The sequence below is a fragment of the Pristiophorus japonicus genome, chromosome 6, assembly GCF_044704955.1.
Source record: "Pristiophorus japonicus isolate sPriJap1 chromosome 6, sPriJap1.hap1, whole genome shotgun sequence".
Classification (NCBI taxonomy): domain Eukaryota; kingdom Metazoa; phylum Chordata; class Chondrichthyes; family Pristiophoridae; genus Pristiophorus; species Pristiophorus japonicus.
Genome location: NC_091982.1, coordinates 1,794,211 through 1,938,389, shown reverse-complemented (window position 1 = coordinate 1,938,389; position 144,179 = coordinate 1,794,211). Strand labels below are relative to the sequence as shown.

Genomic DNA, 144,179 nt, shown 5'->3' with positions numbered 1-144,179 from the left:
TGCTCAACAAAAATATATTCAGGTGAAAAAGAAGGGCGGTAAGAGAAGGGATAACCAGCCGTGGATAACCAAGGAAATAAAGGAGAGTATCAAATTAAAAACCAATGCGTATAAGGTGGCCAAGGTTAGTGGGAAACTAGAAGATTGGGAAAATTTTAAATGACAGCAAAGAATGACTAAGAAAGCAATAAAGAAAGGAAAGATAGATTATAAAAGTAAACTTGTGCAAAACATAAAAACAGATAGTAAAAGCTTTTACAGATATATAAAATGGAAAAGAGTGACTAAAGTAAATGTTGGTCCCTTAGAAGATGAGAAGGAGGATTTAATAATGGGAAATGTGGAAATGGCTGAGACCTTAAACAATTATTTTGCTTCGGTCTTCACAGTGGAAGACACAAAAACCATGCCAAAAATTGCTGGTCACGGGAATGTGGGAAGGGAGGACCTTGAGACAATCACTATCACTAGAGGGGTAGTGCTGGACAGGCTAATGGGACTCAAGGTAGACAAGTCCCCTGGTCCTGATGAAATGCATCCCAGGGTATTAAAAGAGATGGCGGAAGTTATAGCAGATGCATTCGTTATAATCTACCAAAATTCTCTGGACTCTGGGGAGGTACCAGCAGATTGGAAAGCAGCTAATGTAACGCCTCTGTTTAAAAAAGGGGGCAGACAAAAGGCAGGTAACTATAGGCCGGTTAGTTTAACATCTGTAGTGGGGAAAATGCTTGAAACTATCATTAAGGAAGAAATAGCGGACATCTAGATAGGAATAGTGCAATCAAGCAGACGCAACATGGACTGATGAAGGGGAAATCATGTTTAACTAATTTACTGGAGTTCTTTGAGGATATAACAAGCATGATGGATAGAGGTGTACCGATGGATGTGGTGTATTTAGATTTCCAAAAGGCATTCGATAAGGTGCCACACAAAAGGTTACTGCAGAAGATAAAGGTACGCGGTGTCAGAGGAAATGTATTAGCATGGATATAGAATTGGCTGGCGAACAGAAAGCAGAGAGTCGGGATAAATGGATCCTTTTTGGTTGGAAATCGGTGGTTAGTGGTGTACCACAGGGATCGGTGCTGGGACCACAACTGTTTACAATATACATAGATGACCTGGAAGAGGGGACAGAGTGTAGTGTAACAAAATTTGCAGATGACACAAAGATTAGTGGGAAAGCGGGTTATGTAGAGGACACAGAGAGACTGCAAAGAGATTTAGATAAGTTAAGCGAATGGGCTAAGGTTTGGCAGATGGAATACAATGTCGGAAAGTGTGAGGTCATCCACCTTGGAAAAAAAAACAGTAAAAGGGAATATTATTTGAATGGGGAGAAATTACAACATGCTGTGGTGCAGAGGAACCTGGGGGTCCTTGTGCATGAATCCCAAAAAGTTAGTTTGCAGGTGCAGCAGGTAATCAGGAAGGCGAATGGAATGTTGGCCTTCATTGCGAGAGGGATGGAGTACAAAAGCAGGGAGGTCCTGCTGCAACTGTATAAGGTATTGGTGAGGCCGCACCTGGAGTACTGCGTGCAGTTTTGGTCACTTTACTTAAGGAAGGATATACTGGCTTTGGAGTGGGTACAGAGACGATTCACTAGGCTGATTCCGGAGATGAGGGGGTTACCTTATGATGATAGATTGAGTAGACTGGGTCTTTACTCGTTGGAGTTCAGAAGGATGAGGGGTGATCTTGTAACCACATTTAAAATCATGAAAGGGATAGACAAGATAGAGGCGGAGAGGTTGTTTCCACTGGTCGGGGAGACTAGAACTAGGGGGTACAACCTCAAAATAAGGGGGAGCCACTTTAAAACTGAGATGGGAGGGAATTTCTTCTCCCAGAGGGTTGTGAATCTGTGGAATTCTCTGCCCAAGGAAGCAGTTGAGGCTAGCTCATTGAATGTATTCAAGTCACAGATAGATAGATTTTTAACCAATAAGGGAATTAAGGGTTACGGGGAGCGGGCGGGTAAGTGGAGCTGAGTCCACGGCCAGATCAGCCATGATCTTGTAGAATGGCGGAGCAGGCTCGAGGGGCTAGATGGCCTACTCCTGTTCCTAATTCTTATGTTCTTATGTTCTTATATACGAGAGCGATGACAAGGCACTTTGGGTTCAGATAGTCATGTGTCCTACATGGTTGCTGCTTGTACTATTACAAGGTGTGCCACCAGAGGGCACTGCAGTGGGAGACTTGCAGGTTACCTGTACAGGTGTGTCTGGCCTAGTATAAAAGACAGGCCACCATGTGTGATCCTCACTCCGGAGTTGTCAATAAAGGAATAAGGTCACGACAGTTCAAGTACAAAACATTGCCTCGTGGAGTCATTATCAGAGCATCTAAAGACATAACAATTGGCAACGAGATTTTGGACTTTCACGCGAAAATGGCTGCCCTTGGTACGTTGCAGCAGTTCACCGATGGGGATGATTGGGAGGCCTTTGTGGAGCGGCTCGACCATTTCATCACAGCAAACGACCTGGCAGGCGATGCTCTGGCCACACTGGCTGATAATCGCAGAGCTATCCTGCTCACCAGTTGTGGGCCCACCGTCTATGGCCTCGTCAGGGACTTGCTGGCACCAGCGCAGACAATGACCAAGACGTACGAGCACCTTGTAACACTGATCCAGGAGCAACTCAAGCCCAAAGAAAGCATCCTCACAGCCAGACACCAATTCTATACCCACCGACGGCCCGAAGGCCAGGAAATTGTGAAATATGCCGCAGACCTCAGGAGGCTGGCGGCACCGTGTGATTTCGGCGACCACCTCAACGAAGCGTTGCAGGACATCTTTGTCATTGGAATCGGCCGTGAGGGCCTTCTTCATAAGCTACTGTCTGCGGATACCACAGTCACACTGCAGAAGGCCATCTTCGTGAGCCAGGCATTCATGACCTCGACCTGCGGCTCTAGGCAGATGACTTACCCTCAGGACTCAAACCCGGCAAGTACTGTGCATAGAGTGGGACTTTTTAGAGGCTGGACTGTAGAACGTGAACCTTCTCAGGGAAGGGTGAACAGGCCCCCGAGTCCCTTAACTCAGAGACCGCCGAGGCGGGCTAATTGAGTAGCTCCATGCTGGCATTGTGGAGGGAATCACAGGGCTCACCAGTGCCGCTTTAAAGACTATGTGTGTAAAGGCTGCAGCACAAAGGGCCACCTCCAGCGAATGTGTAAAATAAATGTGACTCGCTATGTTGAAGAAGAGTCTGCAGATGGCCATGAATCCAGCGCGGGTTATGAAGCAATAGTCAGAGAGGCAGCTTAGCCCCACGATGAGGTATATAGCATGTTTACCTGCACCACAGAATATTCCCCGTTGAGAATGGAAGTCGAGATAAACGGCGCTCCAGTCTTCATGGAACTGGACACGGGGGCGAGCCAGTCAGTAATGAATCAAGAAGCCTTTGAGAGGCTATGGGACAATCAAGCTGAACGACCCAAGTTGGTCACGGCTCAGGCAAAGCTGCGCACCTACACCGATGAACTTATCCCAATCGTTGGTAGTGCGGATGTAAAGGTACTCCATGATGGCGCGGTGCACAAGTTACCTCTGTGGATTGTTGCAGGTGATGGATCAACGCTACTGGGAGGAAGGTGGATGGAGAAGATCCATTGGAGCTGGGAAGATTTCATCCCTCCAGCGATCGACGTCCCCCGTGCTCAGAGGCAAAGCAAGCCCCCACCTGAGGTTGGATCCGGCACCAGAGAGCAGACCAGCACAGCACCCGAGGCACAGACCACTCAGCACGACTGGTGGAGATGATCCAGCTGAGACGACCCGAACACACCTTCCAGGCTCCAGTGGCAGGACTCCGGATGAAGAAAATCGGATCTAAAGGCGACTGCCCAGCTTCGGTGGCAGAACCCGGGGAGAAGAGGATCACAGCAGCCAACATCGTGGATGGAGGAAAGATGGCGCCCGAACCACGAGGTGATGCGCTGAAGAAAAAGATGGCGGCGGCCAGACCACGAGGGGCAGCGCTGATGGAGCAACACGTGGCACCGAACGGAGAAGAGGATTGGGGTAAAGATAGCAAGGCTCCCTTAAAGGAGGCCTGCAACCCACCACACTTAAAGGGACAGTCCCACATTCTCAATCAATGTCAGAGCAACTGTGAGTTAGATGTAAAATGTGTAATTGTTGATCAGAGTTGTGTACATGCAATAAGCAAAGAAAAGTCATGCGATCACGATTGGAGCTATAGGTTATTTACAATGAGTAATGAAACATTGTGCGATATAGGATTTCAACTGCATACAGTCAATGCAGCGGGCAGACACCCATCGGGAGCACACAGTCCAGCGAGCTACCCGATGCTGTAGCCTGCGTCCCTGGGAACAGAGTGATGCACCATGGAATGTGGCCACAAGCAGCCAATACACACGAGCTGCAGAGCAAGCGATCTCAGGAGGGCAACGGCACCGGTATCAATACCCTGCCCCTGATCGGCTCCACCTCTCAGGTACCCAACCGCCACGAGCCTGAAAGAGAAAACTATGCCAAGACGCAGCCCCCAGACCCTATCGCCACCAAGGTCACACCCGGGAACGAAGGGTCACCCGCAACAGTTCTCCCAAATGGGACCGGGACCAACCAGGATCCCAAATCAAGCAATGCCCAGGCAAGAGAGTCAGCAGTTCCCTGTGCACTGCTAGATGACCGCCCCTCAGAGAGCAGCAGCGACCCAGGGCGCAAAGAAAGGACAGGGAGGTCACAGACATCTGTGAACCTGCCCAACGCTAGGAGCAAAGGCAACAACCCCGAGAGCGGGCAACTTGAGCCAACCGGGTTCCCACTGCCAGCACTGGGCACTGCGTTGCCACCAGACTACCTGGACACCATCCAGCAGTTCTGGAACCAGCTTGTCCTTACGCACCTATGCTGACACCTGTACCAATTCCTAGTACGCATCAAAAATGTATTTCACCAGTCGAATATACGTGCCTCACAACTGAACCACAAATGTAATGATGTTAATGCAATTTTTTTTTCTGGACTTGTATGTATATGAATGTAATGAGCCTCTGGCATAATCTATATGTGTGGGGAGGAGGTGGGGGGGAGGTGGAGAGAATGGCGTGGTCATGGACACACAAACAGAAACCACCAGCACTCTACTGCCAATTAAACACCAGCCACTCACCCAAGATAGAAACGACCTGCCAAGGGTCAATCAGATGGAGCTAAGCCCCGAGCACAGTCAATGCACAGGCGATTTACACTAAAGGCTTGGGCGAGAGTGATGTCATGTATCCCACATGGTTACTGCTTGTACCATTACAAGGTGTGCCACCAGAGGGCACCGCAGTGGGAGACTTGCAGGTTACCTGTACAGGTATACCTTGCCACTGGACCAAGACCTCGCTCTGTCAAGCCCGTGTGGTGGCTGGTGTGCAACGGTCACCCCACGTTAAAAAAATCCACGCACAGGCATCTTCCACCCTCCAAGATGTAGTTCGGGATCTGGAATATTAGGTCCTTCATTGAAACACCTGTGAACTCATCCCTTTTTGGCGTGGAAGCAAGTCATCCTCGCTTCGAGGGACTGTCTATGACAAAAGGCAGGCTGCCAGGTGTGATCCTCACTCTGAAGTTATCAATGAAGGTCTAAGGTCAAATACAACACATTGCCTCGTGGAGTCATTATCAGAGCATCTAAAGACATAACATAGATGACTTTTATGAACAGATTAGGCTTCACTTATCATTTTATTGAATCCTTTAATGAGATTTTTTTTTAATGTTGGAAAAACACATCAGCTTTGTTGGAATCTGTAAAGAGCAAATGGATCACCATTTTGTTTGCAGACCTTACACTGAGTTCTAATGAAGTTCTGCTTTGTAACCATAACCAGGTCTCACTATTCCTTGTAAAACTATGTTATACATTAGAATACAGTTCTATATGCTGTTTAATCCACATCTCTTCTTTGGCTGCCCTCCCATGGTCCGAAGGCCTCTGCCACATCAAAAGGCGTCAGTGATTTCAAATGATACAGCAAGAGCTATAGCAGGAAACTTATTGTTGTCTTTAAAAACAAACTTCTTTTGAAAATGCTACTGCACTTGTTGACAGTTGTTTTGTTGCTCTTTCTACTGGTGCTGTACATGCTGATGTGATCCAAATTTATCAGTGAATGTATTTTTCACTTTACAGAGAAATGTGTCCTCTATCATTGCTTTCCATGTAATAACACTTGCTAAATAGCGAATTGCCTTTCAGTGTCCTTGCTATTATATTCAACTCCATTTGGATTTGAAATGTCCAAACAGTTGGACTTTTTGATTCTGATTACAGTACCTGAATTTTATTAAAAACTTGGATTAAAACTAGTCACTTAGATGACATGATACTGAAATAAATTCTGCCAAACTAATGCGTCACAAGAAACTGTAATAGCACGAGGCACAAGCGGTTCACCAGTCATTTGAAATGTACATGAAATAAGAACTGTTTTAACCATTCTTTTGTGTAGCACATGTTTGGAGGGGTACCCTACCTGACTTTTGAGCACGTGTCTCTTGTTCCGTATGAAAGAAAACTGATTGACTTGTCCATCATGACCGAGCAGCAGGTGAGTTGTTATTTGTGGCTGATCTGCAAGGTGATTTAGTGTGTAGCTGGCATAGACAATGCCCTAAGCTCTGGCATTCTCTCCCTAAACCTCTGTACCTCTCTCTCCTCCTTTAAGACACTCTTTAAACATAGAATCATGGAGTAGTGCAGTATAGAAGGAAGCCATTCGACCCATCAGCTCCACACCATCTCTTTCGAAGAGCAATCCAGTTAGTCTCACACCCCTGCTCTTTCCCCATACCCTGCACTTTTTTCTCCTTCAAGAATTTGTCCAATTATCTTTTGAAGGCTACTATTGACTCTGCATCCACCACCCTATCAGGCAGTGCATTCCAAATCCTAACCATTCCTTGCATAAAAAAGTTTTTCCTCATGTCGCCTCTGGTTCTTTTGCCAATTACCTTAAATCTGTGCCCTCTGGTTATTGATCCTTCAGCCATTGGAAACCGTTTCTCTTTATTTACTCTATCTAAACGGTTCACAATTTTAAACACCTCATTCAAATCCTCAGCTTTCTCTGCTCTAAGGAGAAACCCCCAGCTTCTGCAGTCTATCCATATGCTGCATATGATTTATTCACTGCTTTATTAACCTGTCCTGCCACCTTCAACAATTTGTGCACTTATACCCTCTCTCTGTTCTTGCACCCACTTTAAATGTGTATGGGCTCTCCTCAGTCTTCCTACCAACATGTATCACCTCACACTTCTCTGCATTGAATTTCATCTGCCTTGTGTCCACCCATTCCACCAGCCTGTCTATATCTTCTTGAAGCCTATTACTATCTTCCTCAAAACCAACTCTTTGACCGAGCTTTTAGTCACTTGTCCAAATATTTCTTTTTGTGGCTCGGTGCCAGATTTTGTTTGGTAACGCTCCTGTGAACTGCCTTGGGAAGTTTTATTACATTAAAGGCACTGTATAAATACAAGTTGCTATTATGCAGGGTCTGTGATTGTGCAGCTCAGCAAAATTCTTGTTCAGAATGTAATGCCACTCATTTGATGTTTGGAAACTGTTTTTTACATATCATACTTATTTATCGCCACCATTTTGTAGCACACTGTAACCCAGATTCTCCGATCAGGGGTATTTTAACTGAATTGTTGATTCACTTATTTTAAACATGTTAAAATAACGCTGATAGGAAAATACAGGCTTCCTGTCTTGTCATGCACTGATTAAAGAGGGCTGCACCTCTACCTGCACATCTGTCTGAAACACTCTGCAACTTATTGCTGCAAGGACATCCAGGGCAGTGACATGCGGTGCGCACAGAAAGTGCGCTTTGCCTGACGTATCCTGCGCACACCTAGATTTTAGGGTTCAGGTTATTTAAATTGGCCAGATGTTTCTCTGTCAAAGCCCACCCACTAGTATCTGGAATTGAGGGAGGAGAGTCAGCATGCATGGCAGCTGCAGGGCTGTTTGGCCATTGTCCAAAAACAGCATCTAGAACCCCTCCAGCCCTGACCCTAGTCCTGCTGCTGCTGTAAAAGGCAGCACTTACCTTCTGCCTGGCTCTGACAGTTGGCACTCAGGTTCTACCTCTTACCTGAGCATCACTAGGCGTAGGGCCTGTCCAACTTCTTGTGGCCCATCCAAATGGGCCTCGCCTGGTGTTGAGTCAGGAAAATGAGGTGAAAAGCACCTTTGTACCCTCACACCTCACTTAAATGTCATTTTGATGCTTGAGCTCGCTCCACTTACAAGCACTGTCCCCTCTTCAAAGAAAATGGCGCAAATCCTCAAGTAATGTAACAGGAGAGGAAAACTGGCATCATAATTTGGACTCATTATCCTCTGTTTTGTGACAGGGAACTGGGTGTAACACAAAGGAAAATCAGCCTCTATGTCTTCTAAAGAATGCATTTACTGTGTTACAACACAACACACAGGTGAAATCTAGATTAGATTCCTTGTTTTTGGAATGCTGTTTGATATCACTGATATCTTCTTCCCTCCGATTTTGATTCTGATGCTGCTGGTGTTGGACCAGTATCCACCTTCAATTTTTTTTTTTAGAAATTGGGTATTCATCAAGCTGAGAGGGTTTAATGCTGGGGAATGGAACACATTCCTATTTCAGATCCCCTGTGGTAACCACTGATCACTTTTGCAGGTTAGGAACAGCATATTTAGATGCAGATTAAAGTTCCCTCTAGAGAGCTCTAACCTGAGAGAAATAACCTCTACATCAGTACGGCATTTTTCAATTTCCCACACCAGCTATCCTGTGGCAGTCTGAATGTGATTGCCAATTTAATGGCAAATTAGGTGCAGTTTCATGCTGTGGGGCCATGCCGATTAGCAACTGAAGTTTGCAACTACTATGGAGAAAATTAGACCTTATTATAAAATAGGTTACAGTGAGACATGCAAATAGTTTTGAATCACTCTAATATGTACAGACTCATTTTTGCCTGCCGTAATATAACGCACTGTGTCCAGAAAAGCCACTGTTGGACAAGAATACTGAGTAGCCAAGCTTTAAGGCTATTCTAGAGAAAGGTTTGCTCTAGTCACTGTATGTATTGCTAGTGTAAATGCAATCAAAAAGCAAGTGTTTACAAATAACAACTAGAACAAATTCTTCCCATTAGTACTTTATTCCATTAAATTCATTACATATCGCAAAAACAAAAAGGCTTTACTGAGATTAGTAGCTTTGTTGAGGACCCCATTTTTAGCAGCACCAGTTCAAGTCAATAGACATAGCTGAAAGTGATCTCTATGACCAGCTGTTTTGAGGTTTTCTGAAATAACATGGTCATCTATTACGATGAATAATCTAAAGATGTTTTCCTCCATCCCTATGACAAAATGCTTCAAATTTACTCTATATGTCACCTTGACAGGATGTCAAAAATCAGGCGCTCACTTAGGCTTTATGGGCAGATATCTGCAGTCTAAGTCTGCATGGTATAGCACATTGTTACAGCAGCACGCTAATGCTTAAAATGCATTCAGAAGCAATTTTAATGATGATAATTTTCTATCATCTCCATGCTGTTATTATGCTTAGTATTTAGAAGTTGATTTTTTTTCTTCTCAATGTTCTGTTTTCTAGATTGACTGGCTTAATAAGTACTATGAGAAGGTCTGGAAGATTGTGTCCCCTGAACTGCTAGCACAGCACTTAACAGAGGAATATGATTGGCTTCAGAAACACACACACTTATTTTCACACAGTGTCCTTGTGACATCATCACTTATCGTCCTGGCTGGAACCCTGCTTGGAAACCTTCTGTTACAGGGAAGGCTTCTTTAACAATGCTCAAAATTCACAGATCTAATCCTTTTATCAATCCTCTCACAGGGTTCCTCTTTAAAAGGAAAATACAATCCTTTGAATTACTTTCAGTATAAACTACACCCCAAACTGTCCAATTGAAAAAAGAATAATAATGTGCCTAGCTCCTACTTTAAAGCAGATGTCATCAATGTTGTACGTAGCGTTCCCTCTGAGAGAAATCTGGTGTTTTGAGCTCTCCTCTCACACCAAGTGCTGCTCCAGTGACGTACTTTATCAGTTTCTTGGAACAGCTCCATTCACTTACTGTCAGTGTTTCAGATCGACCTGGATGCCATTCTGCAGATGACCAAGCAGGAAAATGTTGGTTCTGACACAGCAGTACTCAGCCGACATTAAAGGAAACTTTCCCATGGATGATCTTTTGCTGTGAAGGTTTCTTTTTAAATGGGTTTAATACCTGACTTAAAGTAATGTTGGCATAAATTTATCTTTAAGTGTTTGAACTAAGAGCTCACCCATGGGAAAATTTCTCTTATCTTTCTTGGCTCAGATATCTGATTTTTAAACCACAATTAACCAAAGTAACAAAACACTCCAAGGTTTCTATTGTAGTTCTTGACCTCCACCACAGAACCTCGCCTTTGCAGGTACCTTACCAATTTTCTATTCAAAGCACTCATTACTTTGAAGGATGATCACAAGGAACAGTACAGGATGGATCTCTGATGCGATGATGTCCACTTTCTCAATCTTCTGATTTTTAAATACTAAAGTACACAATTGAATAAACTGCGGTGTCATAGGATTGCTTAGAACATTAACCAAGTAACTATGTCTAGATATTTGCCTGTATTCTATACTCAAACCAAGTCCCATTCACCCATCAGCTCTGTGCTCGCTGACCAACATTGGCTCCCGGTCTGGCAACACCTTAATTTTAAAATTCTCATCCTTGTTTTCAAATCCCTCCATGGCTTCGCCCCTCTCTGTAAACTCCTCCAGCCCAGCAATTCTCCAGAGAACTCAGCACTCATCCAATCCTGGCCCCTTGCACATCCTCGATTTTCTTTGCTCTACCATTAACAGTCGTGCCAACAGCTGCCTAGGTTCTCAGTTCTGAAACTCCCTCCCTAAACCTCTCTGCCTCTCTACATCTCTTTCCTTCTTTAAGACCCTCCTTAAAACCTACCTCTTTGACCAAGTTTTTGATCACCTGTCCTAATATCTACTTATGTGTCTCGGTGTCAAATCTTGTTTCATAACGCTCCCGTGAAGCGGATGTTTTACAATGTTAAAGCACTATATAAATACAAGCAATGTTGTTGTAAGAGCAGGCTTTGATAAAATATCAATCTCAACTGATTAACTTTGATCAGCCTCTGTTTTGTTTATTTTAATCTCTGTGGGAACAGAAGGGCAACAATTTTCACCACTGTGAGAAACAGGCCAATATCAGTTTTATAGAAACATGTCGTGGTTTTGAGGTTTTCTATTTCCCTGTGGTATGCTTAGCTGCAAGGTTACTTATTTGTATCATAGCATATGCACAAATAACAGTTAGATTATCCCCAACTGCCTGAATCACTATTTTTCAGCAATTAGTTCTCAGCATGAGCTCAATCATTGCACTCTTACTTCTGAGTTAGAAGGTCATGGGTCAAGCCCCACTCCAGAGACATAAACACATAATCTAGGCTAACACTTCAATGCAATACCGAGGGGGTGCTGTCAGAGGTACCATCTTTCACATTAGATGTTAAACTGAGGCCCTACCTACATGCTAGGATGGATAAGAACATAAGAAATAGGAGCAGGAGTAGGCCACCTGGCCCCTCAAGCCTGCTCCACCATTCAATAAGATCATGGCTGATCTAATCATGGACTTAGCTCCACTTCCCTGCCCTCTCCCCATAACCCTTTATTCCATTATCACTCAAAAATCTCTCTATCTCCACCTTAAATATATTCAATGACACAACCTCCACAGCTCTCTGGGGCAGAGAATTCCATAGACTTACAACCCTCTGAGAGAAGAAATTCCTCCTCATCTCAGTTTTAAATGGGTGGCTCCTTATTCTGAGACTATGTCCCCTAGTTTTAATTTCCCCTATGAGTGGAAATATCCTCCCTGCATCCACCTTGTCTAGCTCGCTCATTATCTTATATGTTTCGATAAGATCACCTCTCATTCTTCTGAACTCCAATGAGTATAGACCCAACCTACTCTACCTATCTTCATAAGTCAACCCTCTCACCTCTGGAGTCAACCTAGTGAACCTTTTTTGAACAGCCTCCAATGCAAGTATACCCTTTCTTAAATACGGAGAACAAAACTATGCAGTACTCTAGGTGTGGTCTCACCAATACTCTATACAATTGTAATAGAACTTCTCTGCTTTTATACTCTATCCCCCTTGCAATAAAGGCCAACATTCCATTTGCCGTCCTGATTACTTGCTGTACCTGCATACTAACTTTTTGTGTTTAATGCACAAGGACCCCCAGCTCCCTCTGTGCTGCAACACTTTGCAATTTTTCTCCATTTAAATTATAATTTGGTTTTCTATTTTTTCTGCCAAAATGGATAACCTCACATTTCCCACATTATACTCCATCTGCCAAATTTTTGCCCATTCACTTAGCCTGTCTCTATCCCTTTGCAGATTGTTTGTGTCCTCCTCACAACTTGCTTTCCTACCCATCTTTGTATCATCAGCAAACTTGGCTACATTACACTCGGTCCCTTCATCCAAGTCATTAATATAGATTGTAAATAGTTGAGGCCCCAGCACCGATCCCTGCGGCACCCCACTAGTTACTGTTTGCCAACCGGAAAATGATCCATTTATCCCGACTATCCTCTATCTATGCTAATATATTATCCACACGGGCTTGACCGCCTATGATGATGATTATTCCTAATCCCGTGAATTTTTATCTTGTACAGTAATCTTTTTATGTGGCACCTTATCGAATGCCTTCTGGAAATCCCAATACACCACATCCACTGGTTCTCCCTTATCCACCCTGCTCGTTACATCCTCAAAGAACTCCAGAAAATTTGTCAAACATGTTTTCCCTTTCATAAAACCATGCTGACTCTGCTTAATTGAATTATGCTTTTCCAAATGTCCCACTACTGCTTCCTTAATAATGGATTCCAGCATTTTCCCAATGATGGATGTTAGGCTAACTGGTCTATAGTTTCCTGCTTTTTGTCTGCCTCCTTTTTTAAATTAAAGTTGCAGATTCCCTGGGAACCACCCTAGAATACAGGAAATTTTGGTAGATCACAACCAATCCACTATCTCCACATCCACTTATTTTAAGACCCTAGGATGTAAGCTATCAGGTCCAGTGTACTTGTCTGCCTTCAGTCCCATTATTTTACTAAGTACTCTGGGCCCAAGTTTCGGCCTCAGTTGCTCCTGATTTTTTGGAGCAACTGGTGTAGAACGGAGTATCTTAGAAATTCAAATTCTCGGCATTTAGTTTGCTCCAGTTCTAGTCAGTTAGAACAGTTTCAGTTTGGAACAGAATTTTTTTTCAAAAGGGGGTGTGTCCGGCCACTTACGCCTGTTTTCAAAGTTTCGGCAGTGAAAACTTACTCCAAACTAACTTAGAATGGAGTAAGTGAAGATTTTTGTACGCTCGAAAAAACCTTGTCTACATTTTAGAAAATCAGGTGTAGGTTACAAATCAGGCGTAGGGAATGGTTGAGGGGGTTTAAAGGGAAGTTTACAAACATTAAACACTTCAGTTTTACAAATAAAGAGCCATCATCAATAATAAATGATAAAAACATCAATAAATCAACCAATAAATCAATCTGAACAGCTGAACGGGCCGGCCCCGGCTGGGCTCAAGACTTCGGGCAGGGCCTGTCCCCAGCACCAGATTTACAGGTAGGTGGCGTTGGGTTGGGTCGGGTCCAGGGTCCGGAGTCGGGAGCGCGGGTCGGGTCAGGGGGCGGAGGAGGGAGGTCGGGTTGGTTCGGGTAGCGGGGGGAGGGAGGGAGCGCGGGTCGGGTCGGTTCGGTTCGGGTCGGGGGGGCTGGCAGAGGGAGGTCGGGTCGTGTCGGGGGCGGGGGGAGGGAGGTCAGGTTGGGTCGGATCCGGTCTGGGTGGCGAGGGGCGGGGGGTCGAGAGTGCGGGTCGGGTCGAGGGGGTGGTGGGAGGGAGGTCGGTTCAGGTCGGGGGGGAGGGAGGGAGGGAGAGGGAGCGCGGGTCGGGTCGGGGGGGCGGAGGGAGGTCGGGTCGGGTCGGGGGGGAGGGAGGGAGGGAGGTCGGTTCGGGTCGGGGGGGGAGGGAGGTCGGTTCGGGTCGGGGGGGGGAGGGAGAGAGAGGGAGCGTGGGTCGGGTGGGGGGGGGGGAGGAGGGAGGTCGGTTCGGGTCGGGGGGGAGGGAGGGAGGGAGAGGGAGCGCGGGTCGGGGGGCCGGAGGGAGGTCGGGTCGGGGGGGGGAGGAGGGAGGTTGGGTTGGTTCGGTTCGGGGGGGGGGGGAGGCGGAGGGAGGTCGGGTCGGGTCGGGGGGGGGGGACGGAGGAGGGAGGTCGGTTCGGGTCGGGGGGGGAGGGAGGGAGGGAGAGGGAGCGCGGGTCGGGGGGGCGGAGGGAGGTCGGGTCGGGTCGGGGGGGGGGGGAGGAGGAGGGAGGTTGGGTTGGTTTGGGTCGGGGGGGAGGGAGGTCGGTTCGGGTCGGGGGGGAGGGAGGGAGGTCGGGTCGGGTCGGGGGGGGGGAGGAGGGAGGTCGGTTCGGGTCGGGGGGGGAGGGAGGGAGGGAGAGGGAGTGCGGGTCGGGTCGGGTGGGGGGGGGGAGGAGGGAGGTCGGGTCGGGTCGGGGGGGGGGAGGAGGGAGGTTGGGTTGGTTCGGTTCGCGGGGGGGGGCGGAGGGAGGTCGGGTCGGGTCGCGGGGGGGGGGCGGAGGAGGGAGGTTGGGTTGGTTCGGTTCGGGGGGGGGTCGGAGAGAGGTCGGGTTGGTTCGGGTGGGGGGGGGGAAGGGATGGAGCGTGGGTCGGGTCGGTTCGGTTCGGGTTGCGGGGTGGGGGTGGGTGCGCGGGTCGGGTCCAGTCCGGGGGGTCCGGTCCCCTACAGCCCCCCACAGCTCGTGCTGCGCCGCGCCCGACTCCAGAGGACCTGCAGGGAGGTGGAGAATACGGAGGGTTTTTTTAGGCGCACTTTGTGGCGCGAAAAACGAGCGTCCAGGTCGGGACTGTGCCGTTCTAGGCGCAGCCTGAAACTTGGGCCCTATTTCTTCAGTGATAGTGATTGTATTAAGTTCCTCCCTCCCTATAGCCCCTCGATTATCCACTATTGGGATGTTTTTAGTATCTTCTACCGTGAAGATCGACACAAAATATTTGTTCAATATCTCTGTCATTTCCCTGTTCTCCATTATTAGTTCCCCAGTCTCATCCTCCAGGGGACCAACATTTACTTTAGCCACTCTTTTCCTTTTAATGTACCTGTAGAAACTCTTACTATCTGTTTTTATATTTCGTGCTAGTTTACTTTCATAATCTATCTTTCCTCTCTTTATTTTTTTTTTAGTCGTTCTTTGCTGGCTTTTAAAAATTCCCCAATCCTCTGGCCTCCCATTAGTCAAGCAAAATATTCTGTACTACTATTTGAAGTTCTCCTGGTGCCTGGCCAGCATTGTTGTCTCAACAGATGCTATTAAAGCAGGTGATATGGTAATTTACCTCCTTGCTGTTTATAGTACTGAAGCTGGTGGTGGGGGAAAGGCAGCTGCACAACAATAGCCGCTAAAGGATCCTGAAAATCAGGTTAAAATAAAACAAGCAAGCAATGTAGTTGAGAAATGACTTTATATTTAGGCAATCTTCTTACTGGGCCCTTTAAACTCACATCTGTATATAGTTCAGTGCATAGTAAATCCAGCTGCCCAATATTTATAGCTCAGTGTCATGCATCCTTGAACGGCAGGAAATGACATGAAAGATAAAATGACATTATTCTCTACCCCAAATTGCATTACAATTAAGCTCCCTAACCCCATTTTTCATTGGCAGAAATGTAAATAAGGTGCAAAGTGGGAGTAGATCTAACGTAATGGATCGACACACATTTTTCCAATCTAGTTCCACCAATTCACATCTGCTTGTCAGGTGAACCCATCGGAAATATTAACCTTGTGTTAATGTGCTTACACACTCCTGACCCAGCTCACTGCACTTCCACTTTTAGATCAGTTAAGCATCCACTGCCATTTGCAATTAAGTTAATTATCACACCCTTTTCACTTGTAAAAAATTCTTTAGAACACAGAAATGACTAATTCAATTCTACAAAAAGCAATGGTATTCTAAAAGGTGAGTCATAGCTATCATGATAGTTCCCCACCAGGCTACTCCTTAGCACTGGGCTGCAGCTGAACAAAGTGATGCAGTCCCTATGACACTGCTTCGGTCTGGTGTCACACACTCTCACAGGACTGAGCACCAGACAGCAGCAACAATACAGTTGGAGGGATCAGATCTATAAAAACCATGTCACGGAAGATGCATAGGTACAGCTGAATTATTAGAACCCATAGAGATTTAAGAAGTAATATAAATAAATCATTTGTTGCGAGAGTGAACAACATTGTAACAGGATTTATTACTGTTGTGTGGGTTTTGCAGATCTATTGTTATGGGTGTGGCACTAAAAACCATGCAGCTGTGACCCATAACAATGCTCAAGATAACCAGCATTAGCACGCACAGCTTTTATTGGTTAAAGAACTTCACATGCAACAGGAGAACATTATGGCTTGGTGTGGTTTTTTGCTGCACTAAATCCAGTCTAAGCCGTACCACTTGGGCTGCAGCCAGTTGTTTTTGATTGTTATCTATCACGAGAGAAGGGTTTCCTGGCATAAACACTATAGGGTAGAAATGACTGTCAATTGTGCTATCTTACAATCTCAATGTGCTTGTACCAAAATACCCTCTCTGCTATTCTAACTCAAGTATTAACCTTATTATTTTAACAATAGCAAATTGTATCTTATATCAGCAAGTTTTATAGCAACAATATCCTACTTTGATAAAATGATGAAAAAAATTAATTACATATTTGCATAAATGTTACATCACAAAGTTTGTAACTTGTTAGCAAAGTAACACTAGAAAATAAATCTTATCTAGTATAAAGGAAGCCAAAGCAAATAAACTTATAAGTATGAAGATCTCATTAAAATAAGCTCACCTAAACTAAGAAATTCTAAATAGGCACTATCTTGATGCCTTAGTGGATAAATGCTCTATCCATGATGGTACAATGCCATGTGGATTACCAGGAAGATGCCAAATTCAACCTTCAATATGGGCAAAAACAAAAGCAAAATGCTGCAGATGCTGGAATCTGGAATCAAAATACAAAATGCTGGAAATCTCAGCGGGTCAGGCAACATCTATGGAGAGGAAGCAGAGTTAATGTTTCGGGTTGATGACCCTTCGTCAGACTGGAGAGTGTTCGGAAAGAACGGATTATTAACAAGCACTGAAAGGAGGAGGGGAAGAAAGAACAACAGGTCTGTGATAGGTTGGAAGACAGGAGAGATTGGAGAGACAAAAGGGATGATGGCCCAAATTCAGAAAAACATCAGTCAAGATAGGATTTGAATGGCGGGATAATGACCAGCCTGCCATTGGAGACAAGGAGAAAAAAAGAAAAAAAGAAACAGGCGCTGGGAGGAGCCAAAGGTTGACAGCGGTTACACTCTGAAATTGTTGAATTCAATGTTGAGTCCAGAAGGCTGTAAAGTGCCTAAACTAAAGATGAGGTGCTGTTGCTCGAGCTTGCGTTAAGCGTTATTGGAACAGTGTAGGAAACTGAGGGCGGAGAGGTCAGAGTGGGAATGGAGTGGAGAATTAAAGTGACAGGCAACCGGAAGCTCAGGGTCACACTTACCGATTGAACGGAGGTGCTCCGCAAAGCGGTCACCCAGTCTACGCTTGGTCTCCCCAATTTAAAGGAGACCACATCGTGAACAGCGAATACAGTATACTAAATTGAAAGAAGTACAAGTAAATCACTGTTTCACCTGGAAGGAGTATTTAGGGCCCTGGATAGTGGGAAGGGAGGAGATGAAAGGGCAGGTGTTGCATCTCCTGCGCTTGTATAGAAAGGTGTTGTGAGAAGGGGAGGGGGCACTGGAGGTGATTGAGGAGTGGACCAGGGTGCTGCAGAGGGAGTGGTCCCTTTGGAATGCTGAGAGGGGAGGGGAGGGGAAGATGTGATTGGTGGTGGGATCACGCTGGAGATGGCGGAGGATGATCCGTTGAACGTGGAGGCTGGTGGGGTGAAAGGTGAGGACAAGGGGAACCCTGTCCAGGTTCTGAGAGGGAGGGGAAGGGCTGAGAGCTGAGGTGCGGGAAATAGAACGGACACGGTCGAGGACCATGTTAACCACAGTGGAGGGGAATCCTCTGTTGAGGAAAAAGGAAAACATGTCAGAGGCACTAGTGTGAAAGGTGACGTTGTCAGAACAGGTGCGACGGAGACGGAGAAACTGGGAGAATGGAATGGAGACCTTACAGGATGCAGGGTGAGAAGAAGTGTAGTCCAGGTAGCTGTGGGAGTCAGTGGGCTTATAGTGGATACTGGTCGAAAGTCTATTCCCAGAGATGGAGAAGGAGAAGTGGAGGAAGGGAAGGGAAGGGAAGAGTCGGAGATGGACCATGTGAAGGTGAGGGAAGGGTGGAAATTGGATGCAAAGTGAGTGAAATTTTTAAGTTCAGGGCGAGAGCAGGAAACAGCACTGATACAGTCATCAATGTACTGGAAAAAGAAGAGGGAGAGGACCCGAGTAGGACTGGAACAAAGAATGTTCCAAATATCCCACAAAAAGTCAGACATAGCTAGGACCCATGCGGGTTCCCATAGCAACACCTTTAATTTGGATGAAGTGAGTGGAGTTAAAGGAGAAGTTGTTCAATGTGAGAACAAGTTCAGCCGGGTGGAGGAGGCGGGGGGATGGGGACTGGAGTGGGCTCATGGCTTTAGTTCGACAGTAGAAATGCTGATGATGTATTTACCCCCAGGAACGTGGATCATTAAGATTTCTTATTGTGGAGGTGCTTATTTTAGTAACAACTACACAATTATGTTATCCATTTCATTTACGTTTACAGGAGTAAGATATCTTCCCTCCTAGTGTTACATTCATTGTGATGTTACATTTATGCAAACATGCAATTCATGTTTTAAGCGGTAACAAAGTAAGGTATGCTTGCTTTAAAACTGCAGACATTAAGGGAGAAAAATTCCGCTGTACCCCGTTTGGGGGCGGTAACCCTCGCAATTAATTAAAGGGAAGGGCCCAAGCTACAAACACTGTAGTAATAAAAAGGTCCCTCCTGGACCACCGCGGAGTGGGGGTGCCATGCCAACAGCCTGGCACTCAAGCAGAGCGCCGGGCTGACTAATCACGGCATGGACCCCGTGTTCAAAGTGCCAATGGCGTGCACGACAAAATCAGCATAATTTTTATAAAGGCCCGCAGCTGCCCTTTGTCATGCAGCCAGTCGCCCGGTTCACGTCCCTCGAAGCTGTCGCTGGTGTCGCCCGGTGTAGCTTCAGGGCCCAATACCCAATTTATGGTCAGAGGTACTGCACACGGTGATGATATTGTCATCGTCAATGCAGCGGAGCGGGGCACTATGGGTTACCGCAGTCACTAAACTCCCATGGAATTTAGCGAGAGTTGTCAGTGGCACCGCACCGGGCAAAAAGTTGTTTGCAAAAAGTTAGTGCCCCCGGGGGCGAAAACGGGACGCGCAAACGACCCAACATTCTAGGCCTAAGAGTAGAAATTGCTGTCATTGATATTTAAAAAAAACCTCAATAATTAATGTCTCTCCATCAAGGGACACATAAATATATGAAAAAAATTACCTTTATACCTTGGTTTACATCTTAGATTTTTGCAGAAAGGCCATACAAAAACCATATTGCCCAATATAAAACAACAGTGTCACCGGCAGTAAATTTCAAATGTAAATTCGAGTTGGAGCCAAAGAGTTTATTTCAACTTTTTCCATATTAGCCTGATAACAATAGAGTACAACAGGAAACTACTATTGTAAGAGCACATGCCTGACAAACCTGACCCAGATGGTTGGAGATAGCTCAACTGCCACAGTAAATGAAATGAGACATCCATCCTCGCGTTAATATTCTACCCTACAAGGCTTCACGTTGCGTGAGGAGTTTTACTTCGAACAAGAATGAACACTGGGACTTCTTGGGATATCATTCAATTGTGCACATTGATGTAACTAGAAAAAGTGGAAATGCCAGGACAGGTAACTGTAGGAGTCAACTGCCAAAAGTATACAAACCACACTGAAACATAAAGCACATTAATCCAACTTCAGATTCCACTTGTTATTACAGAATTCCAAAATGTTTTCCATTTACTTGATATAATTTAACCAATTGAATGTTAACTCAATGAGAAAATAGTTCTAACGTCTTGTTTGTACTGGCCACTGCAACTTCTGTATTTTGCATGACTCCATGTATCAGTCAGAATAGCTTTAACCTAACCATCGTACTTTGCAAAACATCAAGCAATCCAGCAAAACAATCCTGAAAACATGCACGCACGTACACACATGAGCACTTTCTAGCATGCGTCACTGGATAGTGATTAGGAGTGGAAACCCTGATTAATGTTTCCTCTTCTGAGCCCAGGGGCACTGAGTTCAATCTGGATAAAAATAAAACTGGGAAAGTGGCTCAACCGTGGCTAACAAGGGAAATTAAGGATGGTGTTAAATCCAAGGAAGAGGCATATAAATTGGCCAGCAAATCTGAGGACTGGGAGAAATTTAGAATTCAGCAGAGGAGGACAAAGGGTTTAATTAGGAGGTGGAAAATGGAGTATGAGATGAAGCTTGCCGGGAAGATAAAAACTGACTGCAAAAGCTTCTATAGATATGTGAAGAGAAAAAGATTAGTGAAGAGAAACGTAGTTCCCTTGCAGTCAGATTCAGGTGAATTTATAATGGGGAACATAGAAATGGCAGACCAGTTGAACAAATATGGAAGAAAGACACAAATAGCCTTCCGGAAGTACTAAGAGACCAAAGGGAGAGTGAGAAGGGGGAACTGAAGGATATCCTTATTAGGGGGGAAATTGTGTTCGGGAAATTGATGGGATTGAAGGCTGATAAATCCCCGGGGCCTGATAGTCTGCATCCTAGAGTACTTAAGGAAGTGGCCATTGAAATAGTGGATGCATTGGTCATCATTTTCCAACAGTCTATTGACTCTGGATCAGTTCCTATGGACTGGCGGTTAGCTAATGTAATACCACTTTTTAAAAAAGGAGGGAGAGAAAAAACGGGTAATTATAGACCGGTTAGCCTGACATCAGTAGTGGGGAAAATGCTGGAATCAATTATTAAAGATGAAATAACAGCGCATTTGGAAAGCAGTGACGGGATCGGTCCAAGTCAGCATGGATTTATGAAAGGGAAATCATGCTTGACAAATCTTCTGGAATGTTTTGAGGATGTAACTAGTAGAGTGGACAATGGAGAACCAGTGGATGTGGTGTATTTGGACTTTCAAAAGGCTTTTGACAAGGTCCCACACAAGAAATTGGTGTGCAAAATTAAAGCACATGTTATTGGGGGTAATGTATTGACGTGGATAGAGAACTGGTTGGCAGACGGAGCAGAGAGTCGGGATAAACGGGTCTTTTTCAGAATGACAAGCAGTGACTAGTGGAGTGCCGCAGGGCTCAGTGCTGGGACCCCAGCTATTTACAATATACATTAATGATTTGGATGAAGGAATTGAGTGTAATATCTCCAAGTTTGCAGATGACACTAAGCTGGGTGGCGGTGTGAGTTGTGAGGAGGATGCTAAGAGGCTGCAGGGTGACTTGGACAGGTTAGGTGAGTGGGCAAATGCATGGCAGATGCAGTATAATGTGGATAAATGTGAGGTTATCCACTTTGGGGGCAAAAACACGAAGGCAGAATATTATCTGAATGGCGGCAGATTAGGAAAAGGGGAGGTGCAACGAGACCTGGGTGTCATGGTACATCAGTCATTGAAAGTTGGCATGCAGGTACAGCAGGCAGTGAAGAAGGCAAATGGTATGTTGGCCTTCATAGCTAGGGGATTTGAGTACAGGAGCAGGGAGATCTTACTGCAGTTGTACAGAGCCTTGGAGAGGCCTCACCTGGAATATTGTGTTCAGTTTTAGTCTCCTAATCTGAGGAAGGATGTTCTTGCTATTGAGGGAGTGCAGCGAAGTTTCACCAGACTGATTCCAGGGATGGCATGACTGACATATGAGGAGAGACTGGATCGACTGGGCCTTTATTCGCTGGAGTTTAGAAGGATGAGAGGGGATCTCATAGAAACGTATAAAATTCTTACGGAACTGGACAGGTTAGATGCAGGAAGAATGTTCCCGATGTTGGGGAAGTCCAGAACCAGGGGACACCGTCTAAGGATAAGGGGTACGCCATTTAGGACCGAGATGAGGAGAAACTTCTTCACTCAGAGAGTGGTGAACCTGTGGAATTCCCTGCCGCAGAGAGTTGTTGATGCCAGTTCATTGGATATATTCAAGAGGGAGTTAGATATGGCCCTTATGGCTAAAGGGATCAAGGGGTATGGAGAGAAAGCAGGAAAGGGGCATTGGAATGATCAGCCATGATCTTATTGAATGGTGGTGCAGGCTTGAAGGGCCGAATGGCCTACTCCTGCACTTATTTTCTATGTTTCTATGTTTCTATATTTCTATGACTCTGACATTTACCTGTCCTGGCATTTCTACCTTTTCCAGTTACATCCACAGGAGACCAGGATTACTTTCCAGCTTTGGTGCTGCCCAAGTGCATACCCTGGCAATTCTCACTGTCCAAGTGTACACATGGATAATGGACACTTGGCTAAGGTACCAGAGGCAGGTTGATACCTATACAAGCATAAGACTGCACCTTCAGGAGAGGAAAAGAAAAAAAAGAGAAGAAAATTGTGGGTGGGAACAATTCTTCCTCATGTAGTTACCCTCATCTTTCACAACTAAATCAAAAGCAGCATTCGGCTTTTATCAACACCATCCTAAATGATGAAAGAAGTTCTCCTCCTCATGAAGGATTCTCCTGTTGCTTGTTTGTTCCTCACTCGCTGACATCTTGGTCAGGTTTTCCTTTTTTTGCTCACCTGCCTGCAATGTTCCAGTCTGTTAAAATGAATGGTGGGATAATCGCTGATCGCATAAGCAGAATACACCAGACCTCCAGTCAGACTTCCTCTCCGACATGGGAAAGAAGTTCCCAGACACCGCACAGTGATGTTGCTGACATAAACCATCCACTACTTGGAAGCACCTTCCATTGAACATAAGTGCTGTAATAAAAAAGAACTTTATTTTTTAAATATATAAGAATTAATCTGTATTCATATTAGTTAAGATTTATATTTGTCATGAGTAGGGCAACTGATTTCTTGGATCTGCTTAGAAGTTGTCAGTGTCACTGCCTCCAAATATTTTAATACAAAACTGCACATTCAGGCAACAAATTGCACTGCACATATTGGCCGGAATCTTACCAGCCCTGCGAGTGCGTGTTTGGAGGCGGGCCTGCTGTCAAAATGGCCCTGATTGACAGCGGAGCGGAAGTCCACTCTGAACCCGCCTCCGTGTCAGTTTCTCAACTGGCCCGATACCAAGCAGCGGGCCAGTCAATTACGATGCTTAAGAGGTCATTTAAAGGTATTTAAAAACATTTTACCCAGGCACTTAGCATTTTACCAAGTTTTCAACGAGTTTGCCGTCCTTCGGGTTTCACGCCAGGTACGTGTGTCTGATACTCAGTGACTCTCCTTTGCTCTGACTAGTTGACAGCTGCAAAAGTGATATAAAAGCTACCATTTCACAGCTGTTCACTTTCCAATGTCAGAAGCTGAAGCCTTCAAGATTTGGAAGAAACTTTTGAGCTGCATGCAGTTTGGAAGTGTTTGCAGTGAATTCTCTAATCACTTTCACTCCTTGAAGCAGCCACTCTCACCATTGACAGATCGCTTCTGTCATCTCAACCTTATCTGTCATCTATTCCATCAGCACCAGTGCCCTTGAAGAAATATCACCTTGGTTCTCAGAATCCCACCACGATCAGCCCCAATGCCAATATCACTAAGCCCAAGCCATTCCTTTCACACTCATCACCATTGTGCAGGGTAACCTTATGTCTCACCCTTCACTGCAACTCACTAAGCCACTTCCAAAGGTGCACACAATCTGACTAGGACACAAAGGGCCGAGATTGTCCCTTTCTATAAGTCCTCTGGCCGTCAGAAACCGGCGGCTACGGGGCGGTGCGGAACGGTTGCCAAGTTGCGGCGGACTGGCCGACGTCGCGGCATTGCCCTGATGTTTTTCCAGGGGTGTGGGTATCCGGCCCACTCCCTCCACTTCTGCCCCACTCCTGCAGATGTGTTGTTAACGATGTCATCAGATCGTGCACCGCCTCGGACCGCCCCGGAAGCCAAATTCAGCTCAAATCGTCTTCCGGCCGCCTGTCGGTGCCAACGACAGGTTTTTGGGTCAGTACACACTGCTTGCTTAAGATCGCAAGTGGCATTTAAAGGCATGTTGCGTCTGGCTGCATTCTTGTCAGTGAGATTTTTTTCAGACTTTTTTAACAATTGCGAGTAGCCTTGTTGACAGCGGGATTGAGTTCTCGAGGCCCAGGCACTTCATACTCTACAACATTGAGGAGGCTGGGCTTGAAGAGGATTACTAAATGGGGTCAGTGCTGGCACATTGTGCGTGGCAGGGAGGCACGCAGGAGGTGGTGCCAGCTCCATCGGCTGGAGGCAGCGGGCAAGGGGCACAGCTCACGTGGCTGAGGAACATGCAGAAGGCCATGGAGGTGGTGCCAGCTGAACCCAGAGAGGTGACCCAGGAAGGACCTCAGTAAGAGCCTGCTGTCAGGAGGAGGGTCAGGTGCGCAGACCCCCTGTACCACAGAGTGGGGCAGATGGACAGGAGGCAGCATGCACAGGAGGCAGATGCTTGCCAGCAGCAGGCTGCAGAGGGTGAGGACCAACAACAGTATGAGGGAGAAGGCAATGAGGCAGCTGTCAGAGGAAGACATCTATATAGACATGGTGGCAGAGACCTTGACGTCAACAGGTCTACAGACAGCAGCTCTCCTACATGGACCTAAAGGATGATCCGTGTCTCCGGAGACTGCGATTCTGCAAGGACATCGTGACGGAGCTGTGCAATCTCCTGCAGCCAGACCTGCAACCTCAAACAGATTGAGGACAGCCCTGACCATTGCATCAAAGGTCACCATCGCACTCAATTTCTATGTGACTGGATCTTTTCAAGCTGCAACATCTCCCAGTTCACCGCACATTGCTCCATCCGTCAGGTGACAGATACTCTGTATAAGAGGAGGATGCACTACATATCCTTCCCTATGAGCAGGGAGAAGCAGTTGGAGCGGCAGACCGGATTCATGAAGATTGCCCAGGGTTCAGGGTGCCATAGACTGCACCCACGCCGCATTGAGGGCACCACAGAACAATCCGGAGATCTTCTGTAACCACAAGGGATTCCACTCCCTCAATGTCCAGCGAGTGTGCAACAACAACCGCAAAATCCTGGCAGCTGATGCCCGGTATCCTGGCAGCAGCCATGATGCTTTCATCCTGCAGCAGACCGGTGTGCCAGGCGCCTTTGCTGGGCCAAACCAAGATTGCAGCTGGTTGCTTGGAGACAAGGGCTACCCACTGTGCACTTGGCTGCTGACTCCCCTTCACCACCTCAGGACTGCTCCACAGCAATCGTACAATGACTCACATTCAGCCACCAGGTGCTTCATTGAGCAGACCATCGCAATCCTTAAACTGAGGTTCCGTTGCCTGGATCGCTCAAGAGGAGTGTTGCAGTACTCGCCTGAGCGGGTGTCCCTATTCATGGTTGTCTGCTGCATGCTGCACAACCTGGCAATCATCAGGGTACAACCATTGGAGGACAAGGCAGCAGTACCACCTGAGGAGGAGGAGAGGAAGAGAGGGGAAGAGAGAGGAGGGAGGAGGGAGGAGGGAGGAGGGAGGAGGGAGGAGGACCAAGGTGCAGGTCGGCGGTCAGGCAGGAGGTGGCGTCGCCATCCAGACCCTGCAAGGGAAGTCCTAAACCGTCTCTTTGTTGCTCGTTTCCACTGAGTTCAAGAGCACTTTTGCCTTCATTTGTGCATCTCCATGGGTAAACCAATGAGCCTTTCACACATCATTCCTCACAGTGAAATGAGAGACCTGCACAGATATTCAAACCCAAAATAAAGATTTATTCGACCAGAAATAATGGATCCACAAAACATACATGTTATCAGTTCTCACCCTTGTGCAATTCTTTATAACACCTCCTACACATATCTATTCTGGAACTATGCTGCTGTGTCTCCCCTGTGGCTGCATCATGGCTCAGGGAAGGCTGCTATGTTTCAGGTGTAGAAGCTACAGATGTCCTTCTCTGAAGCCCTCGACCAGCTCTAGCCCTGGAAAGGCCGGCTGCAGACTGTGCCGCATCCTCCTCGGTGCGTTCAGTCGGAATTAACTGGGGCAATTCCAGGGTTGGCAATGGTCTTGAGCGAGCACGTCAGGATCTTGGTCCGAGGAGCCTGTGCCACTCCCCCGAGGCAGCACCTCACCATCACCCCCAATCTGCTGGAGCACAGGTCGGTGGGGTGGCGCGATACCTGAAGGTTTCCCGTGGACCGTGGTGGACCCAGCCGCAATGGCAGCAGTCAGATCTCACGTGACATCCAGCTGAGACTGCCTGAGAGCTGACACAGTCTCGATGCCACCAGAGATGACAGCAGTAAGATGCTCCGTGGCCTGTTGCCCAGAGTGCATGAGAGCATTCTGAGCTTCCAGGGCAGCGGCCATCCTCTCCAAAGCAGCACTCATACTTTCGTTCCCTTGCACCTGTGCTGTAATGGCAGCTGCCACATCGCCCACGACACGTGTCATCACAGCTGGATCCGCACGGTCACTCTGGGAGTCCACCATCATCTGCACACTGGCAATGATGGGCTCCATGGTGCGCGCAGAGCTGTCCACAATGCGGGAGGTGGACACCTCCACGCTCCTGACCATTCGCGACAGGCTCTCGGGCACCATTGCCGTTGCCCCCAACATCTGGGAATGCTTGGCCTCCACCCTTCTTTCATAAGCCTCAACCTTGATGGGCTCGTGCAAGTCCTCTGCAGCAGAACTCGCGTGCAAACTCACCCCCCCCCCCCCAAAGAGATGCACCCAATATTCCCTTTGCTCTTGACCACACTGCAGCCCGCTAGGCCCTGGTCCATAACCCAGTGCAGACCCCTCTGCTAAATCTAACCGACCCAACCGTGTACTCCCAGTTTCAGAGCTGGCGCGTGCGAGTGTAGGAGCTGCCAGCAGTGTCCCCCTCTTCCTCACCCTCATCGGTCATGCCGCCAATGTCTGTACTCGGCTCAAGGGTCTCGGTCTCGCTCTGACTCACACTCGAGGTCTCATCTGCAATCATAAATGGCACAAGGGGTCCCATCAGGGTGAGGTAGGGTATTGCACCATGCAGCAAACAACTTGCACACAATCACAAGACATTGACTGGTAGGTGCTTGGACTTTCAGGGACAGATGGCTTTAAAGGAAGGCCTTCACTTACCGATGCTGCCCCCAGCGGGATCCACATGACCGGTGGCCACAGGGAAGGCAACTTGTGGGCCCACTAGCCGCTACACTCTCTCCTGGATGTCACTGAGCTGCAGGATATCAGCCTCACCCCCACCAGTCCTCTGTTGCTCCAAACAGTTGTGGGAGACCTTGGCCTGCAAAGCACAGAAGGGTTGCTGAGTAGCAATGTCATGTGACCTCGGCAATTAGTGCAAGTGTGGCTCCATTACATGCAGGTGTAACTCTCACCTGAAAGGGACCCTCCATTGAGAGTATGCACACATAATGCCTCAGCAATCAAATATTGCTTCACTGATTATACACTGAGGGTGGGAAATAAGAGAGGGTGAAGGAGAGGCACGCAGATAGAATGTGAGGAGTTGGGGGAGCATGTACTCGCTTTCACCAGTCGAATGATGTCGTTCAGCCTGTTGCGGCATTGGGTGGCGGTGCGGACATGAATGGAGGTCCCCGACACCTCCACAGCTATTGCTCTCCACGCATTGACAAAGACAGCGTAACTGGGCCTTCCTGTGTCCAAATACAGTACCTGCCTCCTTCCATTCCTTCACAAGCAACAGAGACAAACTCAATGCTCAGAGCTTAGCTGCAAAACCTGCCCTTTAAGAAGGCCAGGGAGCAGCTGCCTTGCTCTCAATAAATGGGCATCAGCTGAATTTTACGGCCGAATCAGCCACTCCTCCCCCACACCACTGCAAACAGTACATCCCACCACACCGCTCCTTTTTTTCAGCAAAATTGCTGAATCTCCCTCTATCAGCCGTCACATCCATAATGCACGGTAAAAAGCGCGAGGTGCAGCTCGTTTCAGGCGGTGGGCAATTTTGACCCCAAAGTGTTCAAAATAAAGATTTCAATATTTGACAACACATTAGCAGAAATTCTACTTGAACATTGGCTAAAACACCCAAGTGCCTACCCTTGTGTGCTGTTAGTTGATATGATTGTCAAGGATGAGGGTGAGTGTGAGGGGTGGGTAGTGAGATGGGAATGTGCTAATGTAGATTGAGAGGGATGGGTGGAGGTGCAAGGTCAGTTCGTGTAAGTAAGGATGTGCAGGAGTTGGGTAGGGAATGTAGAGTGTTGGGGATGCGATGATTGGCATTGCAGAATGAGGTTGAGTGTGGATTTGCTGAGATTATTGAACGTTTTGCGCCAGGTCCTTCTGATGACATCCCTGCTTGTGGCCTCCTCTGCAATGTGCAACCAGGCTGCTTTGGAAGGGAAGAGAACCTCCATGTGTGCTGTGACTCCCTCCATAAACATCTGGAAGGAGTCACAGAAGAGCCTGGGTGCATCCATGCACCTTTGTGCAGTGTTTGTCAGTGTTGTTAACCTGTGGAATTCCCTACCGCAGAGAGTTGTTGATGCCAGTTCGTTGGATATATTCAAGAGGGAGTTAGATATGGCCCTTACGGCTAAAGGGATCAAGAGGTATGGAGAGAAAGCAGGAAAGGGGTACTGAGGGAATGATCAGCCATGATCTTATTGAATGGCGGTGCAGGTTCGAAGGGCCGAATGGCCTACTCCTGCACTTATTTTCTATGTTTCTATGGGCCCAAGTTTCGGATGGAGTTGCAGCAACTAGTTTAGTTTGGAGTATCTTAGAAATCGTAATTCTCGGCATTTCGTTTGCTCCAGTTCTACTGAGTTAGTTTAGTTTAGTTTTAGTTCCATTTTTTTTTCAAAAGTATGTGTGTCCAACCGCTTAGGCCTGTTTTGCAAGTTTAGGCTAGGAAAACTTACTCCAAACTAACTTAGACTGGAGTAAGTGTCCACTTTTGTAAGTTCTAAAAAGCCTTACCTAGAGTTAAGTTCAGTGCAGGCACAGCCAGAGACGGGGAGTGGTAAGCATTAAACACAAAGGACTGAAGCATTAAGCACATCACTTAAAATGGCCTAAAACCTCTTGCAATGATATTTTGCTTTATATCTGCTGAGTGAGGACAGTTGTTTCTCTTTTTATAAATAAGCAAGTGTGGGCTCCCGTCTGAGGCAGACACATCAACATCAACGGTGGGTGGGGGGGGAGTTAGAGGAACTTCCTGTCATGTATCTTACACTATTATATATAACTGTATCCTAACATGCTATACATGACTGTAATAAGATATGACCTGTAATCACCAGCATACCTTACCACCAGGGGTGCACTTGCAAGAGACAGGTATATAAGGACAGGTCTCAGGCAAGTGCAGCATTCCAGAGCTGTGAAATAAAAGGTGCAGGTCCAGAGTGAGCTTGACTTCACTACATGCCTCGTGTGAATCTGTACTGAGGGGACAGGACTTCACACTTCCAAAGCACTAAACACCTTCACAACAACATTAAAGAAGCATAAGTACATTTAAAGCACCAAGCACTAAACGATGTACAAAAAGTAAAATAGCAATTAATTAACAAATAAAAAATAGAAGGAACCCTGCACCTAAAGCACCAAGACCAAAGTAATAAGCAACCAATCAATAGCAAATAAAAAATAGAAGTCCTACCTTTATGTGAAGGGAAGGTGTTTCTGTCAGCCTCTCTCTGTCAGTGTCTGTCTCTGTCAGTGTCTGTCTCTGTCAGTGTCTCTGTCAGTGTCGCTCTCTCTGTCTCTGTCAGTGTCTCTCTTGTGTTTCTGACAGTGAGGGTGGGGGGAAATGGGGTGGAGGGGGGAGGGGGTGAGGAGGAGGGAGAGGCTGAACGTGGAGGGGGGGAGGGGGGAAGGGGGCTGAACGTGGAGGGGGGGAGGGGGGAAGGGGGCTGAACGTGGAGGGGGGAGGGGGGAAGGGGGCTGAACGTGGAGGGGGGGAGGGGGGAAGGGGGCTGAACGTGGAGGGGGGAGGGGGGAAGGGGGCTGAACGTGGAGGGGGGGAGGGGGGAAGGGGGCTGAACGTGGAGGGGGGGAGGGGGGAAGGGGGCTGAACGTGGAGGGGGGGAGGGGGGAAGGGGGCTGAACGTGGAGGGGGGGAGTGGGGGAAGGGGGCTGAATGTGGAGGGGGGGAGGGGGGAAGGGGGCTGAATGTGGAGGGGGGGAGGGGGGGAAGGGGGCTGAATGTGGAGGGGGGGAGGGGGGGAAGGGGGCTGAATGTGGAGGGGGGAGGGGGGAAGGGGGCTGAACGTGGAGGGGGGGAGGGGGGGAAGGGGGCTGAATGTGGAGGGGGGGAGGGGGGGAAGGGGGCTGAATGTGGAGGGGGGGAGGGGGGGAAGGGGGCTGAATGTGGAGGGGGGAGGGGGGAAGGGGGCTGAACGTGGAGGGGGGGAGGGGGGATGAGGGCTGAACGTGGAGGGGGGGAGGGGGGGATGAGGGCTGAACGTGGAGGGGGGGAGGGGGGATGAGGGCTGAATGTGGAGGGGGGGAGGGGGGATGAGGGCTGAACGTGGAGGGGGGGAGGGGGGATGAGGGCTGAACGTGGAGGGGGGGAGGGGGGGATGAGGGCTGAACGTGGAGGGGGGAGGGGGGAAGGGGGCTGAACGTGGAGGGGGGGAGGGGGGAAGGGGGCTGAACGTGGAGGGGGGGAGGGGGGAAGGGGGCTGAACGTGGAGGGGGGGAGGGGGGAAGGGGGCTGAACGTGGAGGGGGGGAGTGGGGGAAGGGGGCTGAATGTGGAGGGGGGGAGGGGGGAAGGGGGCTGAATGTGGAGGGGGGGAGGGGGGGAAGGGGGCTGAATGTGGAGGGGGGGAGGGGGGGAAGGGGGCTGAATGTGGAGGGGGGAGGGGGGAAGGGGGCTGAACGTGGAGGGGGGGAGGGGGGGAAGGGGGCTGAATGTGGAGGGGGGGAGGGGGGGAAGGGGGCTGAATGTGGAGGGGGGGAGGGGGGGAAGGGGGCTGAATGTGGAGGGGGGAGGGGGGAAGGGGGCTGAACGTGGAGGGGGGGAGGGGGGATGAGGGCTGAACGTGGAGGGGGGGAGGGGGGGATGAGGGCTGAACGTGGAGGGGGGGAGGGGGGATGAGGGCTGAATGTGGAGGGGGGGAGGGGGGATGAGGGCTGAACGTGGAGGGGGGGAGGGGGGATGAGGGCTGAACGTGGAGGGGGGGAGGGGGGGATGAGGGCTGAACGTGGAGGGGGGGAGGGGGGATGAGGGCTGAATGTGGAGGGGGGGAGGGGGGATGAGGGCTGAACGTGGAGGGGGGGAGGTTAAGTTTCACTGATCCAATACTTTGTTTATAAAAATGTCTCAGTTTTTCAGGTTTGGTGAAAGGTATATCTGTCCTGGTCCTTGATGTTAATTCACTGAGGTCACAGAACCATATGGCAGTAATGCAGTCAAATAACATTACAGTACCACAATTATACACGAATTAGCCGTAACTTTCTCACACCACCAACTATAGGTGCCAAATCAATCGATTATTGTGACCTATGTATTTGAACATAAATGATTAATTACCAGCTCTTTCTTTTCTACCTGCTATTCCATTGCTTTTCCAAATCTACTTGTTTCATTCGTCCACCAACTTGTTTTCCACTGATTAATTATTTTCATGCTCGCCCATCCAATTTCCTACTGCCCAAGAAGCTTATACTCCAGAGACAACAATTTAACAACCCCTGTCTGAGAAGTCGAGAAGCTGTGAATTAATCGCACTGCCAGAGAAGCCCTAATTTAATTGATTCACTTTTATCCCCCATTTCCCCCACGGCACCATTCCCAGTTGCCAGGAAGCCATCATCATTGACATGGCTCCAGCTGTCCCACTACCATTGCCAACAAGAGCAAAAACCCCTCCAGCCGATATATTTGCCGATATATTTGCATCATTTTCTATACCTCCGTACTGCTTCCCCACTGCCCCAGAAACCAGCAGCTGTCTTTATTTAGTTTGAACATCTTCCTCGCAAGCTTTCCTTATTTAGTACCTTTCAGTCCGCAATGCCAGATTGCATTTCTTCCCCACTCGTTTTGCCAATTTATTTTCTTTCTCTCCAATTTCACCACTGAGTTTATGAAGTTTGAGTTTGTCTGAGCTGCAGAGCGCCGGGTTGCGAGGAGCTACTGCACATGTGTGCACACTGTAGTGCTGTGTGCACACAGCTCCCGGCACTGTTTTCAGCGCCGGGACCTGGCTCCGCCCCCCCACCCCTGTTGCTGTGCTGCGCTGAGCCCGAAGACGTCCTGAGGAACTCGGAGAATTACAAGGTAAGTGTTTGGGGCCGTTTTTTTTCTAGAAAGTCGGCGTACCGTGTGGAGGTGCGCCATTTTTACAGGGGGCGGAAACTTGGGCCCTTAGGGGCCAAGTTTCGGCCTGAGTTGCTCCTGTTTTTTTGGAGCAACTGGTTTAGAATGGAGTATCTTAGAAATTTAAATTAGTTTGCTCCAGTTCTAGTCAGTTAGAACAGTTTCACTTTGGAACAGAATTTTTTTTTCAAAAGGGGCCTGTCCGGCCCCTTACGCCTGTTTTGAAAGTTTAGGCAGTGAAAACTTACTCCAAACTAACTTAGAATGGAGTAAGTGAAGATTTTTGTACGTTCAAAAAAATCTTGTCTACACTTTAGAAAATCAGGCGTAGGTTACAAATTAGGCGTAGGGAATGGGGGGAGGGGTTTAAAGGGAAGTTTACAAACATTAAACACTTCAGTTTTACAAATAAAGAGCCATCATCAATAATAAATGATAAATACATCAATAAGTCAACCAATAAATCAATCAAAAAAAATTAATAAAAAATAAAAAAAATTAAAAAAATCAATAAATAAAACATTTTCTACTTACCGACTGCAGCACCGGGAGCCCTCCAACAGCGTGCTGGGATGCCCCCCAGTGTGTCTTTGTCAGTGTCTCTATCTCTCTGTCTGTCTGTGTGTGTCTCTCACTGTCTGTCTGTCAGTGTCTGTGTTTCTGACAGTGAGGAGAGGGGGAGAAGGGGGGTGGGGTGGGGGAGGGGGGTGGGCGGGTGGGGGAGGAGGGGGGTGGGGGAGAGGAGGAGGGGGTGGGGGGGAAAAGGAGGGGGTTGGGGGGGTGGGAGGAGGAGAGGAGGGGTGAGAAGCAGGGGGGAGGAGGAGAGGGGTGGGAGAGGGGGAGAAGGGAGAGAGGATGGAGGGAGGGAAGGAGAGAGGAGGGGGGGAGGGAAGGAGAGAGGAGGGGGGAGGGAAAGAAGGAGGGAAGGAGAGAAGAGGGAGGGAGGGAAGGAGAGAGGAGGGAGGGAGGGAAGGAAGGAGAGAGGAGGGAGGGAGGGAAGGAAGGAGAGAGGAGGGAGGGAGGGAAGGAGAGAGGAGGGAGGGAGGGAAGGAAAGAGGAGGGAGGGAGGGAAGGAGAGAGGAGGGAGGGAGGGAGGGAAGGAGAGAGGAGGGAGGGAGGGAAGGAGAGCGGGGAGGGGGAAGGAGAGGGAAGGAGGCTGAACGACCGAGCCCAAGACTTCGGGCTGGATTTACAGGTAGGTGGCGTCGGGTCGCGGGGGAGGTCGGGGGGGGCGCGGGGAAGAGAGAGTCGCGGAGGTCCGGGGGGTGGCGCGGAGGTCATGTCACCAGGGGGGTGGGGATCGGGACGCCGGGAAGGGGGGGGGGGGCGGAGAGCGGGTGGGAGGAGCCTTATCCACGCAGCCCCAGTGAGGCCATTGGGCCAGGGCTAGGGGCTGCGTGCTTCGGGCACCTCCCACAGTTTTGGGTGCCTGGAGCTAATGCACATGCGCGCCCACTGTAGCGCGCATGTGCAGAGGTCCCGACACTGTTTTCAGCGCAGGGACCTGGCTCCGCCCCCCACAGCTCGTACTGCGCCGCGCCCAGCTCCAGAGGACCTGCAGGGAGCCGGAGAATAGGTGAGTTTTTTTTACGCGCACTTTGTGGCGCGAAAAACGGGCGTCCAAGTCCGGGCTGCACCGTTTTAGGCACGGCCCGAAACTTGGGCCCATAGTTTCTATGTTCGCAGCACCTCAATGCTGCAGAACACTGACAGAACAACTGTCAAAAAATGTTGCCCGTGGTCCTTTTAAGGAAACCAGTTGATGATGCATCATCAGATGATGTCATTAGACCAGCTTCCTGTTAATTGGCTGGGAACCTCACAGGGCAGGCGAAAACAACGGAAGATTGTGTTGAAAGGACGGTTGGAGCGCGTTCCCCACACACCACCAACGCTGGCTGCACCAGTCTCGCCACTGTTGGCGAAATCCTGGCCGTTAAGTGCAGGAATTTCCACATTTGGTGCACAATAGCACTGCATCAAATAATTTGCCCTATTCACAAGTAGCTTTATCACTGGTGAGATATTTAGTCATCCTGGAAATAAAAGCTATATCTCACATCCAGGTATACCTCTCCATGTGTTATCCTCTGTGTATCTCAGTAAAGGACAATTGAGACCTTGGACAATGTGGACCACTTCCTTGGGCTCCTACTGTCAACAAGGACAAACATCGATGATGAAGTCCAACACCGCCTTCTGTGTGCCAGTGCAGCCTTCGGCTACCTGGGAAAAGAGTGTTCAAAGACCAGGATCTTAAACTCAGCACCAAGCTCATGGTCTACAGAGCAGTAGTGATACCTGCCCAGAGACATGCTTCAGAGACATGGACTATGTACAGTAGGCACCTCAAAGCACTGGAGAAGTACCACCAATGCTGCCTCTGCAAAATCCTGAAAATTCACTGGCAGGATAGGTGCACCAACATCAGTGTTCTCGCTCAGGCCAACATTGAGGCATTGACCACACTCGACCAGCTCTAATGGACAGGCCACATTGTCCGTATGCCCGATACTAGACTCCCAAAACAAGCACTCTACTCGGTGCTCCAACATGGCAAGCGAATCCCAGGTGGGCAGAGGAAACGCTTCAAGAACACCCTCAAAAGCCTCCTTGATAAAATGTAACATCCCCACCGACTCTTGGGAATTCCTGGCCCAAGACTGCTGAAAGTGGAGGAGAAGAATCCGAGAATGCGCCAAATACTTTGAGTCTCTTCGTGGGGAGCAAATGGAAGCCAAGTACAAACAGCGGAAGCAGCATATGCCAAATCAAGCCCCCCACCCACCCATCCCTCCAACCACCATCTGTCCCACTTGTGACAGAGACTGTAGATCCTGCATTGGTCTCATCACTCACCTTAGAACTCATTTAGTGTGGGAACAAGTCATCCTCGACTCCGGGGGACTGACTGAGAAGAAGAAAGGCCGTTCAAAGTCTGAGGTCCTGTGAAACAGGGAATTTAGAATAGACCATGATTTCAATACCATGAGGAGATGTGTAATAATTGCTTAACTCCCTCAGTTTTCCCTTCCTCCTACAATGTACTGACATTTAAAACCATTACTTCTTGATTTATCTCATCGTCTCTTTTACTCTCTTCAACTCAGTGGTGGCCTGCAGTATGAACGTTCACATCTACATTTCACAATAAAAAAAATACCCCAATACCCATAAATGGAAAGGATTGCCTTCAATTTCAACTGAATTATTTAGATAGAAATAAAAAAGCATTAGGAGACTTTACTGTTTAAATTGAAGACATCAATCGCACTGAATGTTAAAAGGAAGTACACAACAGCTGTTCCTCATGTCAAAAATAACTTCAGCATCATCCCTCACACACTCTGGTGATTTTTAACACTTCAAAAGGAAATGAAAAAAAAACTCCTTGCTTCTAAGTTAAGTAAATTTTTACAGATACACCTTACTGCGTCTGCATTTTCACAGTTCTCGCAGTTCAGTGTGTCAGAACATAGTCTCCACTAATGGAACCTGAAGCTGAATACAACCATCGCAGAAGGTCTCCATTCCTGCTGAGGGTGAATGGAGCTTTGTGTTGTATGATCAGCAGTGCCTTGGCAGAACAGCATGTGACACATTCAATTGGGACTGGGTCAGGCTGTGTGCTACGTGTACATTGACTAGGTGGGGCAGGGTACTAATAAAGTCCCTGGGCGGAGTAATGTATTACATGTTCAACAATGGTGTGTAACTTTCAATATTGTTCTTTCCTATCTTGAAAGGGTCAAGCAATGTATATTTTTTTCAGGGCACAAGAATCTCCCTGACTTCCCCAATGCTAGGCCAGGATTTCGCCAACAGAGGCAAGTTCGATGTGGGCGGCATTGGTGCAACATGGGAAACGCGTTCCCAAGTGCAGTTTGCCCTCTCCTATGGCTGGGGCTTGTTAAGCCTGTCCTGTGGGTTTCCCGGCCAATTAACTGGAAGTGGGTCTGGTGATGTCATTCAATGACGCATACTATTTACAAGAATAGTACCAGCTTCTGACATTGGAAGGTGAACAGCTGTGAAACGGTAGCTTTTATATCACTTCTGCAGCTGTCAACTAGCCAAAACAATAGAGAGTCACTGAGAACCCGACTCCACTTACCTGGCGTGAAACCCAAGGGACGGCAAACCCGTCAAAAGGTTGTCAAAATTCTAAGTGCCTGCTTTTAAGCCTCTTAACTAGCATTTAAGAACCTTTTAATGATGTTACTTAGCTGCCCCCCGGCTTGCTGTCGGGTCTACTATCCAAACGCAGACCTGACAGCTGAGAAACTCACACAGAGGCAGGTACAGAGCAGGATCATGACCCGCTGTCAATCAGGGGCATTTTGACAGTGGGCCCACCTCCAGACCCACACTCGCAGGACTGTGAAGATTTCGGCCCCAGTATCTGAGCAAAGCCAGTGTCTGAGCAAAGCCACTGGCAGTTCAGGGATGGAGTGTGTGAATGCTAAACCTTTATAAATCACCAATTAGGCCTCAACTGGGGCATTGTTTCTAATTCTGGGCACCACACTTTAAGCAGGTTGTCAAGCCTTTGAAGAGGGTGCAGTGGAGGTTAACAAGAATAGTACGAATGATGAGGGACTTCATTTATGTGTGGAGGTTAGAGAAGCTTGGATTGTTTTTAGAGCAGAGAAGGTGAAGGGGAGGTTTAATAGGGGTGTTCAAAATGTTATGGTGTTTTGATAGAGTAAAGATTCCATGACTCTAATCAAAGAGTGTTCTGCACCAACCGACACCACCAAAAATAGATCAGCTGATCAGTCCTCTCAATTGCTGGTTGGGGAATTTTGCTCTGCACTGGATGGTTGCTGTTGTGTACGGAGAAAGAGTCAGATTGAACACTGTGAGCTCAAAGTAAAGTGTGACTTTAGTCTTACATTGCAGGTCTCCAGAGTGCCTTTCCAACCTGTGAGGCCTCCTTAAATACCTGTGCTCCCAAGGGATTATGGGATTCCTTGGGACTCCAGGGGATGAGCCCTCTGGTGGCTGTACAGAGTAAATAAAAGTCCACATATATAACAACACTGCCCCCCCCCCACAAAGTCAATAGTGTAACGATTTACAATGTGAGTCGATCTGGGGCCCTTCTTGCCCTGGTTGATCGTCTCGGTGTGAAAGCTGGTGTTGTTGGATCATTTGTTGGGCCCTCGCCGGGCTGCTGTGCAGCTGGCCTTGCTGGGCTGCCTGGTGTGTTGGGCCCTGCAGGGCTGCTGTGGATGATGGGTTCTGCTTCGTGGTCAACCGTGGTGCTGGTTGCCACTGGTGTGTATGTTGGGGGATCAAAAAAGGTAGGGTCCATGGTGGGTTGCTCAGAGTAGTCCATGAATCTGAGTTTGATTTGGTCCAAGTGTTTCCGGTGAATGAGTCCATTTGAAAGTTTGACCCGAAACACCCTGCTCCCCTCTTTGGCCACGACAGTGCTGGGAAGCCACTTGGGACTTTGTCCATAATTTAATACAAATACAGGATCATTGATTTCAATCTCGCGTGACACATTTGCGCTATCATGGTATGCACTTTGTTGAAGCCGCCTGCTCTCTACCTGTTCATATAGATCAGGGTGAACTAACGAGAGCCTTGTCTTAAGTGTTCTTTTCATGAGCAGTTCAGCAGGTGGGATCCCAGTGAGTGAGTGTGGTCTCGTGCGGTAGCTAAGCAGGACTCAGGATAGGCGAGTCTGCAGTGAGCCTTCAGTTATCCTCGTCAAGCCTTGCTTTATGGTTTGCACTGCTCTCTCTGCCTGACCATTGGGCACTGGTTCAAACGAGGCAGATGTGACATGTTTGATCCCGTTACGGGTCATGAATTCTTTGAACTCAGTACTGGTAAAACATGGCCCGTTGTCGCTCACCGGGACATCGGGTAAGCTGTGAGTGGCAAACATGGCCCGCAGGCTTTCAGTAGTGGCAGCGGACGTGCTAGCCAACATTATCTCACATTCAATCCACTTGGAGTACGTGTCTACAACCACGAGGAACATTTTACCCAAGAATGGGCCTGCATAGTCGACGTGAACCCTAGACCACGGTTTGGAGGGTCAAGACCATAAACTTAGCGGCGCCTCCCTGGGTACATTGCTTAACTGCGAGCATGTATTACATCTGTGATCGCAGGAATCTAAGTCCACATCGATACCGGGCCACCACACATGGGATCTGGCTATCGCTTTCATCATTGCGATGCCTGGGTGTGTACTGTGGAGGTCATTGATGAAGGTGTCTCTGCCCTTCTTGGGGACCACTACTCGATTGCCTCACAGAAGGCAGTCTGCCTGTATAGACATTTCATCTTTGCGCTACTGGAACGGCTTTATCTCTTCCTGCATTTCCACTGGGACACTGGACCAGCTCCCGTGAAGCACACAGCTTTTGACTAGAGATAATAAGGGATCCTGGCTTGTCCAGGTTTTGATCTGCCGGGCAGTGACGGGTGATTGCTCACTCTCAAATGCTTCCATAACCATGGCTAGATCTGCGGGCTGTGCCATTTCCACCCTCGTGGTGGGCAATGGCAGCCTACTGAGAGCATCGGCGCAGTTTTCTGTTCCTGGCCTGTGGCGGATGGTGTAGCTGTAGGTGGACAATGTGAGCACCAATCTCTGGATGCGGGCCGATATTTATCCCTTTACTTCGGAAAACAGGGATATTAGTGGCTTATGGTCAATTTCCAATTCGAATTTTAGCCCAAACAGGTATTGATGCATTTTCTTTACCCCATAGACACACGCTAACGCTTCTTTCTCAATCATACTGTAGGCTCTCTCAGCCTTAGACAGACTCCTGGATGCATAAGCAACCGGTTGCAGTTTCCCGAAATCATTAGCTTGTTGCAATACACACCCGACGCCGTATGACGACGCATCACATGCTAGTACCAAACGCTTACATGGATCATACAACACAAGCAATTTGTTTGAGCATAACAATTTTCTTGCTTTTACAAAGGCATTTTCTTGGCTTTTGCCCCAAACCCATTCACCCCCTTTTCGTAGTAAGACACGTAATGGTTCTAGCAGGGTGCTGAGACACGGTAAGAAGTTACCAAAGTAGTTCAGGAGTCCCAGAAACAACCGCAGCTCCGTCATATTCTGTAGCCTCGGTGCGTTCTCGATTGCCTCCGTCTTCACGTTGGTGGGCCTGATACCGTCCGCCGCAATCCTCCTTCCCAGGAACTCCACTTCAGGCGCCAGGAAAACGCACTTCGAGCGTTTTAACCTGAGCCCCACGCGGTTGAGTCGACTAAGAACCTCCTCCAGGTTCTGCAGATGCTCGACTGTGTTCCCACCTGTGACCAAGATGTCGTCCTGGAAGACCACGGTGTGCAGGACCAACTTCAGTATATGTTTCTTTGGAATATCGCCGCCACTAATCGGATTCCAAAGGGGCATCTGTTATAAACAAAATGACCTTTGTGCGTGTTGATGTAGGTGAGGGCCTTCGATGATTCCTCCAGTTCCTGCGTCATGTAGGCTGAAGTCAAATCCAGCTTCGTGAATCCTCCCGCCAGCGTTGCAAAGAGGTCGTCGGTCTTTGGTAGTGGGTATTGGTCCTGCAGGGAGAAACGATTGATAGTTACTTTGTAATCACCACAGATTCTGACGGTGCTGTCTCCCTTGAGGACTGGGACGATAGGACTGGTTCACTCGTTGAACTCGATCGGGGAAATTATGCCCTTTCTTTGCAGCCGGTCTATCCTTTCTCTCATCATGTACGGTACTGCTCTCGCCTTGTGATGGATGGGTCATGCCCACGGGAATTAGGTGGATCTACATTTTTGCTCCTTGGAATTTCCCGGTGCCTGGTTCGAACAGCGAAGGAAATTTGTTTAAGACCTGGGCACACGAAGTGTTGTCAGCGGGCAATACCGCTCGGATGTCGTCCCAGTTCCAGCGTATCTTTCCCAGCCAGCTCCTGCTGAGCAGCGTGGGACCCTTGCCCGGTACCACCCAGAGTGGTAGCTTGTGCACCGGTCCATCGTAGGAGACCTTTACGGTAGCACTGCCGATTACAGGAATCAGTTCTTTAGTGTAAGTTCTTAGTTTCGTGCGCATTGGAGTTAAGACTGGCCTTGAGGCCTTGTTGCACCACAACCTTTCGAAAGTCTTTTTGCCCATGATGGACTGGCTCACGCCCGTGTCCAGCTCCATTGACACTGGGAGTCCAGTTAGTTCAACATTCAGCATTATCGGGGGACAATTCGTGGTGAATGTGTGCACCCCATGTACCTCTGCCTCCTCTATCTGAGGCCCTGGTTCATCGTGATCCTCCGTGGATCTGTCCTCCTCTGCAATATGGTGTTTTGCATGTTTATCAGGATTTGCAGCTCACCTGCACATTCGTTGGAGGTGTCCCATTGTTCCACAGCCCTTGCACACGTACCCTTTGAATCGACATGAATGGAAACGATGATCACCCCCGCAGCACCAACAAGGTGTTAATGGCCTTGTATTCATCACCCTTGATGGTGGACTCTGAGGCAGCTGCGGACGTGTAGCTGCAGGTATGTGTGACCTGCCCTGTACGTTACGATTCGAAAACAACATCACTTTGTTCACAGTACTTGTAGCAGCACTTGTGTGCTGAGAGATTTGCTTAGTATTGTCACTGGTGGCAATGAACGCCTGGGCTATCACTATGGCCTTACTCAAGGTTGGGGTCTCTACAATCAAAAGTTTGTGAAGTATGGTTTCGTGGCCAATGACAAGTACGAAAAAGTCTCTGAGCATGTGCTCCAAATGTCCTTCAAATTCGCAATGTCCTGCAAGGCGTCTTAGCTCGGCGACATAACTCGACACTTCCTGGCCTTCAGACCTTTTGTAGGTGTAGAGCCGGTATCTCACCATCAGAACGCTTTCCTTCGGACTCAAATGCTCTCGGACCAGTGTGCACAAATCGTCGTATGATTTCTCCGTGGGTTTCGCTGGAGTGAGCAGATTCTTCATGAGGCCATACGTTGGTGCCCCACAGACGGTGAGGAGGATCACCCTTCGTTTGGCAGCGCTCTCGTCCCCATCTAGCTCATTGGCCACGAAGTATTGGTCGAGTCGCTCCACAAAAGTTTCCCAATCATCTCCCTCCGAGAATTTCTCCAGCATGCCCACTGTTCTCTGCATCTTTGAGTTCACTATCTGTATCTCGTCGCCAGTTGTTGTGTATGGAGAATGAGTCAGACTGAACACTAGGAGCTCAATGTAAAATGTGACCTCAGTCTTTTATTGCAGGTCTTCAGAGTGCCTCTCCAACCTGTGATGTCTCCTTAAATACCTGTGCTCCAGGGGATGAGCCCTCTGGTGGCTGTACTGAGTAAATACAAGTTTACATATACAACAGTTGCCATATTTGCTTATGTAACAGCAGCAACTGCACTTCAAAGTAATTAATGTCCGCGAAGCACTCTCGCATTTTTGAGAGACAGGATAAGACACTTTTGGGTGCATTATCCTCTTTACGGCCCCTGGGAAATAGGGGGCACACCACAGAGTGGTCATTGTTCATGTGTGAATGTAAGAATGAGTGTCATCAGGCTATTCAATAATAGAGATTAGAGAACGATCATATTCAAGCCCAGTCCTGTCTGCACCCTACGGCGACACATAGGCCCTTTCCCCTCACCAATCGCTCAGGAAATCTCTCCTATTTCTCCCTTCCTTAGCCCATGGTGAAAGTCAATTTACAGGACATTCACTGTCTCAGCTAACTCAGCACATCCCAGCAACCAAACTTGGGAACCTCTGCTTTGTATGGCTCAGTTATATGTTGTCTTCACTAAATGAGTCATTGGGTAGCTCACAATCACCATTTTTAATGTAAACTATGTGGTTAGATTCAGGGTGTGTGCACTTGTCACGAGATAAGAAAGACAATTTCTGTTGGCACAGGAAGTCTCACCTTGAGGTGTTATTGCATTCTGAAGCAACTCATTGTAACTGCTCAATTATCATGTGGATCTCTTGTTTTAATTTCGAATTTACCAGCCATGTCAAGTAACATCTTGTGCTGCTGATGCCTCAAACATTTCAGACATGCAGTCACAGATATCATTCACTGTGACACAGTGCAGCTCTGAGATACAGGAGTAAAGCTTAGTCATTAAAACTCCTAAACATTTGTCTGATATAGAATGACAAGTCTAAAGTCACAACAACTTATGATTACTCATCGATCTCCTGCTTATGATGAAGTCCATGGGTTATCTGTTATCTTGACATTGGTGCTTCTCTCAGTTTTTATGCCCATTTTGAGGGTGCTGAGGGAGTGCTGCACTGTCAGAGGTGCCATTTTTCAGATGTGATGATAAACCAAGGCCTTGTCTGCCATTTCAGGTGGGTGTTAAATATCCCACGGCACTATTCAAAGAAGAGCAGGGGTGTTCTCCCCGGTGTTCTGGCCAACATTTATTCCTCTGCCAATATCTCTATCAGATGATCTGGTCATTTATTTCATTGCTGGCTGTGGGATCTTGCTGTGCACAAATTGGCTGCCACATTTCCTACATTATAAGAGTGACTGCATTGCATAAGTACTTAATTGTTTGTAAAGTGGTTTGAGACACCCTGAGATTGTAACAGGAGCTATATAAATGCAAGCCTTTCTTTTTATTTTTCATAGCAAATGTGTGACAAAGAAGATGTGCGTGCTGGATACAAGGCGTTTAATATATAATGTGTAACACCTTTCATGTAACAAAACACCTCAGGGCACTTTACAGGGTATCAGAAGATGCACAGCAGGATGTGGGAGGGAAAGTGGGTAATGTGATTGAAGGCTGAGTCAAAGAGGTGGCTTTTGTGGAGGCTTTGGTGGCGTAGCGAGGAGTAGCAAGACACAGGTGTGGTGACTGAAGGTAATGCCAGAACTAGAGGAGTGGTGGGAGGGGCGATGCAAAGAGATGAGAGTTACAGGGTCAGAGGTTGCACGCTGAGAGGCAGGGTCAGAGGTTGCACGCTGAGAGGCAGGGTCAGAGGTTGCACGCTGAGAGGCAGGGTCAGAGGTTGCACGCTGGGAGGCAGGGTCAGAGGTTGCACGCTGGGAGGCAGGGTCAGAGGTTGCATGCTGGGAGGCAGGGTCAGAGGTTGCACGCTGAGAGGCAGGGTCAGAGGTTGCACGCTGAGAGGCAGGGTCAGAGGTTGCATGCTGGGAGGCAGGGTCAGAGGTTGCACGCTGAGAGGCAGGGTCAGAGGTTGCATGCTGGGAGGCAGGGTCAGAGGTTGCATGCTGGGAGGCAGGGTCAGAGGTTGCACGCTGAGAGGCAGGGTCAGAGGAGATTGCAGAAGTCCGGTAAGGGCAAGGCTATAAAGTGATTGGAAAATGAAATTGAGCATAACACCAGTTTTAGGGGCTAAACTTTCCTTTCGTTTTCGGCTGGTTCTCGGCGATATTATTGGTGGTACAGCTGCTTTTCCGCCCGGCGAAGGTTTCCCACCTTTGTTTTTCGATGGTATCGCCCCAATTATGAAAATGCCCACCGGGACCAAGCCGCCGATGTGCACCACCAAGAAAATCGCCAGGGCATAAGTTTTGGCTCAACGGAAGCCCGTCCAGATTGCCAAGGGAACCGCCCTGTGAAAGCTGCTGAAACAGGGTGATAGAAACATAGAAACATAGAAACATAGAAAATAGGTGCAGGAGTAGGCCATTCGGCCCTTCGAGCCTGCACCGCCATTCAACAAGATCATGGCTGATCATTCGTTCAGTACCCCTTCCTGCTTTCTCTTCATACCCCTTGATCCCCTTAGCCGTAAGGGCCATATCTAACTCCCTCTTAAATATATCCAATGAACTGGCATCAACAACTCTCAGCGGCAGGGAATTCCACAGGTTAACAACTCTCTGAGTGAAGAAGTTTCACCTCATCTCAGTCCTAAATGGCCTACCCCTTATCCTAAGGCTATGTCCCCTGGTTCTGGACTTCCCCAACATCGGGAACATTCTTCCCGCATCTAACCTGTCCAGTCCCGTCAGAATCTTATGCGTTTCTATGAGATCCCCTCTCCTCCTTCTAAACTCCAGTGAATAAAGGCCCAGTTGATCCAGTCTCTCCTCATATGACAGTTCAGCCATCCCTGGAATCAGTCTGGTGAACCTTTGCTGCACTCCCTCAATAGCAAGAACATCCTTCCTCAGATTAGGAGACCAAAACTGAACACAATATTCCAGGTGAGGCCTCACTAAGGCCCTGTACAACTGCAGTAAGACCTCCCTGCTCCTATACTCAAATCCCCTAGCTATGAAGGCCAACATACCATTTGCTTTCTTCACCGCCTGCTGTACCTGCATGCCAACTTTCAATGACTGATGTACCATGACACCCAGGTCTCGTTGCACCTCCCCTTTTCCTAATCTGCCGCCATTCAGATAATATTCTGCCTTCGTGTTTTTGCCCCCAAAATGGATAACCTCACATTTATCCACATTATACTGCATCTGCCATGCATTTGCCCATTCACCTAACCTGTCCAAGTCACCCTGCAGCCTCTTAGCCTCCTCACAGCTCACACTGCCACCCAGTTTAGTGTCATCTGCAAACTTGGAGATATTACACTCAATTCCTTCATCTAAATCATTAATGTATATTGTAAAGAGCTGGGGTCCCAGCACTGAGCCCTGCGGCACCCCACTAGTCACTGCCTGCCATTCTGAAAAGGACACATTTCGGTGAGTACTCTGCAAAGAAAGGTAAATTAAAGGTTCTTTCTTTATTTTTTTTTTAATTGTAAAATGGTGATTAGGTGTAAAAGTGTCTTGGGAATGTTTCTTAACTTTTCATTTTTTTTTATGACATTTTTTTTTAATTTTTCCCCCCTCCCTAGGCCCAACCGCAGCCTCAGGCTACATTTTTTTTTAAATGCCTGTTTTACTTAGTTTCCCCTCAATCACTGAGAAAACTGCTGAGAATAATGGTGCAAGATCCATTTTCTCGCTGGGTGATTAGTTTTAGTTAGTTTTAACTTAAAAGTGGACATTTCTGCCAGCGTTACTTACCAAATGTTAGCGGTTTCTCTGGGTGTGCAATCAGGCATTGCGGGGTTCTCAGGAAAAGCTAGGCCCTGGTGTTTTACCACATTGCACAATTGAGAAATCAAAACTAGAGAACCATTATGAACTGTCATAAACTAAACAATTGAATGTACTACACGTATCACCAATCAGAAGGATAATCTGACAAGATTTTAGTGCACCTGATGTGATGACAAAAGTATCACTAAAACTAGTAACAACATACAAATGTGCTCCTCACCTTTGTGCTAAAGAGAAAAATAAAATGTATTTTCAAACACAGTAGGATAGGTTTTCATCTTCAACATCTTCACAATAATGTATATTTTGTGTAGAAACATAGAAACATAGAAACATAGAAAATAGGTGCAGGAGCAGGCCATTCAGCCCTTCTAGCCTGCACCGCCATTCAATGAGTTCATGGCTGAACATGAAACTTCAGTACCCACTTCCTGCTTTCTCGCCATAACCCTTGATCCCCCGAGTAGTAAGGACTTCATCTAACTCCTTTTTGAATATATTTAGTGAATTGGCCTCAACAACTTTCTGTGGTAGAGAATTCCACAGGTTCACCACTCTCTGGGTGAAGAAGTTTCTCCTCATCTCGGTCCTAAATGGCTTACCCCTTATCCTCAGACTGTGACCCCTGGTTCTGGACTTCCCCAACATTGGGAACATTCTTCCTGCATCTAACCTGTCTAAACCCGTCAGAATTTTAAACGTTTCCATGAGGTCCCCTCTCATTCTTCTGAACTCCAGTGAATATAAGCCCAGTTGATCCAGTCTTTCTTGATATGTCAGTCCCACCATCCCAGGAATCAGTCTGGTGAATCTTCGCTGCACTCCCTCAATAGCAAGAATGTCCTTCCTCAAGTTAGGAGACCAAAACTGTACACAATACTCCAGGTGTGACCTCACCAAGGCCCTGTACAACTGTAGCAACACCTCCCTGCTCCTGTACTCAAATCCCCTCGCTATGAAGGCCAACATGCCATTTGCTTTCTTAACCGCCTGCTGTACCTGCATGCCAACCTTCAATGACTGATGTACCATGACACCCAGGTCTCGTTGCACCTTCTCTTTTCCTAATCTGTCACCATTCAGATAATAGTCTGTCTCTCTGTTTTTACCACCAAAGTGGATCACCTCACATTTATCCACATTATACTTCATCTGCCATGCATTTGCCCACTCACCTAACCTATCCAAGTCACTCTGCAGCCTCATAGCATCCTCCTCGCAGCTCACACTGCCACCCAACTTAGTGTCATCCGCAAATTTGGAGATACTGCATTTAATCCCCTCGTCTAAATCATTAATGTACAATGCAAACAGCTGGGGCCCCAGCACAGAACCTTGCGGTACCCCACTAGTCACTGCCTGCCATTCTGAAAAGTACCCGTTTACTCCTACTCTTTGCTTCCTGTCTGACAACCAGTTCTCAATCCACGTCAGCACACTACCCCCAATCCCATGTGCTTTAACTTTGCACATTAATCTCTTGTGTGGGACCTTGTCGAAAGCCTTCTGAAAGTCCAAATACACCACATCAACTGGTTCTCCCTTGTCCACTTTACTGGAAACATCCTCAAAAAATTCCAGAAGATTTGTCAAGCATGATTTCCCTTTCACAAATCCATGCTGACTTGGACCTATCATGTCACCATTTTCCAAATGCGCTGCTATGACATCCTTAATAATTGATTCCATCATTTTACCCACTACTGAGGTCAGGCTGACCGGTCTATAATTCCCTGTTTTCTCTCTCCCTCCTTTTTTAAAAAGTGGGGTTTAATTGGCTACCCTCCACTCGATAGGAACTGATCCAGAGTCAATGGAATGTTGGAAAATGACTGTCAATGCATCCGCTATTTCCAAGGCCACCTCCTTAAGTACTCTGGGATGCAGTCCATCAGGCCCTGGGGATTTATCGGCCTTCAATCCCATCAATTTCCCCAACACAATTTCCCGACTAATAAAGATTTCCCTCAGTTCCCCCTCCTTACTAGACCCTCTGACCCCTTTTATATCCGGAATGTTGTTTGTGTCCCCCTTAGTGAATACCGAACTAAAGTACTTGTTCAATTGGTCTGCCATTTCTTTGTTCCCCGTTATGACTTCCCCTGATTCTGACTGCAGGGGACCTATGTTTGTCTTTACTAACCTTTTTCTCTTTACATACCTATAGAAACTTTTGCAATCCATCTTAATGTTCCCTGCAAGCTTCTTCTCGTACTCCATTTTCCCTGCCCTAATCAAACCCTTTGTCCTCCTCTGCTGAGTTCTAAATTTCTCCCAGTCCCCGGGTTCACTGCTATTTCTGGCCAATTTGTATGCCACTTCCTTGGCTTTAATACTATCCCTGATTTCCCTTGATAGCCACGGTTGAGCCACCTTCCCTTTTTTATTTTTACGCCAGACACAAGGGCTGTTTATAGCAAACAGTAATCAAATTGTAAACGATCTTGCTACTGGTTCATTGTGTTCCTCCCTTCAGTACCTAAACTCACTCAACCTAACATCTAACTATATTTGGACCTCGACTAATGTCTTGTCTTTACTCTCTTTTTGGTAGATTATTCCAAATGTTAATCCAACTTCCTTTTGGTCAGCTGGATGCTTGCCACGCCACAAACTGGCTACCATCCCATAAATACATACTTGGCATTTAATGGTTTAAAACAAGACAGATCTCTGATCTGCCATAGAAAAGTACAATGGGAACAGGATACTGTCTGATTGGTCTTTTGAGGGTAGGTACAAGTGGTACAGGATTACGTCATTTGATCTATTCGGCTTCTTTCTTTTACAGACCATATCAAATTTGTTGGCTCTCAGCTTCAACCCAATTTATTTAATCTCTTAAAGCAGATCTGTAATAAAAAGAGAAAATGAGGGAAATACTCAGTAGGTCAGGCAGCATCTGTGGAGAGACAGAAACAGAGTAAACGTTTCAGGTCGATGACCTTTCATCAGAACTGGCAAAAGTTAGAGCCAATACAGGTTTTAAGCAAAGACAGAGGCAGGAAAAGTGGGGAAGGGAGGAAAGAACAATAGGGAAGGTCTGTGATAGGGTGGAAGGCAGGAATGATTGGGTGATAAATGGGATGATGGTGCAAGGCAAAAGGGGTTGGTAATGGGATAAGTAAAGAAGCAAAAGATGGGTCTGGAGAAGGTGTAAAGAACAACAGCAGAACCATTAGCAGTGCCTGCTGTGTGAGAAAATAGAAGCAGTGGTTGTGGTCTGAAATTGTTGAACTCAGTGTTGAGTCCGGAAGGTTGTAAAATGCCTAATCGAAAGATGAGGTGCGGCTCCTTGAACTTTCATTGAGCTTCATTGGAACAGTGTAGGAGGCCAAGGACAGAGAGGTCAGAGAGGGAGTAGGCCAGAGAATTAAAATGACAAGCGACCGGAAACTCTGGGTCACATTTGTGGACTGAACGGAGGTGTTCACCCAATCTGTGTTTGATCTCTCAAATGTAGAGGAGACCGTATTATGAGCAGCGAATGCAGTATACTAAATTGAAAAAGTCAAGTAAATCGCTTTTTCACCCAGAAGGAGTGTTTAGGTCTGTGAACAGTGGGAAGGGAGGAGGTGAAAGGACATGTGTTGCATCTCTTGCGCTTGCACGGGAAGGTGCCATGGATGGGGAATGGGTGTTGGAGGTGATCTATCTCTGACTCTCAACTTAGGTTCAACATCACAGGCCACTCCTGGAAGTGGACTTCACGTCCCTTACAAACCAGAGTGCATCTTTACCTAGCCAATATCTTCATAAATGCAACGGGATGCAGGAAATGAATAGAGATTTTTGGACATTGGAATATATCATGTGACATCATGTGATCTCTTCATCTTCAGTATGCAGAAGAATATGCATTCTATCAGGCCCTGACTCAGTGCTATAAACCACAACACAAATGTATTAAATATTACGTGGCAAATGGAGACTTTACGAATCTCACCAAAATATTAAAAACAACAGACACTTTTCCTACATTAACCCTCAACATTAAACTGACTCTTGAAACAATTACTTTACTGGTTGTATGCTACCACAGATTTGCTGACTAGCCCCTTATTTCCACTGGTTTCAAGTAATATTGGCCAAGTAATAGATCTAAATTCTTTTTACGATATTCCAGAACAAATCATATTCAAACTTTATTTCTAATAATCACATTTAGGTGGTCAGACATTCATAGTGTATACAACCCACAGGATGCTTGTAATTGAATAGAATGACTTGACCCATTTGTCAGTTCCAAACCCATGGATTGATCTGTGAGTTAAGCAAGAAATGCTCTTATTGAAGGACAATGGCAGCAATCAATCTATGCACATCAAAGCCTTCTTGAACAATGAATTGCCTCTTTCTTGTCTTTGAGGTGTGTTTATCAGTTAGTCTTGGATGTTTATTATCTATGATCTGCAGAAACAGCCAGCAGTAATCAATTCTAACTCTAATGTGTGCTGCAACCAGTGCAATGCATCCAGTGTTAACGAATCAAAGACAAAAATACTTAATTTTGTTACACTTACATAAGAACATAAGAAGTCAGAGTAGGCCATTTGGCCCCTTGAGCCTGCTCCGCCATTCAATAAGATCATGGACTGAGCTCCACTTCCCTGTCCGCTCTCCATAACCCTTTACGCCCTTATCGCTCAAAAATCTATATATCTCCACCTTAAATATATTCAATGACCCAGCCTCCACAGATGGGGCAGAGAAGTCCACAGATTTACAACCCTCTGAGAGAAGAAATTCCTCCTCATCTCAGTTTTAAATGGGCGGTACCTTATTCTGAGATTATGTCCTCTAGTTTTAGTTTCCCCTATGTGGAAATATCCTCTCTGCATCCACTTGGTCAAGCCTCCTCATTATCTTATATGTTTCAATAAGATCACCTCTCATTCTTCTGAACTCCAATGAGTATAGTCCCAACCTACTCAACCTATCTTCATAAGTCAACCCTCTCATCTCTGGAATCAAACTAGTGAACCTTCACTGAACAGCCTCCAATGCAAGTATATCCTTCCTTAAGTACGGAGACCAAAACTGTATGCAGTACTCCAGGTGTGGCCTCACCAATACCATGTACAGTTGTAGCAAGACTTCTCTGCTTTTATACTCTATGCCCCTTGCAATAAAGGCCAACATTCCATTTGCCTTCCTGATTACTTGCTGTACCTGCATACTCACTTTTTATGTTTCATGCACAAAGACCCCCAGATCCCTCTGTACTAAAGCACTTTGATCATAGCTTGATCAAAGCTTAACTTAAATACTCTTGTTTACTTCTGAATGACCTATTACTCCATCTGGTTCTGATCTCATGTCCTTTTTACATCACTGATCGGTTTTTTTTGATCCTTCAATAGGTGTTGTCTGCAAACTGTTTGCTGTGACACCTTTACCCGACTAGCAGATATTCTAATTATCTTCAGGAATTTTTAATGGTGAAAGATAAAACTGGTTAAGAATAATCCTCATTGGTGTGGATCAATGCGACAATTAAGTACTTATCTCTTTGCTATCCCGTTGAAGTTAAAAATATGCCATTATTTTGCTGGAACACCTGGTGTGAATTCCTGTTGCATCAGCTTGCAAGGCAAACCAAAGTGTGCCAGATTGGATTTCCAATCTGTGCTAAGTTAATACACCAAATGACGAGGCCCTGCTGGGAGCTGTGGGACTATATTGTAACATGATCCTGCACCTTCAGCAGAGGATGGGAGAAATGGGAGGAAATTGTGCGAAAAAGGCCATTTGTGAGAGGATAGTCCTGTACCAATTTATTTACCTAACAGTGACCATTAAGGTGGCTATAGTGTACATATGAGCAAATTGTGTGCTGGACTACTGAACAAAAGAGCTAACTGAAGCAAAGGACAGAGCCTGCACATGTATACCCCATCGTCATGAAGAGCTTTGCAACATGTAGTAACTAAGAAAACACAGATCTTTGATATTATAAACTTTCCAAGAATATGGAACCCTATCAGGAATTAGTGTCTGCTGTCCAGCAGGTATGATCACACCATTTCACCAAATATTTACTGGTGAATACTGTACCACTAAGTACATCAATTTTGTGCATTAGCTACTATAATGTGTTGTGCATTAAGCCACAGCACAGTCAAAGCCACATGTATAAAATGGCTGACAACATCCAATTATGGTAAAATTACAAATATTTCCCAGATTTGCTGTGACATAATCAAGAATGATACGTGCAATCCTTTATATAAAGATCTTTGCCTTACCCACTACATATATGAAGAATGCAACTATAAATATAGAAATTTTATTGCATTATATGTCATATTTAATTACATGTATTGAATCTTCTTTTGCATAAAGTCGCAAAACTGACAGGTGAAACCTTAGAATGTAAGAGTATAACTTAATGATTAACAACTGCTTTTGTCATTTTTAACACTCAGTAAAACTTGTTACTTCCTTCCTGATTAGATGCTAAAGACTGACGTAGAGTTCTAACCTACACCATTTTGTTGCGGTAATGACTTGCCATGTGACTCCCCTTCCTGTGACTCAGATTCCTTCAGTTCAGCAGAAACTCTCTAATTTATATCCTATCTTTATTTTTACTTGTCTGAAAAAAATGTTGCGAAGAAAACCTTCCAATGCATCAGAAAAGGAGCAAAATCGAAAACCAAAGGTAGGGAATTTAATTAGCCGGCAATTAAGGTGACAAAAATAGCAATCAACTGAAGGCGTTTTACAGTTTGAGAATGAGCTACGTGGTGCTGTGAGCCTGCACTTTTGGCAGCGTTTTAGTCTCACCATGCAATAACTCTATACATCGCAGATCTTAATAGTGTTTCAACAACACTGTTGTAAAAAATTCTGATTAGTTGTAAGCACTCGTTCTGAGTTCAGAGTAGTGGGTGTACATTAGCCTGTTACAGAGATCAGTTTCACCTGTTGATTGTATAATAGGTAAAGTATGCATTGATGTAAATTGGCCATTTAGCCATTAGACAAATGGTTAATGAATATTCCCCTGTATGGGACATTTTCTCACTTACGTTAAACCTGTATCAATGTTATTTTAACATTCTTTTTTTAAATGTATATTTTTATGCAGATCAAAGTGATATATATGTTAATGCTGCAGAATAATATTTTTTACTTCGGGCACTCAGTGTCAGAATCAAGAACTGCCCGTACCTATAATCATGCAGCAGGCTCATTTCCCTGAACCTGAAATGCTCTGAGTGCTGCAATAAAGTTCCAGCACAGATTATGTGCTCAGGTTATGGCGTGGGGGTTGAAATCACAACCTTTCTGAGTCAGAGATGAGGGTGCTACCATTGAGCCAAGTGGGTACTTGCAAAGGAAATATTGAGAGAGAAAAATCTTCCAAAAATTCAAATCTTTGAAAAGAATTTAATATTCAAAGTGCAAAGCACTCAATTCTGAATTCAAATTCATATTTTAAAAACAGGATAACACTTGTTACTGAGTTATACAGTTAGTAAAGAGGTGTCACATCAAATGAAAACCACCAGCTCCAGGCTTTTAGTAATAAGCTTTCAAATCATCCTTAAACTTCAAATTGATAACTCCCTTTAATGTAATTTTCTAATTCATGAGAGGCGTTTTGTCAAATTTCTCCTCTTATCTCCTGGGGGCATGGACTCTGGCTGGAGTATGTTTCCATGGAGATCAGCAACCCCACGAGTACCTTCTCTAAGTAGCCACTATTCATCTGTGATCTTAGACATTGAGGCCCAGATCTTAACTCCCCCTGCCCAGTGGTAACTAGGCAGGAGGGCAGCTAAAATGAGGAGAATGATGCCCCCCCACTCCCGTCTGTTCTGCTGCCTTACCGACAGGTCCAAGTATTTGTCTACTCTTTTGAGCAGGTGAATAAGACTCCCAGAGGAAGGTATTGGGATTCTGGTTAAATACACAGAACCGGGCCTGATGGCATCATCGGGACCCGATCTGCTATTTTAGTCAGAGGCTTCAGTGGGGGTGCAGTGATGGCTCCCCCGTCAGATCAAACCTGTCATGATGAGGATCATGGGTCAGAAGAGACTCAGACAGTAAGTTTTTAATTTTCTTGTGGACTAGGAACAGCTCCTCTGGTGCCCACCCTTTGGTCTCCCTTACCCAGGGCTTTCACAGACCCTGTGAAACAAATGTTGTAGAGTGGAAGACTGAGCAATAAAAGGGTGAATGTATGGGGAATCTCCCTTTCAGCTACTGCAACATCAGTGGAAGGTCCACAGAAACCCTGGTGAAACATCGGAAACACCATTTACGTAATTTCCCCAGGATTCCTGCAGACCTCCATGAAAATTATTGTGGGCAATCGAGAAAACCCCCTTAAGTTTTAATTTCACACTTTGAGAATGCAAGGAGGAGGGAAAACAAGTAAAAGAGGGGAAGTAAGAGGAACACTGATCAAAATAATATTGATAAAAAATAAAGTTGCACCAGCTTATGATTGAGAAAAAGGTTGAAGGCTAAATGTGAGAGAGCGAGATAGAAAGCGACAGCTGGCCTGTGGAGACAGGAACTAAGTTCAGGTGCCCAAAGGCCATCCACTGAGACCAAGAGAAGGCTGCCAGCAGCAGGGTCAGTATAGGAAGGGGGTTGTTGCGAAGGTTTCACAACTGTCGGTAGGGTGACAGGGGAGAGGGGCGACTGCAGAGGCTCGGATATTCCTTGTGAGGCCTGGAGAAGATCTCCTGCTCCTCCTGGGCCAAATGAGGAAAGATTTTTTTTAACTTTCCTTTACAATAGCTTTACCTTGTAAAAATGCCATCAGACTCCCGTGTACGCCATTGGTTCCAGTTTTCAATTATTAATAAAGCTCCCAGCAAAGTTCAGCAGAAGCCTCACCTGTACCCAATGAGAATTCAGTGAGAATGGAACTGGAAATGGTGCCGGTCCATTTTAATTGTGCCCCCGTTACTTTTCTGCTGATTGGGGGAGAGTTAAAATTCCCCTTCAAGTTATTTTGTGTTCTTTCCAGGATTGTGAGATTTTATAATTTTATTATGTGTATTTAAAAACAATAGGAAGTGCCCATGAATCTACTGCTCGGTACCTCTTGGTACGAGTGTGCCCTGTTTACAGACATGAGACTGGTTTGCTCTAGCCAGTTAGCCATATTCTAATTCACAGTTACCTATTCCTGATTTACTCTCAGCCAACTCAGCCTTGGAGTGGAACTTTAATGCCATTAAATTACTGGAACACTATCAAATTAACTTCTCCAAAAAACCTTCTCAACATTTGGAGATTATTTTCCTTTCTTCATAAAAGCCACAAGTTATTTTTGTAAAATGACAACATGAGCTCATTTTACAAATGTACAATCATGTGGGGAGTCTCAGGAACAGAGATAGAAAAATGGGGCATGTGGCCATAATTTCCCAATATGTGCTCCCCACAGGTGAAGTTTGTTGTTGGGAGTGCAATTTCATTTGTGTTCTATTTAATTTGTAACATACACATTAGTTACACATTTTACAATGACAGTAACACAATTACCGGGAACTGGATTACTGTGGGTCCTCATAATTGTCGTAACGAGGAGATTTTAACCCAATCAGTCTTGGATTCAAATCTACATCCAACAATAGAAAGAATTGTATTCTACTTCGACATTACTTTGGACTAGATTAGGAATCTCATCATCTCACTTTGTACTTTAGGATGCTTTCATCCTCTTTGTGTGAGCTGGATAGTGACCCAGTTCAACATTCACATTTTTACATTGTTTTTTCCCCCAGAGAATATTCTGTTGCTGTACAATGCCATTCATCAGCAATATAGGGAACCAGATGAGACTATTCCCCATTTAATAGCCTTGACTTCCAATTTTGCTGACATTTTTTATCCTTTGAATATTCATAAAGTCTCATGTTAAACCTTGATCAAGTAGACTATTCATCCCATTTTAGATCATCCATCCAGGTAACCTACAGTTCTTCCATCATAGCAAATAACCGTTTCTTAAATGATTCCAAGGATTGTATCGCCATTAGACTGGAAGTTTATTCCCTGTGTTAATCATCCTTTGTATTAAGAAGAACCTCCTGCCATTAATTCTAAATTTGCCATTTCTAGTTTGAACCTGTGCTCCATTGTCTTGCAGTTAAGGTTAATTTGAAGTAGCTTTTCAGGTTTGCCTTTTCTATACCATTTACTGCCTCATATAATTCTTTGAGTTCCCCTCACAGTTGCTTTCTTTCTATGCCAAAGAGCCCAAGTTTTGCCTTTTTTGTAATTCAATTCTCCAAACACCAGAGATTGACCTCAAGGCTCTGATCTGTATCACCTCTTGGGCATGCATCTTGGCTCGGTGACTAAAAGTGTGCAATGCATTCATTGCATCATTTGACCAGAAAACTGTTCACTTTCAGTATGACATCCTCCTACTTTTATTCAGCTGATTAATTATTCTATTTGCTTTGTTAATTGCAGCTTCACTTTTATTATTCTTATATTAGGGGTAGGGTTGTGAAAGAGTGTACAACATGTCCTTTCCACCTCTTGGACCTGGATTCAAGTTTAATGGTTACTTGGGACCCTCAATCCAGCTAATATATGTCAAAGTAAATGAATGATTTCAATTTTAGCACCAAATGGCACTAAAGCCATGAAAGTTATTGCAATGGATCATGTAGAAACCAAAAAATAATTGTGAACTAAGATGTTGTATTAAAGTTTTAGTTGATGTATATTGTAGGACAGTGCAGAAACAATTCTATACTATACTTTACATAAGAACATAAGAACTGGAGCAGGAGTAGGCCATTTGGCCCCTCAAGCCTGCTCCACCATTCAATAAGATCATGGCTGATCTGATCATGGACTCAGCTCCACTTCCCTGCCCGCTCCCCATAACCCTTTATTCCCTTAGTGCTCAAAAATCTGTCTATCTCCACCTTAAATATATTCAATGACCCAGCCTTCACAGCTCTCTGGAGCAGAGAATTCCACAGATTTACAACCCTCTCAGAGAAGAAATTCCTCCTCATCTTAGTTTTAAATGGGTGACCCCTTATTCTGAAACTATGACCCCTAGTTCTAGATTCCCCTATGAGTGGAAATATCCTCTCAGCACCTACCTTGTCAAGGCCGCTCATTATTCATATGTTTCAATAAGGTCACCTCCCATTCTTCTGAATGCCAATGAGTATCGGCCCAACCTACTCAACCTTTCTTCATAAGTCAACTCCTCATCTCTGAAATCAACCTAGTGAACCTTCTCTGAACTGCCTCCAAAGCAAGTATATCCTTCCTTAAATATGGACACCAAAACTGTACGCAGTATTCTAGGTGTGGCCTCACCAATATCCTGTACAGTTGTAGTAGGAATTCTCTGCTTTTATACTCCATCCTGCTTGCAATAAAGGCCAACATTCCTGATTACTTGGTGTACCTGCATACTAACTTGTTGTGTTTCATACACAAGGACCCCCAGGTCCCTCTGTACTGCATGTTATAATTTTTCTCCATTTAAATAATAATTTGCTCTTTTATTTTTTCTGCTTAAGTGGATAACCTCACACATTCCCACATTATACTCCATCTGCCAAATTTTTGCCCACTCACTTAGCCTGTCTATATCCCATTACAGATTTTTTGTGTCCTCCTCACAGTTTGCTTTCCCACCCATCTTTGTATCATCAGCAAACTTGGCTACATTACACTCGGTCCCTTCATCCAAGTCATTAATATAGATTATAAATAGTTGCGGCCCCAGCACCGATCCCTGTGGCACCCCACTAGTTACTGTTTGCCAACCGGAAAATTACCCATTTATCCCGACTCTCTGTTTTCTGTTAGCCAATCCTCTATCCATGCTAATATATTATCCCCAACCACGTGAACTTTTATCTTGTGCAGTAACCTTTTATGTGGCACCATATCGAATGCCTTCTGGAAATCCAAATACACCACATCCACCGGTTCCCCCTATCCACCCTGCTTGTTACATCCTCAAAGAACTCCAGCAAATTTGTCAAACCTGATTTCCCTCTCGTAAAACCATGCTGACTCTGCTTGACTGAATTATGCTTTTCCAAATGTCCTGCTATTGCTTCCTTAATAATGGACTGCAGCATTTTCCCAATAACAGATGTTAGGCTAACCGGTCTATAGTTGTATCCTTTCTGTCTGCCTCCTTTTTTAAATAGGGGCGTTACATTTGTGGTTTTCCAATCCACTGGAACCTCCCCAGAATCCAGGGAATTTTGGTAGATCACAACCAATGCATCCACTATCTCTGCAGCCACTTCTTTTAAGACCCTAGGATGGAAGCCATTAGGACCACATTTAGTCCCATTATTTTACTGAGTACTTCTTCTTTAGTGATACTGATTGTTTTAAGTTCCTGCCTCCCTATAGCCCCTTGATTATCCATTATTGGGATTTTTTAGTGTCTTCTACCGTGAAGTCTGATGCAAAATATTTGTTCAAATTCTCTGCCATTTCCCTGCTCCTCATTATTATTTGTGGTATACCTGAGGTGGGAATGTTTGATTCTGTCACTTTATTGCATATTAATGAAAGAAAAATGTTCAGTTCTTCAACATCAGTATTCTGTATCACAATGAACACAAACATAAGCACATGCAATCATGTATACCATATATCCACACATAAGTGTGAAGAAGTGTACTTCTGCACTTCATCCATACTCTGCCGTACAACATTCAACATTGCGATTAATTTCAGAAAGGTAAAGTATGTAAAGGAATTTCCATCCTTAAAGATAATGGCAGCATCATTCTAGCATAGTGATATCTGTGGTTTTAAATGCTTACAGATAGGTGGGGATATGGGATCTGATTTGAACGTGTTACTAAAAGAAGGAAAAGGAACATCAGTAAGGGAAAAGAACAACGCACCACCTCTGGTAAATGATAGCATCGTGTTGGGAGGCGGAGCAGGAAATCGCTGAGGCCTACAAGAGGCCCAGCCGGTGCAGCTGCAGTGGGGAGAGAGGGCAAAAAAGAAGTAGCAAGAAATCGAAAGGTGACGTCACAGTCATGGCGGTAAGTGATTGGCTGGTGATTGATGAGTAGTTTTTCTTTTTCTTTTCTATATCAGTAATGTCATATATTCTACTGTCATTGTAACCCATGTATAAATTGACCTAAGTTGTACACCATGAGAACACTGACCACTAGGTGGTGAACTTGTGGGAGACACTCCTAACCTGGACTTTCAGGTATAAAAGGAGAAGCTCCACACATCTTCTCCACTTCAGTGCTGGCTAATAAAGGTTACCGGTCACAGAGTGGCCTTCTCTCAAGTATGGGCCTCATGTGCATTTGTACTGTATAGTAAGGACATATTATTGGCGACGAGAAACTGGGATTTAAACCACGCAAGAATGGCCACTAGCAGCACAGAAGAGAGGTACTGTGTTGGTGATGATTGGAACGATTTTATTGAGAGACTACAGCAAAGTTTCATCACTAAGGAATGGCTGGGACAGGATTCGGCCGACAAACGCAGGGCTCATCTCCTGACGGTTTGTGGTTCCAGGACGTACTCTCTGATGAAGGACCTTCTAGCGCCAGAGAAGCCGGCGGACAAGACTTTTGAAGAACTCAGTAAGTTGATCGGGGAACATTTAAACCGGCGAGCAGCATGCACATGGTGAGAGACCGGTTTTACACACATCGGCAGCGAGAAGGGCAAAGCGTTCCAGACTTCGTGGCAGATCTCCGGCGACTGGTGAGCCTATGTAAGTTCCCAGATGCTGCAGAGCGGAGATGCTGCGAGACTTTTTTATTGAGGGCATCGGGCACGCTGGGGTTTTCAGGAAACTGATTGAGACCAAAGACTTGACCCTGGAAACGGCGGCTTTGATGGCCCAGACATTTATCTCAGGGAGGAAGAGACCAGAATGATGTTTGACAAAAATCTTGGTTTAAATGCAGCAATTGGACAGGGAGTCAACATTGTTAACACGGCACACAGTTCTCCAGGCAGACAGGGGCAATCGGACATGCCCGAGCATGAAGTCGAACCCAAAGGGGGAATTCAACAGAGACAATGGCTAGCTGAACGGCAATTCATGCCATCGCAAGGGACAATGCGGCCAGTAATGGGGCCATCAACACCTGTCAACCTGGCATTTAAGGGCAGTTACAGAGACAGTCAGAGATGATCAACTGGTAATGGACCTTTTGTTTCCAACAACGGCTCATGCTGGAGATGTGGAGACAAACACCCAGCCAGAGCTTGCAGGTATCAGCAATATACCTGCAGAAATTGCAACGTCAGCGGTCACTTGGCGCATATGTGCAGGAAGCCTGCAGCCAGGTTGATGTATGAGGAGGACGGGCCCGATGTAAGCCCTACGAGGCCAAATGGACACTGGGGGAAATCGCTGGAAGCTGAAGTTCAGCGAGTTCATGTGGAGCACATATACAGTTCGTACACCAGGATGCCACCGATAATGATGAAAGTGCTCCTCAATGGCATCCCAGTATCAATGGAGCTGGACAAGGGGGCCAGCCAGTCCCTGATGAGTATCAAACATTTTGAAAGGTTGTGGGCGTCCAAGGCCAGGAGGCCAAAATTATTGCCGATTGACGCACAGCTACGGACATATACAAAGGAGATCATTCCTGTGCTAGGCAGCGCCATGGTAGTTGTGACCCACAAAGATTCGGAGAACAGGTTGCCACTCTGGATTGTCCCGGGGGATGGTCCCGCACTGCTGGGGAGGAGTTGGCTTGCTGTCATGAACTGGAAATGGGGCGATGTCAATGCAATTTCTTCTGTGGAGCAAATATCATGCTCACAGGTCCTGGACAAATTTGACTCACTTTTTCAACCCGGCATTGGCACTTTCATGGGGGCCAAGGTAATGATTCACAAAAACCCGGACACCAGGCCAGTACACCACAAGGCCAGAGCGCTGCCGTACGTGATGCGGGAAAAGATAGAAGGCGAATTGGACCGCCTGCTGAGGGAAGGCATCATCTCGCCAGTCGAATTCAGTGACTGGGCGAGCCCAATCGTGTCAGTGCTCGAGGCGGATGGGTCGGTCAGGATATGTGATGATTACAAGGCCACCATCAATCGGGTGTCACTCCAAGACCAGTACCCGCTACCGAGAGCGGAGAACCTCTTTGCGACGCTATCCGGTGGCAAACTTTTTTCAAAATTGGGCCTGACCTCAGCTTACATGACCCAGGAGCTGGCGAGTGAGTCGAAGAAGCTGACCACCATCATGAAACACAAGATGTCCGTTCGGGATTCGCTCGGCCGCCGCGATCTTTCAATGAAACATGGAAAGTGTCCGCAAGTCGATTCCAAGGACAGTGGTTTTTCAGGACGACATCCTCATCACGGGTTGTGATACTGAAGAACATCTCCACAACCTGGACGAGGTGCTACGCAGACTGGACCGGGTAGGCCTGCGACTGAAAAAGGCGAAGTGCGTCTTCCTAGCTCCAGAGGTAGAATTCCTGGGGATGAGGGTAGCAGCAGACAGGATCAGACCTACTGCGTCCAAAATGGAAGCGATCCAGAGAGCACCCAGACCCCGTAACATGACGGAGCTGCGTTCGTTCCTGGGGCTCCTGAACTATTTTGGAAACTTTCTTCCCAAATTGAGCACGCTGTTAGAGCCGCTACACGTGCTCCTACGCAAAGGTCGCGAATGGGTCTGGGGGGACAGCCAGGAAAAGGCTTTTGACAGAGCATGCAATTTGTTATGCTCCAACAATCTGTTAACGCTATATGACCCATGTAAGAAACGTCGTCCTATGGGGTCGGGTGTGTGTTGCAGCATGTTAATGCCAAGGGTCAGTTACAGCGGGTAGCTTATGCCTCCAGAAGTCTATCCCAGGCAGAAACGGGCTACAGGATGGTAGAAAAGACAGCTCTCGCATGTGTATATGCAGTAAAAAAAATGCACCAGTACCTGTTTGGCAGGAAATTTGAGCTGGAGACAGATCACAAACCCCTAACGTCCCTTTTGGCTGACAACAAGGCCATAAATGCAAATGCGTCAGCCCGCATACAGAGGTGGACGCTCACATTAGCCGCCTATGACTATACAATTCGGCACAGACCGGGCACTGAAAACTGCGCCGATGCACTCAGCAGGCTCCCACTAGCCACCACTGAGGGGGCAACCGAGCATGCTGCTGAGATGGTCATGACTGTTGAAGCTTTCGAAAGCGAAGGCTCACCCGTGACAGTCTGGACAAATAGAGACCCATTATGTCTTTAGTCAAGATATGTGTCCTGAATGGGGACTGGGGCAGCCACATATGGGACATGCCCTGAGGAATTTAAACCATTTCACAGGCGCAAGGATGAATTCTCGATTCAGGCCGATTGCCTACTGTGGGGAAACCGAGTAGTCATGCCCCAGATGGGCAGAGAGGTATTTATCAGAGAACTCCACAATGAGCACCCGGGCATTGTCATGATGAGGCAATTGCCAGGTCACATGTTTGGTGGCCAGGGATAGATGCAGACCTGGAACTTTGTGCTCGTAGGTGCAACACGTGTGCCCAGCTGGGCAATGCGCCCAGGGAAGCCCCCCTTAGCCCCCTGGTCCTGGCCTGCCAAGCCATGGTCACGCATCTATGTGGACTACGCAGGTTCTTTCATGGGAAAATTTTTTTTCGTTGTAGTAGATGCCTACTCCAAATGGATCGAATGTGACATTCTCAATTCAAGCACATCCTCTGCCATGGTAGAATGTCTACGGGCAATGTTCGCCGCCCATGGTCTACCAGATGTCTTGGTCAGCGACAATGGCCCGTGCTTTACAAGCATTGAATTCCAGGACTTCATGGCAGGAAATGCTATCAACGATGTCAGAACGGTACCGTTCAAGCCGGCCTCAAACGGCCAGGTGGAATGAGCAGTGCAGATAATCAAACAGGGGATGCTCGGAATCCAAGGGGGTTCCCTACAAAGCCGCTTATCACGCCTTCTGTTGGCCAATAGATTCCGACCACACTCGTTCACAGGGGTTCCACCCACAGAGCTGCTAATGAAAAGGAAGCTCAAAACCAGGTTATCCCTTATACACCCCACCATGAAAGAAATTGTTGAGAGCAGGCGCCAGTCACAATGTGACTACCATGACGGGAATGCGAGGGCGTGATGTATTGATGTCAATGACCCTGTCTTTGTCCTCAACTATGCTACAGGGCCCAAATGGCTTGCAGGCACTGTGATTGCCAAAGAGGGAAATAGGATTCTGGTAGTTAAACTTACCAATGGACAAATCTGCCGCAACCACGTGGATCAAACAAAAAGGAGGTTCAGCAACCCCACAGAAGAAGCAGAGGAAGAACACGACGTAGAGTTTACTCCACCACAGGTGACCGAACACCGGAACCAAGTGGAGGAGAGACCAGTCACTGTGGGCTGTCCGGACAGGTCTGAAGCACTGCAAACAGCAGACACTCAGGCCAGCGCACAACAACCGGAGCCCCAACTCAGGCGCTCTACAAGGAAGCGTAAACCACCAGAGAGACTTAACCTGTGATCCCAATAAGACTTTGGGGGGGGAGGTGATGTCATATATTCTACTGTCATTGTAATCCATATGTAAACTGACCTAAGTTGTACACCGTGAGAACACTGACCACTAGGTGGTGAACTTGTGGGAGACACTCTTAACCTGGACTTTCAGGTGTAAAAGGGGAAGCTCCACCCATCTTCTCCACTTCAGTGCTAGCTAATAAAAGTTACTGGTCACAGAGTGACCTTTTCTCCAGTATGGGCCTCGTGTGCATTTGTACTGTATAGTATGGACATATTAAGTCAGTAACCTTTAGCATTGTTGTTGCCAATTTAAGTTTATCTAATGGTTAAGTCATGGCAGGACAACTCGAACACGTGATATACTCCTCCTGTACTATGTGGGAAGTCAGGGACGCTTCCGGTGTCCCTGACAACTACGTGTGCGGGAAGTGTATCCGGCTGCAGCTCCTGACGGACCGCATTGCGGCACTGGAGCTGCGGCTGGATTCATTCTGGAACATCCACGATGTTGAGAATGACTTGAATAGCACGTTTAGTGAGTTGGTCTTACCGCAGGTAAAGGATCCACAGCCAGATAGGGAATGGATGACCAACAGGAAGAGCAGTGCAAGGAAGGTAGTGAAGGGGTCCCCTGCAGTCATCCACCTGCAAAACAGATACACCGCTTTGGGTACTGTTGAGGGGGGTAACTCATCAGGAGAGGGCAGCAGCAGCCAAGTTCATGGCACCATGGGTGGCTCTGCTGCACAGGAGGGCAGGAAAAAGAGTGGAAGAGCTATAGTGATAGGAGATTCAATTGTAAGGGGAATAGATAGACGTTTCTGCGGACGCAACTGAGACTCCAGGATGGTATGTTGCCTCCCTGGTGCAAGGGTCAAGGATGTCTCGGAGCGGGTGCAGGGCATTCTGAAAAGGGAGGGTGAACAGCCAGTTGTCGTGGTGCATATAGGTACCAACGATATAGGTAAAAAACGGGATGAGGTCCTACAAGACGAGTTTAGGGAGCTAGGAGCTAAATTAAAAAGTAGGACCTCAAAAGTAGTAATCTCAGGATTGCTACCAATGCCATGTGCTAGTCAGAATAGGAATCGCAGGATAGCTCAGATGAATACGTGGCTTGAGGAGTGGTGCAGCAGGGAGGGATTCAAATTCCTGGGGCATTGGAACCGGTTCTGGGGAAGGTGGGACCAGTACAAACCGGACAGTCTGCACCTGGGCAGGACCGGAACCAATGTCCTAGGGGGAGTGTTTGCTAGTGCTGTTGGGGAGGAGTTAAACTAATATGGCAGTGGGATGGGAACCTATGCAGGGAGACAGAGGGAAATAGAATGGGGGCAGAAGCAAAAGATAGAAAGAAGAAAAGTGAAAGTGGAGGGCAGAGAAACCTAAGGCAAAAAGCTAAAAGGGCCACATTACTAAAGGGACAAAGTGTGTTCGAAAGACAAGCCTGAAGGCTCTGTGCCTCAATGCGAGGAGTATTCGGAATAAGGTGGATGAATTAACTGCGCAGATAGCAGTTACCGGGTATGATGTAATTGGTATCACGGAGACATGGCTCCAGGGTGACCAAGGCTGGGAACTCAACATCCAGGGGTATTCAACATTTAGGAAGGATAGGCAGAGAGGAAAAGGAGGCGGGGTGGCGTTGCTTGTTAAACAGGAAATTAATGCAATAGTAAGGAGGGACATTAGCTTGGATGATGTGGAATCTGTATGGGTGGAACTGCGGAATACCAAAGGGCAGAAAACGCTAGTGGGAGTTGTGTACAGACCACCAAACAGCAGTAGTGAGGTTGGGGACAGCATCAAACAAGAAATAAGGGATGCATGCAATAAAGGTACAGCAGTTATCATGGGTGACTTTAATCTACAGATTGATTGGGCTAACCAAACTGGTAGCAATGCGGTGGAGGAGGATTTCCTGGAGTGTCTTAGGGATGGTTTTCTAGACCAATATGTCAAAGAACCAAGCAGGGAGCTGGCCATCCTAGACTGGGTGATGTGTAATGAGAAAGGACTGATTAGCAATCTTGTTGTGCGAGACCCCTTGGGGACGAGTGACCATAATATGGTAGAATTCTTTATTAGGATGGAGAGTGACACAGTTAATTCAGAAACTAGGGTCCTGAACTTAAGTAAAGGTAACTTCGATGGTTTGAGGCGTAAATTGGCTAGAGTAGACTGGCAAATGATACTTAAAGGGTTGACGGTGGATAGGCAATTGCAAATATTTAAAGATCACATGGATGAACTTCAGCAATTGTACATCCCTGTCTGGAGTAAAAATAAAACGGGGAAGGTGGCTCAACCGTGGCTAAGGGAAATTAAGGATAGTGTTAAAGCCAAGGAAGAGGCATATAAATTGGCCAGAAAAAGCAGCAAACCTGAAGACTGGGAGAAATTTAGAATTCAGCAGAGGAGGACAAAGGGTTTAATTAAGAGGGGGAAATAGAGTACAAGAAGAAGCTTGCCGGGAACATAAAAATTGACTGCAAAAGCTTCTATAGATATGTGAAAAGAAAAAGATTGGTGAAGACAAACATAGGCCCCTTGCAGTCGGATTCAGGTGAATTTATAATGGGGAACAAAGAAATGGCAGACCAATTGAACAAATACTTTGGTTCTGTCTTCACGAAGGAAGACACAAATAACCTTCCGAAAGTACTAGGGAACCGAGGGTCTAGTGAGAAGGAGGAACTGAAGGATATCCTTATTAGGCGGGAAATTGTGTTAGGGAAATTGATGGGATTGAAGGCCGATAAATCCCCGGGGCCTGATAGTCTGCATCCCAGATTACTTAAGGAAGTGGCCCTAGAAATAGTGGATGCATTGGTGATCATTTTCCAACAGTCTATAGACTCGGGATCAGTTCCTATGGACTGGAGGGTAGCTAATGTAACACCTCTTTTTAAAAAAGGAGGGAGAGAGAAAATAGGTAATTATAGACCGGTTAGTGTGACATCAGTAGTGGGGAAAATGTTGGAATCAATTATTAAAGATGAAATAGCAGCGCATTTGGAAAGCAGTGACAGGATCGGTCCAAATCAGCATGGATTTATGAAAGGGAAATCATGCTTGACAAATATTCTGGAATTTTTTGAGGATATAACCAATAGAGTGGTCAAGGGAGAACCAGTGGATGTGGTGTATTTGGACTTTCAAAAGGCTTTTGACAAGGTCCCACACAAGAGATTGGTGTGCAAAATCAAAGCACATGGTATTGGGGGTAATGTACTGACGTCAGTAGAGAACTGGTTGGCAGACAGGAAGCAGAGAGTCGGGATAAACGGGTCCTTTTCAGAATGGCAGGCAGTGACTAGTGGGGTGCCGCAGGGGTCAGTGCTGGGACCCCAGCTCTTTACAATATACATTAATGATTTGGATGAAGGAATTGAGTGTAATATCTCCAAGTTTGCAGATGATACTAAACTGGGTGGCGGTGTGAGCTGTGAGGGGGATGCTAAGAGGCTGCAGTGTGACTTAGACAGATTAGGTGCGTGGGTAAATGCATGGCAGATGCAGTATAATGTGGATAAATGTGAGGTTATCCACTTTGGGGGCAAAAACACGAAGACAGAATATTATCTGAATGGCGGCAGATTAGGAAAAGGGAAGTTGCAACGAGATCTGTGTCTCATGGTTCATCAGTCATTGAAAGTTGGCATACAGGTACAGCAGGCGGTAAAGAAGGCAAATGGTATATTGGCCTTCATAGCCAGGGGATTTGAGTATAGGAGCAGGGAGGTCTTACTGCAGTTGTACAGGGCCTTGGTGAGGCCTCATCTGGAATATTGTGTTCAGTTTTGGTCTCCTAGTCTGAGGAAGGACATTCTTGCTATTGAGGGAGTGCAGCGAAGGTTCACCAGACTGATTCCCGGGATGGCCGGACTGACATATGAGGAGAGACTGGATCAACTGGGCCTTTATATATTGGAGTTTAGAAAGATGAGAGGAGATCTCATAGAAACATACAAGATTCTGATGGGATGGGACAGGTTAGATGCGGGTAGATTGTTCCCGATGTTGGGCAAGTCCAGAACCAGGGGACACGGTCTTAGGCCATTTAGGACTGAGATGAGGAGAAACTTCTTCACACAGAGAGTTGTTAACCTGTGGAATTCCCTGCCGCTGAGAGTTGTTGATGCCAGTTCATTGGATATATTCAAGAGGGAGTTAGATATGGCCCTTACGGTTAAAGGGATCAAGGGGTATGGAGAGAAAGCAGGAAAGGGGTACCGAGGGAATGATCAGCCATGATCGTATCGAATGGTGGTGCAGGCTCGAAGGGCCGAATGGCCTATTCCTGCACCTATTTTCTATGTTTCTATGTTTCACTGTCAGCATTTTGCCCTCCTTCAGTGGAAAAAAAACTAGTGACATTATACTAACTGGAAATTTCACAGTTTATTCAAAAATATTTCATTGGTACAGTTCCGCAGATATGGGTTTGTGGATGCACAAGTATGCAAGTTAATACAACTGCTGCAAGGTACATGTCATATTGACTACAATAAATGCCACTAAAACTCAACTCAAGTCAGAAAAATATAGAGCAGCAGAATATAAAGTTTATTTTAGAAGAAACTTAGGCCTAGAAATTCGGCTGGTTTGCGCCACAGGTTAGCATGATGTAATGTCGAGAAAGTGGTGGCTGCTGCTCTTCTGTCAGCTGGTGGCAGGTCCCATGGCGACCTGCTGGGGCCTGGTAGCGCTGGCATTAATACAGAGCGCCCTGCAAAGAAAAATGGCCCGGTGGTGATGTCAGACAGTCTGAAACCAGTGATCTGAGGTCACGAAGCTTCTTTGGGGACTCGAGCCAGGTGGTGAGGGAAACATTGCTGGTAGAGATGGCCTCGATGATGTGGTTCTTTCTGGAGGACTTCCAGGCCCCTGTGAGTAGAGGACCTCCCTTGCAGTGTTGATCCCTTGCACAAAGCTGGAATGCTGCATGCGAGACCCTCGGTGCCCCTTCCCTGGCTTGATAAGCCATTTGTGAAAGTGCTGAAGCACTTTTCTCATTTTTTGATGTGCGGAAGGAAACTCAGCTTCAAGTGCTGAAAAAGGCAGTAAGTGCTGAAAACTGCATTTTTTTCACCATTTTACTTTTTGTTCATTCTGAAAGCATTGCCCCTTTCATTCATAGCCCTTTTAATTGCTCACAATTCCTTATGAACACCACAGCCTCGCTGTCAGAGGCTGTTGCAAGCTGGGACACGACTTCAGGGCAGGAACTTCGACTTCCAGGCCTACAGTAATGCCACCAGGAGGGCTTTACACAGTACGTTAGCACTGCGATAAACATCTTTAGCCCCCAGTGTGAATTTTTCTCGGGTATCGCTGCGTCCGTTTTCAGCGGTCAGTAACCAGAGTTGCCAGTAACACCAGCAGCTCTGGTGCCGGCCACAAATTTCTAGGCCTTCATTTTTATAAATGATTTCCAATCAATTATCAGCTTTACCTGTGGAAGATGATAGCAGCCCATCAATAGGTGTTGTTACCCTATGCTCTTGAAATATTTGATTCACCCCATTCTTTTAGGAATCCAAAGGTAATTTGGCTCAAAACAGTCTGGCAGAGGCCTCAGTTCATGCAAAAACCAGTAGGAAACCCCAACAAATCATTAATTAATTTGTTGAGTACCAGCACAACTGATTTATATTTGATTTGTGGTCAGAGAAAGAAACAGAAAGCGAGAGAGAGCGAGAAACAGAGACAGAGACCCAAGGATTGAGATTAGTTGGCACAGTAAGATGGAACACTGCCTTTTCACTTGTGAACGATAAGTCTAGACTTTCCGCACCACTCTCACCAACTGTTTGGCAAATCTTGACTGGGAGAGACCACAAAGCAACACAGGGACAATCTTCGCTAGTTCCCCACCCTTTTCTGGGGATGGGTTCAGTGGGGCAGTGTATGTCCACTATGGGCAGGCCTTTGCTAATTTGATGCAGAGGGGAGAAACACAATTGGCCATGTTTCCCATATTTTTCCAGTTTGAACACAGGGTGCAGGATTAGCAGGAGGTCTCAAGGTTTCAGGAGAAGTTGGGATCTGCAGGAGTGCTTTCAGAATGCGTCTGTGCACAGGCTCCAACAGCAAAAAGAGACATTTTCAGACAATTTATTTTTTCCCGTATGCCCCTTCCTTCCACCTCGGAGATCTGCAGAATAAATCTCCTCCCCCAGCCTTGTGCGATATCCCGATTGGAAGTCAAAGAACAAGCTTCCCAATTAAATTATGCCAGGGCTGGAAATATGGCACAAGTTAGTCAGGCACCTCTGGGGCATGTGGAAATCCTAGCCTGTCATGAAATGCTCCCAGTTGGAAAACCAAGTCTATAGCGTTTAGAATCCAACCAAAACTGATGCAGTGAAAGGCCTTTGTTGCTAATAGTTTAAGATTCCTAAGTGAATTAAGTTTAAACTGTCTCAACACAGTTTGTGTGTGATACAAGTTCATAGTACAGTTTATAATTTGGCACTGGTTAGCTAATAGTTGATTTCAGTAATGGAAGGGTTACACAGGAGCACATTTGAGATTGGGGATCAAAGCACATCTGTTGGCTATTTGTAGCAAAATTGTAAATGGGCCATTTATTATCAATTGCAATTTTGCTGCAACTAGCCAACAGAGAAATTCTTCCCCTATTATTAGATACTATAGAGGGAGCTTCACTGTGCATTTAGCTTATATTACACATAACCTGAGGATCCTCAATACACAGTTCCACCTCAACACTGTGGTCATTCACTTTGATGACTGCACAAATTAGATTTATTTTGCATTTTGGAGATAACTAAACAGCTGTTTCCTGTCTAACTGTAGAATATTGGGTTCCTATACTTGGGACTTGTATTTCAACCCCAACCTCAAATTAAAATAGAATAGTTTAATTTGTTCCCAATCAAATTGGTAAATTAGGTAATAGCAGGGGTTGAGGAGCACAGTAGGAGTGAAAGAAAATTCATGCCTTTATAAAGTGCATCTCAAGTTAGCTGTAAATAGAGGTAATATTACATGCATCTATTTACATCTTATGTCAAAACGTCTCAAAGCACGTCACCTATGGTGACTTACTTCTGACATTCACTGAATGTTGGTATGTAGGCAAACAGCCAATACAAAGATGAATCAAAGATGCCTATAGTTATCTTTGTGGAATAAGGAAGACTTTGGTTCGTCTCCATTACTTTACCTTATCCTTCAAGGTGTGTTTTTCTTTGACCCAATTCCTGAGATAGTGGTGCACAATGCATACGTACCGCAATATCATGTGTTAGTTCTTTATGTATCAACAGGAAAAAGATTAGATCTTAGAATCTCACGGATTTAATGTTGGGCAGATAACTAACTGAATTACACTACATCAGTCCAATTGTAGCTAATGCTTTGAGACACACATCTACCTCACGTAAATGCATGCTGTGACTGGGTAATACTTATCGTACTGAAGCAGTTGATACTCAAGCAGTGAGTTATGTTGGTGATGAATACACTGATAACCATTTTTGATAACTCTAGACAAGTACAGCAACATGCTAATGATGCATGGCTCTTGTACCAGTAGTACAAAGGAACAAGAGTAGGCCACTCAGCCTCTCGAGCCTGTTCTGCCATTCAATCAGATTAGTGATCTGTACTTCGACTCCATTTAGCTGACTTTGATCCATATCCCTTGATACCCTTGCCTAACAAAAATCTATCAAATGCAGACTTGAAAATTTTAATTGATCCAGCATCCACAACCTTTTTGGGAAAGAATTTCAGATTTCCACTATCCTTTGTGTGAATAAGTGCCTCCTGATTTCAGTCCTAGTTCTGGATTCCCCCACCAAAATAAATAGTTTCTCGGTATCTACCCTATTGACTGCTTTTGTCATTTTAAACAACTCAATTACACCACCCCTCAACTATCTAAACTCAAGAGAATAAAAGCCATGTTTGAGCAACCAGTTCTCATAGATAGGCCTTTAGGCCCTAGTATAATTCTGGAGAATCTGCGCTATACCCTCTTTATATCCTTCCTGAGGTGCAGTACCCAGAACTGAACGCAATACTCCTCATGGGGACTGACCAAGGCTCGGTATAACTGAAGCATAACTTCTTCCCTTTGTATCCTAGATCTTTGAGGTAAAGGCCTATATTCCATTTGTTTTTTTGATTACTTTTAGGGGGAGAAATTGGGGTTGTTTGTGGCACTCATTAGCACCCCCATGGGTACTAACAGGGCACAAGCGACTTTTCTCCAGGGCGTGGCATCGCTAATGACTCCCGCTAAATTCTACGGTAGTAACTGGTAATGCCCTGCTCCGCTGTGCCGGCAATGACTGTCATCACCACGCACAGAGACCCATTTCTGCCCCGGAGCAAAAATTTGATATTGGCCCCTGAAGCTGTGCTGGGCGATGGCTGACCACTCATGGGGCACTAGTTAAAGGGGAGGTGGCATGTGCGTGAAAAGAAATCATCCGACTTACTTTTCGTGGCCCGTTGCCTCTTTGAACGTGGGGTCCGTGCCGTGATCTGGGAGTCCAGCACTCTGCTGATGGCATGGTACCCCGCTCCCCAGCGTCTGCAGCTTGGGCATCTCCTTTACTGAAGGGGAGGGCCCCTCCTTTGTGGCAGCACTATACGGCCCATTGCGCTGTGCCCCACTCCCTCTGCTTCCGTCCCCTTAGCGCCCTAGTGCTCCACTTCCTCTCGGGGCAATAACCCCAATTTCGCGAGCACCGCAGGAACTCCCGTCTCGGGGATGCTCCCGCCCCCAAACGGGGCGCTACACAATTTCCCAGCCTTAGTATCTGCCCACTAGCTTTTAATTTGTGTACATGGACACTCAAATCTCTCTCCATCCCATTAAGAAAATATTCCGATTTCTTTTTCTTGGTCCTCACTCACACTTCCCCATATTGAATTCCATTTGCCAAAGCTTTGCCCACTCATCTAATCTGTCTATGTCCCTTCGTAACTTCCTGCTCCTATCTGTACAACTTACTGTGCCTCCTAATTTAGTATCATGGTGTGTTGCTGTTGTGCAATATGAGCACTATTTTTACACTAAAAACATTGAATTGCTTGAGTGGACATATTTTCCATTTCAAATAAACCAAGCTGTATTCATTGCAACATTCTGAAATTATGATCATTTCTCCCACATACTACACATTTTCTTACACAAGTGAGAATAAATCAAGAAAAGTATGAAAAAAATGAAGCATTTTAACTTAGAGATATATCATACACAACATACATCACAAGGTTCCTTTAGTTTTGCTAACTCCCATGCTTCTCCTTTCAGCTAGGATCTGCATGGGTCATGGACTTCTCTGTTGCCACCATATGATCAGCCAATAGGAAATTGATCCCGACTCTCTTTGACACTGTCCTGCCCTAACTTTTCTCATCTTTCTCCCTTCTCAATTTGGCACATTGGTTTCTGCTACAAACATTTTTGTTTCTCTCAGTCTTTATTTTTGACTCTTGTTATTTGCACCTTTTGTTTAGTCTCCCTCCTCTTTAGACCATCCAAATATAAGGTCTGTAGTTCTAGCTCTAATATGGTAGCAAAGATTCTGACAATGGGTTAAATTCTCTGATCTCACATTCCCAGCATGGAATCATGCTTGGAGGGAGCACCGGTCAGAAATAGGGTTACAATACTGTAGCAGCCATTCTCTGATTCATGTTCCCTTTAAGCGTAACATCCGAGTGGGAGCATGCGATCAGTGAATTTACCTATGTAGTGCTACCATTATTTAAATATCATATTTACAATTATAAAATTATTGTAGTGTTGAATATTTTCTCACACATTTTGAACGATCTGAGTGACCATTTCAGAATTTACTGTGAGCTGCTTTGAAGTGAGCAGGGATGCAAATTGCCAACTCTTACAGATTAATAGTGTGGCACTGACCAGTTTGTAGAGGTGGGGACCCAATTTTCTCATTAAAGATGGGACTGCCCATAGATATTGAAGTACTGACTTTGGTACGATACAGTCACTCTCGCTCAAGGAAATGATTGTGATAGATGGTGTGGGAAATGGAAGTATTACCACCATTATAGAAACATCAATAGTGGAGTTTATATTGCTGAATCAGTCAAAAGAAGTTCTTCACTTTATTTCACCAACTGCATGCTCCATCTGGAAATCCTTGACATTCTCTTAAAACTAATATTATTTACTTTACAAAGTGAAAAATAAGAAATGTCCAAAACAGTAAAAGCTACAATGATTTACGTGTCATAACAACAGACAAGGCCTTCCAAGGTAAGTTTAAAACTTCCCTTTGTGCGGCCAGGAGGAGTGGGAACGCTCCTTCAGGCCCCACAAGCAGAGTCATAACCTCCTGTGCCTTTGAATTTCCCCCCTACATTCCCGCAAGACCCTCCCCAAAACCCCCTCCCTGTAACGTAACCGCTTGCCAGTAAGCCTTTCCTTGGTGCCAATTGGCGGGCTCCAGCTGCCCGAAACGCCACTCCTGCCTGCAGACCAGCTACTACTTTCCACCCATTTTGGGTGGGCAATGGAATAGAAAATCAGGCGGATGTAAAACAGGGCCGCCGATTCATTATCACCCATTTTGAGCGACCGCTAAACATAGAAACATAGAAACATAGAAAATAGGTGCAGGAGTAGGCCATTCGGCCCTTCGAGCCTGCACCGCCATTCAATAAGATCATGGCTGATCATTCCCTCAGTACCCCTTTCCTGCTTTCTCTCCATACCCCTTGATCTCTTTAGTCGCAAGAGCCATATCTAACTCCCTCTTGAATATATCCAATGAACTGGCATCAACTCTCTGCGGCAGGGAATTCCACAGGTTAACAACTCTCTGAGTGAAGAAGTTTCTCCTCATCTCAGTCCGAAATGGCCTACCCCTTATCCTAAGACTATGCATCACATTGCAGGTCAATAAGCTCGAGTTGGAAGCCGTGTGAAATGTTGTCAACATCAAATGTGAATGGCGAGAATACAGGTCATTTTCTTCCATTCTAAAATCCTGGAATCGGCTAGAAAATTCAGCATGCAAGTCCCAATATGTTTTGTTGGTGTCAATTGGGGGATAAATATTGACTAGGTCACCAGGTTATAGATGATAAGAACATAAGAACATAAGAAATAGGAGCAGGAGTCGGCCATTTGGCCCCTCGAGCCTGCTCTGCCATTCAATAAGATCATGGCTGATCTGATCATGGACTCAGCTCTACTTCCCTGCCCGCTCCCCATAACCCCTTATCCCCTTATCGTTTAAGAAACTGTCTATTTCTGTCTTAAATTTATTCAATGTCCCAGCTTCCAGAACTCTCTGAGGCAGCGATTCCACAGATTTACAAACCTCTGAGAGAAGAAATTTCTCCTCATCTCTGTTTTAAATGGGCGGCCCCTTATTCTAAGATTATGCCCTCTAGTTCTAGTCTCCCCCATCAATGGAAACATCCTATCAGCATCGATCTTGTCAAGCCCCCTCATAATCTTATACGTTTCAATACGATCACCTCTCATACTTCTGAATTCCAATGAGTAGGGGCCCAACCTACTCAACCTTTCCTCATAAGTAAATCCCCTCATCCCCGGAATCAACCCAGTGAACCTTCTCTGAACTTCCTCCAAAGCAAGTATATCCTTTCATAAATATGGAAACCAAAATGGAACGCAGTATTCCAGGTGTGGCCTCACCAATACCTTATATAGCTGGAGCAAGACTTCCCTGCTGTTATACTCTATCCCCTTTGTAATAAAGGCCCAGATACCATTGGTCTTCCTGATCAGTTGCTATGCCTGCATACTATCTGTTATATATGTGGACTTGTATTTACTCTGTACAGCCACCAGAGGGCTCAACTCCTGGAGTCCCAAGGGATCCCATAATCCCTTGGGAGCACAGGTATTTAAGGAGGCTTCACAGGTTGGAGAGGCACTCTGGAGACCTGCAATAAAAGACTAAGGTCACACTTTACTTTGAGCTCAGTCTGACTCTTTCTCCATTCACAACACTATCCTTTTGTGTTTCATGCACAAGTACCCCCAGGTCCTGCTGTACTGCGGCACTTTGCAATCTTTCTCCATTTAAATAACAACTTGCTCTTTGATTTTTTTTCTGCCAAAGTGCATGACCTCACATTTTCCGCTATTATACTCCATCTGCCAAATTTTTGCCCACTCACATAGCCTGTCTATGTCCTTTTGCATATTTTTTGTGTCCTCCTCACACATTGCTTTTCCTCCCGTCTTTGTAACATCAGCAAATTTGGCGACATTACACTCAGTCCCTTCTTCCAAGTCGTTAATATAGATTGTAAATAGTTGGGGTCCCAGCACTGATCCCTGCGGCACACCACTCATTACTGGTTGCCAACCAGAGAATGAACCATTTATCCCGACTCTCTGTTAGTTAGCCAATCCTTTATCCATGCTAATATATTACCCCCAACCCCGTGAACTTTTATCTTGTGCAGTGACCTTTTATGTGGCACCTTGTCAAATGCCTTCTGGAAATCCAAATACACCACATCCACTGGCTCCCCCCTATCCATCCTGTTCGTTACATCCTCAAAGAACTCCAGCAAATTTGTCAAACATGACTTCCCCTTCATAAATCTATGCTGATTCTGCCTGACCGAATTTTGCTTTTCCAAATGTCCTGCTACTGCTTCTTTAATAATGGACACATGTATAGACATGTGTTTGCAGGTTTATGCCTAAGTTGTTGTTGATGTTTGGTCAATATGAGCTGTCATTTTGAGGTCTGTTCTTCCTGTTAATGCACACAGAAATAAACATCCACTAAAACTGCCTAAAGGTCCACCTGTATACTGTCTAGACTAACTTCCAAATGGCAGACTTGTTTGTTGCTTACTTTGCATATTGGTGTATCCCCATCCCAGAATTGGCCTCGGCACACTTGATGAAAGATTGGTAGCTTTCCTGCACCTGATCGCTATCCAGAAACGTATGCTGAAACTGTGTGCGTATAGATGTCGGGTAAGGGCAGGATTGGGCTCATGGTTTCTCTTAATGATTAAATAGCTTGCCAGCATTCACAATCAAGGCTCATAAGTGAATAAAGATTGTTCGGACATGGTACTGGTCGGAGACTGATGCTCACAGAACCACAGTGAGAAGTCTGCATTTTCAGGAATGATGGGGAGAAAATTTGAAAAAAACACTAAAGTGGGCTAGAAATTTGGCGATTTTGTGACGGGTTTTTGGTGCTATTTCGCACTTTTTGGCGAAAACCCGGTTGGCGGGAAATTCCGTGACCTTTGTGCGATGACACTTTCCACGTACCACTGGGACAGCAGTGCCGTCGTGCAGTAGTCGAAATAGCGTTTCACCAGAAATTTGGCTCCCTCCACACCCCGTATTCTGCGCTCAGAATACCGACAGGGAAAAACCTGTCGTAGCACCCCTGCCAACAGCGGTAAGTATAAAGACCTGCAAAAAGGCAAGTTCAAGTTTTTAATTTTTAATTCTTTTTCAGTGATTGGATAGATAAATGTAAATGTTTTGTGAATTTTTTTTTTGTTGCTTTTTCCAATTTATATTTTGATGTTTTTGCACCCTCCCAAGGCCTCTCGGTATCACAGCGGTATCGGCCTCAGACTAAAGTTGCTGAAATTCGCGGTTTACGCCGTGAATCCTTGTGCAACGCTGATTTTTACCGCTGCGCAAATTAAAGGTTGAATTTCCGGCCTACTAGCGGTAGCGAAGTGAAAACAGTAATTTTGACGAAAAAATACAATTTTCGCTGAAAACCGAATTTCTAGCCCAGAGAGAATTATTTTCCGCACTGAGCTTTTTTACATCTTGCAGTAACAGTATGCTTTCTCTCAAATTCACAGCCAAGCCCAATCCTGTCCTCACCTACTGAGTTATGTTGTTTCATATCTGAGAGTAGGACTTCCTCCATGTGCTTTCCTACAGCACCAGAGTTGAGTTTGGAAGCTCGAGTTAACCTATTCTGTGCCATAGCAGTCTTTTCTTTTCATGCTTTAAAATTAGTGTGGGTGATCTAAAGAGAGTTAGACTTGGTAACTATTTGCTAAAAATGAAATGGTTGTTTTGAGGCTCTTACACAAAGCAGTGTGCAGTACTATTATGAGTAAGCAGCCCCCTACCCACATGTCCAATCATGATTACAGGCAAAAATACCTCTGCTCCAACTGTCAGTATTCAATAATGTGTTTCCACAAACTTCTGGGCCAACAAGCACTTGCTTATAGAATTTCAAGCCATCAACACTCACATAAATAAATCAAGAACCTGTTAGAGTGTAATCACCCATCAAAAAACCAGCATCTATATTCATTACATTTTATTCAAATACATATCATTGCAAGTAAAACAAGCTGTGAAGCAGTTTCTGTGAAAATTGAAAATAGGCCGTCTGGCAGGAAGTGGTTAACCACTTCATCAGACTATTGTGCTGCTCTCTCAGCTTCCCTTACAAAACTAAGGTATGTTATTGTGACTTACTCTTGTAGCGACAGAAACCTGCACATAGATTTAAACAAAATGTTTTCAAGGGTTCATACTGGAATGCATTCTTACATGACCAGAGATTAATGTCAAGATTGCACTAAAGTCCTTTAAATCTTAATTCAAGAGAGCTATGTTTTGTGCACATAATTATCTGAGTGGGATTAAAAAACATAAAAAGTAGAAAAGACAGAATGAATATATATCACACTTCTTAAACGGCATCGTGTTCAAAATGGAGAACTCAGATCAATGCTTGGGCACGAACAGAGTTTTCTTTCGAAACAGTAAATCAGTTGATTCATCAGCTTCATTAGGATATCCTGGTTAAATAACATAATTGACAGCTCTGATGCCTGCAATTGCCCATACAGGCATTTTCCAATCTCAGCTATGCAAATGGCGGGGGGAAGGGGGGGGAGATGGAAACAGCGAGGGAAGTAAAACTGGAGATCAAGTCCACAATGAGAGAAGGTACACTGAATGGCAAGTCAAACCACCACACTTGCATGTCTAGCAAGTGGAATAATACTGGCTTTGGCAGAAACGTGAAAAGAGATGTCCTGCCTACCCTCTTAGTTGTAAAATATTGTATTGCACAGAGCAATATCTACATAATTTTTGACTGTTTTTCGAACTATTAATCTGTTCACTTGGACATATGTGACACCTTAATGGGGAACTTAACATTTTGATCACCAATTAAAAATACATGAAGCCACATATGGCATTCTTCATCTTCTGAGTAGACTGGGTCTTTACTCGTTGGAGTTCAGAAGGATGAGGGGTGATCTTATAGAAACATTTAAAATAATGAAAGGGATAGACAAGATAAAGGCAGAGAGGTTGTTTCCACTGGTCGGGGAGACTAGAACTAGGGGGCACAGCCTCAAAATATGGAGGAGCCAATTTAAAAACGAGTTGAGAAGGAATTTCTTCTCCCAGAGGGTTGTGAATCTGTGGAATTCTCTGCCCAGGGAAGCAGTTGAGGCTAGCTCATTGAATGTATTCAAGTCACAGATAGATAGATTTTTAACCAATAAGGGAATTAAGGGTTACGGGGAGCGGGCGGGTAAGTGGAGCTGAGTCCACGGCCAGATCAGCCATGATCTTATTGAATGGCAGAGCAGGCTCGAGGGGCTAGATGGCCTACTCCTGTTCCTAATTCTTATGTTCTTATGTTCTTATGTTCCTTGTAGAAACTAATAACATAATTAACTCTTTCTTGCTTTTCCTGACCCGAAGGGGTTTAAAAACCTGAATAAAGGATTCCAAAAATATCCATGTGTTGCAAGTATTGTTTTACATCGATAATATATTTATTTCTACTGTAAAGTACTCTCCACATGTATATCATTTTGAAAAAAGAAGCAAAGATCTAACTTGTGAAAAAGTTAAGGAAAGATGTTCTTCACTGCAGAGATTCCCCTGTGGATATGCACTTCCACCGGTTACTCTACAGAGGCACAATTATAAGTGGCTTCTTGGAACAACTCGGAAATCTGTATTGGTTTGCATGCTGGTCCAAAGATATCCATTCTGGAAAATACTGGCTGAGTACATAGAATGACTAACTGGCACTAACTTTCCTCAGCTCAGGCACCAGATCAACATCCAGTTCCAGATTACTCCATAGAACCATTCTAAACCTTCTGCCTGCCTTATCACAGCTGCTCCCTGGTCTGAGGAGAAACACTGAATACTGTGCCACCACAGGAGGGATATTGGAGAGTAACAATGAAGCTGTCGTGTCCAAAGTAGAAGATCATTACTTTAGATGAGAAAGGGATGCATTTCTGAAAAGGTGAATGACTTTTCAGGAATAGCAGGAGTCAGAATGACAGCAGCCCTGTTGTGTATCTGTAAAGCATGCACTCCCATATTCCGCCACCAGAGAGTGCATCCCCTGAAGTCCCAAAGGATCCCAGCATCCCTTGGGAGCACTGTATATAAGCTGCCCCTAAGGCCTGTTCCTCACTCTGGTGTGTCTTAATAAAGACTGAGGTCACTGTTACTTTAATCTCCCTGTGTGCAGTCTCATCTATGTTAGGAACACAATAACTGGCGACGAGTATATGAATCCAACGCAAAGATGCAGCAAACTGTGGGCATCCTGGAGAAGTTCTCGGAGGGTGAGGACTGGGAAGCCTATGTCGAAGAGCTAGACCAGTACTTTGTAGTCAATGAGCTGGTTAGAGAAGGAAGCATTGCAAAAAGGAGAGCGGTCCTCCTCACGGTCTGCGGGGCACCGACCTACAGCCTCATGAAGAATCTTCTGGCTCCGGTGAAACCCACAGATAAGTCATATGAGGAGCTGTGTACACTGGTTCGAGAGCATCTTAACCCAAGGGAGAACGTGCTGATGGCGAGGTGTCGGTTCTACATGTGCCAGCGATCTGAAGGTCAGGAAGTGGCGAGCTACGTCGCCGAGCTAAGGCGACTTGCAGGACAATGTGAGTTTGATGGCTACCTGGAACAAATGCTCAGAGACTTTTTTGTACTGGGCATTGGCCATGAGACCATCCTATGAAAAGTTTTGACTGTAGAGACACTGACCCTCAGTAAGGCCATTGTGATAGCACAGTGTTTATGACCACCAGTGATAACACCAAACAAATCTCTCAGCACACAAGTGCTAGCAATGTTCATAAATTAACTGGAACTGTGTTTGCGAGCAGAAATGTACAGGGCAGAAACCACGAGTCTGCAACTGCCAGCAGGCCTCAGGTGACCCAGATGACTCAGAGTCCTTAACAAAGGATGAATGCAAAGCAATTCACACCTTGTTGACATTGTGGAGGCTTCCATTCAGCCTATTCATACCGCTTCAAAGGGTATGTTTGCAAGAGCTGTGGAACAATGGGGCACCTCCCATGAGCTTACAGACGAGCTGCAAGCTCTGCAAAACCTGCTAACCACCACGTGGCAGAGGAAGATCGATCCATGGTGGATCAAAGCAATTTCGAGCCTTAGAGAGAGGAGGCAGATGCTGAAGTACATGGGCTGCATACGTTTTCGACAAAATGTCTACCTATAATGCTAAATGTAAAATTGAACGGCTTACCCATAGCCGTGGAACTGGACACTGGCGCTAGCCAATCAATCATGAGCAAAATGATGTTTGAGAGACTGTGGTGCAACAAGGCAGTCAGACCAACCCTGAGCCACATCCACACGAAACTGAGAACATACACCAAAGAGCTTATCACTGTCCTGGGCAGCGCCATGGTCAAGGTCACCTACGAGGGCACGGTGCATGAACTGCCACTCTGGATTGTCCCGGGCGATGGCCCCACACTGCTTGGAAGGAGCTGGCTGGGAAAAATCCACTGGAACTGGGATGACATCCGAGTGCTATCACATGTCGATGAGGCCTCATGTACCCAGGTTCTTAACAAATTTCCTTCCCTTTTTGAGCCAGGCATTGGAAACTTTTCCAGGGCGAAGGTGCGGATCCACTTGGTCCCAGAGGTACGACCCATTCATCACAAGGCGCGAGCGATACCTCGCATGATGAGGAAATCGAGTGGAAATTGAGCTGGACAGGCTGCAACGCAAGGGCATCATCTCCCCAGAGGAATTCAGCGAGTGGGCCAGCCCGATTGTTCCAGTACTCAAAAGTGATGGCACAGTCAGGATTTGCGGCGATTATAAAGTAACTATTAATCATTTCTCGCTACAGGACCAATACCCGCTACCTAAGGCAGATGACCTATTTGCGACGCTGGCAGGAGGCAAGACTTTCACCAAGCTCGACCTGACTTCGGCCTACATGACGCAGGAGCTGGAGGAGTCTTCGAAGGGCCTCACCTGCATCCACACGCACAAGGGACTGTTCATCTACAACAGATGCCTGTTTGGAATTCGGTCAGCTGCAGCGATCTTCCAGAGAAACATGGAGAGACTACTCAAGTCTGTACCACGCACGGTGGTTTTTCAGGACGACATATTGGTCACGGGTCGGGACACCATCGAGCACCTACAAAACCTGGAGGAGGTCCTCCAGCGACTGGATCACGTAGGGCTGCAGCTGAAGAGGTCGAAATGCGTCTTCATGGCCATAGAAGTGGAGTTTTTGGGGAGAAAGATCACAGCGGACGACATTCGGCCCACAGACGCCAAGACAGAGGTTATCAGAAACGTGCCCAAGCCACAGAATGTCACGGAGCTGCGGTCGTTCCTGGGACTCCTCAACTATTTTAGTAACATCCTACCGGGGTTAAGCACCCTTTTAGGGGTGTTATTGCGTAAAGGTGAGAACTGGGTATGGGGAAAAAAACAAGTAATAGCTTTTGAGAAAGCCAGAAACATTTTATGCTCCAACAAGCTGCTCGTATTGTATAACCCGTGTAAAAGACTTGTGCTAGCATGTGATGCATCGTCGTACGGAGTCGGGTGTGTATTACAAAAAGCTAACGTTGCGGGTAAGTTGCAACCTATTGCCTATGTCTCCAGGAGAGGGCCTACAGCATGATTGAGAAAGAGGCATTAGCGTGTGTGTTAGGGGGAAAAAAAATGTATTAGTACCTGTTTGGCGTCAAATTTGAGCTGGAAACCGATCACAAGCCCCTCATGTTCCTATTCGCTGAAAACAAGGGGTTAAATACTAATGCCTCAGCCCGCATACAAAGGTGGGCACTCGCGCTATCAGCGTATAACTATACCATCCGCCACAGGCCAGGCACCGAGAACTGTGCGGATGCTCTCAGTCGGATACCATTGCCCACCCGGGGGGTGGAAATGGCGCAGCCTGCAAACTTGTTAATCGTGGCGCAGCCCGCAGACTTGTTGATGGTCATGGAAGCGTTTGAAAATGATAAATCACCTATCACGGCCCGCCAGATTAGGACTTGGACCAGCCAAGATCCTCTGCTGTCCCTAGTAACAAACTGTGTACTGCATGGGAGCTGGGCCAGCATCCCCGTTGAAATGCAAGAGCTAATCAAGCCGTTCCAGCGGCGAAAGGACGAGCTGTCCATTCAGGCAGACTGCCTGTTGTGGGGTAACCGCGTAGTGCTATCCAAAAAGGGCAGGGAGATGTTCATCTCGGATCTCCACAGCACACACCCGGGTATAGTAATGATGAAAGCGATAGCCAGATCCCACGTGTGGTGGCCCGGTATCAACTCTGACTTAGAGTCCTGTGTACGGCAATGCAGCGTGTGTGCTCAGTTGAGCAACGCGCCCAGAGAGGCACCACTAAGTTTGTGGTCCTGGCCCTCCAGACCATGGTCGAGGATCCATGTCGACTATGCGGGCCCGTTTCTCGGTAAAATGTTCCTGGTGGTGGTGGATGCTTTTTCAAAATGGATTGAATGTGAAATAATGTCAGGAAGCACCGCCACCGCCACCATTGAAAGCCTGAGGGCCATGTTTGCCACCCACGGCCTGCCTGACATACTGGTCAGTGACAACGGACCATGTTTCACCAGTGCCGAATTTAAAGAATTCATGACCCGCAATGGGATCAAACATGTCACCTCGGCCCCGTTTAAACCAGCCTCCAATGGGCAGGCAGAGCGGGCAGTACAAACAATCAAACAGAGCCTTAAACGAGTCACAGAAGGCTTACTCCAAACCCGCCTGTCCCGAGTACTGCTCAGCTACCACACGAGACCTCACTCACTCACAGGGGTGCCCCCGGCTGAGCTACTCATGAAAAGGACACTTAAAACCAGACTCTCGCTGGTTCACCCCAACCTGCATGATCAGGTAGAGAGCAGGCGGCAGTAACAAAATGTAAACGATGGTCGCGCCACTGTGTCACGCGAAATTGATCTGAATGACCCTGTGTATGTGCTAAACTATGGACATGGTCCCAAGTGGATCGCAGGCACAGTGATAGCTAAAGAAGGGAGTAGGGTGTTTGTAGTCAAACTAGACAATGGACAAATTTGCAGAAAGCACCTGGACCAAACGAGGCTGCGGTTCACAGACTGCCCTGAACAACCCACAGCAGACACCACCTTTTTCGAGCCCACAACACACACCCAAAGGATCAACGACATGATCCCGGACCAGGAAATCGAACCCATCACGCCCAACGGCCCAGCAAGGCCAGGCTCACCCAGCAGCCCTGCAGGGCCAACAACACGCCAGCCTAGCGAGGGCACAGCCAACACACCAGAACAGACATTTGTACCGAGGCGGTCCACCAGGGAAAGAAAGGCTCCCGACTGCCTCACCTTGTAAATAGTTTTCACTTTGAAACATAGAAACATAGAAAATAGATGCAGGAGTAGGCCATTCAGCCCTTCGAGCCTGCACCACCATTCAATAAGATCATGGCTGATCATTCCCTCAGTACCCCTTTCCTGCTTTCTCTCCAAACCCCTTGATCCTCTTTGCTGTAAGGGCCATATCTAACTCCCTCTTGAATATATCCAATGAACTGGCATCAACAACTCTCTGCGGCAGGGAATTCCATCGGTTAACAACACTCTGAGTGAAGAAGTGTCTCTTCATCTCAGTCCTAAATGGCCTACCCCTTATGCTAAGTCTATGTCCTCTGGTTCTGGACTTCCCCAACATCGGGAACATTCTTCCCGCATCTAACCTGTCCAGTCCCGTCAGAATCTTATACGTTTCTATGAGATCCTTCTAAACTCCAGTGAATAAAGGCCCAGTTAATCCAGTCTCTCCTCATATGACAGCCCAGCCATCCCGGGAATCAGTCTGGTGAACCTTCGCTGCACTCTCTCAATAGCAAAAACGTCCTTCCTCAGATTAGGAGACCAAAACTGTTTACAATATTCCAGGTGAGGCCTCACTAAGGCCCTGTACAACTGCAGTAAGACCTCCCTGCTCCTATACTCAAATCCCATAGCTATGAAGGCCAACGTACCATTTGCCTTCTTCACCGCCTGCTGTACCTGCATGCCAACTTTCAATGACTGATGAATCATGCCACCCAAGTCTCGTTGCACCTCCCCTTTTCCTAATCTGCCGCCATTCAGATAATATTCTGCCTTCGTGTTTTTGCCCCCAAAATGGATGACCTCACATTTATCCACATTATACTGCATCTGCCATGCATTTGCCCACTCACCTAACCTGTCCAAGTCACCCTGCAGCCTTAGTGTCCTCCTCACAGCTCACCCAGTTTAGTGTCATCCGCAAACACGGAGATATTACACTCAATTCTTTCATCTAAATCGTTAATGTATATTGTAAACAGCTGGGGTCCCAGCACTGAGCCCTGCGGCACTCCACTAGTCACTGCCTGCCATTCTGAAAAGGACCCGTTTATCCCGATTCTCTGCTTCCTGTCTGCCAACCAGTTCTCTCTCCACGTCAGTACATTACCCCCAATACTATGTGCTTTGATTTTGCACATCAATCTCTTGTGCGGGACCTTGTCAAAAGCCTTTTGAAAGTCCAAATACACCACATCCACTGGTTCTCCCTTGTCCACTCTGCTAGTTACATCCTCAAAAAATTCCAGAAGATTCGTCAAGCTTGATTTCCCTTTCATAAATCCATGCTGACTTGCTCCGATCCTGTCACTGCCTTCCAAATGCGCTGCTATTTCATCCTTAATGATTCCAATATTTTCCCCACTACTGATGTCAGGCTAACAGGTCTATAATTACCTGTTTTCTCTCTCCCTCCTTTTTTAAAAAGTGGTGTTACATGAGCTACCCTCCAGTCCATAGGAACTGATCCCGAGTCGATAGACTGTTGGAAAATGATCACCAATGCATCCACTATTTCTAGGGCCACTTCCTTAAGTACTCTGGGATGCAGACCATCAGGCCCCAGGGATTTATCAGCCTTCAATATCCCTAACACAATTTCCTGCCTAATAAGGATATCCTTCAGATCCTCCTTCTCACTAGACCTACTGTCTCCTAGTACAATCAGAAGGTTATTTGTGTCTTCCTTTGTGAAGACAGGACCAAAGTATTTGTTCAATTGGTCTGCCATTTCTTTGTTCCCCATTATAAATTCACCTGAATCCGACTGCAAGGGACCTACGTTTGTCTTCACTAATCTTTTTCTCTTCACATATTTATAGAAGCTTTTGCAGTCAGTTTTTATGTTCCCTGCAAGCTTCCTCTCGTACTCTATTTTCCCCCCTCTGAATTAAACCCCCATGTTCCGCCACCAGGGAGCGCATCCCCTGTAGTCCCAAGGGATCCCAGCATCCCTTGGGAGCACTGTATATAAGCCGGCCCCTAAGGCCTGTTCCTCACTCTGGAGTGTCTTAATAAAGACTGAGGTCAATGTTACTTTAACCTCCCTGTGTGCAGTCTCATCTGTGTTCGGAACACAATAAGCCCTAAACTCTGCTAATGGCAACCTGCAAAAAACTATCAGTGTGTACATGTAATTCGAGGGAGGTTCGTATCATAGTGGGCTGGACTTGAATATTGCAGATCTAGGGCAGAATCAGCATTTGTAACTGAAATTGTCAATTACTATGATTTCTAGAATTTGTGAATCTTATGTGCTATCAGACACTTGCGATTTAATTGTGATTTTATTTTCATGTGTTAATAAAATTATTTGGCTTATCAAGAATATAAAGACTTTCACAGGTGTTGTTTTATAAGGTAGATGGTGGACCTTTGGTGTGACTGTGTAATGGGATGATCGGCAGTGGCATGTGGTAGATCTGTTTGATCTGCCTCCGTGGTGGACTGTTTAATGGGTAGATTGTCAGTTAGAAACACCATTTTAAAGATGTGCGATTAGTTGACAAGATATGTCACTGTTTTTTATTTAAACAAATTAGGAACTTTAAAAATGTAAATATATCAATATTTCTTGAATAAATGTTCAACTGCAAGTTTTAAGAATGTAACACTCGGATACTGGGCTGTTCAGTGGGTTAGTGCAACGCCATTTCTTCCCTAAGGCTTGGGTTCAAATCTAGCCAAGACCGACAGGATGAAAGATTCCGAAATGAGGTTCTGCACTAATGAATAATAAATTGGCAAACCCACCGAGAAGGTGTCTGTTGTGAGAATTGAGAAATTGAATAAGTTCATAATGGTACAGTAGGATATCAGAGTTGAGGGACAGAGTAGAGGGAGTTTTACGTTGCATTTTGCCATGCCGTATCTGACCCGGAAGCAATTGATGATAATGTTGCATGCACAATAATGTTACATTCCCTGGTACTGATATCTGTATTTTTTCAAAGAGAAAAACAACCTCAAAAATGTATTTGTGGCACAGATTAATATGGCTATAGAGGAGAACACAATGAGATGTTAACAAAGGAAAATCCTGCTGTGTGAACAATGTATAACTTTGAGTTATTTTATTTGCTGATATGGATATCATCTCCAGAAAGTTCCTTGATCACTCAGAATTAGGAAGACTGCAAACCAACAAACACAATTAGCATGTTCTCAACCCTAAATGTATGATAATGTTTATGTATTTACCAACACAAGCTTGTAAAATAGTTTGTTTTAAAATATATTTATAATATTAACAAAATTGGTGCAGATTTGACTGCCCAACTTCCTTCCTTGGCCTATTGCTAGCTCACCACCAGCTTCTCAAGGGCAATAAATGCTGGCCCACATCCTGTGAACAGAAAAAAAAAAGGTTCTTATTTTCTACAGTGACGATTTGATTTTGTATAGTTTAAGGACCCAATGTTCACTGTGCACTGCAGAAGGGTTAAAAGGATAGATTATCAAACTGTCTTCAGAACAGATGGTTTTGGTTCCGTGCTGTTCAGACTATGGATGAAGCATATGGAATGCAGTTGTCAGAGGGACAGATTGTGCAGTTCACTTCTCACTCTCCTCTGTTAAAGCCATCCACTACTCCATCATCATCATCATCATCATAGGCAGTCCCTCGAAATCGAGGAAAACTTGCTTCCACTCTAAAAGTGAGTTCTTAGGTGACTGAACAGTCCAATTCGGGAATTACAGTCTCTGTCACAGGTGGGACAGACAGTGGTTGAAGGAAAGGGTGGGTGGGGAGTCTGGTTTACCGCCCGCTCCTTCCGCTGCCTGCGCTTGTTTTCTACATGCTCTCGGCGATGAGACTCGAGGTGCTCAGCGCCCTCCCGGATGCACTTCCTCCACTTAGGGCGGTCTTTGGCCAGCGACTCCCAGGTGTTGGTAGGGATGTTGCATTTTATCAAGGAGGCTTTGAGGGTGTCCTTGAAACGTTTCCTCTGCCCACCTTGGGTTCGCTTGCCATGTAGGAGTTCTGAGTAGAGCACTTGCTTTGGGATTCTTGTGTCACACATGCGAACAATGTGGCCCGCCCAACAGAGTTAGTAGAGTGTGGTCAGCGCTTCAATGCTGGAGATGTTGGACTGATCGAGGACACTAACGTTGGTGCGTCTGTCCTCCCAGGGGATTTGCAGGATCTTGCGAAGACATCATTGGTGGTATTTCTCCAGTGACTTGAGGTGTCTATTGTATATGGTCCACGTCTCTGAGCCATACAGGAGGGTGGGTATCACTACAGCCCTATAGACCTTGAGCTTGGTGCAAAGGTCCTCCACCAACCTGACCCCGCCACACAGCACTGTCCCCCAGTCATCCACTGCTCCACAATCATCCTGGCAAGCAAAAATAATCAACAGCTTCTTTCCTCTACTATTAACCATTTCTTTGAACCCCACTCCCCTGCCCCTCATCTTCACTTCCAACTGCGAGGAGTTCATTAGGGAGATAATATTTTCAGCTTCCTTATCGTCCCCTTGCTCACCAAGCTTAACCTCCCCTCAAACTCCCTCTGCCTGAAACTGTGACTCTCTCTAGTTTCTCTTCCATCTCCCTTTATGCCCACACTGAGCTCATCTCATTCAAAAAACCCAACTCCTTTCTCAGCCCCAACATCACAAAACTGATCAACCAATTTTCCTTATTGGTCCATTGCTGGCTGACAGGTACTGTTAACTCCGACCTCCCTTTCAAAACCAAAATCATCACTTCCCTTCTCAGAAAACCCACCTTTAACCCCTCTGCCTTTGCAAACTACTGCCCCATCTCCAAACTCCCTTTCTTCCCAAACCCATGCCCGTATTTCCCACAACACCCAATTTGTATATCTCCACCATACACTAATGAGTTTCTCAGGAAATTTCAACATATCTTGCCAGTTATGCCATTTTAGGAAATTCTGGGTACTGGGTCAATTTTCACGTTTATGCTGCGATTATCAGCTTTACTTCATCACCTCTTTCATAGAAACATAGAAAATAGGTGCAGGAGTAGGCCATTCGGCCCTTCTAGCCTGCACCGCCATTCAATGAGTTCATGGCTGAACATGCAACTTCAGTACCCCATTCCTGCTTTCTCGCCATACCCCTTGATCCCCCTAGTAGTAAGGACTTCATCTAACTCCTTTTTGAATATATTTAGTGAATTGGCCTCAACAACTTTCTGTGGTAGAGAATTCCACAGGTTCACCACTCTCTGGGTGAAGAAGTTTCTCCTCATCTCGGTCCTAAATGGCTTATCCCTTATCCTTAGACTGTGACCCCTGGTTCTGGACTTCCCCAACATTGGGAACATTCTTCCTGCATCTAACCTGTCTAAACCCATCAGAATTTTAAACGTTTCTATGAGATCCCCTCTCATTCTTCTGAACTCCAGTGAATACAAGCCCAGTTGATTTAGTCTTTCTTGATAGGTCAGTCCCGCCATCCCGGGAATCAGTCTGGTGAACCTTCGCTGCACTCCCTCAATAACAAGAATGTCCTTCCTCAGGTTAGGAGACCAAAACTGTACACAATACTCAGGTGTGGCCTCACCAAAGCCCTGTACAACTGTAGCAACACCTCCCTGCCCCTGTACTCAAATCCCCTCGCTATGAAGGCCAACATGCCATTTGCTTTCTTAACCGCCTGCTGTACCTGCATGCCAACCTTCAATGACTGATGTACCATGACACCCAGGTCTCGTTGCACCTCCCCTTTTCCTAATCTGTCACCATTCAGATAATAGTCTGTCTCTCTGTTTTTACCACCAAAGTGGACAACCTCACATTTATCCACATTATACTTCATCTGCCATGCATTTGCCCACTCACCTAATCTATCCAAGTCGCTCTGCAGCCTCATAGCATCCTCCTCCTCCTTGCAGCTTACACTGCCACCTAACTTAGTGTCATCCGCAAATTTGGAGATACTACATTTAATCCCCTCATCTAAATCGTTAATATACAGTGTAAACAGCTGGGGCCCCAGCACAGAACCTTGCGGTACCCCACTAGTCACCGCCTGCCATTCTGAAAAGTACCCATTTACTCCTACTCTTTGCTTCCTGTCTGACAACCAGTTCTCAATCCATGTCAGTACACTACCCCCAATCCCATGTGCTTTAACTTTGCACATTAATCTCTTGTGTGGAACCTTGTCGAAAGCCTTCTGAAAGTCCAAATATACCACATCAACTGGTTCTCCCTTGTCCACTCTACTGGAAACATTCTCAAAAAATTCCAGAAGATTTGTCAAGCATGATTTCCCTTTCACAAATCCATGCTGACTTGGACCTGTCATGTCACCTCTTTCCAAAAGCGCTGCTATGACATCCTTAATAATTGATTCCATCATTTTACCCACTACCGATGTCAGGCTGACCGGTCTATAATTCCCTGTTTTCTCTCTCCCTCCTTTTTTAAAAAGTGGGGTTACATTGGCTACCCTCCACTCGATAGGAACTGATCCAGAGTCAATGGAATGTTGGAAAATGACTGTCAATGCATCTGCTATTTCCAAGGCCACCTCCTTAAGTACTCTGGGATGCAGTCCATCAGGCCCTGGAGATTTATCGGCCTTCAATCCCATCAATTTCCCCAACACAATTTCCTGACTAATAAGGATTTCCCTCAGTTCCTCCTCCTTACTAGACCCTCTGACCCTTTTTATATCCGGAATGTTGTTAGTGTCCTCCTTAGTGAATACCGAACCAAAGTACTTGTTCAATTGGTCCACCATTTCTTTGTTCCCCGTTATGACTTCCCCTGATTCTGACTGCAGGGGACCTACGTTTGTCTTTACTAACCTTTTTCTCTTTACATATCTATAGAAACTTTTGCAATCCGTCTTAATGTTCCCTGCAAGCTTCTTCTCGTACTCCATTTTCCCTGCCCTAATCAAACCCTTTGTCCTCCTCTGCTGAGTTCTAAATTTCTCCCAGTCTCCAGGTTCGCTGCTATTTCTGGCCAATTTGTATGCCACTTCCTTGGCTTTAATACTATCCCTGATTTCCCTTGATAGCCATGGTTAAGCCACCTTCCCTTTTTTATTTTTACGCCAGATAGGGATGTACAATTGTTGTAATTCATCCATGCGCTCTCTAAATGTCTGCCATTGCCCATCCACAGTCAACCCCTCAAGTATCATTCGCCAATCTATCCTAGCCAATTCACGCCTCATACCTTCAAAGTTACCCTTCTTTAAGTTCTGGACCATGATCTCTGAATTAACTGTTTCATTCTCCATCCTAATGCAGAATTCCACCATATTATGGTCACTCTTCCCCAAGGGGCCTCGCACAACGAGATTGCTAATTAATCCTTTCTCATTACACAACACCCAGTCCAAGATGGCTGGTGTTTTTTCGATCTAATCACTCTCTCTCTGTGTTGTCAGACTGCTTGTCCAACATCCAGTCTTGGTTTAGCCGCAAATACCTCCAGCTAAATATTGAAAAGACCGAAGCCATCGTCCTCAGTCCCACACAAACTCTGTACCCCCGCCCTCAATTCCATCCTCCATCCTGGTCACTGGTTCAAACTGAACCAGACTTCACAATAGTGGTGTCATGTTCGGCCCTGAACTAAGTATTTGCCTACATATCCCCTACATATCCTCTCTATCACACCTACTTGCACCTCCATAACATCGCCCACCTCCACCCCTATCACAGCCCATCTCTGGGTGAAACTGTTATCGAAGCCTTTCCTCACCAGATAAGACTATTCCAATGCTCTCCGGACTGGCTTCCCATTCTCCATCCTCTATAAACTTCAGGTCATCCAAAACTCTGCTTCCCATATCCTATCTCAAAACAAGTCCCGCTCACCCATTATCCTGGTCCTTGCTGCACAATATTTGCTTCCAGTCCTCCTAATCCTCCAATTTAATATTAGCATGCTCATGTATAAATCTCTTTGTGGACTTGTCCCTCCCCATCTCTATAACCTCCTCCATCTCTACAACCGCATCTCCCCCCGCCTCCCCCGCCCCGAAACTCTCCGTCCCTCCAATTTGCAATCATTTGGAAAATTAAATGCACAAATAGTGTCCACAGTGCACATGCTTGTTCATCCCTTCCTCCCTTTGCCCCACGATCGGATGCTCTGGAATTCACTCCGTAAACCTCTCTGTATCTTCACCTCCTTCTCTTTCTTTAAGAACCTCCTCAACACCAACCTCACGGCCTACTCCCCCACCCGAACCTTTGACCAAGCATTTGTTTGTCCCTCCTAAAATCTCCTTCTTTGGCTCAGTGTCATTTTTTTTCTAAAGGCCCATGTGAAGCATCGAGGGCCGTTTTTCTATATTAAAGGTGCCATTCAAATTACAAGTTGTTGTTATCTACATACTCAACCAGGAGCATGCATGATACAAAAGAGGAAATGGCGAATTCAAGGGCAGGATGTAGATGGTGTGGCTGCCTGCTGTTGGCACCTCCACTTATCGGTATATTGCTTTGCAGCTGCACTTAAACGTAATGTCACAAAGTGTTTGCAGAACAACTATTTACACAAGTCAAAAGCAGTCCCATAAACATTAATATAATTTTCATGAAATCAAACACCTTTAGAATCTTTTCTAGATTCACTAATTATTGTTGAATTTGATATTTCTTAAAAGTTTTGTTTTGTACAGGAACTTAAAACAATAAAAACTAAGCCTCAAATTGTTCAAAATGTTTATTTTTCTAAAACCATTTCATTTGCCATTTCTCTTTCTCACCCAGGGCTCAAAAAATGGTTTCTCACACACAATAAAAACACAAAAAACCTTATTTCACTATAAAAATAAATTATTGTAACATTACCATTTATGCCTTTGAGTATGTTCATTTATATATTTATTCCGAGGCCTCACGCAAAATCCTGTAGTCGAAGCTGATGATCTTTCCAAAGCTATCAATCGGTCAGCTGAAGAGAGTTGTCAAGTAGGCCTGTGCCTGTAATTCACAGGGTGTCGCAGGCCAAGCATGTGCACTGTGGACACTATTTATGCAGTTAATTTTCCAAATGATTGCAAATTGGAGGTAAATTTTAGAAGCTTTTTAAAAAAAGTTCTGAAAGAAAATTATCAAACGATAAAATAAAAATTGAAATTATTGGAAATGCATTCAGTTCAGTTCCCTCTGTAAAGAGAAAATGCAGCTTATGTAGTTTTGGGTGTGTACCTATACCAGAACTATTATCAACTGCGTATTTTCTACTTCAGACAGAGATCCTGGCTCAGAGAAAGAGAGGGAGACAGATAGACAGAGATAGAAGGGTGATTGCAGCACTTGTATCTGTTTTTGAATCGCAGTATAATAAACTAAATCATTATTTGCATAAAGATTTATTTATATAGCTCTCGTGGCTGAGGGAAACATTAAGGCTTCATAATTCTTGGAGCTTGGAGAGGGCAAAAAGCCTGAATTCTGCTTGAGAAGGGCTACATTTTGGGGCAGAACATAGTAACGCCAACTTTTACCCCAGCTTTTTAAATTCTGGCAGAGAGAGTCATGATTGGACCTTCCACTTTGCCCCTACATCAAGGGGGTGTGGAAAGAGCTTAGCTGAGAAATTCTTCCCTTTTCACTCTTGAAAGGTTTCAGACCAGAACAGACCAATCTCAGATTCTCACCATCTAAGCTAGCATGAATCCCTCTGAAAATCTCCAACCCTTTACTAAATGAAGGTAATCAATCCCTGAGGGAGATCTACTACATCTGAAAGCCAAAGGGCACACACCCTCATACTGTTAATTCTTTCTCAGTGCTACAATATCTCAGGATCCCCACCACACTGCTGCCAAAACTCCAGTTCTACCACCACCCAGGACTTACATTCGTGCTGCGAAATCGCAGGAAACCCAGTACAAAGTTGCTAAACCCCAAAATCTCCTTCACAGGACCTCCAATATAGTGCTGCCCCTCTCCAGTGCTGCTAAATACCAGGTACCAACCTCTAATTTGGTATACCTTGCCTACCATCTTATTGTGTATCTTGTGTATCTAAAAAAGTAAGACATAAAAATAAAAGGGTGTATCCTCCAACTCAGTACGAGCAACACCACTGGAGATCCATTGGTTTCAAAAAGTTTCATGTCCAGTATACATCTGTCCCACTCCAAACATTGCACTTCCAGCTTCCACACCTACTTACATGCAAATTAATCAGGAAAAAAGGGAAAGAGACAGTCAGATATTTAATGGTGGATTCTTTTGATCTGGAGCAACAAATTTACAATCAGATACAATTAACCTCCAAGTGACATCAGGAATTTGCATGGAGCTACATTACCAGGACTCGCCAACTTAGAGCAGATTTTAGCAATGGCCCAGAATAAACACAGTTCCATCTTAGTAACTAACAACTGTGCTCCAAACCACCGACTAATAAGGATCGCCACGAAGATCCATTGATGCATGCAAACAATATCCAGATGATCCAAGGATTCTTTTGCCATCGGTAACTAGCCATTCACCTATTCTTGATACTCATTGACATAAGAACATAAGAATTAGGAGCAGGAGTAGGCCATTTGGCCCCTCGAGCCTGCTCCGCCATTCAATAAGATCATGGCTGATCTGATCTTAGCCTCAACTCCATTTTCCTGCCAGTTCCCTAAAACCCTTGATTCCCCTAACGTCAAAAATCTATCAATCTCCACCTAATTATATTCACTGACTCAGCCTCCACAGCTCTCTGGGGTAGAGAATTCCAAAGATTCACGATCCTCTGAGAGAAGAAATTCCTCATCTCAGTTTTAAATGTGCGATCCCTTATTATATAATTAAAATAACACACTGCAAGTGAAGCATTTTACATATCGTACCATTTTAATTTTAATTTTAAAAGAAACAGCACATGGATTCTGTACACAAAGCTTTTAGCAAATGGAATTCTATTGCACTATTTCCCCATTATTTTTCAACATATGACAATTTACTTGCAAAATTATTATAAATGGCCAATTCCAAAACAAATGTAGAAAGACAACAATCAAAACTTTTGTGTACCTGGGTCATCACAAATTTCAACATTAGTTACATCCACCCTTTTTGATCATCTTTCAGTCAGTTTAAATATATCAGGAGTATAACAACTGGTTGTATAGCAACATTAGGAAGTGCAGTTAACGTTCAAGTTAAATGTTTGGTGGCAAATGTTCTTATCTTCTTAAAATAAAACACTGCACTTTACTTCATAGAAGTTTTGGTTAATAAATATCACAATCCTAAGGAGAATGTTGAGAGACCTGGTTGGAATTTGCATAAACTCCCAACACCATATATCAAAATGTTAAATGCGATGTGGAATCATTTTTTTTTTATAATGAAATGGATATCTGGATTTTGTTTGCCAATATAAAACACAATATTGCTAATATTCATTTTGTAGAAATCATATTCACAGATATCTTTCGGTGCATTTTTATTTGTAAGATGGAGTAAATTTGCATAACCCCCTAAAAAAAGAAGCAGGCATCACAGTGAGGAAATGCGACAGCAAAGCACAAGGTGTTTCCTTTTCTATACAGAGCCTGGCATTGGTTAAGATAGGGAAATCACATGATCTTAACCACAGACCTGTGGCCAAGTCCTGATGCAAGACTGACAGCCCTGATCTGATTAAGGAACAGTAAGGAGTGATAGTAATACGGGCAAACCAGGCAGGCAGGAAAAAGGTAAAGTACAGGGATCTCCAGGGCACAATCTGTTTGAAGGTGCTGAATGTTCTTAATTTAACCAACAGACTACTCAAAATTGCAACATACTGTACCTCGAACCCCAATCATACCATGAGTTCCTCTGGCAAAGTTACACAGTACAAGTTTCCTGGGTGAAAGGGCATCCATCAGTAATTGCACCTTTGTGGGGCCATGAATCTGGACTGTGCCTGATGTCCACCAGGATTTAGCTGGAGAAGCATCCCAGCATAAATCCCGTTGAGTTTCAGAGCCCTGTAAACTTTGCAATCTAGTAGACATTGACCATTTCACACAGTCTCCGAACAGCACTCCTCTTTTCTATCCCAGATCATTAAATGGCCTGGAGGACCCCCGGCACAGATCCACCTCTGACAAGGCCTCACACTGGCAAAAGGAAGAAGTAATTTGAGTGCAGTTCCCCATCATGGAGATGCAAATACAATAGGAATGGCATTCAACTTCACTTTTCTTCACGTCGGCCTGTTAGGTCACTGGCCTCAAGTCCTTCTGATTGCTGCTGGTCCCAGGGCCCACGGATAATCTTGGGTTGGTGATCTAAGAAGGATTTTTCCAGCAGTCTTCTTCAGTCTTTAGGTTGGTTCAGGACCCCTGCAGACCTTCAAGTCCATGGTGGTCTCAGCACTAGCCCAACACCTGGTTTCTTTGGGCTTCCTCTGATTGGGCATCCAACAGGCCAATGTGAAAGAAGGTGAGAAAGAGGCATGGAACACTCCATCCCACCCTACTTATATCTCTGTGAATGGCCTATGCCTACTGCAGAGACAGGCCCAGTTCCATGCCACCAGTGAAATTATGGGACAACTCAAATGGGGCGGAGACTCCATGTAATGCCACTGGGCAAAAGTCAGGAAATTCAGCCTCTTGATCTGTTAATGTGTCAAATCACAGCCGTTTTCATGGAATTCGGTTAGGGCGCAGTGGTAAAATGATAGGCTGAAAATTTAAGCAGGGCCCAATTTCTCCTACATTCACACACAAAAAAAACTAACTAACTACTAGTCCATTCCTCTTGTCTCAAATTGGCAGAGGAATGGTGCTTGTGGAGAATTTGATTGGAATTTTAATGTGGAGGGGTTCATGGGTTTGGGTGCAGGTGGGGGGAATAAAACCAGCAGAAAGCGTCAGAAAGCCAGCTCCAACTCGCCAACTTCTGGGTTTAAGTCAAGCGTGTTAGGCTGCTTGTGCACAACCCCCTGAGGAGAGGTGGGTTGCCTATTAACATATGTTAATCGCTCAATTAGAGTGATATTTAAAATCACTTTCAAATTTAACAGCACATCCATGGGTTTCCTGAATGTCGCCAGTGAAAACCAGTGAATAATACTGCAATAAATACTGCAATAAATACTCATTATTCACAGCTTCTTTCTTACCTACTAGTGGGAAAGGGTTTGTTCACAGTACTTTTACTGAGGGGCTACTTTCTACAGTTTGGAGGTTTCCTCAATCTCATCAGGATAAGTGACGCTATGGCTGCCTTAGATTAAACCTCGGATAATGAGCAATATGACCACCAGCAGCACCAGCCTCCTGTTCAGAGACCTATAGTTCAGCAGCAGAGAGGACAGCAGCTCATAGGAGACACTACCCACAAAACAGGGTCTTACAGACAGAGGCTGAGTATCCTTGCTATGTCTGAACAGCAGTGTCTCAGGAGGCTCAGGTTGTTGCGTCAGGTGGTGGCAGATATCAGCAGCCTGCTCCCAGCTGGATCTGGTGGCCATGCATTATCAGCGACAGTCAAAATTACCACTGCCCTCAATTTATTTGCCTCTGGATTCTTCCAGGGCTCTGCCGGAGACATAGCCAGGATCTCCCAGTCGACAGCCCACAAATCCACAAGACCGGTGACTGATGGCTTGTTTGCCAGGGCCAGCAATGATGTCAACTTCGTCTACGATGATGCCAGTCAGAATGAGCGGGCGCTCAAGTTTGCATCTCTGGCTGGCTTACCACAAGTGCAGGGCATCATAGACTGTACACACGTGGCAATCCAGATCACCCAGGAGTATTTGTCAACCACAAGTATTTGTCAATGTGCAGCTGGTGTGGAACCACAAAAAGATATTTCTGCAGGTGTGCGCCAGGTTCCCGAGGAACTGCCATGATGCTTTTGCCCTGCTGCAATCCAAGCTTCCTGATGTCTTTGGACCTGCAAGTATACTTAAGAGGTGGCTGCTAGGAGACAAGGGACTTCAAACGCGACTGATGATACCATTCATAAACCAAACAATGAAGCCCAACAGCACTACAATGAATGCCATGTGACCACCAGATGTGTAACAGACCAAGCCATCGGCATATTGAAAATGCATTTCAGGTGCCTAGACATATCTGGAGGCATCTTCAGTACACACCAGACAGGGTCTCCAGAATGGTCTAGGTGTGCTGTACTCTGCACAACATTGCACAGCAGTGATGTTTGGACCTGCAGGAGGAACAAGGCGCTCAGATCTTCCTCTGATGATATGGAGGAAGAGGAGGAAGAAGAGGAGGTGGGTGATGAAGGCAGTGCACCCCCAGTTGCTCACATTGTTGTCCTGGATGTCAGGGATGCCCTTATACAAACATAGAAAATAGGTGCAGGAGTAGGCCATTCGGCCCTTCGAGCCTGCAGCGCCATTCAATAAGATCATGGCTGATCATTCACCTCAGTACTCCTTTCCTGCTTTCTCTCCATACCCCTTGATCCCTTTAGCCCTAAGGGCCAAATCTAACTCCTTCCTAAATATATCTCATGAACTGGCCTCAACAACTTTCTGCGGTAGAGAATTCCACAGGTTAACAACTCTCTGAGTGAAGAAGTTTCTCCTCATCTCGGTCCTAAATGCGTTACCCCTTATCCTTAGATTGTGACTCTGGTTCTGGACTTCCCCAGTATCGGGAACATTCTTCCTGCATCTAACCTGTCCAATCCCGTCAGAATTTTATGTTGCTATGAGATCCCCTCTCATTCGTCTAAACTCCAGTGAATACAGTCCCAGTCGATCTAGTCTCTCCTCATATGTCAGTCCTGCCATCCCGGGAATCAGTCTGGTGAACCTTTGCTGCACTCCCTCAATAGCAAGAATGTCTTTCCTCAGATTAGGAGACCAAAACTGAACACAATATTCCAAGTGAGGCCTCACCAAGGCCCTGTACAACTGTAGTAAGACCTCCCTGCCCCTATACTCAAATCACCTAGCTATGAAGGCCAACATGCCATTTGTCTTCTTCACTACCTGCTGTACCTGCATGCCAACTTTCAATGACTGATGATGTACCATGACACCCAGGTCTCGTTGCACCTCCCCTTTTCCTAATCTGCCGCCATTCAGATAATATTCTGCCTTCGTGTTTTTGCCACCAAAGTGGATAACCTCACATTTATCCACATTATACTGCATCTGCCATGCATTAGCCCACTCACCTAACCTGTCCAAGTCACCCTGCAGCCTCTTAGCATCCTCCTCACAGCTCACACTGCCACCCAGCTTAGTGTCATCTGCAAACTTGGAGATATTACACTCAATTCCTTCATGTAAATCATTAATGTATATTGTAAATAGCTGGGGTCCCAGCACTGAGCCCTGCGGCACTCCACTAGTCACTGCCTGCCATTCTGAAAAGGATCCGTTTATCCCGACTCTCTGCTTCCTGTCTGCCAACCAGTTCTCTATCCACGTCAATACATTACCCCCAATACCATGTGCTTTAATTTTGCACACCAATCTCTTGTGTGGTTACTTTGTCAAAGGCCTTTTGAAAGTCCAAATACATCACATCCACTGGTTCTCCCTTGTCCACTCTAATAGTTACATCCTCAAAAAATTCCAGAAGATTTGTTAAGCATGATTTCACTTTCATAAATCGATGCTGACTTGGACCGATCCTGTCACTGCTTTCCAAATGCGCTGCTATTTCATCCTTAATAATTGATTCCAACATTTTCCCCACTACCGATGTCAAGCTAACCAGTCTATAATTCCCCGTTTTCTCTCTCCCTCCTTTTTAAAAAAGTGGTGTTACATTAGCTACCTTCTAGTCCATAGGAACTGATCCCGAGTCGATAGACTGTTAGAAAATGATCATCACTTCCTTAAGTACTCTGGGATGCAGACTATCAGGCCCTGGGGATTTATCGGCCTTCAATTCCATCAATTTCCCTAACACAATTTCCTGACTAATAAGGATTTCCTTCAGTTCCTCCTTCTCACTAGACCCTCAGTCCCCTAGTATTTCTGGAAGGTTATTTGTGTCGTCCTTCGTGAAGACAGAACTAAAGTATTTGTTCAATTGGTCTGCCATTTCTTTGTTCCCCTGATTCTGACTGCAAGGGACCTACGTTTGTCTTCACTAATCTTTTAATTCAAGGTTCACGTAGTTAGCACCAGTGGACCCATGTCACTAGCACATGCAATGGCCACTCTTCCCACTGATACAAAGGAGTCCTACAAACAAACAACCACCCCTATTGGTCCCCATGAATTCATGTCTTCCCAGGCACCATCAAAGAAGTTAAAAGCTGATTTGCCACCCAGCACCCAAGATGGGAAAAGTGGTGCAAAATAATATTTATGTGACCAAACTAAACAGAAATTTAGCAACACAACATTTTCTCATATACCCATGTGCATACCCTTGTGCAACTCTTCCTTTTCCTACTACTCCTATGTGGTGCAACTCCTGTGGCTTGAGCAGAGGCAGAGACAGGCTGATTAGAGCCCACATCTGACTGCTGAGATGCTTTTGACTGACGCCCTTTGGGTTTTACGCTTGGCTTAGCTTCCTCTTGTAGATCTAAAGAAAGAGAAGAGAAAGAGAAGTTACAATTGTGTCCGAGTAAGAAACAGTCAGATATTGCTTTTAGTTGAAGTAGTAACATGGTAAAGTGTTTCAACATATCCTTTGTTGCTGATGAGTGAATGAAAGATAGGGTATGAAGAAACAGCAGGAGAACACCGAACTGGGGATAATCCTATTACATCTCCATCTCCACCATTTTCCTAGTATTTGTAGGGCTTCTCCATCTGGGGCCAGAAAATGAATGTTAGGGTCTCCTACATGAGCTGTCTCTCTTTTATGTGTTCCCCTGCAACTGGAGTATAATCAGTGAAAAACTCCAATTATCATCATGGCAAACAGTGAAAACCCCAGTACGGCCCATAATGAATGGAATTACACATACATGCATCATGCAGCTACATTAGATAGGAGGGTTATTTTGGGCTGAATACATGTCAGAATGTGCATGAAGAAAGACTTCCAGAGAAGGTTGGGAGTATAAAGTTCCATTCATGGTAAGCATCGAGAGTTTTTTTTAAAGACAGTGTGAGGTCAGCCAAATACCATACGTTGCATTAATGGATCAATGGAACATAATGATCGGTTCTGCTGCCTTAGCTAATTATTGTTTCCAGGTTGTGCCATATAGTGTTGCCCTGTGCTGTTCATTTTGGGGTCCTGTGATACTCCTTGCTGAAGAGGGACTGATTTCCTTTTTCTCCGGTAGAAATTCAATGGCTCCAGTGTTAAGTAAATAATTCTCTGGACTGCTGAACTCTTTCCAGACATTCTTTCAACAAAGAAGTCTACTGCCTTCAAAACCAACAAACAGTAATGCCTACCCATTTCAGCTGTTACAGGTCTTTCGGATGAGACATTAAACCGAGGTCCTGTCTGCTCTCTCAAGTGGACGTAAAAGATCCCATGCCACTATTTTGAAGAAGAGCAGGGGAGTTATCCCCGGTGTCCTGGCCAATATTTATCCCTCAATCAACACAACAAAAGACAGATTATCTGGTCATTATCACACTGCTGTTTGTGGGAGCTTGCCTGAGTGCAAATTGGCTGCCGCATTTCCTACATTGCAACAGTGACTACATTTCAAAAGTACTTCATTGGCTGTAAAGCGCTTTGAGATGTCTGCTGGTCATGAAAGGTGCTATAGAATCCAAGTCTTTCTTTCTTTAAATCCTGCAGCAGCAGAAGATTTTCTTCTCACCAATAGGAGAGTTCCCAATCACAGATGTTTTCAACACTAGGTGCTCGCCTCAACAAAATTAAGAAGAAAACATATTGGGATTTGCCAGCTTCACTTCTACTGCTAAATTCTGTTTAACAATAGCGTAGAAGTTGGAGGATGTCATGCTTAAACTGTACAGTGCTGTAATCAATCCATACCTTAAGTACTGTGCCTATTCTAGTACCACGGCACCGAGAGACATTACAGGGAAGGACCATAACGTTAAGTATCAATATAATAAATGGAATAGAAAAGGTAATGCTGGAACACTACTCCAAATTAAACAATGACAGTAACACAAGAGTTACAGGCAAATTTAAGACCAATATCAAGAAGTGCTTCACGGAGCAGGTGAGGAACCAATTGTCATCCATGTGGGAATGAATAATATAGGTAGAAGTGAACCAAGGTCCTACATGCTAAATTTATGGCATTAGTATTGAAGCTCAAGAGAAGGAACTCAAATGTAGTATTTTCTAAAATACTGCCCTTGACACGTGCGAGTGAAGAGAGACAAAGGATAATTAGACAGACCAACACATGGTTATGGCTTTGCTAGGCAATCAGGGTTTCAGATCCTCAAACAATGAGACTCCTTTTGGAATAATGGAAGCCTTTACAGACCGGATGGGCTCCATCTTAAACAAAAGTGGGGTCAAGGTGTTGGCGGTCAGGATAGATAGAATGATGGGGCAATGTTTAAATTAAATGCAGGGATGGTTGCAGTAGGTGCAAGAGACCACAAACCTTAAGGCGTATCAGTGAAAACACAAATTGAAGTTTAATCATTCTAATTCCAATGGTGGAGAGTACCCACCCCCAATCTTGTCCCTTTTTACACAACCAGCAGTGTGCAGACAGCGCACGCTAGCACTGGGAAAGCCAAGGATCATCCTAAATTAGGCCATGGGCCTCATTTGAATACCTTGGGTGATGTGCCAGCACTTGTCACACCTCAAGAGGCAACTCACTCGTTTCTAAGGGATCAAGTTTAGGCCGCCTATCTCGCTGGCAGTGGCCCTCCGGGACGTCCTGAGATTTGGGGTGGGTGGATGGAGAAGAATGATAACGGGAGAGGGGGCAATCATAGGCTGGCAGCGGCCCTTGGGGGTGCTGTGGAGCTGGGAAGAACACTCCTGCAAGGGGCCTAATTCCTATTTAAAGCAGTCACCACAGGCACCTGAAAAATCACCTGACCCAGTATGGGGCCGGCCGTATTTCATATGTCTTTAGACATAGCCCTGTGAAATTGGGACTTTTTGCCTCTATTTTCCATCTTGAAAACGGCAGCAATAAGGAACAATTTTTACCCCACAATCTCTACACTTGCACTATTCTGCTTAGTTTTAGACTTGAGAAAAAGTGCCAACTCCATCTGCCTCGGTGACTCAAACCCTCAGCCACAACAGTGTGTTGAGAGTGTTCCTGTTGGCCTGTTGCTTTTACTGCTGTCATATGGACTCTCCTAATTTTGCTACGAAGATCTAATTGGAGGTCTGACTCAAACTGAACCTCAAGACCACTGCATTTTTCTGTAACAATGATGAGTTGTTCTTTTCAGTCAGCTTTCATTTTTGTAATTACTTGTTAACATGCTTTAAACTGGAGAATAGGGATGTAGCAAATGGAATCCTTCTTTGTTTTACTCATCATATTTTCTCATTTTAAGGTCATGGACTCCACTTCTCTTTTATCCAAAATATTGCATATATTTAATGCTCAACATATGACTGCCATACCACTGATTATCAAAAATGTCCACCTGATGTGACCATGTGGCTTGTTAATATCATTCTGTTTCCTGTCCAGGCCACTTTGGAAACCCCTCCACAGCATGAGTTGCAAATAGTCTTAGAATCACACATCTGGTAACACAATATGACTTTGGTTACCATCTTGTCAGTGTATTGGGTACTTCATATCTAAAATTAAATTCGGTTTCATGTTCATAGGGGCCAAAATTGCCCTCAGTGAGAAATTGGGGAGGGCACTTTGAATTCGCTGGAACTTTAGCGCCTGGTGAGAGTCGGAGGGAAGAGGTGGTAAATTCAGCTGTTAGTTCAAGAAACCACTTCCCACTGTTGGAGGTGGTATCTGGACAGTGTCCATCACTACCGCATCGCGCTAATGCGTCGCAACCTCCCTCCTCATCACTTAAAGGGGACGGATGCTGCGAGTCCTCCATGGAGCACACTGGGCCACCAGAGAGGGGTTCGGCCAGGCCAGCAGCCCGGCCTGTTGGCTGCCCGATCAAACCAACGGTCATCATTCTCGGGCCGACTCAGGTGTCGGCCAACATTTAAAACAAAATGGCGGCCACGTCAGTACACCCTCCCTTTCAAGGGCAGCACACCACCTCACAAAGCTGTCGGGGGCACCAATGGCGGCCGCGCTGAAAAGGGGTCACCGCCGGGCTGTAAGGCGTTACCGCGTGGCCGACAGAGGGCTGGAGCGGCGGGCGGGGCGGCAACACGGGGTGCGGCAGAAACCCGTCCCGGGGGCAATTGCACGTTGGTCGTACCTGCCATCTGTCTTAGAGCTGGTAATCGGCCTTAAAAAAGGGGCAATTATGGCCCCAAAGTCTTTTCATTATTTAACAAGTAGTTAAAGTGGGCCAGAAATTTCCACTACCCTGAATAGCTTCTGGCTCCTGAGAAAAAGCAAGGTCTACTTTCCAAGCTTCTGTAACAGTTCCTGCCATTCCATTCCGATCTGACACTCAGGCCCTGCATTTCTCTCTCTCACGTTTTGTCAATGTGTGAGTTTCAGCTCACGTTGCTCTTTCTTTTACCCCAGTCTCACTTGCCGTTGCACTGCATAATGTGTACTTAACCGCACAAACTCAGAAAGTCCCAGGGCTAATTGGCAATCTGAGCCGAGTTGGCTACTCTCAACTAGGGAACAATTGGGGATCTCCAGTTGCCTTCAGTGCCTCCAGGCTAAGTTGGAAGGAAGTATCAGCTGGGGTTCCTGGTCATGATCTCTATCTGGTTACTCCTACTGGAAAGTACCAAGTGTGGACATTGAGTGTAAACAGGATCAGCCTCAAATGCCACGATTCCTTTTATTAAACAGCAACTGACATTGATTGTTGAGGCCCACACATGAAGAATGACCACTTGAACAAGGTACCACAGGGAAGCTGATACCTGTGGAAATGTACCTCAGCAAGAGTCACTGCTTTCAACAGGGTAGAATATTAGTAACAGAAAAGAAAACCAAACAAGCTGGAATCATTTGTAAATAATTAAAAACAAACTTTGAATTTATGATAAGATGCAAGATGGTACTCAGGGGAAATCCCTGTGTTTCCAAACCTTTAATTATTACACACACCGCAATGCACAAACATTCTAGTCTTACATAGATGTTTAGGGCAAAACTCAAAGAGAAACTTATTGTAGAATTATTTTTACATAATGGCACTGTGTTTGGCCAAACCACAAAGAAATGCATCATAGCAACAATGTGCATCAGACCAGATTGTTGGACTGTGTTGGGTATCGCTACACCTCCATATAAGTGTCATCATTAGTGAAGGGAAAACTCAACTTAATTAATGTGCAGATAATACTCAGCATTTCCATTTTATAAATATGTCCATGTACACAGTTATAATATAATAACAACTACCTTGCATTTCTAAATATTTGTTTTTAATATATTTTTTCTTTGCTCATCAAGCGGCGGGTAGGGAATATGAGTGATAAGAAAATAAATCGCTTTTCCAATGGGTTGAAGTTTAGAAAAATGGGCAGGTTGGAGTGGAGAATGGGAATAAACCTGCCATTAGAAGTGTAGTCGGAACTATTTTAGTGTCAAACTCAATGGAAAGGAAAATCTAGGCCTTAAATTCATCAAATATTTAAATGTTTATCCATATTTGTAGTAGCCTTGACTGTAGATTATATGTTGATTATATATGTTTATTCATTAAGGCAAAAATGTCACTGTTTCTCTAAAGTTTATAATTTTTCTTACCAGCTCTCTCTACAAAGATCAAGCAGCTTTAAGCACTTTGAACGCTCAAAGCCTCCATCATCACCATTGGTTAATGATCAAGAACTCAATCTTCATGAAAATGTAAGTCTGATGAATAATTCTGTTGCTAGATTGTAACTGAAAAAGTGATCTGATTTTGACAAACTAGAAGGGAGGTTCTTCTTGAGCACCTATATGCACCAGTCTTTCTTTTTTCTCATTTTTTAATCTTGGTTTTCGTCCTTTATTTTCCATGGGGCTCACTCTACCACAACGCCTTGAGGCAGGATGTACAAATCATTAGTCCTACTCAAACAATGGGTGGCGGGGGGTACAATTGGGGAGGGAGTCAATTAGTTGAGTTGTGTGTTTGAAATGTAAGCAAGTGGAATAACTCAAACAGCTATGACAAGTCATGAGTTTAAGGGAGATGGTTGACTATCCAAGGGGATATTTAATTCCCAGGTGGAAAGCCAGGGAGCCATGTGGGCCACATGCATGGGAGCTGAAGAAGGAGACCTGGTTTATTTTAATGGCCTGTTTTCAATAATATTCTGGTGGCCAGCTGCTAACCTGAAACAGATGTCCAGAGACAGCTTGCCGACTTGTGGCGTGTGAAGATCAAGTGGCCCAGAGGCCACCAGCCTGGTAGTTAGGTAAAGTGAGTTTCGTGGGTAGGAAGAGGGAGGGAGCACCTGTGGTACACAGAGGAACACTCCTACTTTCCTGACCCCACAAAGATAAGTTTTAAACTTAGCTGATAGGGTCTCTGCTGGGTATCTGCCAAGGCTAACTGAGAAGAACTCCATAGACAGTTAAAATTGCATTGGGGTCCAAATGACATCATAGGGAGTTAAAATTCCTCCTCTGGAAAATGTAATTGAATGGAAGGTGAAATACGGAAACAATATAGCCATGTACAATGAATGGACTGACATTGGAAAAAATTATTTGGTGTGATTATTTGTTGTTCATTGAGCACATCCAGTAAAGAGTGAATTGTGATCAAGGCTAATCAACCACTGGTATGCTTCTGAACTGCGTTTGATTATAATTCAAACAAATTAATTTACTCCAGTGTAACCAACTAGATGGAGTCTAGACTCTAGGAATTCCGATTAATCCTTCAAAAAGAGCAGAGATTACCTGTGGGATCAACATAGAACTTGAAAACAGACACATTAAAGTTGAGTTATTACTGTGTGGGATTTAAGCAACTCCTCAGTGGAGCATAAAAGAAAATGGGGCCAAAATTGCATAACAGCCGCAAGACGGGAGTTCCTGCGGCAGGCGCGTAAATCCCTCCCTGCGATCTATATTCAGCTTTACTGCCCCCGAGAACAAGTGGAGTGCAAAATATCATGCTTCACTTGCTCTGTGGGGCGCAAGTGGGTTGAAAGGACTCCGCGAAGGGTGCAGTGCTACGTGGTGGGACGCATAGCACTGCTGCGTAGACAGGTCCCTCCACTTCATTAAAGGGGGGATCCAAGCTGCCGACTCTGTGGGCGGGAAACGGGGCCATCCCTGGACCACCAGGGAGCGGGGTGCCGTGACAGCGGCCCAACACACAAGCAGAGTGCCGGGCTGCAAGATCGTGGCACAGACTCTGTGATCGAGGAGGAAATCGGCCATGTATTTTTCCATTCTCCACCTCCCCTTTAATTTTCACCACACAAGTGGCCTACAGCCCAGTACGTGCCCCCGTGAAGCTGTCGCTGGCCTTGCCTGCCACGGCTTCAGGGGGCGCAACTGAATTTTTGCTCCAAAGCAAAAACGAGTCACTGTGCACGGTGATGACATGGTCATCGCCGACACAGCGGAGTGGGGCGCTACCGGTTACCGCCGCCGCTAAACTCCAGGAGGATCACACGTCCCTTACACATCTGGCTCAATTTTCTTTTCTTTCACTTCACTGGAAGAATAATCAACTTGCTTCACTTACCAACGTGTGATCCTCCCAGCCAAAACAGAATCTGCATACGCTCGTCGTGGTCTGATGACCCATTTTAACTTCGGCCTGCGTGGGCAAGCCATCTGAAACCTGCTGGCAGTTAAAATCTGCACCCCCCTCTCCCAACACCTACACATAATAGGGACTCATCGAAGTTCGCAGTGCTTCCCCTTTCTAATGTTTGAATTTAATATCAGTTGAGTAGCAACATGCTGGTTGAATGTAGCGTTTTGATCATTAATATTTCAGTAACTAGGAAAATATTACAAGTGAGGTTCATAGCTCAATAGCCCATAATTTAGTTTCTGTGATGTTGCAGGCATGAATTATCATAATATTATTAGTACTGTTACTAGTGAAAATATTTGTGGATGTAAATTGTATTGTGCAATATTAGACATGAATGAGTTAAAACATTCACATGAAATACCTTTGTCTACTCTTTAAAAAAAGGCAATAACCTATTAAAAACCTGTTAGAATTGCAGACAAAAGAATTTCATACAACTACAGAAATACATTTCTTAATCATTTCAACCTGTTGACCAGATATTGCTTTTATTTTCAGGCCGGGATGATTGACGCTAAGGCAGCTAGCACAGAAGAGCCCAACAAATCTGGCAGCAAATTAGGAAAGAAATGGCGAGCAGTTATTTCACGTACTATGAATAGGAAGACTGGTCGAATGATGGTGAAAGCTTTGGCAGAAGAGAAGGTAAGAGCCACTTCAGGGTTCCACATTGTCAGCATAGCTCCAGCTTTTGGGTGGTGATTCTTTTACACTGAGAATTTCCATGAAAATTAAAGAAATTGCCAAAAGTTCTGGGTAGGAAAGGTACTGTATGCATGCATACTGGCTTGGCTTGTTTTTGTTTAAAAGAGCATTATCCATATCTCAAAGTGCCAAATAGCTCATGTCCAATAAGAGATTAGTGCCTTAAAATTAGGCTTTTCATATAAAATTCCTATGTCTGCTGCTTTAGCAGAGATGTAAACCAATTTATTTTAAACAGCTGAGGTAAGATAGTTAAGGTGGCAGACAACAGAATTTCAACCAAGTGTTAATATCCATACGCACTAATTTTCAAAGAGACAAATTTTAAGGCGAACATTTATAGTTAGAAGCATGTGCACTGATCTCATTGGAGATGCATGATATCATATCTGCCCTCAACAAACTTTATAATTTTAGGGAACATTGAATATGTTGCAGGGTTTGTACAGAATCCAATATACCACAGCACCCAATTTGGTGGACTCTCAATGAAGCTTTTAATTGGACTACTCTTAACTATTCTGGAAACTGAGCCTTCCCAATAACTGGTCACAGTGAAGACAACAGGGGAAATTTACAAGCCACCCACCGGTGGAAACAAGGTGGAAGTGCCTCGAAAAGAGTATGGGGAATGACTTCCTATCCTGTTCCCGTTGACTGTGTGGCAAGCATTACAGTGCCAATGGCAAAGCACTATGTGAGCAGAGCAGCCGCCTGAATCAGCTGATAGGCCCTTTTAATATGCAAATCGGAGTCCTATGACATACGATGGAGGTACTTGATACATGGCCCATGATTCAGCTTCCGTAAACTGATATAGATCTATTATCAGGTACCGCAGCGTGACACTCCAATGAAGCTTTCCACTTAAAGATGAGAGTTGATAAAATTCAACACAGAGGCACATTGCAGAACTTTTTCTATAGTTTTCATCCCCCAAGAGGAGCAACCTTGCCATCAAACCAAGTATACAGTTGTGCCAGTCATCACTAGAATTTCTCTGCAATAGTAATACAAGGTGAAGTTTGATAGTAGAAAGAGGGGGCACAGGTTCAAACCACTTAAAGGAAACCTTAAGACTGTGAGGAAGTTCTGCATACAAAGGGCTAGATTTTCCCCAACAAGTTTTGTCGGCGCACTGACCTCAAGCGCGTCGACTTTGCACGCTGGAAAAGCGGCGGCAAAAACCCGCCCTATCCTGGCCCCTGAGCCTAGTCCCCGGAGTCCTGGCATGGCGTCGATGTTAAGGTGGGGGACGGAGCCAAATGCCCATGCTGAAAACACTACCGGCACCTTCGCGCATGCGCAGTGGAGCCGGACCCGACGTGCGCGCATGCACAATAGACAGACAGAAAGAAAACTTGGCTCCAGCAGCTGCAACTTCCCTCCCCTATCCCAGGCCGAATGGCCTCACACACAGGCTGGCCCGCTGCCTTTCCCGGGCAGGCCTTCTCGAGCGCCCCCCCCCTCTCCTGCCCCCGATTAAACGCGTAGATCCAGCAGCTGCAACTTCTCCGGAGCGTCTTTCCCTCCCCTATCCCAGGCCGAATGGCCTCACACACAGGCCGGCTGGTTGCCTTTAAAGATAAGGTAGGATTTACTTCTTTTTTAATTGTATTTTATTGTTTTGAGCTTTTCCTTAATGTTTGCTGCTTGTATGTTGAGGTCCTCTCCAGTTCCTTTCCCTCCCCCATCCCTGCCCTTATGTCTGTTGAATGTGCGCTGCTTTTTTATAACTGCCCACAAGGTTTTTTAGAGCTGGCCACATACGCTGACCTAAGTGGATTTGGGGTACGTTTTTGTTGGCCAAAGTGACATAAATAGCCAAAACTGACGTAAGTGTCTGGGAACGCCCCCTTTTGGGAAAAAAAATTGACCTAAAAAAAAATTGTACCTAACTGACTTACTCTGGAGCAAATTTTGGGGGAAAATGGCATTTTCTAACTTACACCAGAAAAAACAACTTACTCCCAAATAAATTGATGCAAGCCATGGCGAAAAATGGGTCCAAAAGGTGCTCAACACTTGGAATGGACTTCAGGATAGTGTGGTGGAAGCAAAAACTTTAGTCAATTTAGAGACAGTTCCTGCACCTATTTTTCTATGTTTCTATACTGGATATATTCAAGAGGGAGTTAGATATGGCTCTTACGGTTAAGGGGACCAAGGGGTATGGAGAGAAAGCAGGAAAGGGGTACTGAAGGAATGATCAGTCATGATCTTATTGAATGGTGGTGCAGGCTCGAAGGGCCGAATGGCCTATTCCTGCACCTATTTTCTATGTTTCTAAGTTACATGCAATGATGGGGGGAGGGGCTGTATATTTGATAATAAGATACTACAGATCAGGAGGACCATTCAAAGGGGCCAAGTTTTGGCCTGAGTTGCTCCTATTTTTTAGGGGCAACTGGTTTAGAATGGAGCATCTTAGAAATTGCAATTCTCGGCATTTAGTTTGCTCCAGTTCTAGTCAGTTAGAACAGTTTCATTTTGGAACAGATTTTGTTTTCAAAAGGGGGCGTGTCCAGCCACTTACGCCTGTTTTGAAAGTTTAGGCAGTGAAAACTTACTCCAAACTAACTTAGAATGGAGTAAGTGTAAATTTTTGTAGGCTCAGAAAAACCTTGCCTACACTTAGAAAATCAGGTATAGGGAACGAGGGGGGGGGGTGGGGGGGGAAGAAGGGAAGTAATTAAATTCTACAAGCATTCAACAGTCTCACTATTACAAATAAAGAGCCATCCTGAATAAAAAATTATAATCAAAACAAATACAAAATATTGAATATTTCTACCTGTGTGATGCAGCAGCAGCCTTCGAGCTGCGAAGGGGACTGAGGCCATTCGGCCAGGGACAGGGAGAGGCAGCCAGATAGCCAGTTTGAAACTTAAATTTGAAATTGCAGAATGGGTGCTGCATTGTCAACACCACGGATTATGCAATGGTTCGCCAGCGATTCACTGCATAGGAGATTTGAGCTCACCGCACCAGGAATGTCATAGCCCGTAGGTTGATGGGCAGGAGACCTTACCCACGTCGACAATATCGAGCCAGGTGCTCGTACTGGACATAAGCGAGGCTGATTGTGTCAAAAGGCTGCGTTTCCGCGGAGAAGTTGTTGTTGAGATCTGTGATCTGCTGAGAGCAGATTTACAGCCAGAAGCAGAACGCCAACTGCCCTGTCTGTTGCAGTGAAGGTAACACTGCACTTGCCTTCTATGCCTCGGGATCATTTCAGGCTGCAACTGGAGACGTGTGTGCCATCTCTCAACGTGCAATACATGGCTGCGTTTACCAGGTCACGGCTGCACTGTATGCGCGAAGGAATGACTTCATCAATTTCCCAATGACCGCACAAGCGATCCATGAGGGGGCTCTGGGCTTCTTCAGGATTGCCGGCTTCCCAAAGGTACAGGGCTGCGTTGATTGTACCCACATAGCCTTGTGAGCACCTGTGGAGGATTCTGAGCAGTACCGAAATAGGAAAGGTTTCCACTCTATCAATGTGCAGTTCATGTGTGATGACAAGCAGCGAATCATGTCAGTCGATGCGAGATACCCTGGCAGCACCCATGATGTGTTCATCCTACGTGACAGCGTTCTATCTGACATGTTTGAGCAGCAGCCAGAAGAGCAGAGCTGGCTACTGGGAGACAAAGGGTACGGCCTGACCACCTGGCTCATGAAGCCCCTATGCGTGACACGGACAGAAACTGACCGTCAATACAACATGGCGCACATTACGACGGACACGCAGCATCATTGAGAGGTCCATTGGCACATTGAAACAGCGATTCCGATGCCTGGACTATTCCGGAGGACACTTGCAATACTCTCCTCAGATTGGCGGTCAGTTCACTGTTGTGTGCTGCATGCTCCATAACTTAGCCATCATGAGGCAGCAGGAGCTGGTAGTGGAACCAGAAGACCCACGTGAGGGTCCAGTGCATGATGATATTACGGAACAGCAGGATGTGGATGATGACGACGATCAGGAAAGCATGCAAGTGCCTGATGCCGGAGCACAAGGTCGGAGGTCGGAGGAGGGCCGTCCATCGTGCTCCTTTAACGATTGCTCGAGCCTTGCATCAGCAGCTCATCCGTGAACGCTTCAATTACTGATGCCCGAGGGCTCTGCGACCACTGTTGCGCATGGACATATTTATTTTTTACAGTTGTTCCCACGTTGTGTTGTGTTAATGGAACATGAAACAGTTTTAATGAAAAAATATTTTATTGAAAAATTAACGTCACTCTAATAAAATATTTGTTGTATCAAACTTTACTTTGTAATATGACTCTTGAAGATCACTTAAAAACTTTAAGATCACTTATAAACTTGTAAAGTTACAAAACAATTTCAATGTGAAAAATCTTACATTCTTATCACTTAAACTTCAAGATCACTTTTTAGATGCAAAATTAAATAAGTTACAGAATGTGAGAGCATTTACACTATAAGATCACTTAAAAACCCTGAGATCACTTATAAGTTGTAAAGTTACAAAACTTACAAAACAATTTCAATTTGAAAAACGCTACTACAGTTACACCAAGAACAAGAACAAAAGCAGCAAAGAAAGGCTGCAACTATCTCTCATCCATATCTCAGTGAATGTTCACTTCACTTCTTCATGGGGGTGTCATTTGATTGGCCGGGCTGTGTGCCCTTATTGCAGCAGCTACCTCCCTGACGGCCTGTGCTGTCGATTGCACTCCCTCGGACATTCCCTCCCTAAGTTCCCGTGTCATTACTGCTATTTCTCCCGTCAGGACCGTCACCTCTTCACCCACTGCACTGATGACACCGATGAGTGATCGGGTAAGCTCATTGGTCTCCATACCCAATGCCACAACCTGAGTCGCATCTGTTGCACGCTGCATCTCAGGAGAGCGTGTCTCCAATCTCCTTCTCCTCTGCCTGGGTCTGCCTCGTGGCACCACTACACTGGGAGGCGCGGGCACGGACTGTGGGACGCTCGGTGTTCCAGACGGCAGTACTAGAGAGAGAAGCTCGGGCTGGGACTGTGGGACGCTCTGTGTTCCAGACGGCAGCACTACACTGGGAGGCGTGGGCACGGACTGTGGGACGCTCTGTGTTCCAGACGGCAGCACTCGAGTGCGAGCCGTGGGCTGGGATGGTGGGTGAATGGCTGTAAACTGCTGCATTATACCAACAGCGCCACTGGGACCCACAACATCAGAATCAAAACCATGGAAGGTGGAACCAGAACCTATGCTGGGGTTGAAACTCTGATGCCCCTTGATGGGGGCTCATAAACATTAATTTGGAAGCTCTCCCCTGTAGACATTTCAGTCATCACCGTCATCATCCAGTCTGGATCGTCCACATCTGGTTGGACTGGTTCTTGTTCTGGATCTTGAGGATCCTCAGGGTTGGCAGCAGCAGCATCATCATTATGATGTTCTGCAAAATACATCAGAACAGTCAAATGTTTAACAGCAAGGGAGGGGGCAGGATGGGTGGCATGAGTACTCTCACACATAGCAGGCCAGGCAGCAGGTTGATTTGAAGGACCACGATACATTTTCAGGACTTACCCTCTTCCTCGCGTGTGTGCCCAGCTTGTGCTGTACTGATTGCTTTACTCCATGTCCGACTCATCATAACAGCCACCCTTTGTTCCAAGGGTGTCAGTGGATGTAGATTGGGCACGCCTCCTCCTGTCCGAGTTGCCTCCCTTTTGTTGTGGGCCAATTTCTTCTGCAGAGTAAAATATAACTTTTTACAGAGTGTGTCAGTCTGCAAGGTGGGACATACAGATAGCCACGTTACAATTACGATTACATTAAAAAATGAAAATATTATTTACACTAACTACTTGACCAAGGTCGTGCCATTTCTTTTTACACTGACTTCCAGATCTCCTGGTACGCACCACTGCGCAGTAATCTTCTGCAACTTGGTTCCAGCGTTTCTTCATTTCTTTTGGTGGCACTTTTATGCTCGTTGCTGGTATCCAGCTCCTGCCATCTCTGCTCAATGACGTTGACTAGTATCTCCACTTCCTCATGCAAGAAATTCTTTGTTCTTGGTGGATGTTGTTCCATTGCTGTATTGAATTGACACTCTGATTTTTCAAAACACACGGTCCTTATTTTGCATGCACCAATGCAGCACCTGTTCTGGAAGTTTAGCAGTGAAAACCAGCACTCACTGATTTCAGCAGGTGACTTTTTCAACAGTGCTGTGAAAAGCACTCCTTCAGACACCAAAAATATCTCCAAAATTCAATCCCAAGCCTTTCCAGAGGTCCACGAGACAAATCAGCACTTTTCTTTAAGTTCCTATAAAAATGGAAGAGTGCCAATGTTTATGGGCTACTGCGCATGCACGCGCGCTCCAACGCGCACGCGCAGGGCTGCCGGCACGACGTTCTCTCATTTGATTTAGCCACGGCCCCCTGAACTTGCAGAATTGGCGCGACTCTGTGGCTCCGCCCCCCGCTGCTGTCTGCGCGCCGCACCGAGCTCCGAGGGACCTGCAGGGAGCCCGAGAATTACGACGTACATTTTTGTCGCGCTTTTAGGCACGGAAAACGGGCGTCCATGTTGGGGCTGCGCCATTCTAGGCGCGGCCCGAAACCTGACCCCAAAAGGTGGTGAAATATAAGATGTGGTTCATATATTGACCTGCTGCCATCTTTGCTCCCTCAGACTGATAGTGGAGAAGAGAGCCCCATGTCCCCAATGACCCCTGATGACCTTATGTACTTGAGACTAGGGGACAGGGCTTCATACTCACCCAGTGAATCAGAAGAGATCCTCAACAGTCCACTCAGCAGACAAGCTTCAAGCAGTAAGTAACAACAGTAAATAGCACAAAGCACAAACCGAGAACCATGGAAATGTGCAAAAAAGCCTTTTGAATGTTCTCTCTACATCATTTCTGATTGCTATTTTAAAAAGGATATGAATATGGGCGTAATTCTGAAAATTCTCTGAACTGGCTTTGGTAATACTCAGCCAACAATTATTGTTGCAGTTTGTATTCTAGAAATGTTTTATCTTTGGGCTGGATTTTGTGGGGGCAGCAGGTGCGACTGGTGGCAGGTCGGGTGATAAAGTATTTTTTTTCCCCATGGGTCAGGAGCCCGCTGTGAACCCACCGCCATGTGCCTTCCCCATTGTCGGGTCAACCAGTGCCGAGCAGACCCGACACACAGCATGGGTTCACAGCGGGGGGCCCAATTCAGGTCATTAGTAGTTTGTTTAGAATAACTTAAGAATAAATTTCAGCTCACTTCTGCATTTGACAGCTTGCCCACAGGGTCCACGCTGGTCATGAGCCATGTCTGTCAAACTGAGGCAGGAGTTCAGTGGCCATTGAATCAGCTGTTGAGTTGACTGCTTCAAATGTACAGTAAAAGCTCCCACCTTACAGCGATATCTTCCCTCAGCCACAAACTCTTCCTCACCACATTTCCACAGCAGATTCACCATACTGTAATCTTGACACAAGTCTCCTTCCAGTCTGACCTCATTACCTCCCTCACCATTGACAGATTGCTTCCATCATCTCTACTTCACCTGCCATTTATTCCATCAGCCCTTCATACTCTCTCCCCTTGGTCCTCAGAATCCCACCACGAGCAGCCCCAACACCAGCAGCACCAGGCACACCAACAACACCAACCTTCTCTGCAATCACCTGATGCTGCACAGGACACAGGGCATCAGCACCTGACCACATTGCTGCCCGGGAGGCCAGGGATGGCCTCACCATGGCCACATTTACTTCACTTCATGCTGTACACCTGGCTGCCACATGATGCCCCAGGTTGGCACCACCCCACACCAGCTCCATAAAGCATCCCTACAATGCCCATGCCATGCCTTTCACACTCATCACCATTGCGGGGTGGGGGGGGGGCATTATGTCTCACCATTCACTGCAACTCACTAAGCCACTTCCAAAGGTCCACACAAATCTGTCCAAGAATGCAAATGTTTGAAAATAAAGATTTCAATGTTTGACAACACATTAACAGAAACTTTACATGAACATTGCATAAAACACCCAAGTGCCTACCCTTGTGGGCTGTTAATTGGTATGACTGCACTAGGATGTGGGTGAGTGTGAAGGTTGGCTAGTAAGATGGAGATGTGATAATGTAGATAGAGAGGGATAGGTGGAGGTGCAAGGTAGGTTGGTGTGAGTAAAGAAATGCAGGAATAGGGTAGGGAAGGCAGAGTGATGGGGATGTGATGAGATTCACAGCAGGATGAGGTTGAGTGTGGCTTTGTACTAACGTTTTGTGATCTATTGAGATCATTGAAATGTTTGCAGCAATGCAGCCAGGTCTTCCTGACCACATCCCTGCTTGTGCCCTCCTCTGCAATGTGCAACCAGGCTGTGTTAATGTTCTGGGGAGGTCTCTTCCACCCATGAGAAGGGAAGAGGACCCCCCCGCATCCTGTGGGTGCCTCCATAAGCATATGCAGGGAGTCATGGGAGAGCCTTGATGCAGCCATGCATCTCTGTGCAGTGCTTTCCATTGTTGCCAGCACCTCAATGCTGTAGAACACTGACAGCACAAATATCAAAAGAAAGTTGGCCATGGTCCCTTTAAGGAAATTGGCTGATGACTTCTCATCAAATGACATCAGCAAACCCGCTTCCTCTAAGCCCAGGTAACACACTGGACAGGCTTAACAAACCTAATCAATGGAAAGTCATTTCAGACAGCAGGATGGAGACAGCAGCGGGGTCAGGACCCGGCACCGAAATCGCCCGCCGCAGAGCGGCCGAGGTTAGTAAAATTGCAGCCTTTATTTTTCCCCAATGGTAAAAATGTAAAATGGGAGCTAACAAATGTTTATACTTTTAAGATTGAGGTGAAGGATCAAATTATGTTTGCAATGCCCCATCTTTATTCATCCTTAGTGTTTGCATTACTGCTTTAAAATTAATTGGAGATTGTAACAGGCCTATGATCTCTTTTCTATTCAGCATATCTATAATATATGAAGCAGGTGTGAGATAACCTTCCTTCCGAGAGTCAATCCCATTTATGCAAGGCAAATGGTCTCATTGGAATATATTCATCATATTACCCCAAAATGTATACAAGGGAGAGGCATCCTTGTCTACTACATGGAAGTTACTCTATGGACATTTACAAAGGGCAATCTAGGAAATGATGAATTGATGGAGCAGAAATTTTGAATTAATAACAAGTTCTGCATTGATTTTTTTTCATAATTGTGCTCAACAAGGTGAGTTACAAGTTTAGGATCTTGCCTTAGATATTCTCGCAGAAACAGCAGTGCTAAACATACTTAGAAGAGGTCTGAGCATCTTAATTTCAAGGTGTGCCAGTAGTGTCCAATATCTAACTATATGACAGCACAACTCAGGGATGTGACTGAACTGGATGTGTGTGATCTGAATTGGATACTCATATTTTCCCACATTTATCACACATATACTTCTGCAATTTTTCAAGGGTAGATACTTGGTAAGACAAAGCCAAATATGAATCACCAAGTTGCTTTACTTTACAGTAAGTGAACAGAGCAACAGTTATGATCAGACTCATTTAGTACAACCTGTCTGTGCATAATAACATAAAATAATGAAAGTGCTACTTTTTCCCACATCAATAGATTATCTTATTTACTTAAACAAAGAAAACATTTCTAACTAGTAAATTTGAGTAAATACACTTTGTTTTTTAAACTCAACATTTAAATGTAACTCTTTTCCAAATCCTATTCATGAAAAATGGTTAAAAACAAACTAAAATATGACAGTGAGTCATGACATTATTGGACATTTTTTTCACTATGCACCCATTGATAATATCAAATAATTCTAATGACAAAAGGACAGAAGAAAAGAATGCATAGAATGAAGAAAGATCAATCAGCCCATCAAGCCCACTGGTTCTCAAAAATGTGTATAATCTACCCTGTTCCAACTATCTCGTCTGCTGACGGAAAGCCTGGTATAAATGTTCCCTGATTTCCAAAGACAATAAAGTAAAAAAAAATCACAATATTCATCTATCCTCACATTTCTATTATTCAAGCCTCGGCTGATTCAATCCATAATAATCCCACCTCCCACCCCAACACCATACCAAGCGTGGTGTTCTGTGGAATGGTTTATCACGAGTATGATGCTATATAGTTCACATTATCCTAAGAATATGTTTTGAGTTAACTTCCTTATCCTCAAAAGTCCAATAGCATCATAGTTTAACACTTTGATTTCTTACACCATCCAGCCCTTTGGTCTTAGGGTAAAATTGCACATGAAGGATTGAATTATGGAGAGGTTTGTGCTGCAGGCATACATCAAACAATGCAAGATTCCTCAAAACATTTCATTTAATATGCATAACAGGCATTAAGTAATACATTGAATGGATGCATAATATAGCAGGTTTCTTTTCACATTGATTTGCACTGTGTTGACACTTGCACTGTGCTGACACACTATTAAAATGTATGTTTCTTAACCAGGTGGAGACCCATGCACCCCAGATTCTGAATTTAGCAGCCGGGATAGTATGCAATTGGACAACGTTCCTCCTCCATACCTTGGACCATTCTGTGGCCGTGCCAGGGTCCACACAGATTTCACCCCAAGTCCATATGATGTTGAATCTTTAAAACTCCAGGTAAGACTGTGAGTGATATGTTGTTCCCTGTAGTTGGTGTTTAGTAGCATATTGCTCACTGAAATCATAGATGATGGGAAGGCTTTATGCATGCACAGTTCAATAGTCCTGCTGGTATGCACTCAGTGCCTAACTCCATATATAACACCAATATTACTGAGCATAACAGGGTTAACACTAAAACTGAAATGAAAAGGGATCCATTTTGCACAGCTAATGTTATGAACAGGGAACTATTTTATGTATCTAGACTTTTCATTGTACTCAGATTTTTAACCAATAAGAGAATTAAGGGTTATGGGTAAGTGGAGCTGAGTCCACGGCCAGATCAGCCATGATCTTTTTGAATGGCGGAACAGGCTCGAGGGGCTAGATGGCCTACTCCTGTTCCTAATTCTTATGTTCTTATGTTCTTATAAGCAGAATGCGATTTGGTCCAAAATTGTGCAGCCTTTCCAATAGCAGCTCTAGTAAGAGTCCGACCAAACAGCAGCAAACTCCGCTGAGACCCAGATACACTGGGTTCCAGTCTGGGACAGTTTCTGTGGGCTCTAGTAAGGGGCAGAACCTCCATCTTCCCCTTACCTGGGCACCAATGTCAGAGGGAGGGGATTCTCAATATTGGAAATTCCCATGTATCTTCTGTAATATCAGACACTGTTACGCCAAAGGGTAGTAGAGGCATACCGGCTTACATTCCATCGCCAGTGGACTTGGGGAGGGGATACAAGCTGGGATTGGAGCCTGGAACCATGAAGAGGAGGGGGATTTCTTTTTAATTAAATGAGTGGCCCCATCACAAAGGGGATAGGTAAGGGCTGTCATTTTCTTTGCAGGGAAGGCTTTGGCAAGTCCAGTTCTCCAACCCCCTCCACGCTGGTCAATTACGCTGGACTATGTGGCCTCTTATGATGGGACATGCTCCAGATGTACCATCCTGTCACCAAAAGCCCACTCTTAATTGTCTTAACACCTATCCCCACAAACCTTAGCAGGGCCAGTGCTGACAACCACAGATGGCATTCATGCTACAATGTGCCCATCCTCACATTATCTTTAAGACAACATACTAGTGCAAAGTATTGCTGTACTATCATATTGTCCAGCTAACTAGCAAGATGCGGGCAAGAATTCTTCATCTCAATAGTTTTCATTGGATCAGGAATTCCCAAAACACGTGGTCCACGGAGCTGGAATGGGAACGAGCAGTGAGAAAAGCATCAGAGGGAGGAGAACTGGGGACTGGGGACTGGGAACAGGGCAGTGTGCTGCCGTGAAGGGGATGAGTGCCTATCAGGTAGCGTTTGGGGAAATGATAGAGTAAAAAACTGTTCTAAAATTTACCAGAATACACAATTTTAATGTACTAGTTCAAAATTTTCCAGACTAGTATATCCCTGGAGTCCACTTCCTTACCAATGGACAGAGAAGAGGTGGGCAGAATTTGGAAGGGATGCATAGAGATCTAATTTTGCTGGCTGAATTCTGCCTGGTGCTCTAGATTTAATTCCTCTAGTATCTTTTTCCTCTCTGTAATATAGTTCCACCTAGTGGACTACTGCACCACCGAGTGGACTACTGTGGCAATGCAGCCATTACTGTTTACAAGAATAAACAAGTCAGGTCACCTGACAAATTCCTGAGTTAACAGCCATCTTGGAGTCTTGTGTGTTTGTGAGGTCGTAAAGAATATATCACACACTCATTCACCTTTCAGAGCCTGAGTTTTTTTGCTTTACCTTATAAACTTAGTCCTTTGATGCTGTGGATCAATTGTGCGGCCCTTCTCTGCACTGCCTCTAAGGTTTGCATGTTGATGTAGTGCCTTTATGAGCACAGAAGTGAAAGTTCACCGTGACCAGAGCAAAAATCAGTTTTAAGCATGATAGCCTCAGAATTGCGCTCTACTGTTTTGATAATGTAGTTCAGTATCGCATGAAGATAAAAAAGATGGATGAAAATAAAGTAGCCTCTTATACTGTTGTATATTGCTGACTGTGGGTGTACTCTATGTGTAGTCACTGTGAGATTGTATAAGGTGGAGACTTGTTTACCTGATGTACATACATGCTGGTACCACTAGAGGGTGCAACTGGTGGAGACCGGGGGTTTCCTGCCCTGGTGGTAGGGCCCTGTATAAAAGGCTGCTCACCATGCTTGTGCCTCACTCTGGAGTTTGGAATAAAGGGCCAAGGTCACTACAGTTCAAGTACAACACATTGCCTTGTGCAGTCATTCATAAGTACACTATAGACATAACAACTGGCAATGAGAATACGGACTTTCATGCGATTATGGCTACCTTTGGCACACTAAAAGACTTTGCAGAGGGTGATGATTGGGATGCCTTCACGGAAAGGCTCGAGCTATATCTCGTGGCAAATGACCTGGCAGGGGAGACGGACACATTGGCGGAGAAGTGCAAGGCTATAGTGCTGACCAGTTGTGGGCCCGAGGTCTACCGCCTCGTCAGGGACTTGCTGGCACCCATGAAGGCCAAGGATAAGACATACGATGAGCTGACTGAACTAATTCACGACCAACTTAAACCAAAGCAGAGCATCCTCACGGCCAGGCACAGATTCTACACGCACCACAGATCTGAGGGCCTGGAGATTGCAAAATAGGCTGCTGACATCAGGAGACTTGCGGCACCGTGTGATTTTGGCACGCACCTCAACGAAGCATTGTGAGACATCTTCGTTATAGGAATTGGCCACGAGGACCTCCTTCACAAGCTATTATCTGTCGACACCACAGTCAACCTGCAGAAGGCCATCAGCATCAGTCAGGCATTCATGACCTCGACCTGCAGCACCAAGCAAATTATTCATCCTGTGGAGTCAAACCCGGCAAGTACTGTACACAGACTGGTGCCTTTCACAGGCAAGACTGTAGAACGTGGCTCTGCCCAGGGCAGAGAGCACAGACCTCAGGGTTCCAGAACTCGGAGTTCGCCGAGGGGTGCTAATCGAGTCGCACCATGCTGGTGTTGTGGAGGAAACCATAGGGCTCACCAGTGTCGGTTTGCTGAGTACGTATGCAAAGCCTGTAACACGAAGGGTCACCTCCAGCGTATGTGTAAAAGAAATACGACTCACCGTCTAGCAGAGGAGTCGGGAGATGACTTTGAATCCAGCGGGGAGTATGATGATTTGGCCAGAGAGGCACCACCGATTGTCCTCCAGTGAAGATGGAAGTTGAGATAAATGGCATTCCAGTCTTCATGGAAGTGGACACGGGAGCGAGTCAGTCAGTGATGAGCCAGGATGGCTTCGAGAGGCTGTGGAACGAAAAACGACCCGAGCTGGTTCCAGTACAGGAAAAGGTGCGCACCTACACCAAGGAGCTGATCCCAGTCCTCGGTAGTGCGGATGTAAGTGTAATCCATAATGGCGTGGTGCACAAGTTACCTCTGTGGATTGTTGCAGGTGATGGTCCAACGCTACTCGGAAGAAGGTGGATGGGGAAGATCCAGTGGAAATGGGAAAACCTCTTCACTCCAGCAATCGATGTCCCCCGTGCTCAGAGGCAAAGCAAAACCTCACCTTCGCTTGGGCCAGGCACCAGAGAACAGACCAGCACAGCACCTGAGGTACAGACCGTTTATCACGACTCCGTGGCAATGATCCGACCGGAACGATCTAAAAATACCTTCCCAGCTCCAGTGGCAGGACTCCTGGGGAGGAAGATTGAATTCACAGGCACTCTTCCAGCGTTTGTGGCAGAATCGCGGGAGAGAAGGATCAAGGCAGTCGACCTCGCGGACAGAGGCAAGATGTGTCCCTGCTGCAGCGAGGGGCAGCGTGGCTGGAAAAAAAGATGTCCGCAGCAACATAACAAACCGATTAAGATTGTGAACAGAATGTTGCGAGATGTCGAGAATAGAGTGTCCCCGAGAGTAGCAAGTGAGCGATTTCGGGGGGGGGGGTAAAGGCACTGATCCTGATACCCTGCCCCAGGTCTATCCCACGCTGCAGGCACCTGATGGCACCATTCGCCACGGACCCGGAAACAAAAACGGCGCCAATACACACAGTCGGCCGCCATTGCCCACCACCCGGGTGGAGACGGCACAGCCCCCAGACCCAGTCGCTACCTCGGCCATGACCGGGAGCGAAAGGTCAGAACCAACGAGTTCCCCAAACGGGACCTGGAACAACCAGGTTCCCAACACCGTTAGAGAGCAGGCAGAAGATTCTGCAGCCTCAAAGGAGGACAGGGAGGTCACACACATCTGTGGCTCTGCCCACCACTAGGCAACGGCAAAGGCCCTGAGTCCTGGCTCGGTGAGCGAGCCAAGCCCACCCCGCCAGCAGGGGGCACAGTGCCGCCATCAGACGACTAGTACCCTGTCCGTTTGCTCAGGTCCTCGTATACCTGTACTGCTACCTCAATACTGACCATGATTAAACCATGACTGCAATCTACCCAATCCTGGCGCACGACCATAAAATGTAAGCTGAAAGTAAGCTGAAAAGAGATGTTGAGATGTTGGGGGGAATGGGCTAAAAAACAAGTGGTAGATGGAATACAATGTCAGTAAGTGTGAGGTGATGCATTTTTGTTTAAAATGCATTAATTATACTCTGGAAGTAGGCTCAGTGGTCCGTAAGAGCAGAGGGATTTTGGGGTACGGGTTCACAGGATATTAAAGGTGGCACCTCCAGGTTGATAGTTTTTTTTTTAAAAAGCTAAATGGAATTCTAGGTTTTCCAGAGGTATACAATATAAAAGGCAAGGGGCAATGGTGAGCCGATATAAAACCTTATACCTTAGTTAGAGTACAGTGTGCAGTATTGGGCCCCACATGATAGATATTGAGGCTACAGTGCAGATTCACAAATTCTGCCTGGTATGAGGAAATGTAAATACAAACAAAGACTTGAAAAATTGGGTCTTTTTTCATTCGAACAGTGTAGATTAGGGAGTTATGATAAGCGTTTTAAAGTTATGAAAGGATAGGGTAGTTGGAACCCTCCGGCATTTGAGGGATCAAGAACAAAGGACCATAAATACAAGATTAAATGTAAGCAATCTAGAGCAGCGAGCAAGATAACCTTCTTTGTACAGAGTTGTAAGGCTGTGGAATTCACTTACAGGGTTAGTGGTTGAGGCTGAACATGTCAATTTTCAAGATTAGATTGAATAGGTAGATTAAAAGGCTTTTGACAAGGTCCCACACAAGAGATTAGTGTGCAAAATTAAAGCACATGGTATTGGGGGTAATGTACTGACATGGATAGAGAACTGGTTGGCAGACAGGAAGCAAAGAGTCGGGATAAACAGATCCTTTTCAGAATGGCAGGCAGTGACCAGTGGGGTACCTCAAGGTTCAGTGCTGGGACCCCAGCTGTTTACAATATATATTAATGATTTAGATGAAGGAATTAAATGTAATATTTCCAAGTTTGCAGATGACACTAAGCTGGGTGGCGGTGTGAGCTGTGAAGAGGATGCTAAGAGGCTGCAGGGTGACTTGGACAGGTTAGGCGAGTGGGAAAATGCATGGCAGATGCAGTATAATGTGGATAAGTGTGAGGTTATCCACTTTGGTGGCAAAAACAGAGAGACAGACTATTATCTGAATGGTGACAGATTAGTAAAAGGGGAGGTGCAACGAGACCTGGGTGTCATGGTACATCAGTCATTGAAATTAGGCATGCAGGTACAGCAGGTAGTTAAGAAAGCAAATGGCATGTTGGCCTTCATAGCGAGGGGATTTGAGTATAGGAGCAGGGAGGTGTTACTACAGTTGTACAGATGAGACCACACCTGGAGTATTGTGTACAGTTTTGGTCTGCTAATCTGAGAAAAGACATTATTGCTATTGAGGGAGTGCAGCGAAGATTCACCAGACTGATTCCCGGGATGGCGGGACAGGCATATGAAGAAAGACTGGATCAACTGGGCCTTTATTCACTGGAATTTAGCAGAATGAGGGGATCTCATAGAAGCATATAAAATTCTGACAGGATTGGACAGGTTAGATGCAGGAAGAATGTTCCCGATGTTGGGGAAGTCCAGAACCAGGGGTCACAGTCTAAGGATAAGGGGTAAGCCATATAGGACTGAGATGAGGAGAAACTTTTTCACCCAGAGAGTTGTGAACCTGTGGAATTCTCTACCACAGAAAGTTGTTGAATCCAGTTTGTTGGATATATTCAATAGGGAGTTAGATGTGGCCCTTACGGCTAAAGGGATCATGGGGTATGGAGAGAAGGTAGGAGTGGGGTACTGAAGTTGCATGATCAGCCATGATCATATTGAATGGTGGTGCAGGCTCGAAGGGCGAATGGCCTACTCCTGCACCTATTTTCTATGTTTCTATGTAACGAATGTAAATCACGGAACCGAGGTGCCACGATACAAACTGGAATTTTTTTTTCTTCCTTTCTTTGTACTTGCACTGTGTCTGATCCTGTATGTTAATGTAACAGGCCAGTTGCATGATCTCGCTGTGGGGGGGAATGAATGTATGTAGCCATGGGCACACACATGGATCACACTCAGAACCCATTGGAACCTCCAGTGCATCATCGAACCATCCAATCTGATAACCACTACCCAACATTGTGGCAAAAGGACTTGGTGCTTAACAGGGAGAGAGCCAAGCCAAAGCACAGCCAAGGTGCAAGGGCTATTGGCACTTGTCTGGGGAGAGCTAAGCCCGAGCACATAGTGCAAAGATAATTGGCACAAAGGACTTGGGGGAGAGTGATGTTGTATATGCTGACTATGGATGTACTCTCTGTGTAGTCACTGTGAGATTGTATAAGATGGAGACTTGTTTACTTGATGTACTTTTCAATAAGGTTCACAACGTGGACATACATGCTGGTACCACTAGAGGGTGCAACTGGTGGAGACCGGGGCTTTCCTGCCCTGGTGGCAGGGCCCTGTATAAAAGGCTGCCCACCAGGCTTGCACAGCACTCTGGAGTTTGGAATAAAGGACCAAGGTCACTACAGTTCAAGTACAACACATTGCCTCGTGGAGTCATTCATAAGTACACTATCGACATAACATATACATTCCAGTTTAACCTTTCTCCATTTATCTAACCTATTTTCTCTTTACTAACAGAAAGGAGATATCATAAATATCATTGAGAAGCCACCAGTAGGAACATGGACTGGCTTGCTAAAAAAAAAATTAGGATCCTTTAAATTTATCTATGTGGATATTCTGCCAAATGAAGTAGAACAACCCAGGAAATCAAGGTTGTTCTCCAAGAGCAAACGGCCCAAACCAAAGACTCTGCAAGAGTTATTGGACAGGATTAATCTACAGGTGAGACATTTTACATATTCCTGTGCAAAAGTAATGGGTGTAAATGCAGGTGGGGGTTAAATTCAGTGAAAATGTCAGTGCATCCAGATGTCAACTCGAACAGAGTGTGTGCGTGTGTGTTTGTGCATGTGTGACTGTGGAGGTCTTGAGACTCAAGATCAGGATGGGTGGTGCCATAGCTGCCTTAGATTGGACCTCAGACGAGGAGCAAGATGACCCTCAGCAGCAACAATAGCTTGCTGTGGAGATATCAAAAGGTGGTTAGCAGAGATGGGAGTGCCAGTAGCAACTGCCTGCATTGGAGAAACCTACACATGGTCAGCAGAGAGGGGAGCAGTAGCAGAATGGGGAGAAGCAGAGGGGTCGAGCTCGCAGAAGACACTACCCACCTAACAGGGTCTACAGGCATAGACTCAGCTTGACCTCTCAGATGAGCAGTGCTTCCAAAGCCTCAGATTGTCACGTCAGGTGATGGCAGACATCGGCAAGCTCAGAAAAGAAGACCTGCTCCCTGCTGGACCTAGTGGCATGCATTACCAGTGGTTGTGGAAGTGACCACCGCCCTCAACCTTTGTGCCTTCACATCCTTCCAGGGCACTGCCGGAGACATATCCAGCATATCACATAAATGCATAAGTCAGGTCGCTGATGGATTGTTTGCCATGGCCAGCAATTTGGTCAACATCTCCTGTGATGACGCTATTCTGAATGAGCATGTGTTCAAGTTTGCATCTCTGGCTGGCTTTTCACAGCTGCAGGGCATCATTGACTGCACACCCATAGATCATCCAGATGTATTGGTAAACCACCACTGGATCAATGTAACAATCACATACAGCAGCTACCAATAACCACCTACCCCCCCCCTCAATCCCACTGACACAAAGCAGTCCTGTAACTAACAATCCACCCATTCCTTCCCATTCATCAACAAACAACTGAAAAGGTGAGTTGCCACCCAGAAACCAAGAATGGGAAACACAGGAAAATGGTACAAAGTAATATATTTTATGTGATTCTACTAAAAAACAGAAACTTCACAACATAATAACATTTTGTCAAACATATAGCCACTCCTAGATGGTACAACTTCTGTGGCTTTAGCAGAGGTAAAGGCAGGTTGCTCGGATCCCTGCTCCAACTGTTGAGATGCCATTGGTCAACAACCTCTGGGTGTTGGAGCCTGTGAGGGCCCCACCTATGTAGGGGCAGTCTCAGTTAGCAGGAAAGGAGGCAGCTGATTTTTGCCTGATTTTTCTTCCAGACCCGAGTAACACTGAGGCTAATTGTATTTCTTCAACTGTTGCCCCAGCTAACTCAGAGATCAAAAATTGAACCTGGAACCTCTGGCCAGTATGGCTTAGTACTATATACCATATTTACCCTTTTGCCCATTGCTGGAGCTGCTGTCTGTTCCAGTTCTGATTCTGCTTGAACATATTATTATGAGTAGAATATTTTTAAGTACAGGTGGAGGAAAACAGAAGCAGATGTGCAGAGGGAGCCATATTTGCCTTTTCTTGAATTAAGCACAAAATGTCCCCTGGTCCCCTACACCGCTCCACCCCCTGATAAAGGGCAATTTTAAAAATGGGTGTTGGAGCCCCTCTGCAGAGAGTCGGCAGCCATCCCACGGTGCCCCGTGCCCACTGCTTTCAGGCGGCCAGAGGCCTATCAGGAAGGACAATCTCGGCCCCCAACAGTACAGTTCAGTAGGACTCCTCACACAGGGTTGGCAATATTCCCTTCACAAACTAAATTAGCTGTCTACTTCCTGTAAGGATGTCCTATATAGGTTTCAAAGATCACAACAAACTAACTGACTTCTGCAAGTCCAATGTTTTTTTTAAAAGACAGAGACTCAGGATTATCACTAAAAAGAGGAAATGAAAAGATTTTTTTTCGCACAGAAAATTATTACAATATGGATTGCTTTACCACAAATGGCTAATGAGGCAGAAACCTTAACTCATTTAAAAGGGATAAGTACTTGAGAAGCAAAATATAAAAGGATATGGAGAAAGGGCAGGGAAATGTGATTGGAGTAGGTAGCTGCAGTTTAAATATTAGACCTAGCACATGTGTGATGGGCCAATAAGCTGCTTTCTGTGCTGTAAACTCTATGACATTAATTCAAACAACAATAAGAGAAAAAGACACTGAATTTAGTGATGTTGATTGAGAGGAATTTTAGCCAGGATAGTGCCAAGGAATTTGTAACATCTACCTAGACCACTGCAACTAACAGATTTAACATCTTGTCTGAAGGACAGTCTTCAATAACACAGTGCTCCCCAGTACGGCATTGAAGTGTCAGTTGAAAATTATGTGCTGAAGACCTGAGTGTGGCTTGAATCCATAAACAACAGCCAAAGTGATACTTAGAGATAAACATTTGGAATAAATCAGCGTTGTTGAATCATTTGAACTTTCAAGATTGCCCATAAATGCGTTCTATGACATTGAGACTGAGAATAGAGTACAAACTTTATGATATAGCTCTACATAGCTGCTCATTATGATGCATGTTGCCTATATCTTCGAGATTCTGAAACTCTGTACTTTTCTTTTAACATCGAGTTGCAATGCTTCATGTGAAACAGGAAACATCTGTCAAATTTAAGGAGTTTTTGACCATTTTTCCATTGAAAGGATTTGGAAAAAGAGTTGGCTTAAATGTTGTTTTAAAGCATAGTATTCCTGCAAGTTTAAAAAAGGTTGCTAAGACAACAGGTTGTTAAGAGGCCAAGGAGTTAGCTTTGATGTTGTCTCCTCATAAACTGCAAATAATAAGTAATTCACTACCTTTTAAAAGAGAGAGGTTGTGAGATGGAGCGGTTCCAGAAAAGGCTGCATGGCAATGGGATGCTATTTTATTTAAGTCAAGTAAAATGGCACATTGATGTGTCAAATTGTAGCATGTTTGCTATTTTACAATGGCTTCGGTTTTCCCAGTATTTAGTTGGAGGAAATTTCTGCTCATCCATATCAGACAAGCAGTGTGACAAATCAGAGACAGTGGAGGTGTCGAGAGATGTGCTGGCATGGTAGAGCTGAGAGGCATCAGCGTACATGTGGAACCTGATGTTGTAATGACATGCTTTTGGATGTCACTGAAGGAATGGCATGTACATGAGGAATAGGAGGAGTCTACTGATAGATCCTTGGGGGACACAGGAGGTAACGGTGCAGGAGCGGGAAGATAAGCCATTGTAGGTGATTCTCTGGCTACAACTGGATAGATAAGAATGGAACCTATACTCATTGGAGTTCAGAAGAATGAGAGGTGATCTTATCGAAACATATAAGATAATGATTTCTGCTTTTATACTCTATCCCCCTTGCAGTAAAGGCCAACATTCCATTTGCCTTGCTGATTACTTGCTGTACCTGCATACTAACTTTTTCTGTTTCATGCACAAGGACCCCAGGTCCCTCCATACTGCAGCACTTTGCAATTTTTCTCCAGCTAAATTATAATTTGCTTTTCTATTTTTTCTGCCAAAGTCGATAACCAAAGTGGGGCCCCAGCTGTTTACACTGTACATTAATGATTTAGACGAGGGAATTAAATGTAATATCTCCAAATTTGCGGATGACACTGAGTTAGGTGGCAGTGTGAGCTGCGAGGAGGATGCTATGAGGCTGCAGAGTGACTTGGATAGGTTAGGTCAGTGGGCAAATGCATGGCAGATGAAGTATAATGTGGATAAATGTGAGATTATCCACTTTGGTGGTAAAAACAGAGACAGAGACTATTATCTGAATGGTGACAGATTAGGAAAAGGGGAGGTGCAACGAGACCTGGGTGTCATGGTACATCAGTCATTGAAGGTTGGCATGCAGGTACAGCAGGCGGTGAAGAAAGCAAATGGCATGTTGGCCTTCATAGCGAGGGGATTTGAGTACAGGGGCAGGGAGGTGTTGCTACAGTTGTACAGGGCCTTGGTGAGGCCACACCTGGAGTATTGTGTACAGTTTTGGTCTCCTAACTTGAGGAAGTACATTCTTGCTATTGAGGGAGTGCAGCGAAGATTCACCAGACTGATTCCCGGGATGGTGGGACTGACCTATCAAGAAAGACTAGATCAACTGGGCTTGTATTCACTGGAGTTCAGAAGAATGAGAAGGGATCTCATAGAAAAGTTTAAAATTCTGATGGGTTTAGACAGGTTAGATGCAGGAAGAATGTTCCCAATGTTGGGGAAGTCCAGAACCAGGGGTCACAGTCTAAGGATAAGGGGTAAGCCATTTAGGACCGAGATGAGGAGAAACTTCTTCACCCAGAAAGTGGTGAACCTGTAGAATTCTCTACCACAGAAAGTTGTTGAGGCCAATTCACTAAATATATTCAAAAAGGAGTTAGATGTAGTCCTTACTACTCGGGGGATCAAGGGGTATGGCGAGAAAGCAGGAATGGGGTACTGAAGTTGCATGTTCAGCCATGAACTCATGGATTGGCGGTGCAGGCTCGAAGGGCCGAATGGTCTACTCCTGCACCTATTTTCTATGTTTCTATGTTTCTAACCTCACATTTTCCCACATTATACTCCATCTGCCAAATGTTTGCCCACTCACTTAGCCTGTCTATATCCCTTTGCAGATTTTTTGTGTTCTCCTCACAATTTGCTTTCCCACCCATCTTTGTATCATCAGCAAACTTGGCAATTTAACACTCCGTCCCTTCATCCAGTGTCATTAATATAGATTGTAAATAGTTGAAGCCCCAGCACCGATCCCTGCGGCACCCCACTAGTTACTGTTTGCCAATCGGAAAATGACCCATTTATCCCGACTCTCTGTTTACTGTTAGTTAGCCAATCCTCTATCCATGCTAATATATTACCCCCAACCCCGTTAAAAAGTTACTGCATAAGATAAAGGTTATGTGGCACCTTATTGAATACCTTATGGAAATCCAAATACACCACATCCACTGGTTCCCCCTTATCCACCCTGCTCGCTACATCCTCAAGGAACTCCAGCAAATTTGTCAAACATGATTTCCCCTTCATAAAACCATGCTGACTCTGCTTGATTGAATTATGCTTTTCCAAAATGTCCCGCTACTGCTTCCTTAATAATGGACTCCAGCATGTTCCCAATGGCAGCTGTTAGGCTAACTGGTCTATAGTTTCCTGCTTTTTGTCTGCCACCTTTTTTAAATAGGGGCATTACATATGCAGTTTTCTAATCCGCTGGAACCACCCCAGAATCGAGGGAATTTTGGTAGATCACAACCAATGCACCCACCATCTCCGCAGTCACTTCTTTTAAGACCCTAGGATGTAAGCCATGAGGTCCAGGGGACTTGTCCATCTTTACAGCACATTACAGCAAAATTCTAAAAGGGCAAAGCGTGTTAAAAAGACAAGCCTGAAGGCTCTGTGCCTCAATGCAAGGCATAATCATAATAATGTGGAGGAATTAACTGCACAGATAGCTGTTAACAGATATGATGTAATTGGCATCACGGAGACATGGCTCCAGGGTGACCAAGGCTGGGAACTCAACAACCAGGGGTATTCAACATTCAGGAAGGATAGACAGAAAGGAAAAGGAGGCGGGGTGGTGTTGCTGGTAAAAGAGGAAGTTAACGCAATAGTAAGGAGGGACATTAGCCTGGATGATGTGGAATCTGTATGGATGGAGCTGCGGAATACCAAAGGGCAGAAAAGGCTAGTGGGAATTGTGTACAGACCTCCAAACAGTAGTAGTGAGGTTGGGGACAGCAGCAAACAAGAAATAAGGGATGCGTGCAATAAAGGAATAGCAGTTATCATGGGCGACTTTAATCTACACATTGATTGGGCTAACCAAACTGGTAGCAATGCGATGGAGGAGGATTTCCTGGAGTGTATTAGGGATGGTTTTCTAGACCAATATGTCGAGGAACCAACTAGAGAGCTGGCCATCCTGGACTGGGTGATGTGTAATGAGAAAGGACTAATTAGCAATCTCGTTGTGCGAGGCCCCTTGGGGAAGAGTGACCATAATATGGTAGAATTCTTTATTAAGATGGAGAGTGACTCAGTTAATTCAGAGTCTAGGGTCCTGAACTCAAGTAAAGGTAACTTCGATGGTATGAGATGTGAATTGGCTAGAATAGACTAGCGAATTATACTTAAAGGGTTGATGGTGGATAGGCAATGGAAAACATTTAAAGATCACATGGATGAACTTCAACAATTGTACATCCCTGTCTGAAGTAAAAATAAAACGGGGAAGGTGGCTCAACCGTGGCTTACAAAGGAAATTAGGGACAGTATTAAATCCAAGGAAGAGGCATATAAATTGGCCAGAAAAAGCAGCAAACCTGAGGACTGGGAGAATTCAGCAGAGGAGGACAAAGGGTTTAATTAAGAGGGGGAAAATAGAGTATGAGAGGAAGCTTGCTGGGAACATAAAAACTGACTGCAAAGGCTTCTATAGATATGTGAAGAGAAAAAGATTAGTGAAGACAAACGTAGGTCCCTTGCAGTCAGATTCAGATGAATTTATAATGGGGAACAAAGAAATGGCGGACCAGTTGAACAAATACTTTGGTTCTGTCTTCACGAAGGAAGGTACAAATAACCACTTGGAAATACTAGGGGACCGAGGGTCTAGTGAGAAGGAGGAACTGAAGGAAATCCTTACTAGGCAGGAAATTGTGTTAGGGAACTTGATGGGATTGAAGGCCGATAAATCCCCGGGGCCTGAAAGTCTGCATCCCAGAATACTTAAGGAAGTGGCCCTGGAAATACTGGATGCATTGGTGATCATTTTCCAACAGTCTTATCGACTCTGGATCAGTTCCTATGGACTGGAGGGTAGCTAATGTAACACCACTTTTTAAGAAAGGAGGGAGAGAGAAAACGGGTAATTATAGACCGGTTAGCCTGACATCAGTAGTGGGGAAAATATTGGAATCAATTATTAAAGATGAAATAGCAGTGCATTTGGAAAGCAGTGACAGGATCGGTCCAAGTCAGCATGGATTTATGAAAGGGAAATCATGCTTGACAAATCTTCTAGAATTGTTTGAGGATGTAACTGGTAGAGTGGACAAGGGAGAACCAGTGGATGTGATGTATTTTAACTTTCAAAAGGCTTTTGACAAGGCCCCACACAAGAGATTGGTGTGCAAAATTAAAGCACATGGTATTGGGGGTAATGTACTGACGTGGATAGAAAACTGGTTGGCAGACAGGAAGCAGAGAGTCGGGATAAACGGGTCCTTTTCAGAATGGCAGGCAGTGACTAGTGGGGTGCCGCAGGGCTCAGTGCTGGGACCCCAGCTATTTACAATATACATTAATGATTTAGATGAAGGAATTGAGTGTAATATCTCCAAGTTTGCAGATAACACTAAGTTGGGTAGCGGTGTGAGCTGTGAGGATGCTAAGAGGCTGCAGGGTGACTTGGACAGATTAGGTGAGTGGCAAATGCATTGCAGATGCAGTATAATATGGATAAATGTGAGATTATCCACTTTGGTGGCAAAAACATGAAGGCAGAATATTATCTGAATGGCGGCAGATTAGGAAAAGGGGAGGTGCAATGAGACCTGGGTGTCATGGTACATCAGTCATTGAAAGTTGGCATGCAGGTACAGCAGGTGGTGAAGGCGGCAAATGGTATGTTGGCCTTCATAGCTCGGGGATTTGAGTATAGGAGTAGGGGAGGTCTTAGTGCAGTTGTACAGGCCTTAATGAGGCCTCACCTGGAATATTGTGTTCAGTTTTGTTCTCCTAATCTGAGGAAGGACGTCCTTGCTATTGAGGGAGTGCAGTGAAGGTTCACCAGACTGATTCCCAGGATGGCAGGACTGACATATGAGGAGAGACTGGATCGACTGAGTCTGTATTCACTGGAGTTTAGAAAGATGAAAGGGGATCTCATAGAAAAGTATACAATTCTGACGGGATTGGAAGGTTAGATGCAGGAAGAATGTTCCCGATGTTGGGGAAGTCCAGAACCAGGGGACATAGTCTCAGGATAAGGGGTAAGCCATTTAGGACCGAGATGAGGAGAAACTTCTTCACTGAGAGTTGTTAACCTGTGGAATTCCCTGCTGCAGAGAGTTGTTGATGCCAGTTCATTGGATATATTCAAGAGGGAGTTAGATGTGGCCCTTACGGCTAAAGGGATCAAGGGGCATGGAGAGAAAGCAGGAAAGGGGTACTGAGGTGAATGATCAGCCATGATCTTATTGAATGGCGGTGCAGGCTCGAAGGTTCGAATGGCCTACTTCTGCACTATTTTCTATGTTTCTAGTCCCATTATTTTAACTGAGTATTACTTCTTTAGTGATAGTGATTGTATCCTCCTTCCCTATAGCCCTTGATTATCCACTGTTGGGATGTTTTTAGTGTCTTTCACCGTGAAGACCAATACAACATATTTGTTCAGCGTCTCTGCCATTTCCCTGTTTCCCATTATTAATTCCCCAGTCTCATCATCGAGGGGACCAACATTTACTTTAGCCACTCTTTTCCTGGACTAATGGTCTCAATCTTTGTGACAAAGTCATCCCTGAGCTCCTCACACTTGTTGTTGGAGGCAGAGGAGTGTGGTTTAAGAAGATGTAGAGAAGATAAACCAGAGTTTATCTTTGCATTTCAGGATGATCCTGGAATAGTGACCAGTTTTGGCATAGGAGAGCAGGGCCAGATAGTGTTTTGTATGGTCCAACCAGACCTGCCGGTTCTAGATGTTCAAGTCTGCGTCAACAACAACTTGTATTTATATAGCACCTTTCACATAGTAAAATGTCCCAAGGCGCCTCACAGGCGTATTATGGGAAGAGAAATTTGCATCCCTTGGACCTAAAGGAATATTGACACTCCAGAACGGTAATGAGGATTCCAGACATTGAGTGATTGGACACTCCAGTGCAGTATTAAGGGAGTGCTCCATTGTCTTATCTGAAGGATGTGATTTTTAACATTGAAAGAAACAACACCCCATCTGCCAGCCCAAACCAATACAAAAACAGGCCATTCATTGCACTGCTGTTTGTGAGATGATTCTGGTGCAGATTTCTTGCCAATTATTTTTGCTTAACAGTCCCTACACTGCAAAAGTAATTCATTGAAACATCTCAGAGCATTACACAATGTGAGAGCTGTTTTTTAAATGCAAGTAGCTCATTATGAAATTACTGCAAGAAACATTTGCTGATAACATTCTATTTCTCCATTTAATCACTATTATGGTGTTGAATTGCATACAGAAATAGATGTTGTACTTCTATATGGTAGCTTACTTTTATTATTGAATGCTGATCCTCTCCTCAGTATTGCTAATGTTAAAATGTGTTTTTTTGTCTCTCTGTAGCAGGAGCATACCTCCACTTTGCTGCTGAATGGTTACCAGACTCTGGATGACTTCAAAGAGCTGAAAGAGACACATCTGAATGAACTGAATATCCTCGACCCTGAGCAGAGAGCCAAGCTGCTCACAGCTGCTGAACTACTCATGGACTATGACAGTAAGTGGATTCCTTAGTCTGTCGACACAATGCAAAGGGTGGAAGATGAGCCATAAACCATAAAACCCACAGAACATTGGTACCAACATCAGGCAGCAAGTACAATTATCTGCCACAATAAAATTGGCAGAAAATTTTGATTCCCCTTATACTTAGTGTTGCAGTGTGGTTTTAGTTTCTGATTGGTCTATTTACATTTACATTAACAAATCAAATAACTAGCATCTGGTAATAAGGTCCATTTTTTAATTCTAAAGATTAAATATTTCTGAAAATAGCACTGGTGGTTCACAATCACTGTTGGTCTTCTTACCCAACATTAGATAGTAAACGTAACCAAGTATTGGACATCCACATAACAATGATTTTCCTGCTGGATCAAGAAATCAGGGCCTATGAAAAATGAAAATATTAATTTTAACTGGCTTATGTAAAATGAAGTATTTGGGGAAACCATTGCGGCCCCGCTTGGGGTGGTAACACTAGCCAGGCACCAGACTTTGCGCCAGGTGCAGAAGTCTTGCCTCTCGAGAAATTGGGGTTACCGCCCCCGAAAGGAAGTGGAGCGTAAAATAACACGCTGCACTTCCTTCTGGGACACGCGCGGGAGCAAGGCGCAGTGTTACGCACTGTGCTGCATAGGAGGGGCTCTTCCCTTAATTAAATGGAAGCATCCAAGCTGTAAATTCTGCATAATAAAAAAGACATGCTTATTTGTACTGCAAAAATGGCCAACAGGCTCCACCCCTTATTTCTGATTGGTCCCCTTGGAGGATGTCAAATCCTGAAGTTTCACAAGAATGTGTAACTGGAACTGCCCATCCCAAGGTCTCACTGACTTTGTAAATTGTAACTCGATCCACTTTGACTTCCTGAAGCGACAGAGGACAGAGCTCCCCAGAAGACAGCAAGGGCCTTACCCCAGTGCAAGTACATCCCTCCCCCAGCCAAAGTGCCCTACCCAAGTCCCAGTCCATCCCTCCCACAGCCGGTGCCTTACCCCAGTCCAAGTACATCCCTCTCACAGCCGGTGCCCTACCCCAGTCCCAGTCCATCCCTCCCACAGCCGGTGCCTTACCCCAGTCCCAGTCCATCCCTCCCACAGCCGGTGCCTTACCCCAGCGCAAGTGTATCCTCCCCCATGGATGGGACATTGTGTATGGATTGTTAACAGGTTTATTGGGTATGAAGTGAATAGTGACAGTGTCGTGACTTCTGGATATCATCCACTCCAATGATGTTTCTTGTAGGGGGTTGGAAGAACGTGATCCGTCTTTCCCGAGTTCCCTTTCGCCCCTTCGATCCATGTGTCCCGTGTCGCTCTCTCCCCACCAATCTCACTCTCTCTCTCCCTCCCCCCCACTCCCAGGCTCTCACTTTCTCTCTCCCCCTCTCTCTTTCTCCCCCACCCCCAGCCCACCTCTCTCTCTTCCCCCCTAGCCTCTCCCCCCGCCTCCAGCTTCTCTCTCTCTCTCTCCCCCTCCCGCAGCCTCTAAATCTCCCCACTTCCCCAGCCTCTCACACTCTCTCTCCCCTTCCCGTAGCCTCTCTCTCTCTCTCTCTTTCTCTCCCTCCCTCTCCCCCCAGCCTCTCTCACTCTCTTCCTTCCGCCCCCCCCCCCCCCCCCCGGCCCTCTGACTCCGCCCCACAGCCGCTGCCGCTTGGGACTCGCGGCTCCCGGGAGGCTCGAGGCCCAGTCGGCTGGAGAAGCAGGCTTGCATCCCCTGAAGCTATCTCTGGCATCACCCGGCGCACTGCAGGGGGTGACATCCAATTTAGGGACCGGGACGCTGTGCACAGTGATGATCTTAGCCTTGCCGGCGCAGCGGAATGGGCCACTACGGGTTACCGCCACTGCTAAACTCCCGCCGAATTTAGCGGGAGGCGTTAATGGTACTGCGCCCGAGCGAAAAGTCTGGCGCCGCTAACAGGAGGCGCAAATGACCCGAATTTCTAGGCCTTTGAACTCCCACAAAAATTCTTGCAAAGATTGTGGATAATGCACATGCAGATAATCAAGACCATGGATATAATCAAAAGTGTGGGTAAAGGGAGTAGAGATAACTTCTATTGAAGTCAATGGAGAGGAAAATAGAGTGGGTATGTAAATGGGCAGCTGATCAAATACTGCCTTTATTACACACTGGTGAAATTGAAAGTTCAGCTCATGCAGACCAATTCTAGTGCTTCCTTTATTACCCAACATTAGATTGGCTAACTCAGCATAGACTAAAAGTCAAATTTGGGGCTTACATTTTCTGTATGAAAGCACCTCATCACAGGATGTTGCATAATGCCTCATATCCATTAAATTGTTTCTGTTATTGTTATGCAGACAAATACAACGGCCAAATGTATACACAGTGGGATCTTACATACAGTAGATGAAATGAATGACCAGTTCATTTATTCTTTTTTGCTTGAGAAAGGAATGTTGGCCAGAACACTGGATCTTTCTTAAATATCGCCATGGGAACTTCATACCCGCCTGAACTAACCCAACATCTTATATAGAAAAACACCTCCAACAAGCAGCAGTTTCCTTAGTACTGCACTGAAGTGTCAGCCTAGATTATGCACTTAAATCCTAAAGTGAAGCTAAACCCATAACCTTCTGACTCAGAGGCAAGAGTGCCAGCAGTTTAGCCAAGCTGATGCTAGCTCAACATTATAGCACATGATATCATTATTCACTGAATACAGGTTTCAATCCAACCTGAATCTGTCACAGATGTAAATTTAATTTTGGGTTAAACCTGATACATTATCTAGTTCTGTTCTAGAGTTAAGCTGAAACAGGTTTCTTTCAGAAGTGAACCCAGCAAAGAAGCAAGATGAATATTGGAATGAACAGTATCAACTAATTCCAGTACCAATTCATATTTCATTCTGGATTCAACCAGGTGCTGACTGGTCTAGGAATAGAATCAGAATCATACAGCACAGAAGGAGGCCATTCTGCTCATTGTGTCTGTGCCAGCTCTTTGAAAGAGCAATCCAGTTAGTCCCACTCCCCCGCACTTACCCCAAAATAACCCTTGATAATGTACAGCTAAATAAATTCTCTGCATAATATTTTAGCACTGCCACTCAGTTACTAGTCCATGTCCATATAGTATTGGTGTTTGCTTTACAGCAGGAAGTGAGACAGAAGAGCGAGGAGATAATACTGACGCACAACTCTCAAGCTCAGCCCCACTGTGTGATATTCCACGGGATTCAGGCTGCTATGAAAGTTCAGAGAATTTGGAGAACGTGCAGGAAGAATCTGAATTAAGCATCACTGAGGAGCAAACGCAGGGCCCTCCCGCTGAAGACTGAGCTAGATCATTCTACCAGCTGTTCAATGGACCCTAATGCTGACATCTAGTGGCTTAAAGAATACAAAACAATGTGGCTTGAAAACTGCAATACCACTTTCGTACCAAGCTGCAACATACGACATGATGAGAGTTTGTAAAGCATTCAAATACTGTGAATTGAGAGCCAGTTTTTTTGTTTGGAATTTATCAGAATTTCTCCTGTATTATATTCAGCTTTAGTAATTGATAGAAAGGAGCATTTTTGGGGACTTTGAGAGATAGAAATTCTGTGCAAGTTCAAGGATCCAAATAAGATGCCATTCTCAGGGGATTAAAGGACTGACAGCTATGTGCCTTCCTCACCAGGAAGTGCTGTGTCTGCACATATTTGCCCATTTATAACTTTTGGTAATATTTCATCAGTGCAAGTTGGTAGCATAGAATACCGAAGACATCAGGACCAGTTTTACGAATGTGCATTAACAGTGGTGAGCCCTGTTCACTGCCCGCATATCAGGACTATATTCTGATGTGCTTGGCTGGCGGGTGATATACAGCTGTATACTGCCAGCTGTCTTCAATTTTCTATAACCCCATCCCCCAAAGGCTGCAGTTACATGATGTACACATGGATCTAATCATGAAAATTGTCCGCTTGGTGGTAGGTGCAATTATACACCCAAAAAATGATCTTATGGCTCATGTATAGTTCAGGATTTTAAAACTGAATTATGTTTTGCATGAAGATTTTGTACTGGCGAAGGTCTTACTTTGAAATGTAACTTTTTTTTTTTACAAGAAATTTGATTTGCAAGTTATCTTTATATATTTCTATCTGATTTTAGAACCAATGTGTACTTTAGTTTAAATAAAGTGTTTCTTTGCTTAAGAATTATCTAATTTTTAAAAAAATCTTCCATTTGTTATATTCTATTGACTACATTACACACTAAATGCCTTTGATTCCCAGCATTCTTAATCTAGTTGCTAGAAATATGAATCTGTAGTACAAAATGCATAATCCAGCAGTAATTAACTTGTTAAATTGATAATGCTACCCCTATGAACCTGACAAGTGTGGAAATAGAAATGTCACACTTAGATAACCCTGCCTATCACTGGCAATGCCTGTTTCCACCTCTAACATCATATGCCTCTGCCTTGCCTTAAGCTGTCTGCATACAACATGCGTATATACCCTTGTCACCTCCAGATTTGCTTATTTCAGTGCTTTCTGGACTGTTGTCCACTCTTCATCCTCTACAAACTTCAGTTCAGCCAAAATTCTGCTGCCCCCATGCCAAGTCCAACTTGCCCATCATCCCTGTCCTTTTTTGACCTATATTTCTCCCAGTCTCCCAATGCCCCAAATTTAAAATACTCACCCTCGTGTGCAAATTTCTTCATGGCCACATCACTCCTTAATCTCCTCCAGCCCTGACTGTACAGACTTGTGCAGGTCGTTTCCAGCCATCATTCTATTGGGCCTTAAATCCCCGTCCAGTGATCAGCAGGATGTTTGGTCTAATGGCAGATATCATATACTGAAAGCTCAGAGACCAGCCTGTATCTCAACCCCAAGTGTCTGAAAACTAGCTCACGTCACTCTGTCTGATCCTTACACCACAACCACCGAGGATGCAGTCTGTGCTTCAGTGGAGGAGGTGAACCTGTGGAATTCTCTACCACAGAAGGCTGTGGAGGCCAAGTCACTGAATATATTTAAGAGGGAGAGAGACAGATTTCTAGACAAAAAAGATATCAAGGGGTATGGGGGAAAAGTGGGAATATGGTGTTGAGATAGAGGATCAGCCAATATCATATTGAATGACAGTGCAGACTCGAAGGGCCGAATGGCCGACTACTGCTCCTGTTTTCTATGTTTCCAATAAAGCTGCCACATGCTCCATTGATGCATAGAGGACAACACTTCTCTGATAATGCAAATGAAGGCTGTAGACTCAAGTCACAGGTAGGTGCTACACATCCTTGGATACGTTAACTGCTAGTTCAGAGTCTCCATGCGGTTGCTATTCCTCAAACATTTTTCTTTTCATATCTTGGTCCCATGACTCCAATGCCAAAGGCAACCTTCTTCATAGCCTCCAGTGAGAAGCTCCAGATCCTCATCCACTCTCCTCTAGCTTACTTGTACTCATCACCTGCTGCCAGGTTCTCACTGACACTATTTACTTCTTCAGAGATGAAAGTATCTAGAGTAATGCACAAGAGGGTGACATGAAGGGGGTTTGATCAGAGGAATATTCCTAATCATCTTCTGCCCAGTATACTTCCCCTAGTCCCCTGCCTTTCAAGCTTCTCCTATGAGATGATTGAGTGAATTAGGTTGTTAACTTTTAAAGCACGTCTCTCAAATCACCTAAGGCAGCTCATAGCATCCTATTAAAATGGGGGAAAGGATTTTAAGGTTCTGAATCAAGTAATTGCTGTTAGCGGAGATGGCAACAGATATTGTAAGATAGCTAGTAAACCCCTGAATCGTACTGCAGTGTGAAGACTGACTTGTGCACCTATCTTCAGACACTCATTTGTAGTTCTGGAGGAGAGAGAGGTGGTAGTCAGCACCACGGCCATCTGTGTCAACATGGGACACAAGACACTTTTTCAGGTTTCCTCCCATTAACTGTCTCTCCTTGCTGCATTTAATTTGGGGCTTTTCTACAATATCCTGTTCCCTTTGGATGCCTCTTCCTCCACTTGAATATATTCTTAGAGTGACACTAAAGCTCTCATAAGCCATCTAGAACTAGTATCTAGTGATGAAATGCGTCTCACAAAATGTTCTCTACCTACCTGCTGTTCCACCAGAAGCTATTCCTGGCTATTAAAGGCATGTGAATGACTGTTACCAATCCAACATTTTGGGAGTTGCAACCAATACATGCTGGGAATTCTAGTCTGCTGCCTTGTTTCTTTAGCTGATAGCAATGACTCTGGGAAGACCACAAATTCTAGATTCTCAGAAGTACATACCTCCAGTAGAAACATCGTGAACGCAGAAAATTGTAATGTATAGGTTAGTTTAAGTGTTTCATTGTAAATGATGTCTTTTAACATCTTTATTATTTCACACACCTTATTTCCAATAGTAAGCTCTTAGTGCAAAAACCAATTGGGCAACCTTCAAAGTCACTCCTTTCTTTTATTGGCAGATCTGCTCATGTTTAATTTGTAGCTATTCAGTTATGATTTGTTGCTGATTTTTGAATTCATATCAGGTGAAATTGTAACACAAAAACTTGCATGTAAAAAGACGTAATTCAGGCAAGCGCAATATACATTTTTCTATACTTTGACACCTCTTATGATAGTGGTAATGGCTACATACAGAATAAAAACATTAACATAGGTAGAACCTTTTTTCCAGAGGGAGTATTAGGTCTATTCACAGGAGCGCCATCTTAATCTGTTCCATCTGCAGAATATTGCAACATGCCATTCATTTAAAATTACCATCAATTCTTCGAAGTCGAACACTGCTTAGGATGGTGATTTTCTTTTAAAAGCTAGAATTTACAACACAGAAACAGGCCATTTGACACAACTGATCTATGGCAGTGTTTATGTGCCACACAAGCCATGAGCAGGAGCCATTAAAATGCACTTTAACAGAATACTTCCTTTAATTTCTTAATTTAACACAGAAACATATTTGTTTCACTAATTTACTCCCATCTAGAAAATACCATTCCTCACATTTCCTCATTGTGATGGGTAGTAATAATTCCTTTCAAGGCCTAACTAACAGAGTTGGTATTAAAATGGTCCTACACTTATTGTAGGATCCATTTGTGAAATTGGCCTCCCCAGCGCCTGACTCGCCATGTCAAAGTCAGTCAGCAACTTGGAGCACTAACAGGCAGGAATGACCCTTCAGTAGCGCTATTTAAAGAGCCTGTTGGAACATAAGAACATAAGAAATGGGAGTGGGAGTAGGCATTTGGTCCCTCGAGCCTGCTCCGCCATTCAATACGATCATGGCCGATCCGATCATGGACTTGGGTCCACTTCCCCACCCGCTCCCCATAACCCTCGACTCCCTTATCATTCAACAATGTTGTGGTCTCAATCTCAGTCAGTCCATTAAGGGAGATAGTAAGAGGCAAAGTGCCTTTCCAAGAGGGAAAATTGAAAGGAGTGAACAACTTGTACACAAATTCTAATGATTAGTTAGAGTTACCCAAAAAAGAGAGGTGGGGCAGAGGAAGGAGAGTTTAAAAATTGATTTATGGCTAAAGCACATAACTTGTGGCATTCTCGATGAGCTCAATTATCCACAATTGGAAAATGTCAAGTACAGCTTTCTCAAAGTATTTATTTTAAAAGCAGGAAATGATATTTCTTCAGGTATTAACGATTTAACTGAGAGTCATTATACTTCCAATTTAAAAAGCAATGTTTCCTGAGCAGTTATTTGATTTATAAAACCAATGGAGCCATCGTTCCAACAAATCTATCAGAAATTATGGTGATATCTCTAAATATTGTCACACCCACTAGGGCAACTTAATTCATTATGTAATGTGAATCAACAGTCTCTTCATTTTTAATGACTGAACAAGTAGCATTGTTAGAGAACATTTATAAAATGCTGCACCAATTAGACCCTGCCATTTAAACAACTAATATTTAACTCTACTTTTCCTGACCTTTTATTTTATGTAGCTTTGGACCTAATTTATTACTTGTACGTATACAAGTAATTTCGAGAGCCAGTGTTATCATTAAGGATTGAGAGTGGAGACATGTCATTTATTCAAAGGGTTTGATTATGGGAATGAAGATTGGCTGAACCCAAAGACAAAACTGCACACTTTTATTCTTTATGAATTGGCCGAAGTAAAATGAACATGTTGCTAATAACAGTTATTAGCAGAGTTGAAATGGCTATGGAACATTGGGAGAAGGTATTGTAAAGTTGTTACTTAGGAAAGTGTAAGATAATTAGAGTGCTTCAAAAGGGATTCATGAGTGTATAGTTTATCCAACCATAATTTTTTTTTTCAAAAAACAGTAAAGCCCCCAACCCATGTATCATCTATCACAGTATTAAATATGACTGCTCCTCCCT

General features: G+C 45.3%; 2 protein-coding genes across 3 annotated transcripts in view; both read left to right on the top strand.

The window, feature by feature from the left end:
* Positions 1-9,910, top strand: part of xpnpep2 (X-prolyl aminopeptidase (aminopeptidase P) 2, membrane-bound) — a 156,525-nt gene extending 146,615 nt beyond the window's left edge. Inside the window, exons 20-21 of the mRNA XM_070882526.1 lie at positions 6,502-6,600; positions 9,673-9,910. Of these exons, the coding sequence (XP_070738627.1) occupies positions 6,502-6,600; positions 9,673-9,873 (300 nt within the window). The 3' untranslated portion in view covers positions 9,874-9,910. The remainder of the gene's footprint in view (positions 1-6,501; positions 6,601-9,672) is intronic.
* A 42,378-nt stretch (positions 9,911-52,288) lies between these two features.
* Positions 52,289-139,936, top strand: sash3 (SAM and SH3 domain containing 3). 2 transcript variants are annotated; one of them, XM_070881968.1, is made up of 8 exons: positions 52,289-52,439; positions 105,647-105,745; positions 108,162-108,308; positions 115,047-115,188; positions 118,860-119,017; positions 126,104-126,310; positions 135,635-135,785; positions 138,922-139,936. In XM_070881968.1, the coding sequence occupies exons 1-8, from the start codon at positions 52,383-52,385 to the stop codon at positions 139,104-139,106; spliced, it is 1,146 nt and encodes a 381-aa protein (XP_070738069.1). In that variant the 5' UTR covers positions 52,289-52,382; the 3' UTR covers positions 139,107-139,936. The 2 variants fall into 2 exon arrangements, with proteins under 2 accessions (XP_070738069.1, XP_070738068.1); XM_070881967.1 differs by having other exon boundaries at positions 135,632-135,785.
* The last annotated feature ends 4,243 nt before the right edge of the window (positions 139,937-144,179 follow it).

What these genes read in the sequence shown, in the direction of transcription:
- sash3 (XM_070881967.1), top strand. Translation starts at nt 52,383, where the DNA reads ATGTTGCGAAGAAAACCTTCCAATGCATCAGAAAAGGAGCAAAATCGA. An exon ending in CAGCAGACAAGCTTCAAGCA is followed by an intron (nt 115,189 to 118,859) that starts GTAAGTAACAAC and finishes TTTCTTAACCAG; the next exon opens with GTGGAGACCCATGCACCCCA. An exon ending in ACTACTCATGGACTATGACA is followed by an intron (nt 135,786 to 138,921) that starts GTAAGTGGATTC and finishes TTTGCTTTACAG; the next exon opens with CAGGAAGTGAGACAGAAGAG.